Below are 121,896 nucleotides of genomic sequence, written 5' to 3'. Positions count from 1 at the left end.
AAATGGATCTCCAGGTTTCAGATGGATTGGTGTCCCTAACCTCAAGATGCCTGGCACAGATCCAGAAACTGCATGCAAAATGAAGGCTCTCCCCATACAGTAATCTGTCAAGATGGGATCTGGCAAATTCAGATCCTGAACCACATCATTCCCTAAGCTCCCTGTGCATGCTTTTATTTTTAGGATGTAATTGCACACATAGATTCAGTCTCAGAACCATTTTTGTGCTTTTAACCCTAAAATACACACAAAAAAACCAGAGCTGTGTGGCACGGCTAACAAAAGCCTTTGTGGAGTAGCACTCATTGTGTCTGGTGCAGAAAGAGATATCCCAATGAAGGAGAACACCTTGTTTGTCTTGCATGTGGTGATGTGGGCTCTAGCCAATTTTAAGTTCATTGTGCAATAAAAATTCTAAGAAATTTCACAAGGTTCTTCTTTGCATTTTGTTGCAATGCTCCAAGAGGGTGACTCCCCTGGAAGCATTCCTGTTTTAAAGTAACAATTGAGGAAAGGTAGGTCCGAGAGCAACAGCGGTCACCTAGCAAGTATTCACGTGCTGTTTCCATGGGGTTAGGAATGAAGCTGCATAGTGTCAGGGCACCCACAGAAGAAAGGAACCGCTTCTATGGATCTTCTAACTAGAAAAGCCTGGAAAGGGTTGCTGTAAGTCTGAATTCACTTGACAGCACACACATTATGTAATAAATATTCTGTGCTGGGAGTGGGCTAATCCTGGCAAAGTAGATAGTCTTGAAAGCAATATGGCCATTTTTTTTCCCTTCCGAAGCATAAGTTAGGACTATTTTACAGATCACATGATCAAACATTAAAATTGAGGACCATGGAATGTGAAAATCTCTCAGTACAGTATATAAATTGAGATCGGGAGGGTGACCATGACCAACCCTAAAGTAAACCTCAGTAACTAAAGCAAATAAACACAGGCCAAGAAAGCACAGGCCATGTAAACTGCAGAAAGCTCAAATACTGTACTTCAGTCCGGTAATGAGAAACGAAAATGCATTGATTCAGTGGGCCTTCATTAGTTGCGACGCGTAGTTCTGGATTTCAGGCATAGATTGTTACAGCTCATCATTCAAAGAAGGGCAAGAAGGAAAATCTCTTGGCAAAACAGCCTCATGATTGAAAGCTGCCCCTTTTGAAGGGTGTGGTGCCCAGCGTCCTGCCAGGAGAGGAATAGCAAAAAGAGCAGCATAGATAGACTCGCTCACCCAGTACAACCACAGCTCCCAAATTCACCAAGCCAAGCAGCTCCCAGCTTCGTTTCCTCTCTCTCTCTCCCTGATGGCCCTCTTGAGTGACACCTCACCCGACCACTGTCTCCCTGGCAACCGGTCCCTCAGAGACCCGCTTCGCCCCGCCTCGTCCCACCTGCCGCTCCCACCCGCAAGGCTCTCTCCACAGGGAGAGAAGCCCTATATGGGCTCCCGTAGGCCCGGCGGCTTCCTTTAGGAAACACGCTTTCACGCCTGGCGGCTCCTGAGTAAGGCCCCGCTCCAGCGCTTCCTTTTGCACTGAAGTCGGGCACGGGGGGGCATCCCTTCCCTGCTCCTAAAACGGGAGACATCCCCCGCTGGGAGGGGGGCGCGGGGGGGGAGAGGAGGGAGGGGAGAGCCAGCGAGCGAGCGCCCTCCCTCGGCCCACCTCCTTTCCCTCCAAAGCCCGCCCTCGGCGCCGCGCCAGAGCCGTCCTCCCGCCTGCCCTCGTTAGGGGGCGCTCGCCGTCCTCTCGGCTTGCCGGCAAAGGCCGCAAAAGGCGGAAGGCCGCGTCGACGGCGGTGGGGAAGCGTTGCTGTTGGGCTCCGTCCGCGCCGCCAGCGGCCTCCCTTCGCCGCCCTTTCTTCTCGCCGTGCCCAACGAAGGGAATTGCCTCATGGCCGAGGAAGAAGGCGGCGGCGGCGGCAGCGGCTCGGGCTCGTCTCCTGCGGCGGAGGCCAGTCCCGGTGCCGGCGGCGGAGCTGGAGCGGCCGGAGGAGAAGGCGGAGCCGGAGGAGCCGGCTATGACAGCAAGTGCATTTTCTGCCGGATCAGCCACGGGGAGGAGGCGGGCACCGAGCTGCTGCCTTGCGAGGTGAGGCGGATATTTTTCCTCAACCCGCCCCCGGGGAAAAGAAAAGGCATCGCAGGGGAGGAAGCGGCCGCTGAGGCGGCTCAGGTTGGATGCTCGACCGTCCTTCCTGCCAGGTGGTTTTTCATCCCTCCATCCCTCCGTCCCATCACCATCCCACCACTCGCCTCCTCATCGCCAGAAGGGCCTCTCCCTTATCCGTGGGGAGGGTGGATGCCCGAGCTAGAACATGGCACCCCCAACGAGAGGAGCCCTGGGTCCGTCCTCTCCTTCAGCCCTGGTTTCCCACAGTGGGAAAGTATGGAAGGCTGGGAGCGGGATATAGGCATATTTAAAAATAATTTTTAAAACAGATATGTTCTAATGCTAAGAGTGCTTCTCCAGCATTTGTCAGAAAAGCCAAACACAAAACGTGACTGCCCTGAACGCATTGATCTCTCCTGATTTTTGGGAGCTAAGAATGGTTAGGCCTGGTTAATACTTGGATGGGAGACCATTGTGGAATACCCGGGGATCTCCAGGTTGGGGGGCGAGGGGGTGGGAAGAAAGAGAGAGAGAATCCTGTCTGGGGAGCCACTGCTGCTAGTCAGAAAACACGGGGCTAAATGGACCAGGCGTCTCACTCAGCAGAGAGCAGCTACCTATGATCCTATGTACTTCGCTGTTTCCCTACAGCTTGCGTCTGACACCTTTTATCAGAGGCACGTGAGGAGTCCTTTGCTGTCTTATTACACAACAACAATATATTAATGAACTTTTCCTAGCTTCAAAATAACCTTCAATTTTAAAAAAATGTTTCTGTGACTACAAGCTAATTGTGTTGTAAATTTCAGTTTTATCTCCCGTGCATGACCTACTAACAGGTTTTCACCTGCATAATTTCTGCCCAAATGCAGTGCACCCCCCAACAACCTGAGGGAGATGGCCCTACCCACGGCAGCACTTCAGTGTGAGTCACGCTCCCTGTGTGTCGAATCACATTCTGCACATCACACATATATACTTGTGCTGCTGGTTTTGGTATTTTACCAGAGACAAAACAGCACCAAACCTTTCCCAGTAGTATTTCAGTTTGCTCTGTTAATGGTGCTTTCCAGTCAGTGACACCTTGACCATGCTGGTTTTATTAAAACAACATAAAATCCATGATGTTGGGTTTATGTAATTCTTTGATGGTTTGTGGAAAGAACCACCTTGATAAAACTATGCTGCTTAAGTCTGCAGCATAGCCTACTGGCAGATAGGTGTAATGACTTGTTTGCCATGTAAAACCTGCTAAGACCAATTGAAAAATAATGATGAGGAGAATTTATTTTGAACAAAACAAAAGGAAATTATTTTGAAACAACAAGTAGGTAGAGAGAAAGAAAAAAAAATTCCTGGCTTCATAAACGGGAGAGAGAAAAGTCCTCAACTTCATATTTCTTCACCATACATACATACATACATACATACATACATACATACATACATACATACATACATACATACATACATACATACATACATACATACATACATACATACATACATCACACTACTTGCTACTACACAAAAACCCAACTGCTTCAGAACCACACTTTCAAACCAACTGCCACTTCTCGCGCATCTCCTAATTCTCTCCAAACAATCAGCACTTGGGACCATATATCACCATATCAGTATCTGTCAGTAATTCCAGGACTCTTCCCATGCAAGCATTCCTAACAGGCATACTTTTATATCAGTGGAAACACACCAATATTACAGATTACATATACAGTATAAACAATACTTATACATATTGGAATCACCTCACCTCCCTCCCTTCCTTTTCAAATTAGTAGATCTTCTGCCACTGCTGACCTTATAAGCAATTTCATCTGAACCTTTATTCGAAGATCTGTTCTTTGTGCCTGTGTGTGACTGTGACCCCCTTTTGACTTTACTGAAGACTGTGAATATCACTCTTTTGAGAAGAGCCCCATAGTGCAATCCTAAAGATTTTTGCTCAGTGGTAAATTCATTGTATGCATTCTTTGCTCCTACATCAACGTAAATCAATTGCAGCCCTAGGTTCTGGTTTCGGCTTCAATCCAGATTTTTATTAGTGTATCATCTCTCACTAAGGCTATTTCTTCCATTGAGTCAGTGGAAACTACCCTATGGGGCTGGAGTAGAAGGGAGCTTAAAATGACTGTTGACATGATTCAGGGTCAAGTTAACTGAAAGTTAAAATGATTTAACTGAAAGTTAAATGTTAAAAGTTAAATGTTATGAAAAAGACATATCCATCAATTTGCTTAGAAACTGATTTGTAGAATAATATTCCATAGGTGTGATGCTGTAAATGAGAATAAGAGGCAAAGGACAAATTTGTTTTCCTTTTGAGTAGTTTTCCTATTAATTTCAGGTTATAAAACATTAAGAATTATCCCATGGCTTTTTCTTTTGCAGCATCTTCATGATACTGAGGAACCTTTCAGTGCAGTTAATTGTAAAAAAAAACATGGATGTCTAGTGTAGGAACAAAGGACACATGCACAACAGTCTCTACACTGTGAAAAGGGCACAGTATAGAGACTCTATCATCATGGTCTCTGTGGTTCACACAAAATGGGTTTTGTGCCTAGGTGAAACATTCCATGGAACCTCCCAGTTAATAGCTTTGAAGCCTTTTCCTTCAGTCTATAAAGTGCCTGCCCCACCCACTTAACCTCAGTGCCTTTTTGTCTGTTGTAACAGCATCTACAATTTGATCCAGAGCTCAAAAAGAGAACATTAAATAAGAAATCAGCAACCATTACACTAATAGGGAAGATGTGTTCATTATAAAAAACAGGTGGGGGAGGGATGAGAGAGTGCCTGTAGCTCAATGGCATGCAGAATACCCAAGGTGCAATCCGCAGTGTCTTCAGGTAGGAGTGCGAAAGATTGCTGCCTGAAACTCTGGAGAGCTGCTTCCAGTCAGAATTGTACTGAGCTAGATGATCAGTGGTCTAATTCTTTATGATGTAGTGTCCTACAGTATGTCCCTATGAAGGGGGTGCATAGGCCAGTCCACCAATGTGTTCTGAGGCCTCATCTCCCACTGTTCTCACCTGTAATGTGGCTCTGCATTTGTATCTCATATGAATATAACGCTCCTTTCTCTAAGTCAGATATCTTGCCGTTCAGGATCACCCCTCCATGGACCTCAGAATCTGTAGGCTCCTTCTCTGTGGGGTATATGCTGCAGGGTTGTTAAGAGCTTTTTCCTCCCTTTTTTCTTTTTGCAACTGTTTCATATATTCTTTGAAGGGCAGTTGTCTGAACTGTTTTCAGACTTTCGTCTTGTTGATCAGGTTGATCACTGGAAGGGGGCCAAATCTGCTTGTACAATTTCTGTAGTGAAGTTTTTGCAGCCAGATAGCACCTAGGAGGCATATGTACCATATTTCTTATGTTGTTGAACTTACACTGTAAGAAAGGTTCCTTTTTCCTCTGGACATATAGCAATACGTAGGAATCTATCAGATGTGCAACAGTAAAACCTTTTTGTATTTTGCTGTTTGTCAGGCCATTTCATTTAAAAAATTGTACTACTACTGTTTTTTTTAGCATGAAGACTTGGTGTGCTTTAGAGATATCAGACCTGGAGCTCCACATCATTATTTGGTGGTGCCAAAAAAACATATGGGAAACTGCAAGACTCTGAAGAGTGAGCATATACCATTAGGTGAGTTGCATACTCCCATCATCCTTAATTGTTTTTGAGCAACATTCCCTCTTTTAACTCCACTAGGCAGGGCTCTGCCCCTCACGTGTGCGATGATCTCCCCCTCCCGTGACCGGAAGCAAAGGGGTTGAAAACAGCAGTTGTGGGTGAGTGGAGGAGGAGGAGTCCAGAGCAGAGGGAACCTTGCTTCTGAAATTTGATGGACCACTCATTTTCAACCCTGTATTTTTTTGCAAGGGTGGGCAACCAGGGAGTGGGGTTCTTCTCTTCATTGCTTTCCTTTAACTAGATAGTATCAGGGTGTGTGAGAACTTTGACACTCAGCTTTGTTTCTCTCCCTGTGCAAGGAATAACAGCACAATTACTTGCAAGTCTAGAAACTTTGGTTATTTTTATAGCTAAAAAGTCTACACAGGGAGACCCATGCTATTTGTTCAGAATTTAATTAGTCTCTTCTTAGGACTAAATCCATTTTGAAACCAACCAGGCATTCATCTATTTAAATGAGCATAGGACTGAGTTGTTGAATCAATGTACTGGGAAATGAATTTGAGTTTTAAATCTAATTACATTCTTCCTTACCCTTATCTGACAGTGGAAAGAATGATGGCAGCTGGAAAGACTGTCCTTCAGCGGAATAAATTTACTGACTTGAACGATATAAGGTATATTGTCAGAAAGAAAAGTATCTGATATGTCCATTACAAAAGTTTTGCCCAATTAGTAAATACAGCACATGTAATGTGGCTGAGTGCACCTATACTAGAAAGCCACCACTCTATTACAGACTTATATCTGAGCATTTTCTTAGTAGCCATATACAACATGGAATTGCACCTCAAGTTCCCAAATGCAGAGTAGTTTCCTGATATTATTCCAGATGGGAAGAAATGACAGTGGATGTTAGTGTGAATAATTTCTGCAAATTAGTACAACCTGCAGGGCATAAATGGGGACTCTTTGGCTTTCTAGATGTTTTTGGCTTACAGATCCCATGGACTGATGGCAGTTGTAAGCCAAAAAACATAAATGACCAAAGATTCTCCACTAAATGGATCAGCTACTTTGTTAATCTAATGCAATAGTGCTTAATTGTGCATTAGAAGTATGAAGAAATGGAATTTGCTAGTAGAGTGGAGAAATGATTTGACTTTCATATCAACTCTATTTTTATAAAAAAAACACAATTCTTTGGAATAAGTTGTCCACTGTAAAGTTTGCTTTGTCCCAGTATCATCTTAATGAACTGTAAATACTACTGGATGATGGTTCTTGTCTGAAACCAATGAATAATTGATTCCAGTTTCTCTTCTCCGTTTTCTCAAGGATGGGTTTTCATTGGCCTCCATTCTGCTCAATTGCCCACTTGCATCTTCATGTCCTGGCTCCAGCTAGTCAGTTGGGATTCTTATCCCGAATGGTGTACAGATTCAATTCCTACTGGTTTATCACTGTAAGTTTCTCAATATTCAATTTTGTTGACTGCCTCCCTCACCCAAAATCTGCTTTGAAAGATAGAAGGGCTTTCTCGACGAGCATGAGACATGGTGTCTGAGGGCAACAAGGGAGGGGAAATTATCACAAATTGTACCTCAGCACTCATCCTCAGTTAAATTCTGTTCAGGGAATGCTTCTTATATGGAGCCAACTCTTCAGCCTGCCCCCCCCCCGAACTTAGAAAAATGAAAGGCATCCCTATGTGTATTGCAAAATTGCTGCTTGCCATCTGCCATACAGACTGAATTTGGGAGCCAGTTTTAATAAGCAATTTCTTTTACAAAAGAAACATCATCTTAGAGTTACATCCTTAACAGCAAAAAATCAATGTTATAAATCATTCAGCTCATACCCCCGAAACATGGACACATGGATGCATCCTTTTGTAATTTTTTTACTGGTACTGTGCTGCTGAGAGTTTCAGTATCAGATATGTGCTAACAGCTTGTTCACTCCAAGGGGTGGGAGTAGAAAACTGCAGTTTTCACTGCATAATTGCCTGTCTAAATTGTCCTCTTGGAAAAAGGCACAAGCTTTCATAAGGGGGCAAAATTGAGAGGCTGGTTTTTAGCAATAAATAACAGCCATAATAAAACAGGTTGCCAGTAAGAAAAAAGAAAGTGGCGTCTTCACTATGTCTCTTATCAACCACTGTCCTTGATTAGATTCCTGCAGAGACACACTGGGGATTGATATGAACTCCCATTCCCTAAAATGCTTTAGGAAACTATAACATTGCTCAGGAGGTTGGTGTCTTATTTGTGCAAATCAGTTAACTCCTGTTTCTCAGTCAGCTTGATGTTTTTAAGCAAATTTGGAAGTAGTCTTGTGAGCTTCAAGGGACAAGCAGTTTCAAAAGAAAAAAACAACACTAATATTGCACACATTTTCTCTTTAACAGGCTGAACAACTGATAGACCGGCTCAGGGCAGACAGTGCTACCAGCTGAAATGCACTTTCATGTGTCTTTGTTTCTGACCTCTGAACACCTATTGTAGGGTTGGATATAACTGACAACATGACAAAATTTTGAGAACTGGTTCTGAATCTGCTGTTACACAATGGTTAAACTTATGACAATTGTACACTATATCTCGGAGGCAAATATTGGGAGTGCAAGAGCACTTCTCAGAGTTTCCCCATCTGCTGATCTCAAAATCAAAAGTACTGAACTTTTTGTAAGAACAAGTAATAACTAATCCTGTGAAAGACTGTGTGATTAAATGTATGCATAATAATAAGGTTTTGTGCCTTTGACGCCTTAATTAGACATTGCAGAGCTAGTGTTAGCTCTGGTGTCTTGGTGCTAAATCACATCACTTAAATGTACCTGACTTTACATAAAACAAGAACAGTTAAGCCATTCTGATTTAAACTGGTACTACTAATGTGATATTGTGCTAGATGAAGATAAAGTTATCTGATTTGGGGCTGTATTTAAATGTAAATAATTAAAAGCATTATCTTAGGATAGGTAGGTGAATTAAAGTAAAGAGTATAAAATGTACAAAGTATTGGAGGCTTACACTTGAACTAAAGAGTCACCTATACATTGACTTGACCACTTGGGAACATGAAGCATTAGAGTGAACTTGGAATCTCAGTTTGGCAGTGTCTACACTCAGACATCAGGAATGTCAAAACTGGAGATGCTTTACTGCTTGGCATGAACGTCTATAACACATTTTGTTTGGATGGACTAACTGTCCATCTTTTTTTCATAAATATTATTCTATGCAGACATCTGAAGTTCAATCAGATCTCATAACACAGACGACTTGAATGTGCACTCATTAAATTGTATGTTCTCACCTGCTGCATTACCAGTGAGATCGTTTTACATAATATATATTGGTGTTGAGAATATGAAACAATAATCATTTATGTTTCTTCAGTTTTAGAATGTTCATGTTTATGCATTGGAGACTTGGCTTGTGTTTACATTGATACTTAGACCTAATTCTAACTGCTGCTGGTAAAAGTGATGAAGCAGGCCTGAGGATTATCTTTTTACCCACACACATATTAAAGTAAATATGTGTGAAAATTCTGTGTATGGTGTCTTATGTAAGGAAATGTGTTTGGTGTGTATGTAAGAAAACTATGAAATGTACCTTGGAAACAATAAATGCTAACTTAATACTGCTATGAGAAGAACCCTAATAAAAAAATTATCTACCTTGAATACTGTCATATTTGACTAAAAGTATTATGGAGAGTTTTTATCATTCATTAGTTCTGGAAAGATGGGTAAGAGCCTTTCATCTACTTCAACAGCTCTGTCAAAAGTACATGGATTTTAAATTCACACCTCCAAATTCTTACCAAGTTTATTCTCAAAGGCTTTCACGGCCGGGATCTAATGGTTGTTGTGGGTTTTTCGGGCTCTTTGGCCGTGTTCTGAAGGTTGTTCTTCCTGACGTTTTGCCAGTCTCTCTGGCCGGCATCTTCAGAGGACTTCCTACTCCAGTCCTCTGAAGATGCCGGCCACAGAGACTGGCAAAACGTCAGGAAGAACAACCTTCAGAACATGGCCAAAGAGCCTGAAAAACCCACAACAACCATCTAACCAAGTTATACTCAACAGCTTTTGGAGAATTGAGGCTTATAATTTTTAAAAATCTACCAGTGTGGTGTAATGCACAGAGTGATGGAGATGTGGGTTAAAGTCCTTGCTTGACTATGGAAACTCAATGGGCAGCGGAACAGGTAAAACCACTCCTTAAATATCTCATTTATCTTGAAAGCCTTATTAGGGTTGCTGTAAGTCAATTTCAACTTGATGGCACATAAGAGATAAACAATTTTTAATTGTTCTTTTAGTGATGGCTCATTTCAAAGTTAAAATATCCAGTAGGGCCCTATATTTGCTGGGGATTGGCTCTCTGATCTACCATGGATGCCCAAAACTGCAGATACCAGGGACTCTATATAACATACAAGGGGGAGCCCTTATATGTTGCATTTAGGGCTGTAGCAAACTGTGGATAAGTGAAACCACAGATACAGGGGTCCAACTGTATATTGTACTCCTCTTTCTGTGGCACAATAAGACTCAACATACAAAAGTACTAAAATATTGTGTTCATATTACTTCCATTTATTTTAGCCTTTATACTTCCAGCATAACATCTTATTTTCAAGTAAGGTGCTAACATGCATTGATTCACAGATCATTTTGTGGTCTTGTGATAGACTTCATATTTTGAAATATATAGCTTATAAGAAGTAGGCTCGAAGAAACACTGCAGAATTCATTGGCAAAGGCTATCATTTGTGTTTCTCACATATCGCCATCTGGTAGCATTTTCTTCACTGTCATCACCAACTGTCACGGTTAATATTTCAGGCTTTGAAAATGTTTCCAATCTATCATGCAACAACATTTGTTCAGCCATGGTTTTCAAATAAGGTAATAACAACTTCATCATCTTTTCCTTGCCAAAGCATTTCACCTTCAAAATCAACAAGGCCATGTTTTCTTGCCCTCAACAGGACACCTACAACTTTATTTGATATAGTCACGTATCTGTCAAACAGCTGTTTAAATGTTATTCTCATATATCCATCTTGTCCTCTTTTCCCAACACTACGTATAACCAAGCATAATTCCTCCACCTCCTTGCCTATATGTGTGTGAGCATCTTTTCCTCTCTGTTCTGTTTTGGAGCCTTCGGGGGGTTTCCCATAAGTGGGATCTCCCCTCTCAGTACGTCCAGTTATTGGCTTGCTGGTGCTGAATGGATTCCGTCTTTGATAATCAGCATGATCTTCTGACCAGCTCTGCCAGCCTCTTGCTAGTTCTCCCACTGTACTACAATGAGTTTTTACTGCCTTGGTGCTGTGCATTTTCTTCTCCACGTTCCAAGGAGATTTTATGGCATGTAAAGATAAGCAGTACCCTGACAGCACAGCTGTGAATAAAAGAATAGTTACTTAGTTTAAATGACCTGTTTCAAGGCAGCCACCAACTCTTTTGTAGTAGAACACAACGTATTCTAGAGAAGTAGCTCAATTCACCTATTGCTAAATAAAGTTTTATTCATTTATATTATTTATATGCCCCCTTTCTCCCCATAAGAGATGCAAGACAACTCACAACAACCAAAACTATAAAACAATGAACAGTTTAAAGTACTATATGAATATATTTTAAAAAACATATGTTTAGATTAAAAACCAAGGTTAAAAACAATTTTAAAATGTTTACAAATTTGTAAAAACAATTCCTGAGACAAGAATTAAAAAGCTTACCTGAAGAGGACTTTTTTTGCCTGTTGACAGAAAGAGGGAGCCAACCTGGCTTCTTGGGGCTGTGCGCTCCAAAGCCAGGGAGCAACCACTGAGAATGCCTCTCTCATGTCCTCACCAAATGAACCTGAGAAGGGGGTGGAACTGAGAGAAGGGCCTCCCCGGAAACTTTTAAAGCCAGGTAGGCTCATATGGGATACAATACTTCAAACAGCCTGGACCCAAGCTGTACAGGGCTTTATAGGTAATAACCAAGACTCTGAATTGGGCCTCGAAACAGACTGGTAACCAGTGACACTGTTGCAATAAACGAATGTTATACTTTGGAACGGCAGGTTACTCACCTGTAATTGCAGTTCTTCGAGTGGACCTCTGTGATTCACACTGTGGGTGATCTGCGACTGCGCGGAGCCTCTTCGGAATATTCTAGAGCTTCAGTGGTAGCAAAAAAAACACATTAGACCCTCCCCCTCAGTATAACTACCTTGGCGCCAGGACCCTCCCTTCAGTTGTGTCATCTGCTGCAAGGACAAAAATATTGCATGACGTGAGAGAGGGGAGGTCGGGTGCGATGTGGGAATCACAGAGGTCCACTCGAAGAATTGCAATTACAGTCGAGTAACCTGCCGTTCTTCTTCGTGGCCTTTGTGAATCACACTGTGGGTGACTAGCAAGCTGTCTTACTCAGAGGCAGGGTGTCACGCCAAGGTGGAAGCCAAAACAGCATGTCCGAATGCCGCATCAGACTTCTGTTGAATATCCAGTCTATAATAGATGAAGGTAGATGGTTGTGCCCCCGTAGCCAAGGCACAGATGTCAGGGAGAGGCACACCACATAGGAATGCTGTACAGGTCACCAATGCCCTGGTGGAATGAAAGTGAATAGCTGGAGGCACTGGCTGTTGAGCAAGCTGGTATGCAAGCCGAATAGTAGAGGCAACCCAGCGAGAAATCGTCTGAGAAGTGACTTGTAGGCCTTTGTTAGGAAGCTGATGACTGACAAAAAGACGTGGGGAACATCAAAAAGGTTATGTACGGCAGTGGTCCCCAACCTTGGGCCTCCAGATGTTCTTGGACTACAAATACCAGAGGCCTTCACCACCACCTCTGCTTGCCAGGATTTAATGGGAGCTGAAGTCCAAGAACATCTGGAGGCCCAAGGTTGGAGATCCCTGATGTACAGGGCAAATAAAAGGAGAGGGCCCTCTTGATGTCCAAAGTATGAAGAAGTCGTTTGAGGGTTGTGGACGGTGACGGAAAGAAAAATGGGAGGACTAGTGGTTGAGACAGATGAAATTAAGACACCACTTTAGGAAGGAACAAGACATTGAGAAATAGCTTTATCAGGATAGAATTGATAGAGTGGTCGTAACTGACCAGATAGGCAGGATATAAATAGAATAAATAAAAAAAATAAGGATAATCATGGTGTAGGGCCGCAAGGTCGCTTGCTCAGCGAGTTGAAGTAATTGCATGAGAAAGACCATTTTGAAGGTAAGTAAACGGAGATCCACTGTGGCTAGCAGTTAGAAGGGAGGCTTAGTGAGTTGTTGACCATTGTGGAAAAGTCAAGGATCTTTAGAGTCAAGGACCATTGTGGAAAAGACAGGTGAATGTCTGGGTAAGTGTGTGACAATCCCTTAAGAAAGCACTTGAGTGTGGGATGTCTGAAAAATCAAGCCGCTGGAGAGGTTGGTGGTTGGTAAGAGACAACTGCCGAGAGATAGACTCTAATAGACGAGAGAGAAAGGCCAGAATATTTGAGACGGAGCAAAAATCAGAGGACCGTGGAGAGAGATCGGTTGATAGCAGGAAGGGAAACAGCTGTAGTAAAAGATTGAAATTTTTGCCATTTATACAGGTAAGTCCATCAAGGAGGGAGAATCCTCCACGCTGCCAGATGCAGAGCAGGTAAGTCAGGATAAAGGATCCGGGAGTTGTTCTGCATGAGGAGGTGTGGTAGGCGGGGGATGTGATAGATGTCAGAGGACAGGTGGTGTAGCACTGGGAAACAAGGCTGTCTCAGCCACCAAGGAGCAATGAGGATGGCGTTGGGTTTGTCCTGCTGTTTTCGGACAATTACTCTTTGGAGGAGCGGAAATGGTGGGAAAAGGTATGTCTTGGGCCAGCAGCCAATGAATGTGTCTCCTCGGGAGTGTTTGCTGATCCCGGCATGGGAGCAATAGCATCTGTATTTCCAATTGTTGCGGGAGGCAAAAAGGTCCAGAATTGGTTTGCCCCATTTTTTGCACAGGCGGAGAAAATTTGTTTGATCTAATTCCCACTCGTGGGGTTGTGAGTTTGTCCGGCTGACAGAGTCTGCTCGATCATTGTCCTGCCCTGCAATGTGCAGAGCTGTGAGGCACCATTCCCATAGGTTGACCACCAAACAGAGGAGGCTTTCAAGGTCCAGATGACAATGAAATCTTCTGACCTATAGGGGAAGAAAAGATGGTTAGCTAGTAGTTTTTCTTTTTGTCATTTTTGTTGTTGGGTTTTGTTAATGACAGGCTAGATTGTTAATGTTTGTGAGTTTGTATGTTATAATAATAATAAAAGTAGTGGTTGACAAAAAAAAGAATGAGATGGAGTAGTGGAGGAATGATGTTTTGATGATTCCGCAATGAGTTTAGCCTGTGAGGTGGTTTTACACGTAGGTTGAGGTTTTGCTGGTTGCAAGGACTGTTCCCAGAGATGGAGTTTGAGTTGAGATAGGTGAGAGGGGAGGACTCCTCGTTTAAAATGTTTACAATGAGGGCAGGAGGAGGTTTGATGCACCTCACCTTGACAAAAAAAGGTACTTTGTGTGACTATATGATAGCGGGATCTTATTATCGCAAATCACGCAGTGCTTGAATGGGCCCAAAAGGGCCATGGACAATTAAGAAAAGAAGAAGAATGGAGGGAGGGAGGGAGGGTGCGACGGCTGGAGGCTGAGGCACGGAGGCAAAAACTAAAAATAGTTTGTAATATGTATCTTTGATTAATAATGAGAAACGGAGACAATTTTTTAAATTCAGCAGTAAAAAGAACGTTTCGCTTTCAGACTCACAGAAGATAGAAATACGAGGCTCTTCGATGCGGCGGTTGAAAGAAAACTGACGGGAGAGTCCTGGTGCCAAGGTACTTATATCAAGGGAGAGGGGTCTATTCTAATGTGTTTTTTGCTACCGCAGAAGCTCTGCGGCAGTGCAAAGAGGCTGTGCGCAGGCACGGATCACTGACAGTGTGATTCAGAGGCCACAAAGAAGAACAAGTATTCATGTCACACACAAAAGTTTCATCATCACTCCAGGAGTCTCCCTGAAGAATCTGAGGATTGTGTGAATACATTTGGGCATCCCCTGTGCAACAACAAAACCCTGTTGCCTGGCCTTCCACACCAGAAGCACCACTGGATTGCTTCCCTGAAGAACAAAGATCACCCCAGGTTATTTCATGTTTTCAGTATACACTTTCACAAACCTTGTAAGAAAATAGCCCTTGTAGGTGTGTAATACTCCTGGTGCCATCCATCTTGAATGCTTATGCAAACTGCCTATTTGTGCCTCCAAACAAGGATCCTTTCCTTGTTTGCCTTTTTTACTTGATTTTGGGGAGCAGATTCTCCCTCCTCTATTTCTATGTTCTTTTGGTTTTTTTCTGTTTTTTTTAATTTTTTATTTAATTTTATTATTTTTGTGCTGCTACTGCCAAACAGCTTGCCTGTGCCAGCATGCCCCCATGCGGTTATTTTTGGGGTGGTTTTCCCATGTTTTCTTTGGAATTTTTCCCTTCTTTGGTTCTTTACTTCCCTGGATAATTTTTGCTGCCTGCCTACGGGACTCAAAAAAGAGAAGAGAAGGCATCAAGTGGTGCTGTTGGTGGTGATAGAGAAATATTCCCATATTCTAGTAACTTTAATTAGGGGGGGCTGATTGTATTTATTTATTTATTTATTTGCTTGGTTGCTTTGCTTGATTTTTGGGAGGGGGGTAGTTTTGTTTTTGTTTCCTGTACATGTGTGGATGGGTGGCCTCCATGTTCTATTTAATAAAAATAGTTTGGTAATTTTTTTTTATGTGCTGCCAAGTCAGAACTGATTTATAACGACCCTAATAAGGTTTTCAACATAAGAGAAATATTTAAGAAGTGGTTTTACTAGTTCTACCTCCTCAGGGAGTTTCCATGGCAACACCAGGATTCAAATCCAGGTCTCCAGAGTCCTAGTCTATCATTCTATTCATTGTACCATAGTGGCAATCTTCGTTCATTTACTGTCTATTCATTCTGTTAAAGGTGGAGATTTTTGGGACTGTTTTGTTTGCTTTTGTGGAGTTGTGGAAATGGACTGTGTGACTGTGCCACTGGGATGCGTGAATGTGATGACATAAGCTAGTGCTTGGATAAGTCTGATTATTTTTCTCTCTCATGTACTGTTTCCTGATTTTGGACCACATAGTCAATCTGTTGCCTTGCCTCTCTGGTGTTTTTTTTTCTTGAGGGGGGGAGTAGTTTAAGGATTTTGTAGGGTTTGATTTGAACTAGTACCAGAAAACATGAATAAGGAAACCTGAAATGACTTGAAAGAAGCAGTTCTTTTTCTAGTAAATGCAGAAAGAATTATGAAAGAGGCACTAATGAAATCACTCAATTTAACTGGACTTACTTCAGTGCTTGAAATTTGGTTGGCTGAGGTGGTTACAGATTTAACATTTTCACACAGAACAAAAACACCTGAGCCAGACCTAATTATCCTGCTTCCTTTTTTTCTTCTGCTTCAGGCAGTTCCCCACAAATACAGTGGTGCCTCACATAACGTTTTTAATTGGTTCCAAAAAAAAAAAACCTTATGCGAAAAAAACTTTATGCGAAACACCATTTCCCATAGAGATGCATTGGAAACCGGTTAATCCGTTCCAATAGGCACGGATTGCCGTCCTTAAGCGAAAAAACCCATAGGAAACATCGATAAACGATACAATGTATCCTCCATTGGAATGTATTGTAGCTGACTCAATACGTTTCAATGGCTTTGCGAAGTCAATTTTTGCAAAATTAAGTGTGTCATAAAAGGGTCAAAAATGGTTTTAAATGGTTGGAATAGCTTCTGCACCCTCTAAAACGGATGCAAAAGTTAATTTGGCTTTGATCTGACTTTTCGTTAATTAATGGTGAATTTTTTTCCCCCAACTTTTGACAGCTGTCAAAATCTGACAGCTCCATTAATTCCTATGGGGGAAGAAAAAATTCACAAAAAATTAATGAAGACTCAGCAACTGTTCTAAATTCTTGGGTTCGTTAGAGGACCCCCTAAGTTGTGTGCAAACCTGATTTGGCTTTGATCTGAACTTTCGCTAATTTTTTGTAAATTGTTTTCTCCCCCATAGGAAAGCATGGAGCTGTCAGATTTTGACAGGTCCATTGGTTCCTATGGGCCAAAAAACAAAAATTCACAAAAAATTAACGAAACGTCAGATCAAAGCCAAATCAGGTTTGCACATGACTTAAGGGGTCCTCTAACGAATCCAAGCATTTAGAACCGTTTTGGACCCTTCTAAGACACTTTTTAAATTGAAAACAAAAAAAAACGTTAAGCGAAGCAGGGGACCTAAAACCAAAAACGTTAAGCGAAGCATGGTCCCAAAAACGCTATGCGAAAATCGCCCATAGGGAAAAACGTTATACGAAGCACAATCTGCCTCTGAAAAAATAAACGTTAAGCGAAAAAAACGTTAAACGAAGCAAACGTTAAGCGAGGCACCACTGTATGTATATAAGCTTCAGTTTAAGCAAACATTACATGCAGTGATTTTACCTTTAGGTGTGCTCAAGACTACACCACGTTTCTGAAATATTCTAAAATATTAGATGCAAGTCAATATAGAATATCTGCATGTGGTTCAGGGCATACCAGAAGTTGTTGATTATTTGGTTAATGGAAACCTATGTAGTTAGGGACGTGGTGGCGCTGCGGGCTAAACCGCAGAAGCCTTTGTGTGCTGCAGGGTCAGAAGACCAGCAGTCGTAAGATCGAATCCATACAACGGAGTGAGCTCCTGTCGCTTTGTCCCAGCTCCTCGCCAACCTAGCAGTTCAAAAGCATGTAAATGTGAGTAGATAAATAGGTACCACCTCGGTGGGAAGGTAAAAGTGTTCCATGTATAGCCGCGCTGGCCACGTGACAATGGAAACTGTCTTCGGACAAACACTGGTTCTACGGCTTGGAAACAGGGATGAGTACCACCCCCTAGAGTCGACCACGACTAAAACGTCAAGGGGAACCTTTACCTTTAACTTTTTTACCTATGTAGTTACCCACCTCTCTTGCAATTGTATAGTCTCTGAAGGAGAAATGTTAGTCCCTGTTTACTGAAGCCAAGCATTAGCTTGATTGAAGGCATAATGAACCAATCAATATAAAATACTGAACAAATCTTTACAAAAGTGTGTCCATTTCTTTCCACTGCTGCACACTTTTTAAGTTGAGAAGAAACAAGGAGATTCTGCTTGGTATTTCTGACGATCACCTACATTAAAAATGTGAATATAAACCAGCAGGGGAAAAGCAATCTGCACAATGATTTGTGGATGCAGTGTAAAATATACTGCTTCCACATGAAGAAAACAGAAACAAGCAGTGCCAGCTTAACTAATAGTACCTTGATGGCAGATATTATGGTGCTCTGTAAAAAAAAACTGCAGCCTTCCTGTGGTTCAAATGCAGCATACATGAATCACACCCTGGCTATAGTTACTGCTTCTCTTGAAACTCCAAATGCTTTTTTGAAAAAGTGTCCTTTAAACAAGTTAACTAATTTGTACTAAGAAAGCTGTGTAACACAACAGGGGCTTATTTTGGGAGAAAGTCCATGAGTTTCAGTAAGGCAGTACAGTACTGCGTATCACTGCCATTCAAATACTTGTATAAAATATCAAACTATAATGTAACATTAAGGCATAATACTTATGAAGGTATGAAACATTAAATATTAATACTATAATTAGTGAAAAATAGCAGAACTATTCCACTTTCAAATTAGAACTTTAGGACTGCTTGTGAAACCCACAAGCAACTTGTGTTAAAAAAAAAGGCTTGAAGTTGCACGCCCAAAGGTCCGCAGCGCCCCGCAAACGACCCATGCTGCAGAAGGCGATGCTCGCTGCAAGTTTCATCTTAGCAAGGACCACCGAGTGCAGGGAGTCCTATAGGTGGTATATGTTTCCTAAAGACAGTTCCTTGGCACCATTCATTCATTTACTTAAAAAAAAAAAATTATATATATATATATCCGTATCCCGCCCATGTAGTGACTACTCTGGGCGACTAACAATAGAAAGCAACTACTCACCCACCACCCGCAATAACATATATATTAAGATCCAAACAGCAATAATAAAATAACTAAGCTAAAGTTGTGTTAAATTGTCGGAAGAACAGGCTGCGCTACCAGCTCCCCCCCCCAATACCCACATCTAAACTATTCATTGCAGGGACCCTCACCATAAGCTTCGACACCCCCAGCCCCCCTGCTTGCCTACAGCGGTGGCTGGGCTTTCCGGTTCCCACTTTGAGAGCCCCGCTCTCCCGGGCAGCGGCGGCGGAGTGCGGGGAGAGGAAGGGGGGCGACAACCTCCCTTTTCCTGTTTCCCCTGCTCATCATTTCCTCTTCTCCTTCCCGTAGCCCCGCCTTTCCTCCGCCGGGCGCATGCGGGCTTCAGAACACCGCGCGCTGGAAGGCGATGGCGTTTCGAAGTGCGGGGCTGACGCGGTACTTGCTGGTCTTGGCGCAAGAGCACTTGGAATTCCGGCTGCCGGTGAGTTCTGGGCACGGGAGCCGCCGCTGCATCCTTTGGGGCGCGAGCGCGCGCGGTGCTGGTGGTGGAGCGCGCGCTCCGGCCCGCGCCATTGGTGTGAAGGGGCAGTTACTTAGTCGCGCAGCCCCCACCTCCAGTGAATTTTTTACCCCCTCCCGAGAAGCGTGGAAGTGTTTCTCTTCCCCCTCCCGCCCCCTTCGTTTCCCTGAATATGAATGAGGTTGGATGAGCGTAGAGACCGGGGCTCATATATCTTGTCTTGCCGGCTATAGTTTTGCTGCCTATATTGTTTATGGAGCAGGTGTGATCCTGGGGACTTCTCATGCAATATACGGGAGAGTGCACAGATCCGGTTCTATAGATTTTACTATAACAATGCAATATGTCACTATCTCCATGGCAATAATTCAACGTTTGCATGCTGCCCAGTGCGACTTATGGCAACCCACCTTCTTAGAGTGTCCTAGGCATGTGGTTTACCAGTCCCTCCATCAGGTGGCACGCTGGGATTGTGTTGCCCGAGGCTACATAGGTGGCAAGGCACATAACCGCCCTCAGCAACCCGTGTGCTGGATGGCCTCCGCTGGTCTATCTTCTGACAGGTGCAGTGCCCTGCTACTATGCTACATGATAACATAATTGTCATTGAACTTGTGACTACACGGTCAATTACCATGATGCAAAGGCCAAACCAAACTGGTTTGACCCTTTTTGGTTCCTGGCATGTTTTTCTTCCCCTGTCAATATAGGATTCTACCTTTTTAAGGGTGGAACATTCAAACAGACTTTTCCCCCTGTGATCAATTGATTTGTTCTTGTAAAGACAGGGTGTGTCTATGGGTGGTGTCTTGTTAACATATGTAGCTGAAGCGTGATGTTCAGGACCGTGGAAATACCTGCCCCCATGTTCTTTCCCTCCAAATTGCCCTTTGAACTTTTTTTATTTTTTACATATATGAGATTAGCACTAGATGACCATATCACTAGGGTTGCTATACTACAGTGGACCCTTGACTTACAGACTTTTTGAGTTACAGACTTCTCTGGCCGCAAAATTTAGGTTTGACTTGCAGCCTGAGAATTGACTTACAGACTAGAAAAAAACCAAAGTGGAACAAAAACGGCCTGTTACGGGATTAATCGGTTTTCAATGCACTGTAGGTCAATGGAGATTGACTTGCAGACTTTTTGACTTGAGAACCGCCTTCCAATACGGATTAAGTTCTCAAGTCAAGACCCCACTGTAGTTTAGTGCTAAGTCGGTTCTGGACAATAAATTTTTTTTAAAAAAATGTGAACAAAACAAAAATAAATGAAAGACATTTCTGATGTATGTGGTATTTCTGTACATGTTAAGAACAACAGAACTTTGGAATTCTGCCATCTTTTATGTAATGCTTCCAGAACATCCGTTTACGCTTCCAAGACAAGTGAGGCCCAAACCCACCAAACAAAGTTACTCCGTATTGTACGCAACTTATCTGGAGCTGCTCAGGGCGACAGGCCTCCTAATAGCATCTCGTGCAACCTGTTTGTAGTGTTTTTTGAAAAACAAAATAGAGCCCATCTACTGGGACCTTGACTGTCAGAATTCTGCAGTAGATCGAGCTGAGACGCCCACTGCACTGGCTTGTTCTAAATCAATTTCAGCCTGTATCTTCATCTGAGCTTCACAGGGTGCTTGGCCGCTGTAAGGGCGACCACAACCTCCCTGGATCCTTGCCTGGCCTGGCTTTTAAAAGCTGCCAGGGTGGTAACAATGGAATGGGCTACTTCAGTCATCGATGTGCTCCTTTCAGGAGGGTCAGGTCCCGTGAACGCTTAAGGAAACTTTTATTAGGCCTATTGGGAAGAAACTGAATGTGGCAGTGGATGATTGCAACAACTACTGTATAGGCCTGTTGCCAGTCTCCCTTTCCTGAGCAAGCTACTGGAGAGGGATGACTGATCAGCTTCAGGCACTCTTGGATGAAACCAGTGCCTTTGACCCATTCCAGTCTGTGTTTCTTGGGTGGAAATAGATCCTTGTTTTGTCCAAGAATTCAGCACTTCATTTGTTTTCTGGAAAACTGTCTACCCCCACATTGCTGTCTAATACAAATAGGACATTTTCTATTTGGATTCTGTGGTCTGTATTTGAAGCAAGTGTTTAAAACTGCCGTGGGCTGATTGCGGTTCTCTATGAATGTCCAAGTCATGTCCTACTTTCAGTGTCATACTACCATGTTTCCCCGAAAATAAGACAGGGTCTTATATTAATTTTTGCTCCAAAAACACATTAGGGCTTATTTTCAGGGGATATTTTTTCATGTACAATAATCTACATTTATTCAAATACAGTCATGCCATCCTCTTCTGGTTGCTGCACAATCGTGGAGGCCGGGGCTTCACTTAACTGGGGCTTATTTTTGGGAAAGGGCTTATTTTATGAGCATCCTGAAAAATCATACTAGTGCTTATTTTCAGGTTAGGCCTTATTTTTGGGGAAACAGGGTAACAGCTGATGACTAGCTGAACAAAACCTAATCTGTCCTGCAGCTGTCCATACCATATGAAAACCAGCACAAGGGGTGAGGTAGATATTAAGCATATGGGGTGGGGAGTTTCAGTGAAGAGACATTGCCTTTTCCTGGTTCCACTGACAAAAGCTCTTCCCTTACCAGAAAAACCCTATGGGATATGGGCCCAAGGTTGCAGTGCTATTGATATTCATTCAACATGTATTCTTGGGACTTACTTTTGGGCAGACATACATACATTGCACTGAAAAAGACTTACAGAGAGACTTACAGGTTCTCAGAATTTGACAGAGGGGCCTCAAATGTGACTTCTATTATTTATTTATTTATTTATTTATTTATTTATTTATTTATTTATTTTATTTCTATCCCGCCTATCTGGTCGTACTAGACCACTCTAGGCGGCTTACAACAAACAACAACAACATAATTTTAAAACATTACAATTTAAGAAAGATAGAAATTAAAAAGATATAGAGAGAAAATCATCAGGAGTTTTCTGTTGGAAAGGCCCGCTTATACAACAGCGTTTTTAGTTGTTTCTTGAACATGCCCAGCGAGGGAGCCGCGCGAATCTCAGGAGGTAAGCTGTTCCAGAGGCGAGGAGCCACCGCTGAGAAGGCCCTATTTCTGGTCTTTTCCTTCCGGGCCTCTCTCGGCGTTAGGCTCCTCAGCCTCACCTCCTGGCTTGCACGAGTGACACGGGTAGATCTTGGTGGGAGAAGGCGTTCCATCAAGTATCGAGGTCCTAAACCGTTTAGGGCTTTGTAAGTAAGCATCAAGACTTTGAAGTCGATGCGGAATCGGATGGGCAGCCAATGCAATGCGGCCAGAGTGGGGGAGATATGTTGGTATCTTCTCACTCCACTGAGTAATCTGGCCGCAGCATTCTGCACCACCTGTAGTTTCCGCAGCAGCCTCAAAGGTAGCCCCACGTAGAGCGCATTACAGTGGTCTAATCTTGAGATTACAAGCGCATGCACCAAAGTGGTGAGAGCCCCAACATCAAGGTAGGGTCGCAGCTGGGCTATCCGCCTAAGATGAAAGAAAGCGGTGCGGACCACGGACGCCACCTGGGATTCCATGGTGAGCGCCGGGTCCAGATGGATCCCCAAGCTGCGGATCCCATCCCTGGCGGGCAGAGTCACCCCCCCAAAAGTGAGGGAGTTTCCCATATCCCCAAGTGTGGGGGCGCCCACCCTCAGTACCTCCGTCTTGTCCGGGTTCAGCCTCAGCCCGTTCTCCTGCATCCATTCCAGTACGGACTCGAGGCAACGCTGAAGGGACAGAACGGCATCCCCTGCAGTTGGAAAAAAGGAGATGTAGAGCTGTGTGTCATCCGCATATTGGTGGCACAGTGCCCCACACCTCCTGATGACCCCACCCAGCGGCCTCATATAGATGTTGAACAGCATTGGGGAGATGATCGACCCCTGTGGGACCCCACAATTGAGGCTCCACGGGGCCGAGACTCTCTCCCCAAGCTGGACTCTCTGGGGGCGGTCCTCCAAGAAGGAACGGAGCCAGGCCAATGCGAGGCCACCAATTCCCAACTCAGAGAGCCTCCCCAGGAGGATACCGTGGTCAATGGTATCAAAGGCCGCTGAGATATCGAGGAGGACCAGCAGAGACACTTTGCCCCTGTCGGTCTCCCTCAATAGGTCATTCTCTGAGCAAATTGATCTCTGAAAGCAACAGACAGCAGCATGTGTTTTAGAGTAAAAGACTGCAGTAGTCTGGGGTGTTGGCTAAAAATTGTTCTTTCTCCAAAAATGTTTGAATATATATTTTTCTGTAATCTTTTCTCTTAGGAAATCCAATCTTTGATTTCCCTCTGTGGTGGACGATTCAGCAGTGAAGAGGAACTGAGATTAAAGGTCAGTATGGCAGTATTTGCAGACCAGGGGACTCTTGAGAGTCCCCTGGACTGCAAAGAGAACAAACCTGTCCATTTTGAAGGAAACCAACCCTGAGTGCTCACTGGGAGGACAGATCCTGAAGCTGAGGCTCCAGTACTTTGTCCATCTCATGAGAAAAGAAGACTCCCTGGAAAAGACCCTGATGTTGGGAAAGAGTGAAGGCAAGAGGAGAAGGGGATGACAGGATGAGATGGATGGACAGTGTCTTCGAAGCTACCAACATGAATATGACCAAACTCAGGGAGGCAGTGGAAGACAGGAAGGCCTGGCGTGCTCTGGTCCATGGGGTCATGAAGAGTTGGACACAACGACTAAAGAACAACAACAGTGGCACTCAGGATTTAGCATTTGTAACCTGTAAATTATTTACCCAATTATTTAGTGAAATGTATATTTTCAAGCTAAGCTAGAATCTTCCTTAATTCAGTAGTGAACTGTGAAGAACTGTATTCTTCGTCTGTAAGTGGTAAAAGCAGAGATTTCATTCAGCAGAATGCATTTTCTTTAGAATTATTGCTCTTTTTCGTTTCAGTCTCCATTTTGGGTTATTAGCCTGCCTTCAGAAGAGATGGCTAGAGGAATAATGAAGCGAACAGTATGTGCAAAGTAAGGATTTATGTTTGTGAAATTCATCTGCAGATGTATGTGGTATGTGTGTGCATAGTGGGGATGGGAGGGAAAAACACTGTCCTTGATGTCACTATATCAATCTTCCATCTTAGTTTTCTGATTCCCTCCCTTCCATACTGTTAAGGCTTTGCACTTGTGTACCGAAACAGTGGTTACTGTTCGCATCAGTGTCCAGGTTAGGTCAGGGGCAAGGAAGAGTGCTTGCCCCCTCCCAAATCCCAAACTTGGTATTTCTTTAAATTTACATGGGTAAAAACTACAGTCAGGTCAACAATCCATTGGTACCATTCATAGACTTACCCTTCCCACACTCCTGGATTGTTTCTGCAGATGCCCTTCTCTGTTAGTGTTGAAAAGGTTCTTTTCTGAACAAGGTATTGTGGAAAGAGGATTTGTGAGACAGCTGTGCTAGAGGGTTTTCACTCTGCACATGTGCCATTAAAATAGATAAAGCTGACACAGTTGCAGTGGTTGGCGGAATAATCTATTGTGTAGCTATTTGTAGTAATCTTTGTGACAGTTTTTTCAGTGGGAAAATAATGTGTTGCATTTGTAAGGCAACAAGGAAGGACATCTAGGAACAGTTTCTCCTCTTACTGAATGTAACTTAAATATTATGACACTTCCAGATCTATATTCGAACTGTGGGGCCTTGGGAAATCTGTAGAAGAATTGTACTCATCCTTGAAGAATTATCCAGTAGAGAAAATGGTTTGTATAGAAGTTGTTTGTTTTTGTTAAGCCGTTTTGGAACTTTTTATACAGTTGTACCTGGTAGCACATTGTGCCATGCGCTAACCCAAACTTTTGTATTGTTTTAGGCGCCATATTTGCAGTCCAACATTACATACAAAATAAAAGTTCAGGCTTTTAACAAAACGCTAACACAAATAGAGAAGATTCAAAGGATAGATGTAAGTAAACAATGACCTCTGGAAATAATTGCTGCTGTTTGTATTCTTTCATGATGGTACAGAGTAAATATAGTCATATAAGGTTGTGCATACATCCTGTCGCTGCAGCATTTACTCTGCACCATCTGAAGTTGGTAACTTCATGCCTATAGAGTAGCATCTCAGTGAAATGTATCAATGTTTTTCATTTTTCATACTTACTTAGGAATGTAAACAACAAAATACTTAATTAAAAACTTGGTTTAGATATGTATGTAGTTTATGTTAATTATTATATATATAATTGATGATTATGTGTCATCAAGTCAATAATCAGGGTTTTCTAGGTAGAGAATACTGAGAAGTGATTCACCATTCCCTTCTTTTGGGGGCACCCTGGGACTGTGCAGCTTATCCAAGGCTACACAATTTGACTTTTCTTTTGAGAGGAACAGTGGGAAATTAAACTCACTAGCCCAAGGCCCAATTCGCTGAGCTGTGGTGTTTTGCCATGAGATTTTTTTTCTCCTACTACAACTTCACAATTCATTTACAAATTCCCCTGGTCAAAATTTTCACAGCTGTAGTACAAAATCCAGTCCTTAGAAGTGGTTCATCACACATATCGGAGGCCCAGTGTGTTCCTCTCTGCAGCCATTGCAAAGTGAGAGAACCAAGCTCCATGAGAACTACAGGGGGTTGTGGGACTGGTAGTCTCTCTGCTCATTCCACTCTCTACAGAGTAGCTCTCAAAAAAAGCTACCAATCCCACAACCCCTTCTAGTTCCCACTGAGCCTAGCAAGTCCAACCCATTCTCTCCCTTTGCAGCAGCTATAGAGAAGAAGATGCTGAGCCTCAATCGTCCTCTGAGGACTTGGTTGGTTTTTCTGTTTTGTTTTGCCTATAGCTGCCAGAATTCTGAACAGAGGAATTTGTGATGATATGTAGTAGCTGTAGTGAAAAAATCTGAAAACCCTGTGCCTAATGGCTTTGCTCAAATATTATAAATACTGTATCTTTTAATTTATATAGCTTCAGTTACTCTGGTGCTGACATCTTTCTCCCTTGGCCCTCTTGGCGAGTTAGGATTTTGCTCTGAGTCACCTGTACACATTTTCTGTTTCAACAATTGTTATTATTCTTGATTGCGGTGTTTCCAAAATTATAACGAAAAAGGGATTAAAAAACTCATATACGTTAACAATAACTTACATAAAATAATTTTTTTTGTTCTGGCTTGTTTCCATTACCACCATAATACAGTCACTAGACTTTTTACCATTTGAAGGAAAAGTGAATTTAGAGAAACCAGATCATATATTTGGGTTTCTAGAAGATTATGGAACGGATCCAAACAATATCCCAGAAAAGCCAGTTGTCTTGTATTTTGGGAGATGGGTGAGTAGTTTGTTGAATTTATAATGAAACAACCAAATGATCTTTTTTAATGTTAGCATGAGGGAGGGAGTTGATAGTGGGAATAAAATTTCAGGGCCACATATTTTTGTATTTTACCTAATATCTTTTTAATAATTTAAGGAACTTTGAACATGTAGGTTAAGATAAGGAAGAAATACTGTGGTATGCTGTGCTACTTTCATCTTTCTAATATGAAGTAGAAAGTACAGTGGTGCCTCGCATGACAGGCACCCCGTTTAATGACAAATCTGCACAGCGACAATGTTTTTGCGATCGCTTTTCCTATGGGGAAAAATCGCTTTGCGATGATCGGTAAGCTGTTTCGCTTAACGATTTTCGCATAGCGATGTTTTTTCCCCAGCTGATTGGCAGTTCCAAAATGGCCGCTGAGTAAAACAGGGATGGATTCCTCGCTTACTTGGCAGCCAAAATGGCTGCCGTATGGAGGATTTTCGCTTAAAAGGTAAGTTTTAAGCCCATAGGAACGCATTGAAGGGGTTTCAATGCATTCCTTTGGGCTTTTTAATTTCGCATAGCGACGAATCCGTATAGCGACAATTTTTGCTGCATGGATTATCGTCGCTATGTGGGGCACCACTGTATATCTGTGTGCTGTTCATTTAAGAGTACATGTTTTGGGAAGAAAAAAAATCTGATATCCTGGGTATTTTTCAGCAACTAAAGTACATTTTTTCCCTTGTTCTTCCCCTATTTCACAGATTGCAAATGGCCAAAGGGACCTCATTGAGTCATACAGCGTAAAAAAGAGGCATTTTATTGGGAACACAAGTATGGATGCCTGCTTGGCATTTATCATGGCAAACCATGGGAGAGTAAAAGCAAATGATGTTGTATTTGATCCGTTTGTGGGAACAGGTATCACTTCCCATTTTCTTCTTCCTGGAAAAGTGAACAAATTATTTGTAAGCAGTCTTTGCATGTTTCAAACTTGTATTTTTGTTCAGTGACCTCCTAGCATTCTTTCGTAGCTGCTAATGTGTACAAAACATTTTTTTAAGTTTGAAGAAGTTATTTTTGTTAAGTTGTATACCAACAATATCACAATTGCTTGCTGTGTTCGATAGGATGATTTTAAAAAATCCTTCCAATTAGCTTTTTTTCTGATATAGCATTAGAGGGCATTTTTATCACATCTATGTGGTCATTGTGACATAAGCTCCTTGTGGAAAAAAAAATTAAAAATTAGTATAAACTATACTTAAATGGCAGAATACATCATGCGGAAGGCTGGACTGGAAGAAACCCAAGCCGGAATTAAGATTGCCGGAAGAAATATCAACAACCTCCGATATGCAGATGATACCACTCTGATGGCAGAAAGTGAGGAGGAATTAAAGAACCTTGTAATGAGAGTGAAAGAGGAGAGTGCAAAAAACGGTCTGAAACTCAACATCAAAAAAACTAAGATCATGGCCACTGGTCCCATCACCTCCTGGGAAATAGAAGGGGAAGATATGGAGGCAGTGTCAAATTTTATCTTCCTGGGCTCCATGATCACTGCAGATGGAGACAGCAGCCCTGAAATTAAAAGGCGCCTTCTTCTTGGGAGGAAAGCGATGACAAATCTGGACAGCATCTTGAAAAGCAGAGACATCACCTTGCCAACAAAAGTCCGAATAGTCAAAGCTATGGTTTTTCCTGTCGTGATGTATGGAAGTGAGAGCTGGACCATAAAGAAAGCAGACCGCCGAAGAATTGATGCCTTTGAATTGTGGTGCTGGAGGAGGCTCTTGAGAATCCCCTGGACTGCAAGGAGAACAAACCTATCAGTTCTAAAGGAAATCAACCCTGAGTGCTCACTGGAAGGACAGATCCTGAAGCTGAGGCTCCAGTACTTTGGCCATCTAATGAGAAGAAAAGACTCCCTGGAAAAGACCCTGATGTTGGGAAAGTGTGATGGCAAGAGGAGAAGGGGACGACCGAGGATGGGCAGTGTCTGCGAAGCAACCAACATGAACCTGACACAACTCCGGGAGGCAGTAGAAGACAGGAGGGCCTGGCGTGCTCTGGTCCATGGGGTCACGAAGAGTCGGACACGACTAAACGACTAAACACACATACTTAAATTGTAGTGGACTGAGTTTGGAATGAAGAATTTTTGAAATAATTTAATATGGGAAAGAAAGACTTTTTTGACAGAAAAGGTGAAAATCTGAAGGAAAATTTCAAGGACCTGTATTTTTCTAGGTTCCCTACAGTTCCATGTATGGGTACCCAGTGTGGATACAGTGGCAGACTAGGACTCTCGGGCTTGGATCCCCACTGAGCCATGGAAACTCACTGGTGGGGGGGGGGGGGCGGGAATGGAACTGCTAAAGCCACTCCTTAAATATCCCACTTACCTTGAAAGCTCTCTTCAGGTTGCTATAAGTCAATTCCGACCTGACGACACATAACAACAACAAAGTTTCACATTGAGCTGATGACAAGACTTGTATTATTGAATAACGTACAGATTCTTGCTTTCATCCTAATTGGCAGCAATGGGGTACACCCTTGGCTTAAAACAGTTGTTCAGGTTAGACAGTCATGTGAACTCTCTGATTGCACCTATTACCTTGTATCTGCTAAACATCTAAATATAACAGTAACAAAAATGAAAGAGTTGTGGTGCCTTAAAGATTATCAGGTGTATTTCAGTATGTATTTTCATGCATTACAATCCACTTCCTTTGGCACAAGCTCCATTTTTTTGTTTTTATTTTTGTGAGACATAATGAAACAGACTAAACATGGCTACCTCTTTGAAAACATCTAAGCATGCAGAATATTCAGCTATTATACTTTCCTGAAGGCGCTGTGGGAATTCTGTTTCTTTAAAGTCCTGATAATTCTTTTTTTGCCTCTTTCAGCAAAACTTACTGTGTGCATTCCACATACAGAGCTTGCAGTACTCAACTCTTCATACCAGGGAAAACAATGAGCCAGATGTTAGCAGTTATATTTTACCAAGTGAATATTCAAGTTGCATATACTTCTGCTTCTAATGACCTTTCTACTTAGTCATTTCAAATCTCAGCCAGGATACAATAGAATTGTTTTGCTCAGTGAAACTGGGGGCACATGATCCTCCCCCACCCCTACAGTCCCACATTCACCCTTGGAGCCTGCTCCAGCAGGCTAAGAAACAAAAATGAAACAGAAATGAAGAAAAAAAGTCTTAATATATTGTCAATTAATAACTGGTGGAACATGTAAGCCTTGTTCTGGTTGTCTCTCAGAGAATATTGAATTTAGCGTTACCTTTTTGAAGAAATTACCTTTAAATATGAAGACTAACATCCTGTGCAATGGTCTTTTTTCTTATCTTACAGGTGGACTTCTTATAGCTTCAGCACACTTTGGAGCATATGTATGTGGAACAGATATAGATTATAACACAGTACATGGACTAGGTATGTTCTTTCACTACATATCAGTGCAAATGTGTACAACAAAGTAGCAGCTTTGTATGTCCCAAAACAACTTCAAGATCTTGAAGAGGAATCAAAGTCATCTTGAAGGAATCATGATGCAGGTGAAACCACTTCATGTAATTCACCTGAGAGATCTACTCTTGGGATTTACTTTTAATTCATATTGAAATATAGATGGTCAGTTACACAGGACTTACAGTGAAGTTATGGGTAACTTAGAAATCCTACTAGACATATCCAGCATCTTGAGTCCATCAAAACACCCAGCTGCAATCTTAGAAGTGTTCCATTTGTTCCTAACAGGCTGTGATTGGGCTGGTTTGTTTAGTTATTTTAAATCAGGAGTCTCCAAACTTTTCAGTATGAGGGCCACATCATCTATTTTACACATTTTCGAGGGAAGGGGGAGTGGGGGATCACTTGGGTCCTCCTTCCCTCCACTTCTTATGCCTGGCCTGGATAAAAAGGCAAGGCGGACCAGATGTGGCCTGCAGACCATAGTTTGGAGAACCCTGTTTTAAAAGAACGTACTCTTAAACATGATGGGATTTTAGCATTCATAATACAAAGCTTTGTTTATGACACACTATGCTGAGAAAATTAGATATGTCTAATTGAGATTCATATTGCAATCAGGCAGTATGAAGCCCTAAAAAATGCCTGCAGTGACCCAATCTTCTTTTTACATGTAGTCTATGCCTTGTATTAAGAGGGGCTTTTACATCTCATCTATGGTAAGGTCTGTGACCTATTTACAATTCCATGTGAGGATGTACAATGAGAGACACAGGCCAAAATCCAATACAGTGGTGCCTCGCTAGACAGTTACCCCGCATGACAGTTTTTTTGCTAGACATTGACTTTTTGCAATCGCTATGGGGGAATTTCACTGGACAATGTTTGGTCCCTGCTTCGCAAACCAATTTTCGCTAGACGACTATTTTGACAGCTCCCTCCGCGCTTGCAAAACAGGTGTTTTCGGGACCTAAGCTTCGCAAGACAGCAATTTAAACAGCTGATCGGCAGTTTGCAAAGCGGCTTTCCTATGGCTGATCTTCACTAGACAGCGACGATTCTTCCCCATTGGAACGCATTAAACAGATTTCAATGCATTCCAACGGGGAAATGCTTTTTGCTAGACAATGATTTTGCTAAACAGCGATTTCAGTGGAACGGATTATCATCGTCTAACAAGGCACCACTGTATTATATTTCAGTATTGAATTCCATTGGAGTTGGTATTTTTGACTTCCTATTCATTTGGAGTTGGGACTTTCTTCATTTCCTATTGCAACTTTCTGTGATGCCAAAAAATCTATTCTGTATGATTTGACATCCCATTAGGTCAGTATTTTAGGGTGCATGGAAGATTACACTGGAAACAAGGTCAGTGATTCCAGAAGAAGGAATGGACAGCAAAAGTACCTGATTGGATTCCAGATGTTCATTGAGATTGTAAATTTAATGGATGAGTTCAATTTTTATATGTTACCCAGGGAGCGTGTTGAGAATAAAGGTGCATTGCAGATATCTCAGACTACTTTACACACAACTGTACCTGTGTGGGTTTGATTGAATCCAAGAGAAATAGAAAGTACTGCCATGAAGGTTGTTTTATTGTGCTAATTACAAAAAGAGATTAAATTTCTTGTATTTATTAGATTGTGCAGCTTTGCAAATATGCTTGTGATAGATTTAATGAAGTGTATTTGTCAGATTTTATTTATGCAACAAAAATATTATAGTTCTAAATGAATTATAGTATGGAACAGAGGAACACTGCTGATTATTTTCTTCCAATCTCATATGACATTAACTTGGTTTTCTTCACTCTCTATTACTCCAAGGCAAAGCTAGCAGAAGGAGCCAAAAGTGGAGAGGGCCTGATGAAAATATTAGAGCCAACCTTCGGCAGTATGGTTTGGAAAACCACTATCTTGATGTATTACTTTCTGATGCATCAAAGCCTATATGGAGGAAGCAAGTACAGTTTGATGTAATAATCACAGATCGTAAGTTGATTCATAGTCTAAAATATGTGTGATTGATAAATGTAGTATATAGTAATGACAGTAATGGCGATGGTGAAAACTTATGAACTTCTTTATTTGTTCCCAGTGCTTTAAATTGAACTTTAGAACAGAGATATCCAAGCTAGAAACAAGTGCATTAGCTATTTACAGGAAATAAGAAGGCCAATATCGGCTGAAATCCTGTTGCTTAGCATAGTAAATTACAGTAGAGTAGGCCCAGTGATTCAGTAAAGGTTTTGTGAGTCAATTCCTCTGTATGTTCCATTGATTCAAAATGTGCCTGCTCTAGTTGCAACATGCTAAACTAAGCAACAGGATTTCAGCCAATATTTGGCCCACTTACTTCCTGTAAATAACTAGCTTTTAGTGTAGTACACAAAGCAACAATATTTCAACCTTAGAGTCTCAGCTGAAGTTTTCAATACATTTTATGTTGCATAAAATAATGTCTAATGGGGCAGATCTCAGTAATTTGCAACTGTTTAGTGGTATAAGAACTTGCTTCCTGTGAATGACCATACTGCAGATTTTCATAATTATACCACCTTCCCCCTGACAGAAAGGTGTTCCTGTCTCAGATACTTTGCCTCTCAACAGATGTCAACATAACTGAAATCTCCCATCATTACTACATCACACCTTTTTGAAATTCTCTTTGAAATTCTTGCAGTTTGTTTTTCAAAGGTTCCATCCGCATCTTCTCCTTGATTAGGCGGTTGATAGTAGACTAACTATATTCCTTTTTTTTTCTTGTTCCAGTTATATTAATCTAGATGCTGTTGATAGGGCAATCAAGTTCATCCTACTGTAGTTCTGTGCAGGAATATGTATTTTTGACATATACTATGACTTCAGGTCCCTTTCTATTCTTTCTGCGCTTTTTGAACAATTTGTGTCCTTCATTTGCGGTATTCCAGTCATGGGAGTCATTCCGCCAACTTTCAATTATTCCTATAAAGTCATAGTTACACTCCTGAACTAACATTTCCAGTTCTTGTTTGTTTCCCATACTCCTGGCATTTGTATATCAATACCGGCAATTGTATTATTTGTATTAATTCTGCTATATGTTTAAAAAGATGATAGGCTTGAATAGGAAATAAGAGAGCTTTCCAGACTTCCAGGAAGGAAGACTAATGTGATATATTACTTGCCACTTCCAAAGTCTGGCTGCTTATGACAACTGTGACAAAAACTGCAGGACGGTGGGTTTTGGATGTTTTTGGAATCCCCCTAAATTGAAATTGCTATAAAATGGAAGCGATTTGAATAGCCCATCTTTGATTAACTGCACTGTAAATTCCTTAGACAGCTCTCTAAAGATTGTGATTTTATTAAATATATCTTATGGTTCTAGTTCATTTGAGTTGCCCAAATTTGCTTACAAGTGAAATAAAATCAAACACAGTAAACAAATTTGAGGTAACAAAAGGCATGAAATAAAAGAGAAACCAAGTGACAAAAGTGGACTGGGGGAAAAAGTAGTCTGATCACAGTCTACTGAAATACCATTTTCAAAATAGCCTTGGGCATTGATAGTGGTGTAGAAGCTAGACAATACCCCCTGAGGCAACACTCTGTTAGCTGGCTGGTACTTTGTGCAAGACGCATTCTTATGTCATTATTAGTGGCAATAACAAGAGTTTAAAGCTTAACAAATTTGCCATACCATAATCATTTGTGAAGTAGAATCCATTTCATCAGCCTGGGCATTGTATGGTGGTAGAAGGAGGCGGCTTCCAGTGATGGGGTTGAGTAGGCAGCTTCACATGAAAGGAGATTTGCCCCTTAAATGTCTAAGAACTTGACATGTAGGCCTTTAAAAGTGACAACTAACCCCTTGAGTTGGATTGGAATGGTCTTCAGGCAGTGTAATCAATATAACAACAGAACGATACACTCTGTGTAACTGGGAGCTTCTATGAGAAATCTGGCTCTTATGTTCTGTACCAGCAGTTTTCTACATATGTTGTACAAATGGATGTATCTCCACATATCTTTCCCTGCATAGCTCCATATGGCATACGAGAAGCCACCAGAAGAACTGGTTCACAGAAGGAAATGGCTAAAATAGCAGAAAAGGGGTAGGTAAACCTTGGTGTTGAGAATTTAGGTATCTGAATAGAAAGCCAGCTATGGCTTTAGGAGCATTTGCCAAACATTGTAGCCTTCTGTTAAACCAGTGACAAATCTGACAGTGCTGTTTTTAATGGTTTACTTACATGGAAAGACCATTCTATCAGCATGTCTCGTATTTTTCCTGTGAAGTCTGGGAGTAAGAATTTGGCAACTATGTATGGAACTTATAAGGATTTGAGCATCACAGTCTGTCACTTGGTGTGCATGTTGAGATAATGACATAGTATGGAGTGGGAAACTATTGGAAAAGCCTGTTCAGTAATGTTTATGGGAGATTCTCTTTCGGATTCATTACATAGTTTGTATTTAATTGCTTAGGAGCTTCATGGTATAGTGGTTAAACAGCAGTACTGCAGTCAAAACTCTGCTCACAATGCATGTTCAGTCCCAGGTCGCTGGCTTGAGGTTGACTCAGCCTTCCATCCTTCCAAGGTTGGTAAACTGAGTACTCAGGTCATGAGGAAGGGTAATGTGTAGCCTGCATAATTAAATGGTAAACCGCCTAGAGAGTGCTTTAAGTGCTACAGGGTGGTGTATAAACAACACTTAATTTTTTTTCTGAGATCCATTTTCTATTTTTATTTACTGTTGTCCATCCATTTCACTTCTGGATCTCTGGCCCAGTTTGTATCCCTCTTATGTCCAGCATTAAACTTTGTGAAATTCAGATATCTCTGAAGTACCTTATGTATATATTTTCTCTCAGTTTTATGAGGTTGTACAAACTAGGCATTATTTCTGTATTTTTAATTTTAAGGGTAGGAGACTTGCAAGACTTGTGAGGATGACTGCATATTTGTTTTCTGTAAATGCAAATAATGTAGCTGCTATCAAATTAATTGTATTTTAAAATGCTATCTAGCACTGAAAATCATATCGCAGTTTCTTCAAAGTATCGTCTGTGTGACATCCTGTTCGATCTGTTAAAATTTGCGGCTGAATACCTGGTGACTGGAGGAAGACTGGTCTACTGGCTTCCTGTGTACAAACCTGAGTAGGTGTGCCTTCAAAACATGAATATTTTGCACCTGAAATTTTTTCTTGTGTGGCATCTACTGTAGCTCTGCTTTTAGAAATATGGAGTAGGAGTGCAGTGTGAAAGCCACTTGGAATGCCAAGGTCACAGGTTTCATTAGCTGTTAGTCTTATTAGTGTCTAGGATGCAAATATACTAGATGTTTGGGAAGCAATAGAAATTGAGTTGTTCTGAATGGATTCTGCTGATTCAGTCAACTGGCATCAGAATGACAGAAGGTGTCACTATGTATTGTACATTATGTGCTGGCTGGCTGGATACTTCAGTGGTTTAGGTATCTGGCTGTGGAGCCAGAGGTTGGGAGTTGAATTATCCACTATGCCTCTGAGTACAGCCAACCTGTATGGCCTTGGGCAAGCTGCACAGCCCCAAGGTAGCTCCAGAAGGAAAGAATGGTAAACCATTTCTGTGTATTCACTACCTGGAAAACCCTGAAAAGAGTTGCCATAAGTCAGAATTGACTCCATGACACACGGTTATTATTTATTATTACAATATGGCCAGGAAGGAGATCTTGGTGAGTGACTATTAGGAAACAGGATGCAGCAAATATTTATTTTAAATGGAATATTTCTGATTCAGTTTATCAGTAGAGAATGTAGAGACTGGGAAGTACATACATAAGGATGAGATCTGTATCCTGCTCTTCCATCGCTGAGCTCAGGATGGCAGTAGCATATTTGTTGGATGTAACACTGAAAAAGCAGCCAAGCTTTGTAGAAAGAACAGATCTTATTCGAATTCTTGTTGGCAGACAACTTTTCATAATCCTTTTAAATGACTTGGGTGCTGAAGTGTGAAGGAAATCCACATGAAACATTCTTTTCCAATGTAAAGCCAAACGTCCACCTGTGTTTTTTCTTTTGTTCTTTCTTTGTGCTATGCATACGGCTATGGATTCTGAAAGCAATTAGCACACATTGTTTATGGGAAATTTAATAAGGCTGTGAACCATGTGGAAGTGTATAGTCTAATTCAGTTTGAGTGAACCCCTCTAGCTGTTCTGTTTCAGATTCACATATTACAGTTTGTAAGCACTTGCAGCTCTTTGATTGTTTATTTCTTCCAGATACACAGAAGAGATTATACCCCAGCACCCATGTCTGAAACTTATTAGCAACTGTGAACAGACACTTTCCAGTCACATGTCAAGACGCCTGATAACCATGGAAAAGGTGAAAGAATTTGAGGTAATTGTTGCGATGAGCTAAAGTACAAAATAGGTGTCGTAAGATAACAGTTTTTTTCAGGTGTTCAGACTTAGGCAATTTACTATACCTGAGTGGATTCTGAAAAGTGTGTTTATGAGATGTGTTTTAGAAGGTTTATATAATGATCATAAATTTCAAAGCAAAAGCAAAAGCACTTGGGCTTATGGACCTGGGTAGCAGTGAATTAAGGGAACTTTCTAGTTTCATCTCCCTTTGATGTATGTGTTGTTGGTGTTACGTGGTTTTTTAAAAATTTATTTATTTAAATAAAGTTCTTCAAATGATTCCCAATGTAGTATAGTACAGCGGTCCTCAATCTTTTTCGGTCTGCAGACCAGCTGGGGAAGGCAGGGCACGCCCATGCACATGTGCAAACAAGCACGAGATCTCTCTCGCATGGGTGCATGAGTGCTTATGCGCAGATGGCGGCGTGGCACTCGCACGGGCATGCTGGAGCGTGTGTGCAGGTTTAAATGGTCTGTGCGGGGGTGAGTGCATGCAGGGGGTGGTGGGGTGGGAGGTCTGTCTCGGCAGCCTACTCTAGCTCAGGTCACGGACCAGCACTGGGCCGCGGACCGGGGGTTGGGGACCTCTGGTATTTTTATTTATTTATTTATTTATTTATTTATTTATTTATTTATTTATTTAATATTAGATTTTTATCCTGCCCTTCTAGACAGGAATCTGTATAGTAGATACAACAATGGACTAGGACTCTGGAGAACAGGGTTCAAATCCCCACTTGGCCATGAAAACTTACTGGGGGAAGAGAACTGGTCAAACCTTAAACATTTCACTTACCTTGAAAGCCCTGTTAGGGACACTATACTGTATTTTGGTTCTGACTTGATGGGGCAGAAGACACACACACATACACACAAAGTTCTTAATGGAGAGGATTCTTCTAGTTTCAGTGTTATTATTTTGATTTTGAGCTGCTGTTACCTGCAGCTGAAGTAATAATAATTGTTAATATCACTGTACTATCTGCTACAGGCAATTCAATAGCAAGGATGCATTTGAGATATATTGGACTACAAGTTCCATGATCTCCATATAGTCTGAGGTGATGGGTTTTGTCATTTGATACCTCTGGAGGAGCCTGATTGTGGAAGGCTGTTTTGCCACTTTAACATCTTTGCATTTATGAATGCTCATGTGCACTTGCCCAGGTTTATGTATGTTGTTGCCATCAGTATGTGATTTGATGATGATTTCTGTACCTAAACTTTCAAGGTTATTTCAGAAGCATATTACTTGAGATCACTCAGACATTTTGCTGTGATAAATACGAATGCTACTTAGTTGATATTAGAGATTTGGGCTTTGGGCTTCACAGGAAGAGCTGCTGCCCAGGTGTTCCTAATTCCTCTCTTCCCTTCCCCCAGTCCACTTACCAAGCTCCGCAAGCAGCCGGGGTCCTACTGCATTAGCGGCGCACCAATCAACTCTAGAGCCCAACTGGCCTGTCCCTGCCTCCCCAGACAACTGACCACTCCAGTGGGGAGCCAGGAGGGAGAGTTTCCCCACACAGCCAAGGAATGGTCAGCTTGTTGGGGAGGAGCACTTGGGCAGTGATGCTTTGTACGAAGCAAAAAAGCCCCTATCTCTAGTTGATATGAGAACAACCATAGTTTCTTTTGAATTCTTTTTTTTTAAAAAAATCTGTTAGTACTGCATCTTGAAAGTAGGATTTTTAAAAAATCTTTCTTACCATTTAGTGTCAAAGAATTTGTGGGGTTTTCTAAATTTAAGGAGACTGGGACAAAGCAACAACATACCGGTAATCTTATTTTTTTGCCATGAAAGCAGGAATATACTGAAGAGAGTTTGTGCTGCTAATACAGTTCTGGTTTTAAGATATTCTTGGGCTTTTACCTGTGCAACATTCACTTTTTCTTCCTATACCCTTAACAGATTTTTGTTCTCAGGACAATATAAACAGTGTACAGTAAATAAAAGATATAATAAAAAAGGCATAGTATATGAAAGTTAAAATAGCAACAGCCCCTTTGGATAACAAAAACATTCAACCTGTTTGAAGGTTTAACATTAGTACATGTTTCATCTGAGTCACCTGAGCTGCATGTGATATATGAGTCTGCCAGGGATCTGTGGCCCAGTTGCTACTATGCTAACATTTCACAATGTACTTTTGGGTACTCAGTGTTATGTAGGCAAGAGTGGCAATATCAGGAGAAGGACATGATCCACGTTACATTCCTTTACATGCTCAGAGAGGGTTCCTATGTAGCAGTAAAGATATGATTCATACAGTACAGTATATGAGAAAAGGAAGGATGCTAATATTTGTTTTAAACTGTTTGAAATTGAAAGAAATGATTAAGCGAGTTTGTTTGAAATTGACAAAAACTGTTTAAGATCTTTCCATGCCTTAAGCAATCAGCTTTGTACATGGACATGTACATGAAAGTGGTACAGCATGACATGAAACATATTTTCAAAGGCTTTCCGATCCCAAAGCTGTATTTTATAAAACAGTAGCTATAAAAAACAACCAGGGGTTCTTGGAGTTTATTCTGTTGACCTTTGAGATGCTATGGTTAGAAGGAAATTCTTCCAAAAAAATCTGGCCAAAATTTGGTGTTTATAGATTTAAAGCAAAGGCTTAATACAGTATTAGTCTTGCCTAGAGTAAATCCTTTGAAATGAACTGAGTTTGTTAGTAAGTTAAGTTCCACCAGTTTCAGTGCGTCTGCCGTACGTAGGGCTAACATTGCATTAACCCAAAGTACCTATATAGTTAGTAGAATAACGCCTGTTTTCAAGCATAATTCAAGAGTTGTTGATGTATCCAGGTCTAGTATTCCTTGCCCTTCCTGTGGCCGGAGATTAGACACAGTGAGCAGAAGGACTGATATTAGTAGCTTATAGTTTATATTATAACTCTTAACATCATGCATACTTTTTCTGTAGTTATGCATGCACACCCATCCTAGCTGTATCTTCTTATACTGGCATAAATACCTGTCACCTTGTGCTTACACAGTGTTCAATGAACACTCATTTTACAAATTCCTGACTATTGATTTTTTTGTGGGTAGCTGAATTTGTGTTGGATTGCAAATACAATTTTGCAAAAGCCCCTCCCTTTTTTCTTCCTCATTTAAACCACTCTGGCTCTGTATTTCCCTTCAGAATTGTATCAGTGTTAATCAATTAAATTTTGAGATCTCAGCACAACTCAGTTTATGAGAGCCTGTTATAAGAGCAGCAAATACCTAATAATCTTCTCTTGAGAATGTTTGATTGGCAGGTAGAATTTCCTTTATATCCTGCATTCTCTTAAGGATTTGCCAGCATAATCCTCCTTCTGCTGACTCCAACCTCTCAACATAGAAGTTATTTCAAAAGTCAGATTCATAAGCATGTGGGATATAATGCTGAAAGATATGTATGTGTTGGCATGCTTTGCTGCTTTGGCGAGCTTTGTGTGTAGTTTGAGTTCAGAAATATTTAAAGAAAGAGCTACTTAAAATTTCAAAGATTACTACTAATTTGTTACAAGCATCAGTCATACATGTGTGCGGGCAGGTGTGCATATTACTGTGTTATTGATTTTTAATTATTTCATTGAGAACTATTCTGGGTAGTCATGTATATATTCAGTAAGTGTGATAAAATGTGAAATGTAAAACTCCGTTTTATCAAATGTGTGCAGACATTTGGTGAAACACTGGCATTTGGGTACACTTGCCTTGTTTTTATTGGTTTATTTTTGGCTTAATAAATTTTCTCTTACCCTTCAGTTCTTTTGTAAAAATAATTTGCATGGATCAAAGGAGTAATTTTTTTGCAACCACAGTGTTGTACCTCCTTAATGGTATTGGTGTATGTCTCGCCTGGAGCCTAAGTAAATGCTGCTGACAGATAAATGGCACAATATTTATTTATTATTATTATTTATTTTTTAAAAAATATTTTGCCCCACATTTAAAAAAAAAAAAACGACCAAGGCAGTCTACGTCGTTTAAAAAGACAATATTGAAAGCTAAACTCAAACTGAATGAAGTCAGCTGAATGCTACAAATCCTCAAAATAGACAACTTTTACTAGTGCTAGTAAAACAAGTCATAACTCCCCATCTGAAAATGATCAGTGAGTGGGACAGTTATACCTTCCCCAGTTGAGAATGCTGTAGCTTAAATGTTCTTGTTCCACATTCTACCTAAGAATAGCTTAGAAGAGAGAGGGAGGGAGGTGCCTGTTTAATTGGCCGGCACGTTGATAACAGGATGTAAATGTCATTTAAATAACCTCATCCCAAACGATGTAGCACTTTTTAAACCAACCAGAATCCTCAGTTAGGCCGAGATAAAAACAGAAAGTCAGTGAAGATCAAGCAGAACTCTTGTGATGCAGTCCAAAAAGTAAAGACAGAAAATGAACCTGACTGCTTCATTTTGCATCAGCTGCAGGTGTCTGAGCAACTCATACTGTTGTTATCTACCTGTCTTGTCCGCCAATCCCCAGTAGGATCCACTTTATCAAATAAAAAGGCCTGAATTTTTTATTCTCATTTATGAAAATCAGATTTGGATAGAAGATCCAGTTCTATCCCACGTAGACAAGACATTCCAAAGCAACAAGGCGATGGAAGAAAGTTTGAATCCCAGACTATGGATGCTGTTTGTATATCTGTAGTAGCTGAAAGACTGAACTACAGATCGTGTGTAGTTATGCAGAGTTGTCATTGCTCACTCTTTTTTGGGTGAGGTACTATACATCCTATATCCTCTGAATTAGTTAGCTGTCACCCATATTGACTGGGGTTCCTGGAAGCTGTAGTCCAAAACCTGTAATTTTTGCAATTTATTTATTTTATTTATATCCTGCCTATCTGGTCGGATCAGGACCACTCTAGGCGGCTAAATTGAGTTAAAAGCTGAATTTTATCTCTGCCATGAACTCACTTGGTTGTTTCGAAGTAAGTACTCTTATCAGCCTCCATGATCAGGATATTGTAATACTAGCACATTGACTGAAATCTGTCAATAAACTGCAACTAGAACAGTCCCATTGAATCAGTGGAACTTACCGACGAGTTGACTCACCAAATGCACTCTGATTCAGCGGGACTATTCTAGTTGTGACTTCAGTCCGGGTTTCAGCCATGTACTGTAAATGCTTTTCCCTCAAGAGTTGAAATCAGTCCCCACTTTCCACTACTTTGAGCCTGTTCTTTTCTTCAGACTGTCCTTTTGACAATTTTCATGTTTATCACTTACTGATTTTTAATGGTTTTATTGCTCAGTTTGTTTTAAGTATTATTTTTTCCTTTATGTCTGAAAGCATAGATGCTCTTGAACTGAAACTTGCCTTAACCCTATCCAGCTTAGTCAGTCTTGAAAGGTGATGGAAATTGCTGCCCAGTAATGTTTGGAGGGCTGCATATTCCGCATCTTAGCCTTTGAACAAAAGATCTGGTTTCTGCTGCAGCAATATTATGACAGGAGACATGTAATGTTTCTTATAGTATTAATTATCACAGGATGATCCGTTCCATTCAACATGCTTGTTCACCAGTGTAGGTTTTTAGGAATAAGCAACAACTATGATTTGGATTTGAGATTATTTTTTAATTATTGTTTCAAGGCTATCTTATTTCATTGCTTTATGTGGTGTGTATGTCTTTTTTTAACATTATGTAGGATGAAGATCGTGACTCTTACATATTGGATAACCAGTGTCTGCTATACAAAAGTCATAATTCCTTTCGAGATAAATATTTCAGCGGAGTAACAAAGAGGATGGCCAAAGAAGAAAAAGACAGCCAGAAATAATTATTTTTAAGACTGGAAGCAAATAACTCGCAAGATTTGCATTTGGCTATTAAAACATCTGGACCTCAATATTATGTGGATGCTTGAGAGAACAACTACTGTTTTTAATTTTTTTAAATTCAAAGCAAAAGCCACAACAGAAGAACAGTTCCTTTTCATTAAATTTGTTTATACCAGATTATTGCACAACCTTTTAAAAAAATTCTTATTTAATTTATTTTTGTATTTCAAGTTCTAATAATGATTGACTACAGCCATTATTGCTATTATACTTCTAGGCCAGTATCTTTGCAAAACCTAGTAGTATTGTTTGGCTTCTTAAACTCTGAACATCTGGAAACCTGAAACAGACATAAAATAATGATTTTTTTTTTAAAAAATTGCAGATTTGATTTCATTTGGTTTCATCTTTTGTGAGTGATAGCTAATAAAGTCAGCAAAGGGTTGTTGCTAAGTTTTAAAACTGCAGAATGCTACAGTAGCTTCTTATTTCTTATTAACATCTATGAAGTGGGAGGGGGGGAAATCCCTGTTTTTTCCATCAAGGATGCAGAAGCTAATAAGACCCCCAAGTCCAGGATATGTTTAAAATTCACTTGTGTTTTGCGTCTTGTACTGCTTTTTTAAAAGATTAGACTGTTACCATTTCTCATATTTTTATTGGTATTTTTAGATTATTTAAAAAGCACTATTTCAAAATAAGTTTATTGTTTATCTGTTTTGCTAATGACCTTACATTATATTGCTATAGAAAAGCAGGGAGTAGAAGGAAAAAGTATCTCCCTTCAACTTCTTTGATTCTCCCATGCAAATCCCAATTGCTTCCATGTCTCCAAATTACTCTTTAGTGGCAAATGCCCTTCCTTTGAGACAGAATCCCCCCATTAATGGAAGTGGTTCTGATCTGGTAGATGTTGCTCTTAGGGAGGAAGAGGTTGTGATTTTTGCCAGTTTCGTTTTTCCTATATTAAACCCTCTATACCCAGTTTGGAGGATCCTTCAACCCCTCAACAGCAGGTTTCCATGGGCCTTGAGGGGTTATGGAGAAAAAGAAGCATTGGCAGAATCACTGCATAGCTTCCTATGAGTGTGGCTCATGAATGACTGTTCATGAATATTGGAATCTGAGCCAGACAACAGTGGAGGACAAGTGAACAAAAAAGATTCAACAGCAGTTCTGTGCCAGAGTAGCGCTTGCACTCATGGGGCGGAATATAAATCAAGTGAAATAAAATAAATAAAAGCAAGCCAAAAAAAAAAAAGATCTAAAAGGGATTTTTTTTAAAAAAAAACGTTTCTATATTTGAGAAAGAGTGAGATCAGTGTGAGGCTAATAAAAGTATTCCAAAGATAGAGAGTTGTAACAGAAAGGACTCTGTATCCAACCACCATGTTTCAGAGGAGCCTGAAGAAGGGCCACCAACATAGTCTGAAAATCTGTGAGGGTTTCATATGGTAAAGCAAAGTGCAGGCTTTGCAGGCTACACCCAAGTGCATTGGGTATACATTTTATCAACCTCAGAAGGATGGAAGGTTGAGTCAGCCCCCTTGAGTCCATAGGGATCAAACTCAGGCCATGAGCAGAGTCTTCACTGCAGTTTAACCACTGTGCTGTGAAGCTCCTTATAACCCACACTGCTGAGGCAGTTTATAAAATGTATTTTCCTTAAGGTGTCTAGTTGCTGTTTCTGGTTAGCAACTGCGGGTATGATGATCTGGCATACAACTAGAATTTTAGGTGCCATTTGGGTTAAAACACTTAACTGGTTGACATGAATTACAATGCAAACACATTTCACTCGGTGTGCAAAATAGAGATACTGTTTCTAGGTACTCTTGGGTAGGTTTTCAGACACTCAATAATCATGTTTTGGGAACCTAGCCATAATTTATAGTACCATATGGACAAGCTCTGTTTCTTATAGCAGTAAAATTCTTTTATCATTTTTTTTCTGGCCAGCGATGTTAAATGTAAAACATAATACAACTATCAGGCGTAATGAAGAGAAGAAACGGCAGCGTTACAACAGAAATAGACCTCACCTTGAAAACCTAACTGAATTAAAACATTTAATGACAGTCAGTAAACTTAAGCACTGAGTTTGGCCTCCCTTGGGAAGCTTTTTCCAGAGCAGCACCATTACAGACAGAGCTCTCCCTTGGGCATGACAAGTGTTTTCCACCTCTGAAGAGGAAGGAAGGTACCTGAAGCGGGGCCTCCCTCATTCAATCCCTGCAAGTTCTCTGTGACCTCTTCCCACCCTTAGAGAAGGATAGCTTCGTTTTCCTGCCAGAAACTGGTCATTTGCTGCAGCAACAACCCAGGGTTTTTTTGGAGCCTTGTAGCCAAAATGACTCCAGCCTGTGCTAAATTCCAGTCTTTTGCCTCTGGCGGAGACGGTCTGTTCAAAAGCCTGCTCTGAAATCATTGCCTCTGACAGTTCTTTGGGGTGCTTTGAAGATTTTTCCAGTATTTTAAAATATTGTTTTTGGACCACTGTTTTTTCTTACCACTCTTTTATTGCTGCAGTATGCAGGAGAAGGAAAGAGGTTTGACCTTATTTCACAGAGCAGCAGATATTCATATGGAGCTTTTGCCTCCCCCTCAACCAGCACAAGAGAGCAAGATGTACACAAGTCCAGAATATAATTTTTTTTTCTTAGCTGATAAAAGATTCATCTGTCCTTGTTTGTGCGGCTTGGGAATAAGGCATGATGAGGAATGCAGTTACTTGAGGCACATTAATGACTGACTGTTCTTTTTTTAAATGAGGGCATAAGGAAATTTCAAAAGTAATGAAAAAGTAACTTTTTTCTACTTATTTTTAATACGTAGTTGTTTTTAATAACCATTATAGGGATCATTTGAGTGTTTGAAGTTTTACACTGTTTCATCAGTGGGTTGTTATCCACTGTAATGTGGTGAACAGAGTGGCAGAACAGGACTCAGGAGACCAGGGTTCAAATCCATGCTCTGCCATGAAAATGTATGGATGAAAGGAGACTAGTAAAATTCTTAAATATCTCACTTACCTTGAAAGCCCTATTAGATGTCACTGTACACCGGTTCCAACTTGACAGCACATAACACACAAAAGATTTTTAAATTAGCATTATTAACAAGCACTGATATAAGCTTATGTTACTAAGGTAAAGGTAAAGGTTCCCCTTGACAATCTTTGTCCAGTCATGTTCGACTCTAGGGGGCGGTGCTCATCCCCGTTTCCAGGCCATAGAGCCAGCGTTTGTCCGAAGACAATCTTCCGTGGTCACATGGCAAGTGCGACTTAGACACGGAACGCTGTTACCTTCCCACCGAAGTGGTCCCTATTTACTTGCATTTACATGCTTTCGAACTGCTAGGTTGGCAGGAGCTGGGACAAGCGACGGGAGCTCACTCCGTCACGTGGATTCGATCTTACGACTGCTTGGTCTTTTGACCCTGCAGCACAGGCTTCTGCGGTTTAGCCCACAGCGCCACCACGTCCCTTATGTTACTAAAAATATATCAATTATAACGTACTTTTCTGGGGCTTTGTAATGAGTTATGTAACAATTCATGTTTTTTAAAAAACCAGCTTGCCATGCTGTAGATGCCTCAGCGTGGAAGATTGGCCACTTCCATTCAAATGACCTCAAAAATGGCCATTAAAAATAACTTTTAAAAGTAAATGGAAAATGAGTTGTTTTACTTTTGAATTATCAATTCATTATGCTCTCAAGGTATTGTTTTAGACAGAAAGGCAGAATACCAACATGGCTGCTCCACAGGTGCCTTCCTTACATTCAAGGGACATTTACCTGTCAAGGGACACTCAGGCTGATCATGGGGTGCAGTTTCTGCAAGTAGAAGATTATACCTGTTCTGTGTGATACTGATTGGTAATGTATGTGTACGCGCAGTACACACCTTATATCATCAAGAAAGAAGGTGCACATCCTGGTGCAATTTTGCAGATTTTGGTGAGGATGATGAATGGATAAAGTCTTGTGCAGTGCTTCAGTTTTAGTAAAGATGAACACATTTTATCTGTCTTGATGCTGCGGACGTAGGGGCCAGATTGACAGCTGGGTAAGGCCTGCGATAAAGCAAAAAGGAAGCCAACATGTGCTGGGTCTCAGGAGTTACGTTTTCAACTCATGTCTATTTTTATGATGACTTGCTGAATAGAAAGTATTTCGTCTGATATAGCTTTAAACATTTTCCCCAATCCATTTGACTTCAGGAGATGTGCAAAGCAACAGAAACCTCTGTTTGCTATCTTGGACGTGATTGGAATGATACTATTCAGTGACTTACTCTACTGATCCATTGTGTAAAGATGGAAGGGCCTGGGTTGCACTAACCTTTCTATAATCCTAAAAGTTCTATTTCTGTATGAACTTTAAAAAAAAAACGACACATGAATGGAGTGTATCAGTGGAACAGGAGTTTTGATACTTCGGTAGGTAGCTTATTAGTAGCGTAATTGTGCTTGCGAATGGAAAGTAAAGTATTATTGGCTATCTAATTATATGCTAAATGAGTTGCAAATTTGTATTAGGTTGGATACAAGAGAATAATTTCATATATGCAGCTTGAGCATCTTGGGGAGAGGTTGGGGTGTTATTCATATAGGTACAGTATTTACTGAGCAAAATGAAAATCCTTCAAAGACAGATATTATCCCCTTGGATTGCAGTTCCCATCATCTCAAGCCAGGATGGTCACTAGTCTGCTAGCTATGGATGACAGAAGCTTTAACCCAATACTTTTGGAAGGTAATAGTTTGTGGAAAGGTACGTTAAGTCAAAGCCTTCATCCCATGTGGCTGAGGTAGAAGAGGCAGTATTGTATATGTGCTCTTGGAGAGTCACACAGGGCAAAAGGTCAGAAAGGTGAGTGAAATCCTTTAAGAGAAAAGGGCACTTTTAGGCAGCTGTGAATTGCATTCTTGAAAGAGCACAGTTTATGTCTGCATAGTAATAAACGAAAGAGAGTGTGGAGTGGAGGACCTGTAGCAACACCAGTGAACCTGCAGCAACTCCAAGAAGACAATCCTGACATTACTGGAACAGAATGGGAAGGAGATGTGTCGCAGTGGCTAACACCATTAGATTGGAGAATCCTCAAGGTTGGACTAGAGCACGGGATGAAGCGTATCCCTCTCCATCAGAAAGGTCTGGGAAGAATTTTATCTCACAATATATGAAGCTAACGTCTGCTTTGTTAAGTGTATTAAATATGTCAGAACGTTTCTTCAGTGTGAGGTATTAAGTCAGATAACACTGAGGTATATTGCAGTTGGGCAATACATGAAGAGTGTTCTACCATTTTAACCTTTGATATCGTCCATTTCATTCAAGAGTAGAGGTTGAATGTTCATTTAGTTACATTATTAGAATCCATTACTGTCTCTTGAGTACTGGTGCTTTCCTGCTTTTATTGTGACAAGCTCCAGCTTGGAGCTGTTAAAGGACACCAATTTTGTTTGAGGAATAAATTACCGGCCAAAAATACAACGGCAGACAAAGGATGGAGATTTGAATTTCTAAATTACTGTTATATAATAAAAAAAGAAAGGGAAAACATTCATACTTTCAGAAGGAAGTAAAAAAAAAACCAGTCTTACAGCTTTTTACTGGTGCATGAAAATTATGGAGTAGACAAGCATGTGGAAAGTTTTGTGATTAAATCTGCATGTTAAATTAACTTTGAAAAATAACTGTGTGATGGTGCCAAGAGCCTTATTTTTCACTTTATTTTTAACACTTGTTTTTCTTATATTTGGCCAAGGTAGTGAAAAAAACCTTCCAACTACTACCTCACCAAACTGCTTTTCTGAAGCTCTTCCTAATTTGGATTAAAACAGACCATTAAGAGACTCAAATTGTGCAGTTAGACGGCTGATTGGGGCCATTTACAAGGAACCCAGATTTCCATTTCTACAACAGATGTGCTGGATACCAGTCTGTTTCCAGGTACAATTCAAATGCTGGCGATGACCTATAAAGTCATAGGCAACTTTCATCCAGGGTAGATTTCAATTCCCAGAATTCTCCAATGGCAGCCCAGGAACTGAAATCAGCAGATTGTGGCCTCCATCCCACAGAGCAGGAATTTAGAGTGATTTATCTACACTCTTAGCCTCCTCCCATCTTCGTGTTTCCTGTGGTTGATTTCTTTACAATTGAAGTTGCCACCATGCTTTCTAGGAGGAGGTATAGTTCTTCGGGAAGAGCATTCTATAGAGTCTAATAATGGGCAGCAAAATTATACCTTCTAGGCTGAATGCTCAGATGTCAAGATTTCCCATCTGTTGAGGTCCATTCCTAAGGCCTAAGTAAGTAAGTAAATGTAATCCTAGAAGAAGGATCACTGATGGTCATACTGCCGTTTTTATTTGCAAAATATAAACAAGCATATATAAGATTTCTGTTGGTGGAGGAAAAATAGCTTGAGTCCACTCTACATGTTGGGTGATTCATATATAGAGAGAGCATATACAGTATATATATATATATCTCTCTCTCTTTTTGGGAATTTATAGGGTAAGTAATTTTTTCCCCATAAGCTTCCTGGGGCAGCAGGAGAAAGGAGAAACAGCTGCAAGTAAAATGAATTATTCAGGCAAACCAACCTCAGGTGAGTAGTCTATATATTTTCTTCGGCTGGGATAGGGGTAGAATATTAGAACAATTTTCCAGGACAAGTCTAAAAGGGTTTCTGACCTCGTTTCTTATCCACTTGAAGTAGATAATTTACTGTTCCAAATCATGAAATGGAACAGGTAGGTTGCATGTGAACAGAAACCAATTTAAACAGTTCTCTCCATCCATTGCTTCATCGGCAAAGCAACTATTTATGAGCTTAGTGCCAGAATTACATTAAGCTACATAAAATTACATAGCTCAGTTTGTGTAGCATCCCTAACACAAAATAAAAGAATAAAAATTAAAAGTTTTGTTTTGAATTTCCTTCCTTCCTTCCTATGCCATCCCATTAGTGTGAACATTCTCTGGGTGGTTCACAACATGTCAAATAACCATTAAAATCAACAATACAAAATTACAATCTACAATAAATACAGTAAAATATGTAAAATATGCATCACAGCTCATAAATAGTTACTTCTTTGTTCAAGCATCTTATTTGGGATGGAGAGCCATTTGAATTTGCAGTTGGTGTCTGTTCAATAAATGCAGTTAAATAACATAAAATCCAGTTGCTAGCTTTAAAAAACCTTGTATTTAAATAGAATTAAGCAAATCTAAGATAAATTTGGTTAAAAGCACTAATAAAAGCCAGTTTTATATAATTCTATTTTTATTAATTTCCAAAAAAAAAAAAAAAAAAAAAAAGAGGAATGGCACCTGATGAACCTCTGTAGGAACCGTCTTCCATAGGAATGGGACCAGGACAGAAAAAACATGGTTCCTGGTGTTGGCTCTTTTGGCTTCCTTTTAAGTGTCACAATTTTAAACATCAAAGACTGTGAGGAGCAGGTGAGACGTGTATCTGTTTTGTGGGAGAGGCATTCTGGTAAATATTGAGATTCTAAACCATTCAGGGTTGTATAGGACATGAGCAGCACCTTTAATTGGGCACAAAACTAATAGGGATGTGTGCCAATGAAAGTGTGCCAGTACTGGGATATGTGTTCATTTTTGCTGATGCCTGTACTAAGTCTGGCCACCTCATTTTAGACCTGCTAAAGTTTCTGTACCTTCAAAGGCAGCCCTACATATACTCTATTTTACCAACCCACTCACCATTGTTGTTGCACATTTCTTATCCAGGTAGAGGCACAGCTGGGCAAATCAACTGAAGTTGATGAAAGGCACTCTTGTCCACAACATATATTTCCACCTCCATAAAGAGATGGGTCGAAAAGTACACCCGAATTGTGAACCTGATCCTTTAGAGAGGTGTAATCCCATCAAGGTTAGGTAAATATCTCTTGAACAGGTCCAGCAATAACAGTAGGATCTCCATCTTATCTGGATTCAGTTTATTAGCCCCTGTCCTGTCCATTATCAATGCTAGGCAGTACTCAAGGACTTCTACAGTATCACCTGCAGATGAGGACAAGGAGAGTCAGAGCTGTGCATCATGTGCATTTTGATTAAATGAACTGTCTGACCTCTCCCAGTGGCTTCATATAGATAGTAAATAGCATTGGGGAAATGGCTAATCCAGAGACATCACCTCCCCAAGCTGGGACTGGCCCTCCAGGAAGAACTGGATCCAACAAAGAATGAAGCCCTGAAGTCCTAAACTCAATAGCTATCTCAGAAGGATACGGTTCTTGACGGTATTAAAGGTCACAGAAAGATCCATGAAGACCAGCAAGGTTGCACTCCCCCTTTCTGCCTACCTCAGGAGATTGTCTTGAAGGGTGACCAATGCTATTTCAGTTCCATGGTGCAAGTTGAAATCTGATAAAAAGATCTAAGCTATTTGTTTCCTCCAAGAACTCCTGCAGCTGATTCACCACCACCCTCTTTATCAACTTGCCGAAGAATGGAATATTAGCAACAGGCCTATAGTTATTAAAGCCATCTGTTGCTAAATTTGGTTTCTTTGGAATGGGACTTATACTGGTTTCTCTTAAATGGGAAGGTAAATGATCCTCCTGTAGAGATGCATTAAGGATGGATGTAGCCCATTCTATGGTCAACAACTTTGTTGATTTTAAGAGCCATGATGGGCAGCAATCTAGCCAGGAGGAGGTGGTTTTGCTGTGTGCAAGTGCCTTGTCCACATCCTCAGGCTCTATTAACTGAAACAAATCCAGTTTTATTTGTGAACTAGTGAGCCAAGGGAGTGGTCTTTGGCAGGTCTAGATCCTGCCTGCACAGGGGTTGAGTTCATTTACCCTTTCCCAAAAATTCGCTGGGAAAGATTTACCTTCAGCTTCTGCTTGCCTATAGCAAAGATGGCTGCTCTCTCAATCAGCATTTCCAAAAGGAGGTCGAGGAGTAAATCCGGGTCCTGAGAAAGCTGTGGCTCATGTTGTTATCCTTCCTACAAAACACTGCAGGTAGGAGAATTTGCTTCCTATCCCATTTTAGTTCCCTGCTCTTGCTGTAAATCAAGGCAGACTGAAATGAGAGATAGAGAAAGAAATGTATTTGCCTTTCTTTTTTCAGCTTTCTCAAGATGGTTGGTTATAAAACAACAAGTGACAGGAAGCTGAGAGCCAGACTGAGTTGGTGCCTGCCATGACCTTTGTAAGACAGACTTCTTCACTTGCTTTGGCAAGGCACTTCAGTCTATAAACATAATGGTATTCTAAGTGATTTTCACCTTGTTTGTATGCTTTGTTGATATGCTTTACTTGGTGAATGACCCGAGAATTCAGCTCCTTAGTACTCTTTCACTTTGCTTTTCAAATATATTTGGTTTAATCTGAAATCTAGAGCAGTGTTGACACTTGGCTTCTGTGAGAGAATGGGTTCTTCGGAGTCAGGCCTGTCATTCAGCACAACTGTGACAAGGTGTGGATAAAAACACCAGAATATTCCGAGGGTCTGCACTAGCTTTCTTCACAGAATGTACAGTATATCAGCACAAAAAGGGCAAGCAAGGAAAGGGGTCCCTTCAGCATAGGTGTACCAGATTATTTTCAAAGATTCTCTTTTTATTTGTTCTTCAAGGGGAAAAAATCCCTCTATATGATGAGTGATGTTCTGTTTGTTAAAGGTGAGAGGTAAGACAATACCGCATCTCTGGCCTATCCTATTGACTGTCATGACAGACTGCATTTTGTTTTCAGGATGGTGTAGAGTTTCTAGATGAGTACCCAGATACTCAGATGGGTACTTGGAATAAATGTCATTTGTGACAGGGAGGGGGAGAAGTCCTGCCTGCTGCTTCAACTGGTTTATACTGAATTGTTCTTTCATTTTTTAAAATATAATTTATTTATTAAAACCCTATTAGAAGTGGTTTCTTCTAGAGTTAGGGAACACAAGGACATTTCATATTTTGGCTTCCTAGTCTGTATATTTAGCAGTCTCTCTTCCTCCCACCCACCACCCACACATTGAACCAGATTATCTTTTTTACACTCTTTGTCTCTCTCACTGTTGAGTGTTTTGTGAGAGTAAGTAAGCATTTACAACAAGATACTTCTACAATGTACTGCTGGATATACACATTTAATAAATACAACAGTTGAGGCAAAATACTATTCTGGCTGCTGGAAGGCATTTGTTAAGGAGATTGTTTCCTAATAGGGACAGAACTGGAGAGTAATTAGTTACCAATGTTATTCCTAAATAACTCCCCTTTCCAGTAATAAAGGCAAATAAAAAGGCATTCATGGGGCACAACACTATTATTTCTGCAATCTTGCTATTATTTTTTAGGTTTTAAAAATTATTACAAGGGTGTTTATTCACTGAATAGCACAGGAAAAATATTTCTTGTCTGCATGTGCATTATGCGCTATAGCTTGTTTAATAGAGTAGCAACTAAACAATCCTCAAGTTTCATTATTTTTAAAAATAATATTATTTCTTATGTTTAATGTTTTTCCATATTTTTAATTTACATTTCTATGTTGCCTTTCTCCCAATTAGTGATCCAGGGTGGCTCACAAGTTGCTAAAAACAAACTGACTAAAGCCACAAGAAACTGTGACTTTAAAAAACAGTTAAATAAACACAGTATTAAAACAATTAGTTAAACCGTTTGAAAGATCTTTGAAACACTAAAAACACATGAAACAAAAATAATATCCAGCACATAAAATCAAAAATAGTTCTTAAAAGCCTGTCTTTAAAAGCCTGTCTAGATTATCACTAGAATGATTGTCTTTTTCTGAGCAAATTATTAATTTGAAGAATTTTGGTCTAATAACAATTTTCAAATGTATAAAACTGAGACTAGTAAAGAGTCACAGGACAGAAAACAATAACTTTTAATTGTTTGTTATCCTGTCTCCTCTCTGTCCCAGAAGAAAAAGTTGCTTTTCAGAACAAATTTTGAGCTGAAAAACACTAGAGGGGAGAGGGTTAAATAGGAAATGTTCACTGAACCCTCTCCTCTTCAGATATAGCATGCCCCATTTGACTTTGCATTTTAAGAAAGGCAGTGAAAACAGAAGACTAGAATGGAACTCCATGTAACATGAAATTTGAGCCCACGTCATATTGTTAATATGTGCTTGCAATAAAAGCAAACATTCTGACATTTTTCTTCTAATTCTACCGCCTATTGTAAAAATATCCCATATATTATAATGCTCAAAATACATCCTAATAGATTTTATTTTTTTCAGTTTTTCATGTTTTGAAATTATTACCCTGAAATGGACCAATTTAATGTGGGAAACTACATAGTATAGCTTTCAAATTTTATGCATTTTATTATTATCCATCTCTGCCAAGGACTAGCAAAGGGGAGGGAGGACAGGCTGATTGTTCCCATTGCTCAGACCACATGCTACCTATGATCAATGTAATACAGCACATACAATTTACAGCAGAGTCATTTTAGTCCTTTCTCAATTTTTATATACCAAGATGAAAAATCAAACTGGACATTAAGTGAAATATGTATTTCCTATAATCAACCTGTACTGATTCCAGCAACAGGATTTCCTCAGAGATACTGTACATGTGTCAGTGATCAATTGCAAATTAAGTCCATACAGATCAGTCATTCACAAAGCAATACAGCACATGTTTAGTACAAGCTGAGGAAAATCATATGCTATGATGAACAGACTTCTTTCACCACTTGGGGGAACACCTTTGGGGAAAAATGTGACAGCTAGTTTTAGGGTCTAATTTGAGCCAAGTAGAACACGAAAGACAATACCTGGGGCCAAAGTGGACAAGATATGGCACCCTTAATTGGAGTGTCAAGCATCTTAAAAGTGTAAAAGCAGGCATGTCCCCACTAAATTGGATTGGAACCATACCCCCGTGAAAGGCAGGGTTCTTATCCCTGTTTCTGTCCTTTGGGATGCATTGAAACAACTGTTTCTCAGGAGATTCACAAGCCTTGACATCGACTGCTTTGTTTCAGCCGTATGGAAAATTGATATTCAGCCCTGAATCCAGTTGGTAATCCCAATTAAAACAGACCCAGTGAGTCAGTTGACTCACTATTCCACAACTGATTGAATGGGCTTGCTCAACTGGATTTAGGCCTGAATCTATGAGGCTGGAGTTTGTGTTGTTGCATAAATAGAAGCACTGTGGTCGGCAACAAAAAGGAAGTCATTCCTACTCTGGCATAGAATGTTACTTGGAACAGATCATGATGAATCTCCTGTATGAAAGACCTGATGTCTTTTTGTACTCAGCTGTTTATGACACACAAGGTTAATGGTGACTGCTGACAACAGTAATGAAATAAATCTTTGCAACAACTTAAATCTTCCGCAGCTGACAGTTAATGGCTTATGCTGGAGCTCCTGGAGCGCTTTCAAGGACATCATAAGGGACATCATGTTCTCTATCACTACATCTTCTTTTTGTTGCTTTCAAACAATTTCCCCTCTTTTTCTTTCCAAATTCTCATAATATGCGGCTTTTCCATGTTCCCTCTTCCCCTATTGTATTGATTCTTCCTTTCTTGTTTCAGTCCATTATGCTTTCAAGCTTATCTTTGTAAACCTTTGAAAACATTTAACACCTTCTTGTGTGGAAAGCAGTGTTCTGAGGAGGGGAAGCTCCATTGCATGTTAAGAGCTCCCCTCCTCTCTATATTTGCTTAATCACAACTCTATGAAGTAGGTCAGTCTGAGAGTGTGTGAGTGGCCCAAGGTTAACCATTGGGCTTCATGGCCGAGTGGGGATTTGAACCAAGTCTACTGAACTGCTGCCCTTGCTGGAGAGGGGAGGTGGGCCAGGCTGGCTGAGCTCCTGCCTGGATTGGCACACTGCCAGAGCAGGAGGACCCGTCGTGGTGTACAACAACAGATCAGTGGAGCTGCTGGTCCAGAGGAAGGCTGGGTTGACACACAACAGCTGTGTTACCAGGCAGAGATATTCGGATCCAGGGGATCCAAATAACTCAGCGTCCTTCTCTAATCATCATATGTTTGCTAGCATGGTCGTCTTCTCACATGTTGATGTAAATAAGATAACAGAATACCTAAGTAGGGCTTATATGCATATTCTCTGTACATGTATAAATAAAGACACATACACAGCCTTCAACTTTCCAAGTGCTTCTTTTTCCAACACTACAAAAACACATTAGGTAAAAATGAATAAACTAGTTCTAGGATATCTCACTACCAACTATATTTTATTTATTTATTTAAAATATTTTTACCCCGCCTTTCTCCTTAAAAAGGACCCAAGGCAGCTTGCATTATTAAAAGGCAGTATTTAAAGCTAACAACAGTGAGTGTACAAATATTAAGAAGGATTTTTAAAAACTGCCATACAAAAAATAGTAAATAAAACTGATACCAAAAACACATTCAAAAGCAACAAGGTACAAACATGCATTTAAAAACCTCACTCAGGCAGCCAGTCAGTAAGAGAAAGCTTGCCTGAAGAGAAAGGCATAAAGAAGGAAAGAAGGAACAAATAGCTGGGGGTGGGGTGGGGTAGGATGGAGAGTGTTGGAAAATGTCAGCATCCCTTGCCAACAAAAATGCCTGGTGCTTTGACCTGGACAGCACAGGCTCCACCAAAGCATTACTTGAATCACATACATTGCCACCTACATTCATACACATAGATCTCTTTGGCAAGTACCATGTTCATGCTGGCATAATGTAAAATTACACCGGCATAAATGTGCTGAGTGTTACACCCAGCCATGGAACTGCCCAATCAGTCATGTATCCCTAGTAACTTGGATAACACAGTGCACCAACAGAAATGCTTCAGGGGATAACACTTCCACTCAAAGAACTACTACATGCAAGACCTCAAGTTACATGCACATAGTTGGATAGTAGGGTTTTGATCTGTGTTTTCAAAATTTTATATTAATAATGCTTATCTTTTAAAACATGTGACAATTGGTTACAATCTTATCTCTAAAAAGGACCTGTTCTAAATAGTGATTTGGTGATTTCCCCATATAAATCCTCGACAAGTTTATTTTTAATTCATCCTTAATTGTTATGCCCTTTATTTGCTTTAGGACTGCATTTGTTTTGGATTATGGAGCAGAACTCATGACTCAAATAATTTAAACTATGGAACGGTCATACCTTCCATGGGTAGAAGCTGTATTCAAGGATGATGTTTACAGAAATGGTTAACATGCAAAGAGAGAGGGTACCCCCACCTCATCTGTCATCATTCTTCTCACATGGACTGTAGATCTTCTCTTAACTATTTCTGTATGTATATCGCCTGAATAGGGTTAGTGTGGAGGGCAGTTACTATTTTAACCACTAGCAGTGCAGAAGAATGTGCCTGTATAATACTTGTAAATTCACAGCCTGTGTAAATTAATCCAACATGATTTGGGACAAGATTTCTTGAACAGGCTCTGCACCATTGTATATGTCTCCCTCTTTTTAAGCACATATGATAAAATCCAATACTGTTATGAGTAGCCCTTCCTTCATACAGTGTAACTTCCCTCATGACCTTTACCCCACAGCCCCCAGAGTCACCCAAAATGTGCAAACCAGATTTTGAGGACATGTGAGACAAGTCACTTAGGAAACAGGAAGTCTTCCTAATTTTACTGACCAAAGCCACTGTGGTGCCACAAGTAACTCATTAGATGCCATACACAGGAATACATGAAGTTAGGAGATCAGGTAGTGATTTACCATGATCATTTTTGTCACTAGTCGTGAAGTTATTTGTGGAGGCCAGATAGAAATACATGCTTAGCAATACATCTTTTAGCAAGGTGAAATATGTAACTCTGTGCTCCTGTTATCACAACAATAGGTTGCAATTTCTTTAAAAAGGGCATCGTTTGTGACTCTTGGGGAGTGCTACAGCAAACACTCTGGATTTTATGTCCCTAAATTTACTGGAGTTGCAAGTATGGGGATTGAATTTGGGGTGATGTCCATCAATCATGCTGTTCTTGTTAACTGCATTTGTTAACAACTATAATTCTGTATTATTATTTTCTCTCTTTCCAGGATTTAAGATATTCTTCCAAAGTCGAGGCCCAGCCAAAATCACAGCCAATAATCCGAGATAACCCAGCAGGGTGAGGATTTGTGGCGTGGAATTTTATGTCACTATGCACCAGCATGGAATTTAATAATAGAAAACAGCAGGCATTTATTTGTTCAAAGTACTTGACCATAATAATAATCTAATTGTATTTTTTTATATACTGGCTCTTTCTTTTAATAGCTGAAGAAATTATAGAAATGAGGCCATTTATGTGCAGTTTTATTCTTGCAATGCCTTGATTTTGCTAACATTCTAAGGCAGGAGTCTTCATCCCACGCATTTATTTGGAAATCAAAGATGGATACAATACAGTAATTCATTTCAGAGTACCTGGACTTATTGATGTATGTGGCTGTTTGACTCACTTGACTCCATAACAGGCCAAAATACCAAAGTGCCCACAACCTAATCCCAAGCATTTTTTAGACTTCTTGGCATTAAGACAATAACAAAAATTGTCATATCACAATGTATGTGCATATGTGTGTACTTAGCATATAGTTTTATATGCCTATAGCCGCTCAGTACCTAAAATTAGATACTTGTTCCAAATTCTCTTGCCTAGTTATGCTTGTTTAACACAAAGAGCATAATTTTTGGAGTTCAATTATCTTAATTTAATAAATTACCATAGGTATACAGTGGTGCCTCGCATAGCGACGTTAATTCGTTCCACAAAAATCACTGCAGAATGAAAACATCGCTATGCGATATTAAAAAGCCCATAGAAACGCATTGAAATCCCTTCAATGCGTTCCTATGGGCTTAAAACTCACCGTTCAGCGAAGATCCTCCATAACGCCAACATTTTTGCTGCCTGGTAAGCGAGGAATCCGTCCCTAAACACAGCGGGCGGCCATTTTGTTTACTCAGTGGCCATTTTGAAACCACCGATCAGCTGGCCAAAAATGGGGGCTTTTCGATGATCGCTTCCCTGCGATCATCGCAAAGCGAAATTCCCCCATAGGGAACATCGCAAAGCGATCACTTTTGTGATTGCAAAAAATGCATCACAAAGCGATTTCGTCGTAAAACGAAGCGATCGCTATGCAAGGTACCACTGTAATCTGTTGCATACTGAACTGATATATAATATACACATATATTCAAAACCCATCTCAATGGGCTCAATATAAGCCAAGATTTCTTAGGCCATTATCAAATGTAACATATTGTGTTATATCTGCTGTAATTCCCAGCTATATTTACTTACTAACCAGCTGGTGCCACCTCACAAGCTCCATCGGTGATTAGAGATACTCACTGCTATATTGTCCCTGCTTCTTATCTATAGCCTGAAATTTATTTAGCCATCAATCATTGTCATTGTTTATAGAACGATGCTTCCTGCAATGGGAGATGAATATCAACAGTTGTCTTAAATGTTGTTCCGGTGCAAAACGCCGCATTATCTGCAACTTGTGCCCAGGAAACAGTCTCTTTATTTGGGGCCCATGTATATATGTAAAAATATTTGTCATGTAGTCTCGCATGTCTGAGGAAGTGGGATTGTTCATAAAAGCTCACATTAAAATATTGCAGTTAGTCTTTAAGGTGCCACAATATTTTTGCCTTCTTTATATTTTATTTTTCTTCTGTTTTGTACAACTGATAGTGCCTATAATAATTTATCAATTTAGGTAATTTTCCTCCACAAGTTGAGTCATTTGCACAGCCATAGAAGAGAATTTTGGCCACCACAGACGTAACATTTGCACTTTCAAATCCACAACTTGATTTTGGCCCCAGAGACTTACCAGCAGGCAATTATGTCCTAAAAAGACATGCTAGAAGCAAAGGGAGCTAATTTATGGATTTGTCCATTTAGCTTCATATGTTGCACTGACAGCAGCACTTGGAATTTCAAACAGGGGCTTGCAACCCTAAATAGAAACACCAGGAATTGAACCTGAAAGTTTTTGCATGCAAAGCAACTGACAGCTTTTAGCTACCAGATGCAGTCAGCTGCAGGACCCCTCCCTATTATTATGCCTGGTTGAGAGCTAATTTTTCAATCTGTGAAACAAGCAAAATGTACATTGGAGTCAATGACCAAAAAATGAGAAAGTCTGGAACATACACAATGGAAAGACTGAATGTCTTTTGAGATAACCATCAAAATTTATCAGCTAGGCACTTCAGTTTTGCTATTTTTCCATGAAATAGCTGGTTTGGTTTTATTAGTTTTACAATCCAACCATACTAGAAATCTGCAGAAATAATAATATCTGTGCCAGTACTAGATTTTTTTTAAAAACCAAGTTGTTGAAAATTAGCCCTTTGCCCACAATTAGATGAAGTCTAAGTGTTTTTTTTAAAGCATTCATATTTCATGAAAAATTGTGGTTTCATTTTGAGGGTTTTTGAAAAGCTTTTCCTGAAAATGAAATACTGTTTTATTTCAGGTGAAAATGAGGAAAAAGAAACCCATCCAGATCCATTGTGGGTAAAACAGTCTTAGAATGCCAAAGAATGGTGAGTTTTGCACACACCACATACCTCATATTGCTTGATTCAGAGTAGTCCCTGTGTGCTAGAGAAACATTTGTTCTAATATCTCCTGTCAGTTTACGTCTAGGTGTAATAGTTCCTAGAGCTGTGGATGAACATTTGAAAGACATCTAAAACCCGAGGAATGCCATTAATTTCAAGAAGACTCAAGCAAATGTATTTATTTATGTTTATTTTGAAATTATTTTGGATATTGTATTTGCGTTTTATGAACCATGGTTTGAAAGAAATTAGACAAAGTAAGGAGAGCACTGGAGTGTCACCCTGAGCAGTAGCAACGGATTCATCAACTTTTTAAGACCCAACTAAAAACTTGGATGTTTAAGCAGGCCTTCCCTCCAGTTAATGCTTAATTTTTCCTTCTTCACTTATATTCTGTTATTCTTTCCATCTTGAAGAATCTGCTTATTGATTTATAATTTCTTCTTTATCTTGGTATATTTATTTTTTATCTGAAGCTGCCTAGAGTGGTCGTAATGACCAGATAGGCGGGACATAAACAAACAAACAAACAAACATGCTTCTAATGAGCAGACACTATCTACCCACCCTTGTGAATACCATAGCTGTTATAAACATTAGAAATTTGCTTTCTAAAATCATATATCAACATCTGCTGACAACTTCATTCTGCACTCAAAAGGATCTCTATAGATTTCCTGCACTCTGGTTGAAGCACAGCACATGCAAACCTTGTTTATTTGTATGACAGAGGCGTGTGTGATCTAAATACAGACATTATTTCAAGAGGATTGAAATGCCTGCCATAACTGTGTGGCAGTACTAGCTGGAGGTATAGCATTTACTAATACTAATACTAATTGTAACAGATACTTAGTTTTTTTTGTTAAAACTTGTATCTATTATATAATACCATTCAATGTTTTTATAATTTTGAGCTTGGTGTATTAGAAGAATAATAATAATCAGAAACCGAAGAAGTCAAGATATTGTGGGATTTCTGGATCATAACATATGAGACATAGTAGTAATAGAATGAAGAAATGCCCGGATCTTCGACATTGCAGTTCCAGGGGATGCCAGAGTTGAAAATGAAGAATTGGAAAAACTAACAAAGAACAGAGACATGGCAATCAAAACATCCCACCTCTGGAAGAAACACACTTTAGTGGTCCCCATAGTCATTGGGGCTTTGGGGACAATATCAAGAAATGTCACACAGTACTATAAGCACTTGTAGATCTCAGAAATCACACCATCAGAGCTACAAAAAATGACAATATTAGGAACAGCATGCATACTTCATTGATATTTAACAGTTACTTAGGTTTTTGGTTAAAACTTGTATCTATTATATAATACCAGTCAATGTTTTTATAATTTTGACTGTACCTGGAGTTTAACAACAACAACAACAATTGTTGTTGTTGTTGTTGTTGTTGTTGTGACGGACAGATCAGTAACCATTCCTGTCCATCACAATGGAACCCTGATTTAACAACCAATTTAACAGAAGAGGCGGAACTAAGAAAATATAAGAAGAATGGAAGACAGTTAAAGATCAGTTAGGGATGAATTAGAGGTTAGAAGTTAGAGTTAGGAACTTCATTTAGGGATATCAGTTAGAGAGAAACAGTTTAGACAGTTAGGACCAGCCTTGTGTTAAAGAAGAATAGAGAGATAGAGAACAAGATAAGAAATGAATAAATACCTTGATTAACATGATTCTACATAAGCAAATATAAATGTTATGAAAGCACAGATTATTGAATGAATAAAATAAGACCATCCATGATTTACTTTATATGATTTACTTATAAACACTTAAATAAACATTGTTTTATTGAATAACACTGATTTATATTTATAGTTATATTTGATAGTTATATTTGATAGAGTTAGGAATAAATCCTCTGGTAGCAGCGGAAAGGGTTGAAAAGTAAAAGTGAACCCGGGTTGTGTGGAAGATCAAACAGGGGAACTGGGTGTGTGTGACAATAATAATAATAATAATAATAATAATAATAATAATAATAATAATAATAATAATAATAATAATAATAATAATAATAATAATAATAATAATAATAATAATAATAATAATAATAATAATAATAATAATAATAATAATAGCCTGCTGTCAAATGAATTCTGACTTCCCAGGGTTTTCTAGGTAGAGAATACACAGAATTCCAGAGTGCCCTGGATCTGTGCAGCTTGCCCTTCTCACAAAAGACACAGTGGGGAATCGAATTCCCAGCCTCTACCTAAACCACGTCACTATCTGGACCTACGATAAAACAGATTTCATACCTTACCCTTAAAGGCTTGATTTGCAGACCACTTTCAGTAGTTAACGAACTGAATTGTTCGTACAGGACAGTTTCTCAAATTCTATTGAACAGCTACTGGATAATGCAAAAAACTTATCTTCACACATAATGGTGTGGGGGGGGGGAAGAGAGGAAGAGAACCACAGGAAAATGGTTTAAAAGGGTACTTAGTTATTTTTCATGAGTACTATATTAATTTATGATGAATATATCAAACAAAATTTTTTTGAAGGAATAAAGTGGAAAACACAAACAAAATCAGAAGAAAGGAAGCTTTTACTTGACTCACCATTTAGAGTGCCTGTGGTTTTGAGGAGCACAGCATAGGAGCCAAGTCTGCATTGTATCTTTGACTTGTGCATAAATGAAATTTTGATGGCTCTGTTTTCACAAATCCCAGGTCCTGTTGTTAAGTAAAAGTGGCTACTGTCACAGACAGAGCACCTTTCCTGTCACTTTTTTTAAGAGAGGTGACTCAGCCTAAATCATAGTATGAAGTAGTAAATTTTCAGACTGGAAATTTAACTAGATGCCATTGAGAAGCCTGGCCACCTGCTTTGAAAAGTGATCTGGATGTCAATTCTCTCTCTCTCTCTCTGTTTTTGAACTATGCACAGCAGGTTCCTTGTGCTCTGGTGTTCATATTTGTTGGGAGAGTTTCAGTGGTAATGTTTATGTCTAGGGATAGCTCAATGAGCTGAAGGCAAATGTAGATGATACCTCCATTTGACCACTAAAAAGGAAGTCAGAAGCAAACGCTAGTTTTCAGCCCATAGAGCATGGCTTATCTTGGATGCTGCAGAAAGAACACAGAAGTTGTAAATGGCATGACTAGATATCTATGACAGGCTTCAAGACAAGGGATGCACAATCAAGCCAGAAGTGTTGTTTTAATTGTCCTAAACTCATCAGACAGGAGGCTGCCAGCCACCCAGCATTGCCCCTCTCACTTAATTGACTTACAAAGAGTTAAAGAAAATCCCCCCAAACATTGTTTTGTTATTTTTCCAGCCCATTTAATTAGGAGTATAACTCACTCTGATCATTGGGACTTACTTCTGCTTAGACATGCATAGGATTACACTGCTGACTCCCCTACCTCCAGTATGACTTGTGACCTGAGCCTGGAAATCTGGAAGATGAGTCATGGCATTCTGAAGAAACTACAGTGGTGCCTCGCAAGACGATGTTAATTCATTCTGCGAAAATCACTGTCTTATGAAAACATTGTCTTGCGAAATGAAAAAGCCCATCGAAATGCATCGAAACTGCATTCCAATGCATTCCAATGGGCTGAAAATTCACCGTCCAGCGAAGATCCTCCATAGAGGCGGCCATTTTTGCTGCCTGTAAAGTGGGGAATCCGTCCTGAAAACACAGCGGGGAGCCATTTTAGAACCGCCGATCAGCTGTTTCTAAATCATCGTTTAGCGAAAAATCGGTTCCCGAAGCAGGGAACCGAACATCGTTAACCGAATTTTCTCCATAGGAACATCGTTTTGCGATTGCAAAAGCAATCACAAAAACTTCATCGTAAAGTGGTTTCATCGTTTGAGGCAATCGTTAAGCAAGGCACCACTGTACTTGGATGAATAGCAAAACATTTCAACATAATAAGAAAGAAGTCCAATTGCCATGACTCAACTTCCAGAAAACTTCACCTGGATGACTCAGAATCTTCACATATATAGAGCCTGGAAAATTTATTCTTTTGATTGCATCTTCCAAAATCTCCCAATGTGACTTCTGGTTTCTAATGTAGACTCCCAACATAACTTCTCTGAATTTTGCATACAAAGCCTTTAAATCAGCTTTTGAATAAAAGGAACTGAGCGGTTTTACAAATTTTATTTATATTACAACTTCACCAAAAATAAATAGATTTTAAAAACAGAGGGAGAGAGAGAAATGAAATACTTTGAACATTTTTAAAGAGTAACACATTTATTTCAGTGTAAGTTTTCATCCCTGAGTCATCTAGATTTAGGCAGCTTTGATTTGATATTATGCTTGATTTATTTGGTATTTAATGTTTGGCATGTTTATGTTTCTGGGAGTGCTATGGGACCCACCTCTTGCGGTGCTGGTGGCGGCAGTGTTTCCCAGCAATAATTCTATGAGTTTGGGAGAATGACCAAGAACAGTCTTTATTGCAACTGAGGACATTGTCCTTAACTCCCTGCAGGAGCTTCATGGAAGTTGAGTTCCTTGCACTAATTCCTAAGGGAATGTCCTTTCAAGTCAGTCCTTTGTTAAGACCACAAGGAACCCTGAGAGCCTTGGTTGCACAAAGCAAGAAGTCCTGCCCTGGTCAACAGCTCTTCAAAGGCAAAGCCAGGCAGGGGATATTGGTGCCCACTTCTGTGCTCCTCCTTGAGCCACCTTTATCTCTCGCACTGGTGCTTTCATGACCAGCTCTGAAGCTGGGTCAGAGTGGCTGCTCTTGCTCCCATTGGATGAGGCAGGTGCCAAGCTTCTTTTGGAGGTATAATAGGCTCCTGGAGTCCTGCCTCTGGGTTTCCTTGTCCACAGCCACTTCCTTTGCCTAACAGGTGAGGCTCAGGAACTACAGCCCAGGGCTCCTCTTCTCAGGCAGAATTGGGTATCCCAAGCCTCAGCTACCTCTCCCCACATCTCTTCCTCCTCTGAAGTCTCCCTCTCTCCCTCTCCTCTTTCTAGGTGGCCCTCATCACCCAGCTTGCTCGCAGATGCCTGTTATCCTTCCCCCTTGCCTACTAGGAGCCCAGGAGAGTCTGCCCATAGAACTGTTAGTGACCTGCTCACAGTTTCATTTTTTTTTTTTTTGGATATGGTTCCTGCTGCCATCATAGTTTGCATATGTGCAGTTTAATCATTTTTAGTGTATGGCTTGCATTTGAACCGAAAAGTGGTATATAACTATATAAATATTATAAATCAGTCAGTCCTCTTCCATTTTACAGTGGTCATCTGAAAGTAATAGCTAACAGGACACATATTTTGATTCTTCTATTAATGTAAAGTTACCAGCGGTTACATGTGGTTAGAAACTGCCCACAATAACAACTGGGTGCAAAGCCAAGATACTTTCCCCCCCTTAAATTAACCATGTCAGAAAAAGAAAAAATAGAGGTGTAGTACCCTATGGATTCTTTTCAACAACAAACACAAAACAAAAGCGAAACAAACAAACAAACCAGAAAGAAAGAAGAAGAAGACATTATAGCACCTACAAAATGTTACATTTCTCTCTGTATGAAATCACTTCCAAGAGGGGAAAGAACAATTACTTATTCTGTAGCCCACACAGAATGTCATCGTAGGAGCCAAGATCTTCTGGCTCCCAAAATCCATGCTCATTTTGCTAAACCACAGTGGATTAAACTATTGTAAATAAAGTAGGACATAGATTCAAGAAAAACCTTCCCTGCCTCTTATTAATAGAAAACTATTGAAAACAGACAGGAGCAGCTATCTCTTAATTTCTTTCTCATGCAAAAGCAATTAGAACACATCAGAGTCACTCACTAGAAAACATGTCTTTAATTTATCTTCTTTAATTATCACCTGTTTGTACCAGCATCTGGTTTAAATTTTTTTTATTAGAAAGTTTGCCTGTTTTGAATTAATTATCGCTGGTGATTCATTTGCTCTTCTTAAAGTTTTTCTACTGAGCTAGTTACCCACCATATGGGAAAGGTCTAGAGGCATTTTTTCTTTCTTTCTTCCTGTATAATGCATGAAACTAGTGTTCTGTTGGATCACCTTACCACAGAGGTGCACCTAGTTACAAATCCTACAGGTTGCTTTGTGGATACGGTTGGATTTAAGAAGTCAGGCTTTGTAAAGAATTTTTTGTTGAGGGGACAAAAACATTTATGGTAAGGTGAGGGTCTATACACAAATTTCCATGATGACCTCTAGTTTGAGTTCCTTTCTCAGCTTAGATTACGCTGTAAATGCAGAGAATTTAAAAATAAATTTCAGAAAGATGATGTATCTCAAGGTCTAGCACAGCCGCCTAAAATTTCTGCTCCTGTCAAATTGAGGTAATGTGTTGAAAAAACAGGCGTCACAACTGCTTTGTAGTTGGGTGAGCTAGTTAATGGATGAAAAAAGGAGTCAACTTCTGGGATTTCCCTTGCACGTTGTCAGTTTGTAAATGATAGTGAGCATGAGAAGGAACCTCACAGACCATCTTAACTGCTGACGTTGACATTGCCAACATTCAGGCTAGACTCAAAGGTTCCAGCAGCTACTCAGTGATGCCAGATATTATTGCTGGCCCTCCCACCCCAAAGTATACAGTAGTTGTCCCCTGTTGCATCCACCCAGGTCATGAATATGCATATGCTATCTGCATAGACCAATGGGAGTGCTGGAGGGGTGGAGTCACGAGACATAAGAGACTCAGAAGGAGGAGGGGGAGTTAGAGTTCGTTAGGAAGATGGAGAGATGGGGAGATTGAGAGTTGAGAGAGTTTTGGAATTTGGGCAGGAGAGTGGATGAAGGAGGATGTTTGTTTAAGAGTTAACAACATTGCTTGATCTATCATCATCTGTAACAATAAACAATTTCTATTTGGTTCTTTTAAAATGACATATGACCTGGAGAGCTATAATTAATAATAGATAATGTTGATGTAATCAACTGGTGGCAGCTGAAAGACACATAGTGTGAGCTCTTAGTTTGGTGAAACAAACAGGGGCCATATGGGGATCATGACACTCCCCTTCATGTTTCAGTGTCATGGGTGAACTCTATAAAATTAGCAACATGTTACTTCATGCCTATAGATTTTGAGGCAAGGTTTTTCACATTAAATTAACTGCCATCTTCCTAGGAAACACACCGTTTATGTTTCTGAAAACAGAATCTCCTTTGCTTCACAGATCTTTCCCATAGGAAGCGAATACCTTAGAACCAGTCCATAATAATTTTTAGTTCGTTAATGCAGCAGTACCAAAAATAGAGGTTGGTGGACTATCTACTCATCAAAATGAGCAATATTTATCCTAAATTACGTGCTTTGTATCTTCTTACAACAACTCTGAGACATCTCTTTCTTGACCACCCAAGAAAATTTAGATCCCATCAATGATATGTTAGATCACAATGTGTATCACACTTTTGTTAATTTATAATGAAATTCATCTGCCATTTTGTTGCCCGTTAACTTAATTTGGAGAATCTTTTTGCTCAGGAAGATTATAAACTTCCTCAGAAACGACTGTTGGTGTTGCTGGTCAGTCTCCCCTCTAAAAAACTTTTGATTTGTGTTAACTAGTTTATTTAAAAAATGCTGGCTTTTGTTAGATATATCTGATACTAAAGACAAAGCACAGAGTTAAATCTTTGCTTCAGATTAGAGCTGGCCATTGAAATCCAGTCTAACCTGGCTGTAATTCAAATGTTGTCTTTTTCCTGTGGTTTTGTCATGTTAAGGCTTCTTATAATTTGGAAAATTGTTTTCCCTTTTGACCCATCCAGCCCTAGGACAGCTTACACAGCACTTTATTTCCAAATGATGTCTTTTAATTTTCTGGAAGGACATTATTATCACAGCCTAGACTATTTCTTAAAGTTCTGAATTAGCCAGAAGAAGCAGGGGTAATTAAGTTTTTTATCTTTTCCACTGACCTTCACCTCAGATGACAAGGAAAGATCAAGCAACTCCACTCTTGTCAGGCAAAAAGCTTCTCCTGGACATTCAAAAATTTTAACTTACATATGAACTAATACAGTATATAGTTAATATTCCTATTATAATAATATTCTGTTTCTGTTTTTGTGTGGAGAAAAATAATACGCAGTTGCAGCACATTTTAAATGATTGATACAAGTGTTTGTAAATTGTGTTTGCATTGAATTTGGTATTATTCCACTTCCTGTTTTTCTTTTTGCCTCTGGCAAACAGCAATAAAACTGATGAAACAGAACTCGGCTGGAACTTCAGTTCTACTAAATTGGAACATTGGAACTTTATTACTCCTTAAACAGATTATTACTCCAGAAATGTAACTTTGTATTAAACCACATCAGCAGTAATTCCTGCATGTTAGTAATTGCAAAATACCTATTTGTTTGTTTGTTTGTTTGTTTGTTTGTTTGCTTGCTTGCTTGCTTGCTTGCTTGCTTGCTTGCTTGCTTGCTTGCTTGCTTGCTATATATGGGTCAGATGCCTGGCACAGCGTTGCAAACTAGGTTCAGTATGAACTGCAGACCAAAACACAGAAGTTAGGAGCACAGGAAACTGCCCTACACCAAGTTAGACCATTGGTCCAGCTAACAGAATATTGTTGACCTCAAATAGCAATATCTAGGTTTTCAGGAAGAATTTTTTCTAACCCTATCTGGAAATGCCAGGAGATGGGACTTCTTACATGCAAAAGATGTGCTTTACCACTGAGTTACAATCAGTCTTACTGTGGACTAAAAGTGCTTAGAATTGCATGGTAACAAGCAAGCAATATTGTCTTTTGAATAAGATATTTTTAGGTTGCCTTTCGGGATAAAAGCTTTCCTTCAATTTCCCCCCATAAAAACTAGCAATGAAATATATATGATTAAAATTACAGCATCCTAAATACATGTTACCAAACCACTTTGAAAGAATAAAATTCAATAAGTGTAAAAATAACAATAAAAATAACAATGTCAAACCAGCATAATACTGCCAAAGGCATTAATAGCAACTGAAGTATGTATGTATGTATGTGTGTGTGTGTGTGTGTGTGTGTGTGTGTGTGTGTGTCTGTCTGTCTGTCTGTCTGTCTGTCTGTCTGTCTGTCTGTCTGTCTACCTATCTATTTAATATACTTTCATCTTCAAGCTACGCCAAAAGTATCATTACATCTTTGTGAAATAGGTGGATTGTTTAAAGGCCTTTAATGGTGATCTACATCCACCCACTTTTCCTGAAGCCAAATTCCACAACAATAGGTGAACCACAGCTAAGGACATCCTATGTGTCTGCTTGCTAAGCCATCTTTTACCCAGATACAAAAGTTTCTGCACAGGTTCTGTGTTCTTTATGCCACAAGTAGATCTAAAATATTTTGCTCCAAGTGGAAATATGACATCCGAAGAAAAGAAAATGTACTAAAAGTAATGAACCTGCTTCAATAATTAAGGCATTAGCACAAAGCATGGGATGAAATTTTCTCAAGGAATGCTTTACACAGAACTTGCCCAAAACATTTGATGCCTGAGGGAGAGTGACAAATGACACACTTCATTCAATTCTGGATGGTGCCTTCCTAGATTAGATTACCAAACATTCAAACAGAAGAGATACAGGAGTGATTGTAGATTTTAACTATCCTGAAATTTGTTGGAAGTCCAACTGTACAAAAATGTAAGGTCCAACAAAGTGCTGCATTGCAATCATGTACATGCTGACAGAGAAGTAAATTTCCATAATGTTGCGTCGCTAATCTCAGTTTGGAAAAGTGGCCGGGTGTGATTCTGAGAGCTGTAATCCAAAACAAGTAACTTTTTGCAGTTCTCTATTTAGTAGATTAAGCCACCAGTTACAACCTAGACTGAATAATTTCCACAGTTGACTACCATCATCCTACGTTCTGCGACATTGTGCTTTACAGCATAAACACTGATTGGAAATATAGATCTCAGCACTTCGGACATAACACAGTGTTAAAATTTGTCAGTATCTGCTTGGCTTGATGATGCCTTAGACAGCTGGGAGACCATTAAAAAAAAGAGAGAGAGAGAGAGAGGATCAACTTTTGAAAGAGTCAGGGGTGAACTCTCTGTTTCAGTTACTGCTGTCATCACATCATGATCTTGTGGCCAGGGGCCTGCCTGTGGTAATAAATGTCAACGTATCTTGGAGGGGCTAATTGTTTTCTTTGTAGAAAGGATATGAGTAGTCAAAGACATAAAATTAATATATGATCCTATTCCACTTTTACAGGCTATAATTTTTGCAACAGTGATAAGAAGTACACATGTCTGAAGGCTCAGAAGTTGCAAAGTATAGCATTTATTTTTTAATAACCACAAGCATTCTAGCCAACACACACAGTTCTTATTCCACTCTGTACAGCTTGTCTGTTTGCAATATACCATCACTGAAGAGCCTGAGGGTATTCCTCTGATAAGCCCTCATGCAATGGGGCTTGATTCAGTTGCTCAGTACAGCATTACTGTACTTTAGCATTTACAGGGTAGTCCCGCAGGTCTTGATCCAAAGGTAGCAGGGAAAAAAATTGGTGTATGGAAATCATTGGTACAAAAAGTATGGCAGCCACCAGCAGGGCAGGCTACTATTAGGCGCACTGAGGCCACCTTCTCAGACAACAGGTTTGGTTGTCTTGAAAGGGCAGCAAATGGTCCTTTAATTAATTGTTGCTGTTGTTTAATTTTCTGTTATCAGAGGAATGGTCTTGTGAGACTGCCTAAGTACCTTCACTGGCCTCAGGTACTATTTGCCACTCTCACTGCTATCTGGGGGCTTCCTTTTCTGAATAAGAATAAGAAGCTAGGGCAGAGCTAGGCCTATGCTAAGCCCCAAAGCTGTAGACATTTAGATACCTGTATCTGTAGGTGTTGGTCTCTCAGGTGGAGCTCCCTGAGTAAAGAATTATGGGATATATAGTCCAGTCCAAAGAACCTGTTGCCTAATATTTACCTTTCCAATAGTGACCTGCAAATGCCGCTATCCATTTATTCATTGCCATGTTGCAAAAATGTTTCAAAGTCTATAAACATCTGCAAATATCAAATCTTTCTCAAAAATGAGATTTACCGTATATAAATATTAACTTCCAATCAAAATAAAATCTCATCCTGATATTTGTTATCTGGTTTTCTTTTTCCCATATATATATGAAATGAAATATAGATGAAATCTTAATCTGTTTTAGCCATTTCATTGTTAACATTAAATTTATATTTTTTCTGTAGTAGTGATTTTTGTCTTTTTAATGTTCAAGTATAATCTTCTGCTTTTTCTTCTTTAACCTTCCTCTGTAATAATGCCAAGGTGTTGCTATTTTCTGCCAGTAACATGGTGTTGTATATATATCTTAAAATAGGTTTCTTTCACCAGTTTTCTTTCTTTCTCCATCTGAATCTAACCCAGGATACATTTTGTAGGACACATTTTACAAATAGATTGAACAGGCAGGGAGATAAAATACCTTCCTGCCTAACAAGCACTTTTGCTAATTTGAAACAATGCTTTATTTCTATATTCTGTCCCAAAAGTAGCCTCTTGTGAGTATGGCTTACACATCAGGACAATAAAATTTTGTGTCATATCCATTTGATTTAATAAAATTCGTTGCTTTTTCTTATCCCCACAAAAAGCTTTATTGTTAAAGCACCAAATCCATTTTCTCCCTTGCTACTTTGGAAATTTCAGTGAAGCACAGATAAACCTGGAGAAGTTGAAGAGGTAACTCTTACTGTCATTGATTCTGCTAAAGAAAAAGTCCCAGTACTTAGATTCTGTGAGCCCTGAGTTCACTACATTGCTACTGAGTGGGCAACAATACATGTGACAAGGGTTAGCAAATAATCTTACTTTGTTCTCTCTCAGACTTGCCTCCATCTTCCCAAAGTCTTACTTGGCACTGATATTGTGATCCACCCCCAATTTTTTTTCGTAAAGGAGATAGGGCCTCTCTCTTGCCCAACAGATCTTGAGGCCCAATTATTAAGCTTGGCTGATCACTCTGCTGCATACACTGCTTTGTGCAAAGAAAGCATACAGGTGTCCCCTTGAAGATTCCTCTTGAATCTTTGTTAAAATGTAGGCTCTGGAGGTTACAGGGGTCTATTAAGGCTTCAATTCTATATGTACTTTCCTAGGATTATGAACATACTGGTGCTTATTTCTGAGTCATCAAGTATATGAAATTACATCAACTGTGGGTCCTATGGCAATTTTAATTGTATTTTAATCATTTTATTTTGTATTGTATTTTAGTTGAATTTTAATTGTTGTAAGCTGTCCAGAGACCTTTGGGTAAAGTGGGCGGCATATAAGTTAAATAAATAAAATATATATATATATATATATATATATATATATATATATATATATATATATATATATATATATATATATATATATATATATATATATATATATATATATATATATATATTGCAAAAATGCTGCATGACTGGTAAGAATGTGTTCTTTTCCAATGCCAAAGGAGAAGTGATTGCTGTTCACAAAAGCAATTCCTGCTTGTTCCCTGAAAACAAGTAAATCCTTTATTTTGTGCTTCTGCACGAATACAAGCCGTTCTTTGTAATATTACCTTACAAAGGCAGAGAATCAAAGTCATGTGGATAGCTGCAAATCAAACTTTCAAAGTACAAAAGGAATCAGTTTTAAAAGGCAATGTGCATTTTCTCAAGAACCAGGATTGTTATTTATTGCTTCCAGAATTTAGCTTCTGATTTCATAGGATTCAAAGTAAGTTCCTGTTACATTCGAAATTTACTCTCTTGTGTATGTTTGAAGAAGAGGAAGAGGACGTGGAGGAGAAAGAGTGGTAATAGAAGGGGGGAAGCTATTTTGAAAGGGCACCCCATTTGAGAAATTCCTGCTGCTCTTCCTTGTTGCAGAAAATTAGGGATCATAAAAAGGCTCCTTGAAAGCTGCAAAGCCAACACAATTGAAACATTCCATGCACAGAGCTTGGCTCTTTGATGAAATCATTCCTTTCTGCTTCTATAATTTATGAGTTTTGTTTAGCATGGGAAAGATTTATGTCTTTAAAGTCCTCAGCAGGGTTTTTAGTGAATAAAATTCTTTAGTAACTTTATACAAGCAAAATACATTTCATTTCAATGTAATCATGAGTTTTAAAGTTGATGAGGCTTTACTTTTTATTGTCTTTTGTTAAGCACAACAAATACCATCCTATTCTACATTAGGACTATAATTTCCTAGAAGATGATATATTCCATTTGCATAAAACACCAGTAATAATGATGAGCAATATTGAGTACAAATATTAGAAAAACAAATCATACAGGAAAATGATTACAATTGTTTTGATTATGATTGAACTCTTTTCTAAGGGTCATAATTATACCTGGAACAGGGTTGGTTTAATACATTTAAGTTAGTGGTACCAATTTAAAATATATTTACATATTAAATCTGGGGCAGAGATCGCTGCCAACTTCCCTCATCAACCGAAAGCAAGAGTGGGTAGTATCCTTCTTCATCATATGCATCCTTCAGTCTCGAGAGACTATGGTAACATGCTCTGAATTGAGGAGTGTCCTCTCCAGAGCATGAAGCCTGGGTAAAGTAATATGGAGGATAGGCTGTTACCCAAGCAGCAGATCCCCCCTCTCCATGTTGCTGAAATGGTCCAATGGAAAGGTAAGAGCCAATACAACTGGTTCCAGCAACGTCGCAGGAGTTGGCAGAACAACACGATCCTTCTTAGACTACTAAAAATTTACAAACATAAGCTAGCTTTCAACCCTTTATGGTCTTCATCAGGCTGTGCACCGCAGAGCTAGGGATGATGCATAAGAAAGATACAAGTTCCAAAAATCATGGCCACATATGTGCGGCAAGCTTCTTTGTTCAAAGGAAGTTTCAAAACGGGCTGCAGACTCAGGTCAGAGATGTAAGTATTACTTTTCACCTCTGATGATACAGACTAAAACATTTTCCCTATTGTGACAGGCAAAGGCTTGCTAGTACTTAATTCACAAAACTCTCCCCTCTTCAAAACACCTTGTAAACTCCCTGTATGACACTCAATATTACGCAAGTGGCTTTACACTTGTAAAATGGCACTTTCCCCATTTCTCTTCTCCACATGCCCCAAACCTTCTCTAAAGCCCCTCCCAACCCCTTAGAGTATCTTAGGGAGTATATGGAAAGTTACCAGGGAGGGGGATGCTGTTGGACTTCTATCCTTAATGGGAAAAGCCATGAACAAAGGCTGGCACTCTGACCTATGCTTACCCACTGACCTATGATTTCCTGATTGGAAGCACTCAGAAAGCTGCTATAGAAGAGAAAAAGACAAGTACTAATACCACTGTTGCTAATGATGCAACTAGATTAAAGCTGAGTGGACATCTAGTGACCAACCTGCGCAGAGGCGAATGAAAAATCTGATGCTGCTCAACACATATACAGTAATTGGAACATAGAATGTGAGAAGCATGCATGAATCAAGGTAAATCAAGAAGTGGAATGTTTAAACATTGCAATACTTGGTGCAAACACATTGAGTGGATTGGAATAGGACATTTTCCACCAGAAAATAACAAATTATTTTGGCAGTGATAATTTAAATAACATTTCTGATGTGTTTAAAGTCCATCAAAAGAACAGATCTGCATTACTAAACTCAATTTACTGTAAACCAATGGAATGATGAATTGAAACCAGAGATATTATTAGGGAACAATGCAAAAAGACAACTCTTTAATAATAAAAAAGAAAACTTAATGGATGGATATTATATTTGATAACAACAGAAAAAGATACAGAGTCATAATTCTATATGCAATCTTTCAGCTACTGTCATGTAGACATAAAGAGAACTACTACAATAATCAGTACAAAGAAACAGAAGCAAACAACAAAAGAGGAAAGACATGAGATCTTGTTAATAAAATCCAAGAAATCAAAGGCAGTTTAAATGGAGAATAGGGATGGTGGAAGATGAACAACTTGGCCAGGATCAAACAAAGAAAACGTAGAAGCAATATACTGAAGAACCAAGAAGAGATGCAATGTTGACAGATTCATTTGAAGAAGATTCTTGTGATGAAGAAATGGTATTTTAGAAAGCAAAGTCAATGCCTTTCTCAGAGGACTTGGAAGAAATTAGTCACTAGGAGCAGCAGGCATACCAGTGGAACTACAGAGCTACAGAGACTGACTCTGTCAAAATCCTAACAAGATTTTGTCAATGAGTATGGGAGAAAATGGTCCACAGACTTGAAACCTTCAATATACATTCCAATTCTTTGCCAATTGTTTCTTTGAAACAATTATAGGACTGTTGCCTTGGTCTCTGGTGCAAACAAAATGATGTTAAAGATTTTGCAACAGGCTCTTAGTGTCTACAGAGCAAGAAACTTTTCATGTCCAAACCTAATTTCAAAAAATGAATAGGCCTTTGAGATCTTGTTGCAAATATATGTTGGTTACCAGAGCATACCAAAGAATATCAGAAGAAAATCATGTTGTGCTTTATATATTACAGCAAAGCCTTTGACTGTGTGGATCATGAGATGCTTTGGATTGTTTTAAAAGAAATAGGTTTGCCTCAGGATTTGATGGTCCTAATACATACCCTATACTCTTAACAGAAGGGTGGCATAGAAACAGAATATAGGGAAAAAGAATTGTTTCCCATGAAGAGTGTCAGACGTAGGTGTATTTTTTTTTTCTTCCTATAAGTTCAAACTGTATGCAGAACTATTATACAGAAAACTGGACTAGATTCAAATGAAGGAGAATGAAAATTGGATTCAGAACCCTCACAGATGATACTATACTACTGGCACAAAGCAACAATCGTTTGAAATGACTCCTGAAAACAGAAAGCACAAAAGCAGGCACATATAGTCAAATATTAAGAAGGCAAAAATTATTTCTGCAGAACTATGTAACAGTTATCCAACTACTCAGAGTTTCAAGCCTCCAGAGGTTGGGAATTCAATTCCCAACTGTGCCTCCTTGACAAGAACTGGACTCAATGATCCATAGGGTCTCTTTCAACTCCACAGTTGTGAGATTATTATTATTGGTTGAGGAACTCAAATTCTGGCCAGATAAATAGCCATTTTAGTTATAGGAAACAGTTCAGTTCCAGTCTGATACTCTAACCTTCATATAACACATTTCAAATGCATATGGAGTCAAAATATATATGAGACATTGTGATATTTTGGTCACACTATGTGTTTCTTTAAGCCACAAGCGTGTTTCCTCCTTTCACAACATTATTTTTCCGGGCACTACAAACTTTCAGTGCTACTTTGCTTGAAACCTCAGACATCAAATCAAAGTTGTGCTGTCCCTCAGCTGACAAATTACAGTGGTGCCTCACTTAGTGATCACTCCGTTTTATGGTGAAATCGCTTAGCGATGGACTTTTTGCCATCGCCAGAGCGATCGCTTAGCGATGGCCCCTATGGGTAAAAATCGCTTTGCAATGATCGCGGGGACGCGATCATGGCAAAGCACCCATTTTTAACAGCTGATCGGCAGTTCCAAAATGGCCGATGGAAAAATAAAATGGTGACCACTGTTTTGCCTCGCTTTATAGGAACCCAAAATGGGTTTTCGCTTACAGGTAAGTTTTTAGCCCATAGGAATGCATTAAACACGTTTTAATGTGTTCCTATGGGCTTTTAAAAATCGCTTAGCGATTAAATCGTTTAGCGACTTTTTTTCTGCACGAATTAACGTCGCTAAATGAGGCACCACTGTACAAAACAAAAGCAAGCTAATTTGTTAAATGCGGATTGAAACCAACTCATGTTAATTTCACTTGCTGAAATTAACTGCAAGGGACTAAGAATAAAAGTTCCTGGCAGCCAACAACATGGCTACATGAGCATTTTATCAGTAGCCATCACTCGGTTTCGAGTATTGTACGTTGTTCATAATGCCTCCTGCCTCCATAGAAATCCTTTCTATTTCCTTTTCAGGTTACTACTGACATAAAACAAATTCTCTGCTTACTTGCAGAGTTTTATCAGATTTATCTTCAAAACCTGCATTAAGATGATTTTTTAACAATTGCATTAAAATGTACATTTGTAATTTTATTTCATAATTCATATTTTATTATTCTTATCAGTATTTTTCATAGATCTGAATGTGCTGTTGGTCCCCAAAGAGAAACCAAACAATATAATATTTTCATATTTATGACATAGAAGCTATAATATCTGCATTAGCAAAGGATGACCATATTGTGATAGCTTTCTTCAATCATAGTTACTAGAGCTAAGTTAGAACTACATGTTACATCTGAAAGGTAGCTGAAAGCAATGTAATTGCATTGTGTATATTTAGACCCATTCTGAACTGAAAGCAGTGATTTGGACTAACTGCAGCGTTAGATTAAAATAATTGCTAGTGGCCCCATAAATAGTTTTCTTTTTTACTGTGTTGCTTTTATAGTTTTTGCAAGTACAATGAATGAACTTGTTAACTCATGTGCATAAAAGCTTTGTTATTATTGCAATTATTATTCATCATTATTGCTTTCACTAATAGAGACCTTTGGGTAGTGTGGGCGGCATATAAGTTAAATAAATAAATAATAGATCACATTTTTCACTTATTGGAGAGCATTGCAGTGATTGTCTTCTTATTCCAAACAAAATACAGTGATCCAGATTACTGTGCTTGTATTCAATTGACAGTATACTGTACATATATATGAATTTTACATTTATTATAACAACAACAACAACAACAACAACTGCTGTCAAGTCAATTCTGACTTACGGCAACCTTTTTCAGGGTTTTCCAGATAATTAATACATTTCTTTCTTCTGGGGGCACCCTGGGGCTGCATAGTTTGCCCGAGGTCACATAGGCTAGCTCTACTTGCAGGAGTTACAGCGGGGAATGAAACTCTCAGCTATGGCTCTGCTAGATACCTAAATTACTGAGCTGTTCAGGCAGCCATGGACATTTAGATTTTCCCAAAGAAATGAAAGGCTAAGACCAGAATCGGACAGGGACATAAAAATTGCAGTGTATCACGCTACAAAGGATAGCTTTGGAAATGTGATCTCATAACTCAGTTCTAACTTCAAGTTCTAATGAGATTTAGTGGCAACTCAGATGTACTGACTCAATTGTTTACTTGAATTGAAACTATCAGTTCGATTTAGGCCATAAACTCTTTCAAACTTTGCATCTATATGTTTACATGAAAATGAAAAGTAGCCCGTTATTTTTACTCAATCCATTGTGCATGATTAGATCTTCCTAAGTTAAAGGCATGTTAAATTAAACAGTTCAAAAATTGAAGCAGTACAAATTAGTAGAGCCTTATTAGTGGTCAGAGGACATGCTTAAGGCTATGTAGTAAGTCATGTTATGTTTTATGAGTTTCTTATTCTTTTTTTAAAAAATATTTTCTGTTTAAAATATGTTGATTGACCAGTTTGGAATCATATTAAAGTCAACTGTCAAGCGTGATACTCATGCCATATGCTGAAAATATTGCAACAAATCTGTTGGCCATTAAAAAAAGAAAGAAAGAATCACCCAGCACACATGGGAACAATAACCTTGCCTTCAAAACCACATAGTAATTTTGATCTAAAGCCATCATGCTCTATTAATAATGCACCCGTTTTGTAAGTAGACACCATCATTTCTGACAGTGGGTAGAAGAAGCTGGAATAAAAGAATAATTTTAAGAACATGAAATATGCTAACTTTCAAATTTAACAACACTCCTTTTCTGAGATCTTGTGCCAGATTTCAGTTCAAAGGAAAATGACCATAGCAACAACATCTCAGCATTTTCAGATAAGATCTATAATAGAGCAGCATTGCCTGCTACCCTTACAAGACTGAATAACTACTTAATGTCACAATAACTAAGAGTAACAACTTTTTTAAAGTTCCTGTTTTCAGTTCAACTAATATTACTTCAACCTCGTTTCCAGAGCAAGAAAGAGGCAATGCAGGCTTACAGATGGTTGGACTCTGACTCCTACCACCCATGGCCATGGACTTAGTTGGCTGGGGCTGACAGAGGGTGGAGTCCAAGAAAAATCTGAGTGTCACCTGGTACAGTAACAGACACTAGTCATCATCTCTGGAAGAAGTCCAGCTATTCCAGATAAAGGGCTGAAGAACAATGTGTCAAGTAAATGTATACATTTCAATGTCTCCAACACGATATAAGCAAAAACAGAAAGTACAGGTGGTTCTGAAAAAAGGCAACAAAATTGAGGCATGGAGATTTTCACAAGCCATTGTTTGAAACTTCATGGTGACACTTTTTAAAAAGGGTTGATTTACATCAGACCTTGAAAACATTACTTTTTCAGAGGACGGTTCCCACAATACAACTCTCAGAAGTGAAACACATTCAATATAATTTACTAATAGGTAAGTGTGCATTGGTCCACAGTTCATGGCTTTTGTTTGGCATGAATAAACAAAAATAATATTTCATGCCTCAATCCCATTGTCAGTTCCATCCAAACAAGACCCATTGAATCAATTGCTGGATGGTAAGATAAAAGGTAGACAAATCACATTGATTCCGTGTATCCACTATAGTTGGCATTAGCAATATAGTTGGAATAGCAATAGGATTGAGTCCAAACTGGCTTTATGTTAAGAAATATTTACCACATGTTGAAGTGCTGTACCAGTATAACTACCACCCATCAGATCAACTGTATTTTGTTTTCAACAAGATTTCTTCCTATTGAAATAACATATAAGAAGTATTATTAAAAAGTCAACGTAACTAATATAATAATGAAGAAAATAATTTTACTGAAGCAAAATGAATTTCATAATTTCATAGAGAGTAATAAAGTTATAATGGACCTATATACAGGATTGTTGTATTTGTTGCACACTGTGTGCATAAAAGGAAACTCAATACATGCTGTATATCAGGGGGAGAATATAAAATGGGTTATGAAATTATTGAGCTGCATCTAAGCAGAACCATATTGTAAAATGGAGACGTGAAAGGAAACAAATTATTGAACTAGGATAGAATCTCTAAGGAATAACAGTATTGTACGTGGAATATACAGAAAACAAGAACACTCTCAAGTTATGGTTGTTGTGGGTTTTTCGGGCTCTTTGGCCAAAAAGCCCGAAAAACCCGCAACAACCATTTAGATCCCGGCTGTGAAAGCCTTCGCGAATACACTCTCAACTTAATTTCTGCTTATTTAGAGATGTTTAAATTGGACAAAATATCTCTGTATGTAATTCAATCATTTTTTAAAAAGTCTAGTAAGGGAAAACATCAGGATATTGTACATTGATCTGAAGACTGCTCAGAGATTCTGGCTTATATCTCTAAATTATAAATAAAAAAATAATTAAGCAATATAATTTGCTATCATGAAAAACACCAGCACAACAGCTTAGAAAATCATTCCGTGTTGTGGGGCTGGATCCAACTGCATCCAATGGCAAAACTGGGAGGTGATTCCCCCCCACACACTCTCCTTGCAGCTCCTCCTTTGTGTCTTCTAAATCGGCTCCTTGAGGCTAGGAGGGAAACCCTGTGGGACTGATCTTAGGTAGTTGGAGAAGGGTGCATCAGAAGGGGAAGGAACAGAGCATCCTCATTCTAAACTTCCCCTAGCAGCATCTTGCTGGATTTCATCATAGGCAACTCAGTAACATGCCGCATATCTAGCAAAAGAGAACTGATATAGGACATAACATGAGACTTAATGTCTACTTTTGGATACATTATTCTGAGCATCACACAGAGGAAATTATATACCATTGCATTTTCTGGAGCTGGGATGAAAACGTCTGCAAAAAATTTCTTCTGAAAAACATTCCTAGATTCCCCACTTTATCAGCTGCAAGAAAAAGGTGGTTTTGTACAATTTTCTTTGGACACTCTCTAGCATCCTGTTGTGGTAGATGCCATCTGCATTGCCCTGAACATTGTCAGGTTGTGACACTCTGGAGGATGCAAAATGGTAGCCAGGCTGCCACAGAATTACTGGTGTTGTCACAGCCACCATCACCACCAGCAGCAGTGGAAAACACCAGATTTAAGGGAAGAATCAATGTTTCACTGAATCTACCAAAAGTGAGGCCCACCTCTGAGAAACTATCAAACAATTTATCCTTCTCCTTGAATTGTGTGGTGAACTTGTCCATTCCTCCCTGTTTCTTTGCCCGCAGATAGGATGCAGAATCTTGACAGATTATTGGCACACAGCTCCAGGGTTTTGTGTGCATTTCTGAAAATGTTTTCCTTTGGAAAATAAAAAACATTACACTGGAAACACCTTGCAGAAGCTATGTAACACTTTGTAATCATTACGCAGCTCTCAGTAGAATTATCTCATAGTAAAATTAAACATTTTTGGTAGCAGCCTTTGCAGTGCCACACAGCTACTGTTATTTCCAGATGTTTTCAGGCTACATGGTATAAACAAAGATCAGATCACACATTGAGGGGAACCTATCTTTTTTTTAGTTTTAACAACTTTTTCCTCTAAGTCTGCAGATCTGTGTAATCAAAGCTTGTGCCTGTGAAATCAGGCATACAAAAAAAGTAATCCTTATCTGGCAATGACCAATTAACAAAACAAAGCCAGACTAATTTGTAGATTGAGGCAAGCTCCATGTTAGAATAAATTGACATACTTTTTTTTTACCTCTTAAGGAAGTTCTGCTTCTAATAACAAGTTAATGGTGCAATCTAGTTCAGAATTAGTTACTAGCACAACCAGTACCTTTATCTATGCATCAGACCTTTTTGTTTTCATGATAATGCATGCAGGTTACTAAACTCAACATGGAAAAATGTTAGAAACCAGGCAACACAGAGACAGCCAGCAGGAGTTTTGCAATTGTACAGCCATTCTCCCCCCCCCCCCGCCCCCAAAGACCTTCACAGAATTTGAACTTTCCTAGGAAACTGTAGGGAGCTTCTAGAGCTTTCTCCAGATTTTACCCAATGTGCAGCTTCATTTCACCATGTGCTCTCATATGATTGCAGACTTAAGGTTTTCTCATAAAGAGAAAATATTACAAGGGACTCTCTTCTGTCTCTGAATGTATCCCCCTGATTATTTGTGATGGACTTTCAGATGTCAAAGAAAATAAAAGACACAAATATGTTTCTGAGGGCAAAAATGTATTCTAGAGAGCCCATGATTAGAGCTGAAAGCACATCAGTGTCAGAGACAAGATTCTAGCAGACTTTCATGTTTGAGAAATCAGACTTCAAAGAAATCACCAGTTGTCTGCCCGTTTCCTCATTCACCACTCCCTTTGCTCCTCCCTCCACCTAAATCCTGTCTTAATTTTCTTCCAGCTTTGGGTCACTCTTCACACATGCGGATGTGTGATTCCTTTCTTAAACCTGTACTTAAAATCACAAATGCAAAGAAGCACATAAACACATTTTTTAAAAAAGTAATAATTAAAAAAAACCAGGGCAGCAGTGGGGCATAGCATTCTCTTCATGTGACATTGTGCCCAGCCCCAAGTACGCCCATGGTGACAATGTGCACACTGGATTAAAACAAAGCAAAAAGCACTACAATTTGAATTTGTGTTGCAAGTGGGGTTCGGCCTGTTTGCAATTAATTTGCAGCAAGTATACTTTCTCTGGTCTACTGGAGTGACCTGGAGATGAATCACAAAGCAAAGCATGCTGATTTGAAAATTAGAAGAGTGGTAAAAGCTCTTGCTGTGCGCTCACATACTTTCAGAAGTTAAGGAATTTCTTCTTTTAATTATAGATTATCTGAAATATTTCTACCTTCAGATGTCTTGGCATGCTGGTTCCAGTGCATGAAAAATGTAAAACAGATAATTGAAATGAAATCTTGTGATGCATTTCATTGGCCTAGCTCATTTTAACAGATATCTTTGAATCGGCAGAACTTTTCAGCCATACAGAGCCCTGTATGTGAAAGCAGTAGAATCCCAATAGCGTTTTTATCAGCCGTTATAAATGGGGCAATTACACAGATGGCAAACATGTAGATCTCTTTATGTCCAAGAAGTATCTAAATGATCGGATTTGTAAGATAATACCACTGGCCACCAGAGTTGTTCATGACTGTTGTGGTCATAAAAACCTTTTACCGCCATGCCGGATGGCATTAAAATCAAATCAAGAATTCTGGATTTTGTCTGCTTTCTGGAAAGAAATGTTACAATGTTAATCTATCATCTCATTTAAATGCGGAGGCAAGATGGGAATGTCATGCAACCATCTTCTCCTTTTCCCAAATCCCACCATCCTAGTTTATTGATCTGGATAAAACAGAACAAGATCCAAAGTGCTCTGAACTTGGGTTTTTGTTTTTGTTTTTGAGAGCCAAACCTGAACGATGAGGTTTGGCAGAACTCAAATCCAAACAGGTCCATTATCCATGTCTATTAAAGTGATGCAACCAAGCCCCAAGTCTTTTATCTCAAACCTACATCCTCTGTTGGAGATTTGTGGTTGGAAACTGGAGAGAAACCATCTCTGATAATGGGTTTTTCAAATCACAATCTGACTGTTGCATGCATCCAAACCAAAACCGTGGTATGTTTCCCCCTTCTGTCTCAGCATGTTTGTGATATTGAAAAGGAAGCACTTAACATGCTACAAAGTGCATCTTTCTTCAGAAGTGAGTTCCACTCTGTTCCATGGGACTTACTCTTAGGTCAGTGTGCAATAGGATTACAGGATCGAACAGGTGCTATCACAGCCTAATGATATTTATATTAACATGAGAGTGGACTTACCAAAGGTAAATTAGAAGGATGTCTCATTGAGGTCCTGTAAACTTTCAAAAAAACTAAAAATAACGAACTGCCTTTACATGAGTATTTTTGCGAATACATGAAATCTAACCAAGCTATTATTTTAGTGGGATTTTTAGCAGTCATTTAATTTTTTTTCTAAATATGTCTAACTTTTACATTGGTGTGGTCACATCCTAACAGCAAATGTACGATTTCTGTGTACAAATCCTTGAGTATTTTATGGAAGTCATTAGACAGCTGGGCAGAGAAAAAGAATGAAGGTTATTTGGTGTTACAATATACCCCCCTCCCCCCAAAAAAGGCTGGAATGGGAGTCATTAGATGTTCCAGCATATACATCGGCAATTGCCATTCATTCCCAGACACAAGAGCATTCCATTAGCTTCCTATGGAAAGTTTGTAATGTGTCTCCTTTATTAGTGTCTTTTTTTTTTTTTTTTTTGGTCTAGTCTAGTAGACTTGGAATAGGCCTATAATCTGTGGGCCTACAAAAATGTTTCTAAGCAGTTCCACACATTCCATATATAATTGTGAAGACCTGTTCTTTGCCTCAACCTTTGTGATGCCCCCGATGTTCCTGGCTTGTATAGTAAAGTTTGTCAGAAAAACGCAGCAACATTATTTGAAAGGAGGTTAATAGTTCATGTTGTTTTGGGTCTCAAATCTACATTTTGCTTTGTAAATTGCAAATGTCTTGGATTGAACTTTTCTTTTTTCTTCTTTTCAAATGTACACCTTCTAGTCCTACTGCAGTCCCTTTACCAGAAAGAGGATGCCATTCAAATTACTACTGGAAAGTTACTAAGTTACCAAATCAGCATTAGTGCTGCTTAAATTGTATAGTTGGATTGCATTATTATGCCATTTACTTCTCAGATGCATTCCTTCTGAGTAGAAATAGCTATACCGCTGCTCCCTAACTATCTGGTCTAAAGCAAACTGTTTGGGTGGACCCTGCTTAAACTATAAACTTAATATGTCCATAAATAAGTGGATTATCATCAAATATACCAATGGCTCTCTTAAGGTATTTATTGTAAGAGGCCAGGATTAAGTTATAATAATGGCTTTTCCTTGAAAACTAAAGTTTTAGGAGGCCAAAAAAAAAAAAAAAAAAGACAACATGAAAGCTGGATACCAGATGTTCAGCGTCTTTGAAAGATAAAAGGTGATTCCCATCATTCTCCAAGTTGAACCCAAGTGATATAAAAGCCTGTACTCAGTGAAAGATCACTAGTACCTTTAAGAAACCATTTTGCATTTAGCAGTAGTAAGCCATATTTCCCTTCTCCTTATACTTTATAACCAATTTACATTGATTTATGTGAGCTGAGCTTTTTGCCAGCTTTTAAAAAGAACCTTCAGTGTTAGTGAACTTGGATTTTCTTCTAAAATGTTCTTCAATGTATTAATGTAAGCATTTGAAACGACACAACCTGTTACAAATAAGCCTATAGCAAAGTTTACCTCAAGAACAGTATTTTTTTTAAAAAAATCACTTTTTAAAAAGTTGAGATGATAAAATGGGGAAAAGGTTCTAGTCTGTGAGGAGCAAAAATCGGTTCTGTGATGTAGATTAATCAGCCCCAACACAGCACATGTATCAGATACTTTTATAAGTCTAGGACATTTAAGGGAGAGAAAGGAGAAGGGGGATGAGGAGAATATTTAGGGCAGAAAGGATGGCTTTAGCCTATAAATTGGGATTAAGATTCTGGAAAATGTTTAATATGCTCAGGTTAATAAATATAGGCCCAAATTCTATGGCAAAGTACCCTTTGTGTAATAGTGTGGTTTTGTCATTTGCCATTGCCAGCTGCCATACCACGCCTGGCGGCTGCACAACCCACTGCACAATTAGAAGATGACAGGGTATGCAACAGACAGCTGGCTGGCAAATGGTCTGTTAGTGCTTGTGCAACTGCTGTTATGCAATTGGATAATGCAGTTGGACTCCGGCCATGATTAGGGTAAGGGAGAGGAAGTGAAGGGGTTATCATTCAGTTTAATTCATGCACTAGAATAGCAAAAGGTATTTTATAACAACCCCTTATGCTTTTCAAGTCATTTTAAAAAATCATCAGTGATATAGATTCTAACTGGATGGGCAATGTAATTTTGTGTGTGTATTTGCCTTAGGTATCTGTTATTTCTGTGTCAGGTTGTGTTGATGCTCTCTCTCTTCAGGTACCCAAAAGAGTTGGTTCCTGTCAGAGTAAAATGATCCTGTATTTTTACAATACTGTGCTCTTCCTTGTTTCTCTCTGCTCCCATTTCTTTCCTGTAAATATAGAACAAATATTATATGGATGCTGTTTTAAGTGTTCTCAGTATTAAAATAGGAGAACATTGCAAATATTAAGCCAAATATTGGAGAGCATGCTATTGGAATGCCATCTGGTGGCAAATAGAATGGTCTAATCAATGCTTAGTGTATTATCTCATCACACACACACCACAGTATGATGTCCATTTTGTTTACAGTCCCACTGTAACAATTCATGTGAATATCTATAGTCTCCAGCTGCAACTTCAACTTCGGCACTAGAACTCTGTGAGCTTCGGCAGCTTTCTACCTCTTTGATAGTTCCCTGACTGAAAATAAGTATTATGTGCGTTGCTGTTGTACAATGGTGTGCATTTACGTAAAAGGGCTTTTTAAAAAATTCACCAATGCACAAAGATTTGTTTCTAACTCTTTCTCTTCCTTCTATCCTTTAACTAGAATAAAAACCATATAAATACTTTCAGATGAATTAAACTTTTTGTGAAAAAATAACCTAGAATAGTAAACCAGCTTCTTGTGAAAGCATTTTAAAAAAAATCAACGTTATAGTTTAAAGCAAACAATTTAGTGGCAAGGACTTGTTGACAGAAGGAAAATCCACTTTCAGTAATATAACTTTCATCAGGAACCAAGAAAAAGTTAACACATGTTCCAGAAGCTAAAAATGAAATGCTGAAAATACTTTAACCAGCACCCAAATTGATATCAGGGTGATATTTCAATCTGGCATGAAGCTCAACATTAAAACATTTTGTCTTTGAGAATATTTGCAAAGAGAGAAAAGAAAAATGCAACTACTGTTGCATACATTGCTGTAAAAGTATGGTCACATTCTGCTTATGACCTTAATTATGTTTGTATATTTTTGAGGCTGAATTTTGCAGGTAATTCTTCAGTATTGTGGCTTATGCCCAAAGCTGATTTTAAAGAAGTCTGATATAGGCAGTGCCTTTTGTTAGAGGTCAAAAGAATTTGAACTAAAAGTATTTCATTTCCTCCCCTCCTTGAAATTACCTCATAAAACAGTTCTGTGCAACAACACCCATTTGAGATGCATGCCTTTTATTCTGTATAATTTCTACCATTTTGTTGCGGGAAGAACTGGGATATCTTGTGAACCTATTCAGCATGCATTAAGAAGACAGGTTTCCTGATCCTGATATTGGTGGTTGAGGAACTTGTTGGGCCCATTCAGAAGTCTTTCCCGCTAGTGGATGTGCAGTTCCTCTCATTAACTAACTTCAAGATACATGCGTTGGCAATCAGGTTTGCACATTAAGTCCATGTTTACTTTCCAATGACAAAGCACAAAGAGTGAGCTGAATCCAAGGTAATTATCTGAGGGAAATCATACAAACAAATCAGAGCTTGCAATGTTAAATCTGTAGATTGCTGTTAAATGCAAAAAAGGTTCATTTGCTGCTAGCAAATTTCAAATTTTTCAAATTTGAATAAGTTTAATTAATTGAATTAGCATTACTAGTTCATTAAATAAATTGTTAGTTTTAAAATATCCAATGGTATACAGAGAAAGGCCTGTAGGTTGTCACCTTTGACCCCTAACAATGAACTTATTATCTTTCTCAGTGGAGCTATTTTTTGCCTTTCCCTATCTAGTATTTTTTCCTAGAAAGGCTACTAATCCCATAGAACAGCATGAAACTGAAGATGGTGGTTCCAACATATATGAAAAATATCAGTTAAGGAAAGAACATGTATCCTCAAACATGCTAGTTAATCTCTCTGTCCATTCAAAAAAACACCAATATGCCTCTAGCCAGACTACTTAACTTTACAGAAGACTCCTGATGTATTTGATCATTTTGAAGTGCTGTTCTTTAATAGGACATTATACAGCCTTTGTCAGAAAATATGGTTGTAATAAAAACTGCTCAGCTCTTCCAAACCTTACTGTTGCACAAGCTACATAGGTCACAGTGACCAATAGCTACCACAACCAACACTGCCATGAGGTATTTAACAACAGAAAATTATTGGCTTCCAGTCTTTCATGAATAATTTAGCCCAATAAATGCTTCTGGAGTAAAAGTAGCAAGTGGAAGAGTAAGTAAATTGAGATTATTTTCATGGCTGTTCCTCTAAATATCTCTGTAACATATAGAGGTAGCTGTTGAGTTAGGAACTGTTGTAGGGGTTGGAGAGGATGCTGGTAGTAGAGAACCTGTGTTCTCAGGAGGAGGACATATGATTTTTCCTCTTTCAGTTCTCATCCTTGTGGGGCTATCATTTTGAATGCTTTCTCTGTGGACCAAGAACATGGACATTCTATAAAAGAAAACTGGGAGTCATGGGAACTGGGTGAAGAATCTTGTGGAAGCTGATCTGGTCTCTATAAGCCTAGTAAATACTCACAGTAGAAACTCCACTTGGCTAGATGACTCAAAACTTTAACTCCCCCATTAAAATATATTCACTCTATTGGTATTCTTGGCTGATCCCCTCTCTCCCCCACCTCCTCAGTTCATACTGCTTAACAATTTTCTGATCTTTTACTGATTCCATTTAGTAACACAGTAACATTCCAAAGTGGAGGGATGCCATGAAATCCATCTCATCTGTTTGTTTATCATGCAATTTTTTTTCCTTGCCTGGCTACAGTTACAACTAGTTCTGTTCATTAATTATTATAAAAGGGAAAGCATGGGATGCAAACCACGTGGCAAAACTAAATGGCAAAACTCCCATTGACTTAAAAACATAAGAAGCTCACTAATCATTTCTAATTTTCCATAAAATCCATTTAATGTTCCTCCTAAAATAACAGTATCAAAAACTTCACAGTTGGTTTAAAAAGAATTATTTGCAGCCTTTGCATAAAAACAAACTTAATAATGTTAGAGGGAAAATATGAGGGGAAAATATGACATTTTTGCCTTCATTCTAATAAACTGTTCCCTTTTCTATATGTCCATTATGTGGAAGGACATTCTGTAACCTTATTAGAAGTGTACTTATTCTTTCTGTAACACACGTACACCCTGTGTTTGGCGTGTGCTATGAATCCACTGCAGCTTGCAACATAAGATATCTGATGGAGGTATTTATGCTGCTTTGATGATTTTTTTGTGACTGACCACTTGTACAAACAGGACTATACCTCATACTCAACAGAGATCTATGATTATTTCAGTCCCCTCCTGGTTGTATTTATTTGTGGATGATAAAACAAAACAAAACAAACATCTTTCACATTTCAGTGTAGGATAGTGGTTGTATGCCCATGATTCAAAATGCCAGGAAATGAGCCAATATCTATGGCTGATAGAAAAGTAGATTGGTTGATGCAGTCAGAGATAATACAATCATATTCATTTGCAAAATTCATGCTCAGCATACTGTAACATACAATGTTCGTTAGAGAATGGTGAGCATAAATTTTGTAAACAAAAAAGGATTGTATTATCTTTGACTGCATCAACCAATCTACTTTTCTGTCAGTTATAACGAAAAATACCAAATGGGCAAATACACTAATACGTAGGCCTATCCATGGCACTTCCCTATCATTGGCAACCCAAAGCAGTCCCATAACAAATGCATAACAAAACAGAGTCAAGTGCAGCACATCAGAAGAGCCCAGGCCATAATGAAGCATTAAGGATTTGTTTATGTTTTCTATTTTGTTCAGGCCTCTGGCTCCTTACCAGTTGATATTTGTCCATCATCAAGATGGTTGAACTCAGAAGAACTATCTTAATTTATTTACTTTTCTTGATATTCATCAGTTTCGCTGTCTGCAGCTTTGAATTCCTGTTGGCTTGAAAAATATGTTTCTAGAAGGGTAGAGTGTTTAGTTTTGGAAGCATGTAGATTAACTACTAGGATAAAAAAAAAAGTGGGATTAAAGTTTTTTAGAATGTAATATTCCAAAGAGTTGTTTTTTGTTTTTGTTTTTAGTGGGGGATAGACCTTTCTAAAACTTGTTGAGCCCTCAGTATGGCTCCTGAAAAACTCTGGGCTGGAGGGACTAATAAAGGGATGCAGAAAAGCTACTTCTAAATCCCTAGCTGCTTAAAAATAAACCTGAACTTAGAAAGAGCAAGCTTTCTGGCATCTTGAGATGGCTGCTCTTTATCATTTTCATTATTTTTATTTATAACTTCATTTGTGGGAAATCATTTTTTTAACATCAGTTTATCCATGCTTTCTTCACATATAAGTACATCAAATCCACCCTCCTCCATGGTTTCTATGAGAATAAGACTCAACAAGTGAACGTATTTCTGTGTTTACTGTGAGGACTTTGCCAGCTCCTTCATTGGACTATGGAAAGTGTCTACTTTAGACCCTTTGTGGGAGGAAATTTCACTTTCTATAATTCCTTTCAGGATTTTCAGGTAAGTAACTTTCTACTTTCTCACGTTATTTTTTTCTGAGGCAGCAGGTCTCTCTTCTTGAGTCCATACAATCTATAACCCACTGTTCCGTGGCCTTTGCCTTTTATGTTGGCACTTAGGCTCTGGCAAACCTAAACTCTGATTACATTCCCAGGGCTGGGGTACATAGCTGTTGCCATGAACTTTGAATCAAATTTAGCTAATTAAACTATCTTTTTTCTTTTGGATCCTTCATTAATTATCAGACTTGGCTGACAAGGTCAGTATTCCTCCAGTGCAGATATTTTAACTTCTTGTGTCAGGATTGGGTAAACTGGCAGATACAACCACTCCCTTCCTCATGGAGGTTCTTGCTTTGAATTTTTTTGTGTTTGGGGTAAGACGAGAATAACTCAGGCCCACTCCACATGGCTCTCAGTTTTCAAAGCCTTGACTTCCCCCATCTTTATCTACCTCCTTTGTCTCTCATTCACTCTCTCTGTCCCTTTGTTTTCTTCCTCCAATTCCCTGCATTCATGCCCAGGGCAACTACAAGACATTTTGCTTTTTTGAGGTGAAGCTGAAAATGACATCTTGCTTACTCTACTCATGATACAGATAATACTGAAAGCTAGCTGAGTTATTTAGGAACATGTGCCAGAAAATCCCACCAGCCCCTTTCTCTATCCCTCGGCCTTTCAGTAGAAACATAATAATAGTAAACAGCTGTTATTTAGTATCTATCATTTATCAGACAGCTTACTATAATTTATCAGTTAGTAAAGAAAATAGATAATGGTGAATTAACTGGATATTATTAGCTGCCTCTTTATTCTACCTCAAATTTGCTGCCTGAGACAGCCACTTCATCCTATCCAATGGTTTTATTTTCTGTATTTCTGTTTTAGCTTCTCTCCCTCCACTCAGCTTGGTTTAGCTTTACTGAGGTCATTGTTCCGTTTCTAGTCTTCACCCCTTCTCTGTAAATGTGCAAACAAACAACAACCTGGGAGGACTTCAACATCCCATCCTAAGGAAGAGAGAATTTTAAAAAGCAAGTACTGTATGTAGCTTCTTGACAGCCCAATAAGCTCCGAATCAACGAATCCACCTGCATTGCTTCCATATCTTTCAGGCTTGTATTGGGCTTGTTAGCCACCTGCGTGTCTGCCAACATGCTACTTTCAACCTTGATTATTCATTTTTCTTTTTCATTAAATGGTGAATCTGATGGAGATGGTTATCTTAAAAAATAAAAGACAAACCATTATTATTAATCCAACATGATCAACATGGCAGTTAGAGAGGAGCAATTAGTCTTCTCCTCCACCTTGCCACTTTGTCTGTGTCAGCAGTATGTAGTCTGAAAAGGAGAGGTTCATGTTCACATCCTGGCTGTACATGTGAGCAAGAACCCAGGTTGCCCAGGATTCTTGCATGCATAGGGAACCTAGATGTCAGCAAGAACTTCAACTCTAGAGGAGAGGAACGGAGAGCATGACGAAAACAGGAGCTGCCCCACACTAATCAGGTTGAACTTTGATTAGGGAATGACTGAAAAGGTCTTGAGTCAGTGAGTTTTACAGCTCCTTACACAGAAGAAGGTGAGGGTTAGAATGGATATGCTGGACAGAATTGAATAATATGAGAAAGGGTAATATTGCTCACTGTAAAAGCACATATTTCAGATGTAGAAGGCTCCGGGTTCATCTCCTGGCATCTGCAGTTAAAAGACTTCAGGCAGCAATGAAATCCTCTCTGAAGCCTTGGAGAGCTCTTGCCAGTGGAGCAAAGAATAATAGGCTCAGAGAGACCAGTGGTTGGACTCAGGATAAAGCAGCTTTACCTTTAGATTGATTTCTCTTCTCTCTTCCCTCAACCTTTTTTAAAAGTACGCCCTAAGCAGAAAGGAAATGGTAACTGAAATAAGCAGAATAAGAAGGGTTGTTCAAAGTATGAATGAATTCCTTTTAAAGTGTCTCTCTCATGAGAATTTAAGGACAATGTTTTCATTGAGGGATTTCACTGAGAAGGCCTTTCCTTTAATCAAAATAGCTGGCAATTGTCTTCTTCCTTTTTAATAAGCAAACCTGCGGGAATGGAAACTTGGAAAGCCCATTTCAGTCACAGAAAAGATTAAACTTTTGTGGGTGGTAGGCAAGGGAAAATATGTTAAACTTCATAAATTATTTTTCAAAGAGAAAGAAAAAGAAACAATCATCCTGCCCTGGCTACAAAACATCCAAGCTCCATGTGGCATCAAAGGATTATGGGTGTTACAAGGCAATATTAAGGATTATTGAGTTTATATGTTAAGATTACTGGAAGACGCATGCTGTAGATTTGAAGAGGCCTTTGCGGATTAAGAGCTGTACAAGTGGCAGCATTTTGGCTTTTCTTCATGACGGGTTATTTTTATACAAGCATGAAAAACACACTGTCCTTCACAAATACGCTTACATCCATTTGTAGAGCTTCAGGTAACAACACTTTTGCTTGCCTTTTGTTAGTTCAGTTTTGGGTGAGTGAGTTTCTCAGTCTAAATAGTAGGTGATTTCTTCTATCCTGAAAAGGAAGGAGAACTACATTCTCAACACTTCGTGACTGACAGGTTAGTGGTGTTACATGACAGCAACTGTGAGGAAAGCAGCTTGTTTATCTGGGTCTCATGTTCAAGGAAGCAAGGTAGTATGTGGGGGATTAGCAATAATTACCCAATATTGTGTGAAACAAAACCTCACTCAACTTTTAAATTTTAAATTCTTTAAAGCTACCACAAATTTTGATAACTCCTTCCAATGTAAGCTGGCCATGAAACAAATTTCAGTGGAAATTGTTCTATCTGTTTTGCATCTCAAAGCAAGTGTCTTATATATATATATAAAATATCAATGTACTGAAGCGTATTGTTGTATTATATTTCCTGAGTTTGACTAAAATTTTTAATTGAAAGTTTAATCAACAAATGGTTCCATAGCTGAACCAGAGGGAGTGCTTTGTCCAGTTAAGAAAAAATATAAAAAGCTGGAGTGGGCTGTGAGTTAAGGGTCATTTGTATAACGTTAATGTTTGTGCTGCATGTTTGAGCAATATTTTTAAGTGTCCCTCATTCTTCAATTTTTTAATAGCTACAAATTACCAAACTTCAGCTCCCAATTACCTTTAAAAAAGGAAAGGAAAGGAAGTTTGGCAAATGTTAGTCATCCCCTTCCCGATACTGTATTAATATTAACAATAATACGAAGGAAAAATTTAATGGTGTCTCCTTTCCTCCCAAAGTGGACAACATAATTACTTCTAACATATTGACAGATATCCTGTTGGGTGGGTATGCCTTGCATAATAGGAATAATGTCAGGAGTAGCTGCCGTAGATTGCATCCCAAAATTGAAAAATAAATTATTTAATCACAGTAATTTGCCACTGGCAATACTGTATTTCCTATTATGGATGTGGAACTGTACAACAGGTTTTTGGTTGTAGTTTGAAATAGCCAAAAGTTCAGTTTACAGGGACATTTATTTCTTGATAGAGTTTTTACTACACACTGTAGTGTGTAGTTTTCCAGACACCATATTTGTTCTGTCTGAAGGCCATGGCTGTGTACTGATCTTACAAGAATTTTATCTGATATCCCAACAACATTTGTGTAGTTTTCTTCACACATACCCTGAGTTCTGTAACTCTTTCTCCCCTCCAAAACCCTTGATTCATTTTCCTCCTGGTACTTTGCACTGGAGAGTGGGGGGGAGTGACATTTACCACTGTGGTACTTTCCACACATTTTAGCACAAATACACCACAGAACTAGTCAAGAAAGCAGCTTGAAGTTTCTTGGGCCCTCCGTGTGCAATTCCAGCACTGGCTTTTTGCAAAGCCATGGGAAAGAGAAAAACTCTGAGGGGAACTTTTGAGCCTAGGATGAGATGAAAAAGAGGACAGGCTTCCTCTGCCTTGAATAGTTGTTTTGATGAGGAAATCTCAGCAAGAGAAGTTTCTGATAAAATAAACTATCCACTGAAAGCTCAAGAGCGTTGTCCTCTTGTTCATCTAGTCACCTTATTATTCCTCCATACCATAGCGCTAATGCCTCTGAAGTTTCTTAAGGCTTAGGCAGTTGACAGTTAGGACCTGAGTCTCAATAAATCCCATGGTCTTGTATCGTCAAGCAACAAAAAAGAAGACAAAACAAAATGGGATGAATGCTGCTCCTAGAAGACTCAAATGCTGCTATTAACTCTAATCAAATAAAACTCAAACAGATCTAAAGCTGGGCTTTCCTTTGTAGTTCTATCATGATCATCCACAAAAGTGTTAATGAATTTATGGAAATTGCAGAGATTTCAGAAATATAACTTCCTCCTGTTTTAGTATGTGTTTGCCATTTTATGATCCCAACATATGTGGAATGACTTTAATGCTACAGAAAATTCTTCTCCACAGCCTGTTGAGGGTAATGCTTTTCCATGGAGTTAGTTCACTGACCATTGCTCATTAGCAAGGCCTGTTTGATGCAGGCATGCAATGCATAATACTAGAGTGCTATTCAGGTGTTACAAATGCAGGAGATGATACCTTTATTAGATCCATTAAAAAATCCATCAAACAACAAACAGGTAGCTTTTGATGAAAATTCATCTTCTTCAGGCTGTGCACCAAGTTCTTGTGGGTAGTTCCAAAAATTTTATGCTTTTATTAAAGTCCCAAAGTTTCATGGCTGTTGTTGGGGCCAGGTTAACTTCTTGAGATGGGTACAGATGCGGTCTGCAAAAGGCTTGTGGAGGGAGGCTGTGGTTTCAAACTTCTCCTCAGTTTGGAATTTATGACCCAACTCTTTAAACAAAAGGCCAGGTGCAATAACTAGAAATGGTGTAGGAATTCAAAGTGTGGTGGGGTCAAAACACCTGATGTACTCTCCACCGAGAAGTCTCCCAGATTTTCGCATGTTCAGCATGAAGGTGTGAAGACAGCCTGTAGGTGTTTCACCTGAATGTCCTTACAGTACTCGTATTATCAGGAGTCTTGCCTCATCAAGGCTGCTGATCATGCAAGGGCTGTAAGTGCATTTGGATGAATATGTTTAAAGGGGCCTCTTCAGACCTCTGGACTGAGCATACAAATGTCTGGCTGACTTGTGAGTAGAGGGATGTTGGGGGCAGGACTTAACTTATATCCCTACATCTCTGCCCTGCTTAAAGGCCTACATGGTTTCAGGTCCTGCTGCCTGAATAGGGCTTCACTAATTCTAACATCAAGTGAAAATTAGCATTTTAAAACAGGCTGTTACACAAGGAGAGTTTATAATGCCTCACTTCAACTCAGATCCTTTGTAGTGGAACAGCTTCATACATTCAGCTGCTTCTAATGCACCATTTGGGTTTTCTCCCCTTGCTTCACCATTAATCATCACATGCAGGGGAGGGAAGATGAGCATGTTTGCCCCACCCTGATGTTGCTTTTCCGGACAGTTTAATGCATCCCATATGCTGTAAGTTTTCTGTTACTGCAAAGAGCGGTGTTGTAAAGTGCTTCCAGTAGAAGTGTCCCCACATAGAAGTTGCCTTTCCAGCACATGTGGAAGGTGAGGGATATGCCGAAGAAAGGCAGGGAATGGAACTAGTGCCCTCCCTTTCCCACACCAACTGAGAGGATTAAGTGTATAGCAATCAAGTGAAGAGGAATCATGTGTGAACTAAGCCTTGAGTGAAACATAACAGATACCAGACAAACACTACTACTTCATCTCATTTCATGCAGCAACTCCACATCTCTGAGGTGCTTTGCAATCCAATAAACCTTCATTTAAAAAAAAAGTGGTTAATGTTGGTAATATGGTTATAATTAAGATTTTAAAACCATGTCATAGGGTAAAACCCAAAGTGGCAAACTTAAAACCATAAAACAAAGATAAAAACAATATGAAGTATTAAGTTGAACAAGTAGGGATGATTTCGTACATGACTAGCTTAATTGAGTCCAGTGGTGAGGCAGAATTTGAACCTACAGCTCATTAGAGTACCTTCAGGTTCTAGGAACAAAGAGCAAGCCCCGGGTTTTTCAAGGAAAATAACAGTTTGCATTAGTCTGCATGTTCCTTTAAACAGCCCTTCTTAATTTTTTTCCAAGCTAATAAGAAAATTATTTCCATTTGCTGTTGTGTTATGCTTTTCCTACCCTGCTGCTTTAGCTTTTGGCTACCCGGGGGCAGAATGATCGTGATTCATATTGTCTTTAATGTCTGTTGCTCACAGTCAGAATACAAAATGATAGCTTCTGTTGGAAGTGAGTTGGAATTACAGTATGTCATTGGCTTCGATGGAGCGCTACACTTGGTTCAGAGGTGGAAAGATAAAAAATGCTTCATAGAGCTCTATTGTGTGGAGAATGGGTGTGCTAGTCTCTTGAAGACCTGACACTCATGTCCGTACCCACAAAATCAGCTGTGCTGCCCATTTGCAAGATTATGGTTATTCACTACAGAGAGCTGGTGATTAGCTCTGAAATCATGTTTGGCATTCAAGAGCCAGGAATGAGGCAGTCTTTTAACAGATGTTAAAATACTGGACATTCACTGTTCTCCTGATTTGGAGTATTTGGCAGTGAAATGCCGCCCCTTTTACCTGCCTCGTGAGTTTAATGTTATTATAATAACAGCAGTATATATACCTCCTGATGCTAACACAACCACAGCTTTGAGTTGTTTGTTAACTGCTATCAGCAAACAGCAGCAGGCCTACCCAGATGGAGTGCTGGTGGTAGCAGGTGATTTCAATCAAGCCAATTTAAAGACCGTCCTCCCTAACTTTTATCAGTATGTGGACTGTCCCACTAGAGGGGAAAATACCTTGGATCAGGTATATAGTAACATCATACATGGATATAAGACGAAGCCATTGCCTAGCTTGGGACAGTCAGATCATATATCTCTTTTTTTGATTCCATCATACAGACCTCTTGTTAAAAGAATCAGACCATCAATTAGAGAAATACAAGTGTGGCCAGTGGATGCATCTGAGCAACTTCAAGATTGCTTTAGGAGCACTGATTGGGCACTGTTTGAGGAGGACAATGTTGATACTTATGCCTCAACAGTACTGTTTTATATCAAAAGCTGCATCAATGTTGTTACTACTACCAGACAAGTACGAGTGTTTTCTAATAACAAGCCTTGGCTAAATAGAGAAGTGCGCCTTTTATTAAAAGCCAGAAATGCTGCTTTTCATTCTGGTGATGAACTACAGTACAGAGAGGCTAGAGCTAAACTGAAAAGGGGCATTAGGGATGCCAAAGCTATGTACAGCCAGAGAATTGAACAACACCTTGAAAGTTCTGACACTCGCCGAGTGTGGCACGGCCTAAGACAAATCACTGGTCAGAGTAACAAAAACAGTCTGTGTAGCAGCAGTGATTTTTTGGCTGAGCAGTTAAATCAATTTTTCAGTCGTTTTGAGGTGGAAACAGGAACAACCATTATTCCAGCACCTACTGTCTATAATACATCACTAGAATCTTCCATCAACAGACAACCACTAGTACTGCAGATTTCAGATGTGAGACGCGCTTTCCAGAATATTAATGTTCGAAAGGCAGCTGGACCAGATGGAATCATGGGACGAGTTATTAGGGGCTGTGCTGCAGAATTAGCTGGAGTTTTTACGGATATTTTCAATCTATCCTTGTTGCAGTGTTCAGTCCCCACTTGCCTGAAGACATCTATTATAGTGCCAGTCCCCAAGCAGTCAGCTGTGGTATCTCTCAATGATTACAGACCAGTAGCTTTAACATCTGTTGTTATGAAATGTTTTGAGAGATTGGTGCTGGATTACATTAAGGCTAGTCTTCCACCTTCTTTGGACCCATGGCAATTTGCATACAGGAAAAATAGATCTACTGATGATGCTGTGTCCATTGTACTCCATACTGTATTGAGCCACTTAGAACATCAGGGAACTTATGCGAGGCTGTTGTTTGTGGATTATAGCTCTGCTTTTAATACCATTCTACCAAATAGGTTGTTTTTTAAAATGATCAACCTGGGATTACCTCAGGAGATCTGCATGTGGATAAAGGATTTTCTGACAGATAGGCCACAGTCAGTAAGGATGGGATCTCACCATTCTTCTACCCTGGTACTAAGTACAGGAGCTCCCCAGGGCTGCGTGCTAAGTCCCTTCCTCTATTCCCTGTACACACATGATTGCACCCCACTGTATAACACCAATGCAATTATTAAATTTGCGGATGATACGACAGTGGTGGGGCTCATAAATAAGAACAATGAGTCTGCTTATAGAAAGGAAGTACAAAGGTTGATACTTTGGTGTAAAGAAAATCACCTCACACTTAACATCAAAAAAACTAAAGAACTCATAATTGATTTTAGGAGGAAGAGATATGTACATTTACCACTGTACATAAACGGTGAGGAAGTGGAGAGAGTTGGTAGTTTTAAATTTCTGGGTACTTACATCTCAGAGGACCTCTCATGGACTATAAATGCCAACATGCTAATGAAGAAGGCACAAAAGAGGCTGTATTTCCTGAGAATGCTCGGCAAGTTAAATTTATCTCAGCATTTGCTTCTGTCATACTATCGTAGCACCATTGAGAGTGTCCTAACCTATGGCATTCTGGCATGGTTTGGGAGTAGCTCTGTAGCGGACAAAAAAGCTCTACAGAGAACCATTAAAATTGCCCAGAATATCATCGGGCTCCAGCTACCAACCCTGGATGACATCTTCACATCCCGCTGTCTAAGGAAATCACATAGCATCCTGAGAGACTCTTCCCATCCTGCTTATAACTTTTTTGAACTGTTACCATCTGGCAGAAGATACAGAACAATTAAGACTCGGACCACACGTTTTCTCAATAGTTTTTATCCCAGAGCTATAATTGCAATTAATAATGAGCTTAAAGACCACCAGTAGTGAATAATTAGTTGGACTGTGTAACTTGGCCTGCGGTGTAGATGTTTGTATTTTTAGTGGGGGACTTTTAGTGGGTGGGGAGTGTTTGGGAATTTTATGTGTGTGCATGTGTCTGGTCTCTGGGTGTCTGTGAATTTCGTTGTATGTGTATATACTTACAATGACAATAAATTATTATTATTATTATTATTATTATTATTATTATTATTATTATTTTGAGTACAAGTAATCAGACTTACAGAGAGGAAAGCAGTCATGGTCTGAAGACAAAAATGAAATGAGCTAATTTGGAAATTACAGGAATAAGAAGAGCTCTTATTGTGACAATCACACATAATCAGCACTTACTGAGCCCATTCATTTATTGACAGGTTTTCTATAACATGTATTTCGAACTGTTAGAGGCCTCTGGCAAGCTGCATAGAATTGTTTCCATGTCCCACAGAAATTCACCATCTGTTACTTTCTAAAGATAAGCTTAGTTTATCTGAATCTGTCCTAAATTTAACATTCCCTGACAGAAAAAGTTAACCTTTTCCCCAGGTGTTCTAGACTTACAAATCTGGGCTCTAAGAGTAGAGTATACAAGTGTCTCTAGAAAAAAGAAACAGTGTCCCCCAAATGAAAACCAAACCTAAGAAAGCGAAGCTTGAGAAATTTAAGCCTTTCTTCTATATAATTTTGAACTGTGATTGATGTGTTAGCCTGCCTTACAATTCTAAGAGACCCCTCCCCCTTTCTTTGATTTAAAGCTGTGTTCCCACAGAAGAAGAAAAGACAACTTCTATGGTGCAATCCTTGCATCCACATGCCATACTCACCTCAAGTGACCCTGTTTGGCAAACCGTGCTGCTTATGTACTGCCCCATAGCACTTCAAGCACTTTCTGGGTGGTTTACAAGTTAATTATGCAGGCTACACATTGCCTGCCTCCATCGAGCTGGGTACTCATTTTACTGACCTCGGAAGGATAGAAGGCTGAGTCAACCTTGAGCCGGCTACCTGGGAATTGAACCCAGGTCATGATTTTCCCCCCTAAAAGGTATAGAATATCAGCATTGTCTAATTAGGCTTTTAAAAGTCCCAAACCTTTGTTCCTTTCCCTCCTGTTTTACCAAGGAGAAAATGTTTGTAATTTCCCACTATTGTTAAGTGGCTAACCTGTCTGATCAAGCTTCTTAATGATACTGGGAAAATGAAAGCAGATGGGACATTGAAATGAGCAAGTCTTTCACATTCGTTCAGTTCCAGCAATTGCATATGCTAGAACCAAACCAAAATGGAATAATCCTACCTGCACCTATAAAAAGGGCAGCTCCTGACAGGGAGTCAAAAAGGTGCTGATGGGAACAATCTGAGGATGGGCTGGTTTGCACTGGCACTTACAGTATGTCATGTGGTTGCTGGGAAAGGGAGTGAATCAACCTGTCCCCAGAGTGGCCCAAAGAGCAGGACAAATTCCCATAGAGTCACATGCTCAATTGATTTGTTCATGCTCTCACAGCTAAGCAAGTTACTGGAATGAGGTCTACTCAGTGGGTCACTATGTCTTTAAATAATGTAACTGCCCTTAGTTCGTCTACCATTGAATGATAAGACGTTAAACTGTACCTCACTCAGAATGTATTATACACCATAGTTTCTTCAAAGAGGAGAGAGAACAGAGCTTTCCAAGATATGAGCAGTCTCTCATCTCAGCAGCATACAGCACTGGATCTGCTTACTGAGCTGTAGAACTGCATGGTTTGTCAGAAAATGATCTGTGTAAAGAAATTTGTCCAAATGTTTTGTCAAAATCCTTCTTTTGTAATTTGAATCCACTGGTTGGTTCAGGTCCTTCCTTCTTGAATGACATTAAATATGGTGCTTAATTCTCTATGAGAGCATTCCGAACACTTGAAGACAGCTGCCATATTGCTTCTTAGTGATCTTTGTCTCCCCAGCATCCACATACCCATCTTTTCTTCCTTTCCTCCCAGAGCATGCTTGAACTCATCCTATAGGCTTGATGGAAATCTATATATTCTGCGAATTTCACTTTTATTGCATCTAAGAAAGAACTGGATCAAACTGAATTGAGATAACCTGAGCAATATTTATATGAAACAATGAGCCAAATTTGGACTGCGGTATGTCTGTAATGTTCTGGCAGGATGTTCACCTCCCAGCTATGGGAATAGTGCAGAGACTGCATGGAGGATGTCTGTCTAGCAAAACTGTACTATGTTGATTGAAAGTAGGTTTAAATGATCTGTGTTTTAGCTAAGGTAGTAGAGATTCATGGCCTGCAGCTGGAATCAATTATTTTGATTTTTTTTCTGGATATTTTTCAGGAGGCTAGCTGCGATATGAGCTTGTCAGCATTATAGGTGATCCGTGGACAGCATTATTAGCTTATCACTTTTAAAAGTGATTTTTATCACTCATGTTGGATTGATTAGTCGTGGGGAGACACTCTTTCTGATACAGACCATCTCAACCTTTTTTTTATACCATGGCCACATGTTGCTGCAGTAACAAGATTCTGGCACTCACTTCTATTGTCTAGAGAAACTCTATGGCCTTTCCTGTCTAGACATAAAAGAAGAGTGTTCTCCTGGATCTTTACACGGCTATCACAAGGTTCATGAAATCCAGACCAAGAACTTGTGTCTCACTGTAAAATCCATAGGAGAGGTAATTAATTTCCAAAAGCTAAGCCATGTCAATCAGTTGCAGAAAAGGCAACAAAAAGTCTTATGGCACTTTCAAGATAAAGGCAATCATCTTATAATAAATCTGTTTACCTTTAAGATGCTAAAGAAGGGATACAAAACTGACAATAACAGGGATATTGTTCATGTCCTATTAAGAGAGATGCTTCACATTCTAACTGCAAACCTTACTTGGAAGCCCAGTTGATCAACATACATACATTCATTTATACCAGTAGTTCTTGACCTTGGGCAACTTAAGTGTTCTTGGACAGCTGCAAGCCTGAACTATCTCTGAAGGCAAAAATGTTGAAACTGAGGCTGTCCTACTTTGGGCACATCACAAGAATACAGGATTCCGTGGAAAAGACATCAGTGCTAGGAAAGGCAGCAGGAAAGAGGAAGACCAAATATGAGATGGGCTGACTCCCTAAAAGAGATGATGGGCTTGAGTCTGATAGACTTGAAGAGGGTGGCTAAGGCCAGGACACTTTGGAGAGTGCTCAGTCATAGGATCACCTTGAGCCAGAAGTGGCTTGGTGGCAGATAACAACAACAAATCATACATGTTGATACACACATAGGACTGCTCCACATTCTGGTCAAATGTGTAGCTGGAGTCTTGTGGAAAGGAAAGACTGTTGGATATAAGAAAGAACACACTATGGAATCCCAGCTTTCTATTAGTACCTCTGTATTGTCCACTGAATACCTCCCAGCATTGTCTTCTGAAATACAAAAAAGGATCTGTGCAAATGCGGCTCACCCTTTCCTCTCTTACAAATACAAACAAACAATCCTACTGCCAAAACACACATTCAGAGAAACACATTTTCTCTGCTTTTACGACATTGTCTCCCCGGCAACACAATCTGCTTTGTTATAGCCCAACTGAGCTCAGCAGAGGCTTGAACTGAGGCCTTTGAAGTCCCACTATTCTAACCACTGTCCCAGACTGGCTTTCACAGCTTTCTAAAACCTTTCAGGAGAGTCAGTAGGGACATGGAAGTAGGAAAGCATATTCCTGTCAAATAATTCTTCTGATTTGCAAGGCATATATCATCATTGTGGCCACCCCTGTTCAAATGATAAGTTGGAAAAAATTATTCTGGCATTGGAAAGTCCAGTGATGCTAGGAAAAATTTACAAGGGAGAGGCTTAAGGCACTATGTAACTAGCTGGAAATGTGGTTGAAAAGTTTAGAGATTTTTTGAAACCGTTGTCATACTGTAATCCCTGTTAGTGGTGAGCAAATATTATTAGTACCTGATGCCTGTGCCCTGGCATATCATGTGAAAGGAATTTGGTGAGCTCAGTCCAGTGTTAAATAAATAAATATCCCCTATTATGATAATCCACCAGGAAAAGAGGCTGCACACATTCCAAATGACTTAGTAGAAAGTATTTTGGCAAACAGTGTCTGTGCATGGTGTGGGGGTAGGGAGCACTGTATCATAGGAAAATGTTAACCACTGATACTAACCAGGAGCTTGGTAATGCTCATGCTGAGAACTCTCAACGCACCTACTTCACTGTGCTCACTTTCATGTGACTTTGAGAAAATCAGAGACCATAGGCTGCAATTCTAGACATATGTAACTTGAATGCAAGCCCTGTTCCAAGCAGTGGCTGAAATCCTGTTGCTTAGCATAGTAAGTTATAACTAGAATGGGCCCAATTTGAATCAATGGAACTCATAGAGGAGTTGTCTCACCAAATTCCCCTGACTAAATGAGCCTTCTCTATGCTAAGCAACAAGATTTCACCCAGTGAGTTTTACTTCCAGACCTTGTAGAACTTACTACTTTAGACCACAAATCCCAGAATCCCCCAGCCAGCTTGGCCTCTTGCAATGATGGTTGTGATATTCTGAAAGCTGTAGTCTAGAAGTTAACCTTACTTTCACAAAAGAATGATCAACACTGCAAGTGGGATCTGAAGACTTTAGGAATGGACCTCAACAGATGACATCTGAATGTTCAGCCTGGAGGCAGGCATCACGGCCTCTCCCAATTTGAAGTGACTCTTGCCCAGCAGGCCGAGGCAAAGAGGCAGTCACGAAAGCAGCAAAACCCAGTCCGAACTTGGGACAGACTGTATTTGTCTTCAGTGTGGAAAGGATTGTCACTCTTGAATTGGCTTTCTGAGCCACACTAGACACTGTTCCAGGTCCTCCATACAGAGCGTGTTACCATAATCTCTCGAGACTGAAGGATGCCTAATCTAGGATTGATTGTATTAAGTGTGATAACTGACCTAAATGGTTACAAAAAAAAAAACACCACATAGTGTACTCCAGAGCTTGTGGGGAGAACAACTGCTCTCAAAGGCAGCATTTTGGAGCTGCAGTCCAAAAATGTAACTTTTTCAAGCTGTAGTATAATCTATTCTCATTTTTTTGGTGATGCTGATGTGTCAATGTGTATAAGTGATATTTAAAGTGGAAGATCAAACTAGACCTGTTTGGAAAGCAAGCAGATCTTCTCATTCAGATGGTAAGTAATAGGCACATTATGTTCTTTCTCTCAAATAAGCAATATCTACATATTAATAATACAATATAGGAAAACCAGTTTGCGTTAAGTCTGCTACAAGAAAGACCACTGTGAATGAGATGAATGTAGAATAATAACAAATGGGACATAGTATTGTTGTATTGTTTCATTTGTCAAGCCACATGGAGATGCCTTTATGATTGTTTTGAACTGTACTATTCTTAACTTTTTCCAAAAGTAGACCAAAAAAGATCAGAACATTAGTCTACACGGTTCTCAGTTGCCAGGCAGTAACTATATTTTAATACAGAAGTAATAGTCTAATGGAGAGAGCTCAGGTTCCAAAATAGTTTATACACAGTAATTTCTTTTCAAATGTTAGGTTTACCTTGGCACAGGCATTCTTATGGAAGAGTCAAGTCTGCAAAATCAATGAACCATTCTTCAGCATTTTCTATCCCTCCATCCATCTATGCCAGCCAGCCAGCCTGGAAGTTTAAAAAAAAAAAAAAAAAAAAGCTACACTGACATGCATTTACCAGCACATTTTTTCAATCCTGAATGTAAATAAAAAGAAAAGACTGTATTTAATATAATTGCCAGAAAGAAATAATAAAAAGGGACTTTTCTTCTAAGGGGAACCAACCACTGCTACCTTTGTTGTGTCAGGCCAGTCTTCCACAGCAAAGGTTCCCTAATGTTGGCCCTGGAAGTTTAGAGTTTTGGGGAGTAATAGTACAAGGACCCCTGGAGCTCCAACTCTGAGACCCACATACTCAGAATATGCTAGTGGCAAGGATAGTGCTTCACTAATGGGACCTGGTCTAGTAAGATTGGGTTTCACTGCTACTGGGACAAAGGAATACTATCCACCCATTGTCTCCTTGCTCAAGGAAAGCTTGATGTAGACTCACATTGGTGGCTCACGCCAATGCAAGTACTTGGTATTACATTTCCTCCTTTACCCTTTTAGACAAATTGAAGTCCTAGCTGGATAAATAACAATTTTAATTTTTTGAGCTGTGTTCTGAAAGAAACACTAGAAACAAGTGAAGATTTTTTTAAAAAAAACTTATAAATTCCTTTTCATTTGGGATAGAAAGAATATTAGATTTTCCTTTTAAAATCATTCATAGCTCTCTTAGCCAAAAATAAGGTGATCTCTTCATATGCCAAAAAAAAGTCCTATAAAAGTGCCAACTCAGTTCAGAATCTTTAAAAAAATAAAGGTGGAAACAAAGTTGTGAAAATCTAGTTCTTATATGTTTGAGTTTGAATCCCTTTACAGTGGACCCTCGACTTACAGATGGCTCCACCTACAGACTTTTCGAGTTACAGACTTCTTTGGCTGCAAAATTTAGGTTCGACTTGCAGCCAGAGAATCGACCTACAGACTGGAAAAAAAACCCAAATGGAACAAAAACGGCTGGTTACAGATTAATCCGTTTTCAATGCATTGTAGGTCAATGGAGCCTCGACCTACAGACTTTTCGACCTGCAGCCACAGTTCCAATACGGATTAATTCCGTAAGTCAAGGGTCCACTGTATATTTAACCACACTAGTGCTAAAGAAAGGTTGTTGTTGCTATTTTCCTGAGAAGTTCCTCCTCTTTGACACCTGCATTCAGGCATATTTTGGCATTGGTTATACTTGTTGAAATAGGGTGATATAAATATGGGACAGTTTTGCTTTCTTTTATTTTTTTAAATTCAATTTATTTTATTTGCTTATTTATTTATTTGTTATTTAAGAAGGAAAGAACTTGAGGTTTAAGAAAAACAGTGACCAAAGGTAGATATGGAGAAACTGGTAAATTGTCTCATCAGTAAGGAACTGTATATATGTATGTACACCAGCCAGAGCAGTGCATATCACTAGATGGGTGGGATAAAAGTCAAATAAATAAATAAATAAATAAACTGGTACATGGACTGTAATTGCATATTATAGATAATGTTCCCTGTGCTTGTATCCTAGACATTACACTTTAAAAATGATGTACAGACGTCTTACGCATAGAAGCTTACTATGCATCATCCATGGAGTGCCTACACCAGTGATGGCAAACCTTTTTCAGCCTGAGTGCCCAAACTGCAAAAAATAAATAAATAAAAATAAAATAAAATAAAAATTAAAAAAAACCCAACCAACCAAACAAAAAACAACCCAGCGGGTAGCGGGTGGCGGACGCAGAAGTGGCGGTGGCAGAAGCAGAAGCGGCAGGGGAAGCGGGAATACACAGGGGTGCCTCCAGACCCCCCTCCGAATCCACCTCCATCGTATGCCCAACACTGCCACTACCTGTAGCTCAGCCAGCCCACCACTGCCAGTGCCAGCTGCTCTGGATCTTGGCCCACTGTCTGTTGGGGCACTAGCACTGTGGCTGCAGTTGCCTCATCAGGTTTGGCTGTCGGAGGTACTTATTTCTCACATGCCCACAGAGAGGGCGCAGCATGCCAGCTGTGACATGTCTGCCCTGAGTTTGCCATCACTGGCCTCTTGTTATTTGTTGTTTAGTCATTAAGTCATGTCTGACTCTTCATGACCCCATGGACCAGAGCAGGCCAGGCCCTCCTGTCTTCCACTGCCTCCTGGAGTTTAGTCAAATTCATGTTCGTATCTTCGGTGACGCTGTCAAACCATCTCGTCCTCTGTCGTCCCCTTCTCCTCTTGCCTTCACACTTTCCCAACATCAGGGTCTTTTTCAGGGAGTCTTCTCTTCTCATGAGATGGCCAAAGTACTGGAGCTTCACCTTCAGGATCTGTCCTTCCAGTGAGACTCAGGGTTGATTTCCTTCAGAATTGATAGGTTTGTTCTCCTTGCAGTCCAGGGGACTCTCAAGAGTCTCCTCCAGCACCACAATTCAAAAGTGTCAATTATTTGGCGGACAGCCTTCTTTATGGTCCAGCTCTCACTTCCATACATCGCTACTGGAAAAACCATAGATTTGACTATGCGGACCTTTGTTGGCAGGGTGATGTCTCTGCTTTTTAAGATGCTGTCTAGGTTTGTCATTGCTTTCCTCCCAAGAAACAGACATCTTTTAATTTCGTGGCTGCTCTCACAATCTGCAGTGATCATGGAGCCCAAGAAAGTAAAATCTGTCACTGCCTCCATATCTTCCCCTTCTATTTGCCAGGAGGTGATGGGACCAGTGGCCATGATCTTAGTTTTTCTGATGTTGAGCTCCAGACCATTTTTGCACTCTCCTCTTTCACCCTCATTCAGAGGTTCTTTAATTCCTCCTCACTTTCTGGCTTCAGAGTCGTATCATCTGCATATCGGAGGTTGTTGATATTTATTACGGCAATCTTAATTCCGGCTTGGGATTCCTCCAGTCCAGCCTTTCGCATGATGTATTCTGCACAGAAGTTAAATAAGCAGGGAGACAATATACAGCCCTGTGGTACTCCTTTTGAACCAATCAGTTGTTCCATATCCAGTTCTAACTGTTGCTTCCTGTGTCACATATAGATTTCTCAGGAGATAAATAAGGTAGTGAGGCACTCCCATTACTTTAAGAACTTGTCACAGTTTGCTGTGGTCCACACAGTCAAAGGCTTTTGTGCAGTCAATGAAGCAGAAGTAGATGCTTTTCTGGAACTCTCTGGCTTTCTCCATAATCCAGCGCATGTTAGCAATTTGGTCTCTAGTTCCTCTGCCCCTTCGAAATCCAGCCTGTACTTCTGGGAGTTCCTGGTCCACATACTGCTGAAGCCTGCCTTGGGGGATTTTGAGCATAACCTTGCTAGTGTGTGAGATTAGTGCAATTGTACGGTAGTTGGAGCATTCTTTGGCACTGCCCTTCTTTGGGATTTGGATGTAGATTGATCTTTTCCCAATCCTCTGGCCACTGCTGAGTTTTCCAAGCTTGCTGTCATATTGAATGTAGCACCTTAACAATATCATCTTTTTAAGATTTTAAAAAATTCCACTGGAATGTCATCACCTCCACTGGCCTTGTTGTTTGGCATGTTTTCTAAGGTCCACTTGACTTCACTCTCCAGGATGTCTGGCTCATGGTCAGCAACCACTCTATCTGGGTTGTCCGGGACAGCCTGATCTTTATGGTATAATTCCTCTGTGTATTCTTGCCACCCCTTCTTGATGTCTTCTACTTCTGTGAGTTCCATACCATTTTTGTCCTTTATCATGTCCATCTTTGCACAAAATGTTTCTTTAATACCTCCAATTTTGTTGAACAAATATCTGGTTTTCCCCTTTCTGTTATTTTCCTCTATTTCTTTGCACTGTTCATTTAAGAAGGCCCTCTTGTCTCTCCTTGCTATTCTCTGGAAGTCTGCATTCAATTTTCTGTAACTTTCCCTATCTCCCTTGCATTTTGTTTCCCTTCTCCTCTCTGCTATTTTAAGGCCTTGTTGGACAGCCACTTTGCTTTCTTGCATTTCCTTTTCTTTGGGATGGTTTTTGTTGCCGTCTCCTGTACAATGTTACAAGCCTCCATCCATAGTTCTTCAGGCACTTTGGTTACCAAATCTATTTCCTTAAATCTGTTCTTCACTTCCACAGTGTATTCATAAGGGATTTGGTTTAGATCACTGGTTCTTAACCTTGGGTTACTCAGGAGTTTTGGACTGCAACTCCCAGAAGCCTTCACCACCAGCTGTCCTGACTGGGGTTTCTGGGAGTTGCAGTTCAAAAGCATCCGAGTAACAAAGGTTAAGAACCACTGGTTTAGATTATACCTGAATAGCTCAGTGGTTTTTCCTTCTTTCTTTAGTTTAAGCTTGAGTTTTGCTATGAGAAGCTGATGATCAGAGCCACAATCAGCTCCAGGTCCTGTTTTTGCTGACTGTATAGAGCTTCTCCATCTTTGGCTGCAGAGAACATAATCAATCTGGTTTTGGTGTTGCCCATCTGGTGATGTCCATGTGTAGAGTCACCTCTTGTGATGTTGGAAAAGAGTGTTTGTGATGACCAGCTTGTTCTCTTGACAAAACTCTATTAGCCTTTGCCTTGCTTTGTTTTGAACTCCAAGGCCAAACTTATCTGTTGTTCCTTTTATCTCTTGACTCCCTACTTTAGTATTCCAATCACCTATAATGAGAAGACTGTCTTTCTGTGGTGTCAGTTTCTTTGGTGTCTAGAAGTTGTTGTAAATCTTCATAGAATTGGTCTCTTTCAGCATCTTCAGCATCATTCTTTTTATGATGGAAAGTTTAGTTGTTATCATGGTAAGCAGATTTGAACTGTACATGCTACAGAGTATTTACTTGTCTTACAAAATTCCTGCAGCAACTTTGTATCTATAATCAGAAATCATTAGATATCTCTAAACTATTTTTTTTCACCAACCACATCTGTGAAACACATGTTTTGTTTTTTCTTTATCTGTTTAACATTCCTTTTATTAAGGAATTGGCTGAATTGGAAGTCTAGATTTTTAAAAAATATATTTTGTGCAATATGGTCCTCATTCTAATATGTAATAACACAATCTAGAAACAGAAAACTAATGTCACTTGACCACTTGAGGGAGGTAGTGTATTTTCTCTAGACTCTGCAAACTATGATAGTCCTTATGAAGAATTTGGTTTCAAGATGGAAAATAGGAGTTTCAAGTTTGAAGAGGATTAGAAAGCACTCCATGATTCCTGGCAGTTCTAAATTCTCCTTGCTCTAGCCATCGTCTAACCTTTGATAATAGAAATTAAGGAATGAATTTGTAATTTTTTTGTATGTTTGTTTGTGGCCATGCCTTGTTTTGGTTTACTTAAGGTCACCTCTGCTTTGGAAGCAACTACATGTCTGAGTTACATCCCTGCCATGTATCATGTATCATGGCAGCTGCATGAAGGCTGATGGCACATACAGATCTACATTATATGTGGATTAAAGTGTAGCATACTGTGCTTGGAACAGTGTTGCAAATAGTCAAAGGGACATGCTCAGTTCTATAAAACAAAATGCTCACATGATTTTTCTCCAAGAAACATGTAATAAAAACCAATATTTTCTTTAATCAAAAAGCTGCAGAACTCAGAGAAGTTTATTTCTTCTTTCAACCACTTATCAAAGTGATTTGCTATAAACCAAATATCTAATCAATCATACTGATGGTGTCTAATGATTACGCCTACAACAGAATCAAGACACTGAAGATGTTGTCAACAGTTACACTGATTAATAGGCATTCATGAAACCAACCAATTTTTGTACAATTACATACTGCTGTTTTTAAGGACACAGCACATTTTGCAAAAGTTAAAATAGTTCTATTTGGACACCTAAATTACATTAATTCTCTCCCCCTACAAAGGAACCAGAGTTGGACAAACTTAGATGAGATTTGTAAACTTATCTGCTTACCTTGGAGCTAGATGTTAGGTGTAGGGAGAGGTGAGCAACTGGGATATTTTGACTTGAATTGTTTAATTGAATTGTAGTTAGTTAAAGTCTTCTTGGATCCCTGCTTATGCCAAAGAATTGAGTGTGTCTGTGTTAATATTAATATTGTTAAATGCTGTGTTTGCATTTTTTATATATTTACTGGTTTTACTTGCAAGCACTGTGGTGCAGAGCACATTATAAATATAAAATATTACTGCTACTACTACTACTACAAAATAATAATAATAATAATAATAATAATAATAATAATAATAATAATAATAATCATCATCATCATCATCATCATATAATAGCAGAAGCAGCAGATGGGCACACTCTCTTGTTGAATAGTCTACAACTAGAAGAAACACCTCTTGAAAGAAGGGATAGAAGAGCATAATTCCCCCTCCTTCTTCCAACAGAACAGATCTGGCAAGGGCACAGGGAATTCCAGAAAACCTAAGTATATGTGTACACACAGACACACCATTCACCTTCCTGCCATCAGGAGTGTTCCATGGGAGGAGTTTCACTCATGGGACTTCAAGTTCTGATCTAAACCTCATGCAGTCGTTAGAAGACCATGTGAAGTCCCCCTAGAAGGGAGCATTCTAATCCCCTCCCCTCCACCATGCTGAACAAAGAAATACATGGCCAGTCAGCATGTTGATAGGAAGGTGGTTTTAGGAATAGTGATGAATAAATCAACAAATACCGTAACTTTGCCAGACTCTCCGTATAATGACTATCAACCTCAATGAATCTCAAGTTAAGGAATTAAAATATACTGATCAATCTGGTTATTTTTATGCGTAAAATTAAAGAGCTAAAATGGCAAGTAAAACTTAATATTAGTACTTTTCCTAAGAATGCGCTCAGGCTTCTATGATTCTTTTCTTGGAACATTAAATCAGTATGCTTCTTTAAATATTTCCTCACATATTTAGATAATTTATTTTCCTCAAATATTTAGATAATTTATTTAAAATACAGTGGACCCTCGACTTACAGACGGCTCGACTTACAGACTTTTCGAGTTACAGACTTCTCTGGCTGCAAAATTTAGATTCAACTTGCAGCCAGAGAATCGACTTACAGACCAGAAAAAAACCAAAATGGAATAAAAATAGAATAAAAACCACTGGTTATGGGATTAATCGGTTTTCAGTGCATTGTAGGTCAATGGAGATTCGACTTACAGACTTTTCGACTTGCAGCCACCATTCCAATACGGATTAATTCCTTAAGTAGAGGGTCCACTGTAATTCTATTTGTCTTTTGACTAAACTCAGGAAAACTGAAACTGTATTTATTGAATTGGATGGTTTTCATTAAACTGGATTATTGTGCTAATTATATTAATTTCTATTGGAGAATGTTTCTATACAAATTTCATTAATTCAGAAACATTAAAAACATGTATAATTGATTTTATTTAGACTGGGAGGGATGGACTAAAATTGCATTAGTCTTCTTTCAAGAGCCAAAAGAATAAAAAAGAAATGCTTATTTTAATATTTTCAAATAATGTTGAATGACAAAAAGTTTTCCCTCTGATGCTAAAAGGCCCTGTTCTTGTGTTGTGCCAAAGAGCTTGTAGTGTCTACTTCTGGATCATATTCTGTAAAATAAGAAAAGCTAACATTGCCAAAGGATTTGATCCAGCTTTCCCACACTGGGAACATCAACTGAATACAAGCCCTACTTTCACCTGAAGAGCATGATGGGGAGTCCAGCCTCTCCCATTAATCAGGCCGGTCATCTATCACTCCAGAGGACTGTGGGAAGGAAAAGGCACTCAGATAGTGTCTTCCTCTGCCATTCCAACAGTCGAAATTCTCTGGTGAATCAGAGGCCTTCTTTTGGCCAACCCCCAAATCCCTTTATTTCAGAGATGCAGGACAGATTTTTTAAAATATAGATAATGAGAAATAGTATATTTATATGCTGTTTTAAAAACATACTTTGAAAAGCAAAAATAATGTATATGTTTATATCAAACTAAATAATTAGAGCAGATTTTGTTTTATTTTCTTACTCCAAGAATGAATAAACCAGACCCATCCTTCAATAAACCAATTGTTCTGTTGATCATTTAATTCCCTTCAAAGATAGGTGTATTTAAACATTAGGGGCACTTCCCACGTCTTCCTTATCCAGTCATCCATTGTTGGGCTATATTTATTCTACCATAACTGAGTTGCTACAACATTGGCTGTTGTAAGATTGTATAGCAGCATTCTCTACCACATTTTGTTTTGATAAACACAGCAGTACAATCTATGAGTTTCTTGGCAGGTTATACCCTATCTTTTATTATCAGAAAGACTCTAATCCTCCTTTTCCTCACATTTTTATTTTCTTATACTCCCCAAAAATATGGAGGTAGTTCAGCTCTGGAATTCTTATATCTCTAAAATAACACATTCATAAGATATACTTTAGTCAGTTCTATGGATTTCAATACCTCTGGTAGATTGATCTATAAAGGTTTTCTTTATACAGTAATTTGTATTTATTAGTAGTCTTAGGGTCTTGAGAGTTTAAAAGGAATGTCTCAAATGGAGTACAGTATATGGTCTAGTTGCCAAATGCATTTGTTCTTTGCTCCACAATGTCCTGAACTTGGAGGTAGGGAAAAAGGTGCATTATTTTGATTTGGATTAATATCCCGCTGTTCATAGGATTTGTACATGCCCTTTAATAACCCAGCTTGTAAAAATAGCATTTCATCCCAGATAGTAACAATAATTGTTTCACTAAAATTTTGCTTCTACCAATCCTTTAATCTGTACTGGGATAATTGGTGAAAAGCTTGGAATCATTTTTGAGAGCAGAATATTGCAAATCTTTAAAACTTCTTTTGTGGATGACAATGTTAAGTCCATTTAAGAAACATTTTCTGGGTTTGCACTATAAATATACCTATGGTTGTCATTTTCTGTTCCACCAGTGTTGTACTGGCTAGATTATACCAATGCCATATTTAAGACAATATAAGTGCACAGAGTATTCAGTGATATTTGGATCCCTCTAATCCTTCTTTATTTATTTTCTGAGAAGGGTTCTTTTGAGCAGTTCTTTGTGGCTTATGAATCCAGATAAATTTATAAATTTATATATAATCAGCTTTCACCATCAGATATGCAGATGATACCACTCTGATGGCAGAAAGTGAGGAGGAATTAAAAAACCTCTTAATGAGGGTGAAAGAGGAGGGTGCAAAAATGGTCGGAAGCTCAAAATCAAAAAAACTAAGATCATGGCCACTGGCCCCATCACCTCCTGGGAAACAGAAGGGGAGGATATGGAGGCAGTGACAGATTTTACCTTCTTGGGCTCCATGATCACTGCAGATGGTGACAGCAGCCACGAAATTAAAAGACACCTGCTTCTTGGGAGGAAAGTGATGACAAACCTGGACAGCATCTTAAAAACCAGAGACATCACCTTGCTGACAAAGATTCACATAGTCAAAGCTGTAGTGTTTCCAGTAGTGATGTATAGAAGTGAGAGCTGGAACATAAAGAAGGCTGACTGCTGAAGAATGCTTTTGAATTGTGGTCCTGGAGGAGACTCTTGAGAGTCCCCTGAACTGCAAGGGGAATAAACCTACCCATTCTGAAGGAAATCAACCCTGAGTGCTCACTGGAAGGACAGATCCTGAAGCTGAGGCTCCAATACTTTGGCCATTTCATGAGAAGAGAAGACTCCCTGGAAAAGACCCTGATGTTGGGAAAGTGTGAAGGCAAGAGGAGAAGGGGACGACAGAGGATGAGATGGTTGGGCAGTGTCACAGAAGCTACCAACATGAATTTGACCCAACTCCAGGAGGCAGTGGAAGACAGGAGGGCCTGGCGTGCTCTGGTCCATGGGGTCACAAAGAGTTGCACATGACTTAACGACTAAACAACAACAAAGTTTTCACCAGGCTGGCAGTGTTAGAATGGGCATACCTCCAATCTTTTCCAACCCCAGGGATAACACCTGTGGGAAATGTGTCAGGGAAATCTAAAGAAACAAAACAAAATAAAACCACCTCCCAAAAAACAAACAAAACCAAAGACAAAAGCATGGTGGCACCTTAAAAACTAACTATTATATTTTAATGTAAGCTTTTGTGGACATGTCCCCTTCATCAGACAGAAAGAAACAGAATGAAATAGAATGGAATGTAGATGAAATATCAGTTTCATATTTGAAATGTTCATTGATTACATGCAGTAATTAGACCCATATTTGTTTTTGTGTCCTCTTGTAAATAAAGCATCTGCTCATGTTAGGTCTAGGAATGGGATATTATGGGTTGGGGTTGAACCTGTTTTACTTTTGGGTCCCTAAAGTACTGTATGGTGGAATGGAGTGAAGCCAGGTTTGGATGCCTTAAGCATATCAGTTTGGAGGTGGCATAGTTAGCCGCCCTCTATTTGGGTTCACACCAAAATCATGAAAAATAAACTTTCTTCATGAAAAAAGCTGAAGAAGAGGAAACAATAAAAAGGGCCATTACATTTTTTTAAGGAAGTGAGGTTTGATATATATGCCATGTTTGAGTTAGAATATGCCCTTTATTTCTATAGGGTTTTACATTTTTTTTTGAGGTGGGAGGTATTGCAGCGCAGCTTGATTTTTTTTGGATCAACAGGTACATTTGGATAGGTTTATGCAGGCTTATTTTTCACCTCACATCTGGGAGGCATTGTGCTGTGTATTTTTATGATCTTCTCACTAAAGGAAAAGGATCTTACACTGCCGGTAATAAATGTCATTTCACATTCACATCTTTTCAGGATTGATGGTGAGAAATTAGATGTAGCCAAAGATTTCCACTGCGTGCTATTTTTTTGGTGAGACATGTTACAGAGGGAACAAAAATGTATGGTATTCTAATGCCACCTCCACATACACACACACCCCATTTCTCCAGAACTTACGGGTGACATTTCCTTATATAGTTAGAAGTGAGAGTCTTTCTGAAAATGGAATTTAAAACTTTCCCTTTTTTAGGAGTGAGCATCACTTTGGCACAATAACCAACCTGAAGCACATGCGCTCTTTTGGTCAAAACATTAGCACAGTACTTTGTTAACAAAATGTTCAGGTCACAACAAGGTCAATGCATGAACTGTGAGTCCTTTTATGAGCTCAATGTTTCCAAATAGCTCTCCAAGCTGAAAGTGCTGAAAGTAAACTTTCTTCCCTGTAAACAAGCAGCTGCTGCGCCAAAGGACTTTTCGTGATTCAGCATCAATGACTTTGCAATGCCACACACTGGCTGGTTGTGCAAAATCAGAATATAGCAATAACCCTGAAGGAAACCTTATCCCTCTGCCCCAAGGCATGGACAGAACCATTTCCGTGCACCACAATGAAAAGAAATGTGAAACTCTTCTATTGGAGACCATTAAACACAGCTTTAAACAACCAATTGAAGCTGATGCTAAACTGGGTCTGGATCATGCTGCAATTTTTTCTCAGTATGAACAGTTGGTACAGAATACATTCCATGCAACGGCAGCTTGTGGCTCTGGTACCATGGCATTGACAGCTCATGACCAAGGCAAGGGCACCCCCTCAAAATTCTGAAGTGACTTGCTTCTCCATCTTGGTCCCTGAGCAGTCTATGTGCCATAGTCACTTTGGTCAGCAAGCAAGCCAAATCAGATGTTTTATTCAAGCTAGGAAATATTTAGGAATACTGTTTGGGAAGTAATGTTGCTCTGTTTTTGGGAAGAGTCAGAGCAGAGTGATGGGGCACAGTGCTCAGGGCACACAGTTTGCATACTTAAAATGCCAAGTGTAATCCTTGGCGCTTTGCAAGTAGGACTGAGAACAAAACACCCCTGTACGAAACCCTGCAGAGCCACCACCACTCAGAGTAAACAATATTGAGCTAGACGAGTTGTCGGTCTGTTTAGCATAAGATGGCTTTCTTTCCTATGCATCTGCTAGAATACAGAGTTCCTTTGCTACAAACCTGCAAATGTGTGACTATTATTGTTTTAAAAATGGCTACATGCCCACAAATATGTGGGAATCTCACCTGTGCCTCCCTTCTCCTTGTGGCCACTAGTACCACATCTCACACTGAGCATCTCCAAACCCTCCAGAACAAATATTTGAGAGGCATGGCAACATTTTCTTTTTGTTCCTCCAAATGAAGGGGCATCCCATGAACAGCATTTTGTTTCTCAGAATATAGCCATTTAAGAAAATAATTAACAATAATTGTGTGACGTGAAGTCAGTTCCAATTTATGGCAACTCTTTCCAGAGTTTTCTAGGTAGAGAGTACTCAGAAATGGTTTATGTTCTGGGGCACCCGGGGACTGTGAAGCCTGCCCAAGGTTACAGAGGCTGGCTTCTGAAAGTGCAGTGGGGAATTAAATTGCCAACTTCTGGCTCTGCAGCCTATGTGGCACAAATAATGTCATAACTCCACTTCAAGTGGAGGGCCATCTTGTCCCAGTTCTGATCTCATCCTTCCTGAAGCAAGCTCAGTTGGGTGTATATTCTTTGATTTGAAGTTGAGGGGATTTGTTTTTCTTTCTGTTCGTGGCATTTTCACCCTTGTAAAAGCCTTGTGAAGTAGCTTTAGATAAGAGTCTGTGAGTCTTTTATCTGTTCAAAAGTAGCCAAATTTTATATCTGACATTCTTTAGGAGGGACTTTTCAGGGGTAGGGGCTGCAGTAAGGACGAGAGACTGAGACAGGCCTTTTGCGTGAATGGACCATCATTTTGAACCCTACATTGCGAAAAAATTGGTCACATTTCCATTTCAGAATTTGTTTCTTTTCATAGAAACAAAAGAAGAAGGATACCAAGTCAGTCTCCTGGTTCATCTAGTTCAGTTTTGTCTACATAGACTGGCAGCAGGTTGCGGACAGAACAGGGTGTGGCAATCCCCTCTGATGCCCCTATTCCCTCAGGTCTTCACGAGGTTCACACTCTTCTTCTTTCTTCGCTGCCACCAGATATTGCTGCTCTAATACCATTTAATCAAGGAGACACGTGTGCTTTTAAAACTTAACTCATTTATTAGGTCAGGGAAGTTAACATCTGATTAATATTTGATAAGTAAATCACAGGTTGCTAATTACTTGTATTTATATCAGCTCTACTTTGACTTTAAATCTCTAATAACTCTGTGCCATTCAACGTTCTTACATAACTCTAACTCACTCTAAGTTCACTTTTAAGTTTCACACTGTCTCTCACTCACAGAATATCTCTCCAAACTCCATACACCAGCCTTTATATCCAGCCCCCTCCCCGTTTGGCTCCACCTTCCATCCTGTCATTGGCTCCTACTCCACTGTTCAGCTGTGACGGACAGGTGAGGGTAGGGCTGTTCGCTACACAGGGCTTATAAATGTTACTTTTGGCAGTATTAACCCTAGAATCCCAAGCCAGTATTTTCACAGGTCATGTGGGGTGGGTATTTTGAGAGCTGAAGTCCAAAAAAAAAAAAGGTAACTTTCCCAAGCAATGAGTCTGGACTGGAGTCTTTTGCAATCCCTGTCTGAAGATTTCAGGCATAAGTGAAGGGAGGAAGGACACAATTTACATTAATATTCAAAGGCTATGCCTATATTAGGTGGCTGTTTTGCAAATTAAATTACTTAGAAGTGTAATATAAGATCACATGTTGTTGTGATATAACAGTCATATGTATAGGAGACTCAGAAGCATATGATCTAAAAAAGGGGCTAGCTGGCTAAATAGGTCAGTGAGATGGCACACTATGGGTTTGGAATTCCATTTTCCACTATGCCTTGCAGAAGAAAAGTGAGCCTGTGATGTCTTGGCCTCATACATTGTCCCAGAGCATCTCTAGAAGAAGGGGATGGTAAACCACTTCCAGGTACTCTCCACCTAGAAAATCCTGGAAAGGGTCACCATAACTCAGAATCAGCCTGACAGCACAAAATTATTACTAATTATTTTTAAAAGTTGTCATATTCCCACAGGCAGTATGCTGTTCATGGGATTTCCCTCCATTAGGGGTGGCAACAAAAAAAAGTGATTGTTGCTAAATCTCAATTTCATATGTTTGTTGTTGTTGTTGTTGTTGTTGTTGTTGCTGCTGCTGCTGCTGCTGCTGCTCTCAGGCTTGTCAGACTTTTCTCACTAACAGACAGCTCAGAATTGTCAGCATCGCTGCGTAACATTTGAGCCTGCATCCTACAAGAGCTTCATTATGCCCTGCTTGCTATTTTATTTATTTATTTAATTATTTATTTTAAAGTTTTCTGTTCACACTCTCCTTCTCCCTTTCCTCTTTCATGGCAATAGTTCAGACTGGATCTATCACTGGGAAGATCACTTGAGCAAAAGATGCAAAAGGAGGACTTCAACACATTCACCCTTTTTATGATGATTTCCTCCTCTTATCCCCCAAGCCCCCTGCTTGACAAGCATATGGAGATCCATGACAGAGCTCTAACCTTCCATTCTTTCAAGGTTATATCTTGTAAAAGACATTAAGAACCAGGGGGCGGAGGACGGGGGAGGTATAATGAAAGAGAAATGTAGTGTCCTAAAAGACATATGTCTTCATATTCTATTCATATTCATAATATTATATTATATGTCTATAATAAAAGCTCTTTTATCAGTTAGCTTGATCTGCAGAATAAAAGCACAACTTAATAAGGAAAGAAAGACTTGGTGGGGCGTTTTAGGCATAGCTTGCATTCTATTCTCCAACCTTTGCTTCCAGTCCTTGCTCTTCTGCCATTTGCTGCTGCCTTTTCAGCATGAAACAAAATGGGCTAGGAAGTAAGCATTACAGTGTTTCATAATTATATCAAAGGCAAAGTAGATAGAGGTTAATATGGCAGTAGAGCAGTACAGAGAAGCAGGAAGGGACTAAGAAACTGTACAAAGTCATCTATATGGCCTTCATCTATATTCAGATAAATTTTTGACTTGTTCTTTTAGCTACCTTTCCATAACCAAATTAGGCTTAGCTCATCCAGTTCTTAATAAACTACCCATTTGAGTTGGCTTGATGATCTTTTCTAATTCCTTTATTTATGTGCTTCCAAGTATTAGTCTTCTGATTTTTTGACTGCAGTCTCCATTTAGATTGCTGACTGAGCCAAGGTAGACAAAATATTTCATTACAGTATTTCAATTTCTTCATTGTCAATATCAAAGTTCTGTAGTTCTTCCATAGTCATGATTTTGATCTTAATGTTCAACTGTAGTAGTGCTTTGGCACTTTCCTTCACTAAAAGTTTCATTTTCACCAAAAGTGATTTCAAGTAATTGCTGCTCTCTGCTGGTAAGATGGTGTCATCTATATAGTGGTGCCTCGCTTGACAAGGATAATTCGTTCCGTTGAAATCGCTGTTAAGCAAAATCCACGTCAAGCGAAATGAAAAAGCCCATTGAAATGCATTGAAACCGGTTCAATGCGTTCCAATGGGCTGAAAACTCACTGTCCAGCAAAGATCCTCCATAGGGGCGGCTATTTTCAGTGCCTGTAAAGCGGGGAATCCGTCCTGAAAACACAGCGGGCAGCCATTCTGTTTCAGAATCATCGTTTAGCAAAAAATCGGTTCCCGAAGCAGGGAACCGATCATCATTAAGCAAAAGCAATCGCAAAAACTTCATCGTCAAGCAGTTTCGTTGTTTAACGAGGCAATTGTTAAGCGAGGCACCACTGTATATCTTAAAATACTGATGTTTCTTCCACCAATTTTCACTCCTTTGTCTGAATCTAGTCTGGATTTCCATATGATCTGTTCTGCATACAGATTGAAAAGATAAGGGAATAAAATACGCCTCTGTCTGGCACCTTTGCCTATAGGAAATCATTCTCTCTCTCCATATTCTGTCTTAATGGTAGCTTCTTGTCCACAGTATAGGCTATGCATCAAGACAATCAGGTGCTAAGGCACGCCGATTTCTTTCAGAACTGTCACGTTCCTGCCTGCCACTTGGTTGTTTCACCAAGCAAGAGCACAGACTATGTGTCTTTCAGCTGCCACCAGTTGATTGCATCAACATTATTCACTGTTAATAATATAGGTCCAGGCCATGTGTCATTTTAAATAGAACCAAATAGAAGTTGTTTATTAATAAGGTGATGAAGATACAATCAGTGTCTTTAACTCTTAAACAAACATCCCATTTCATCCACCCTCAACCAACAACTCTCTCTCTATCCACGCCAAACTCCCAAACTCTCAAACTCCAATATCTCTAAAACCCTCTCTCCTAATCTAAACCCTTCCTCCTGCTGCTGCTGCTGCAGAGATCTTATATCTTGTGACTCCACCTCTCTGGCACTCTCATTGGTCCATGCAGATAGCATATAGATATTCATGACCTGGGCGGATGCCACAAGAACAATCTATTGTTTCTCATGATCCACACAGACAAAGGTTTTGCTGTCGTCTGTAAAGCACAGACTCATCTTCTTCTGAAATTCTTTGGTGCACTCCAGTAGCCAACAGATATTTACAATATGACACTTAGTGTCTCTTTCTTTTCAGAATCCAGCTTGAACATCAGGCATTTCTTGCTACTTACATGGTAAAGCCTTTCTTGCAACACCTTGATCATCACTTTGCTTGCATGGGAAACAAAGCTATGAACTTCACTCAGGTAAGAAGTCATTAAGGGAAAGCTTGCCTGAACAGAATGGTCTTCAATTGCTTGCAGAAGGATAGTTAAGATGGAACCAGCTGGCCTCTGGTGGGAGGGATTTCCAAAATCTAGGAGCAGAAACAGAGAAGGTTCTCTCCTGTGTCCCCATCATGTATGAAGGTGGTGAGATTGAGAGAATGGCTTCTCCTGATGATCTTAACACCTGGGCAGGCTCATAAAGGCTCATGGTCTTTGAGATAGCTTGGATCCAAGCCATTTAGGGCTTTATAGGTTAGAAGTAACACTTGAATTGCAACCATAAATAGATCACCCATCAGTGTAGCTGCCATAACAGTGGGGTTATGTGATCCTTGTGACCAGCCCCAGTTAGCAACCCGGCTGCTGCATTTTGGACTTCCTGAAGTTTCTGAACACCTTCAAGAAG

At 39.4% G+C, this 121,896-nt stretch overlaps 2 protein-coding genes and 3 long non-coding RNA genes across 7 annotated transcripts in view; 4 read left to right on the top strand and 1 right to left on the bottom strand.

Moving 5' to 3' along the window:
- Nucleotides 1-1,739: 1,739 nt before the first annotated feature.
- Nucleotides 1,740-9,470, top strand: HINT3 (histidine triad nucleotide binding protein 3). Its single transcript, XM_020790738.3, has 5 exons — nt 1,740-2,094; nt 5,671-5,788; nt 6,384-6,453; nt 7,115-7,241; nt 8,187-9,470. Exons 1-5 carry the CDS (start codon nt 1,897-1,899, stop codon nt 8,232-8,234), a joined length of 561 nt encoding a protein of 186 aa, XP_020646397.3. The 5' UTR covers nt 1,740-1,896; the 3' UTR covers nt 8,235-9,470.
- A 1,579-nt stretch (nt 9,471-11,049) lies between these two features.
- LOC110077557 (uncharacterized) lies at nt 11,050-12,017 on the bottom strand. Its single transcript, XR_013540631.1, has 2 exons — nt 11,881-12,017; nt 11,050-11,199 (listed from the first exon to the last, which is right to left on the bottom strand). It is a non-coding gene; the product is annotated as an uncharacterized LOC110077557 (long non-coding RNA).
- A 7,167-nt stretch (nt 12,018-19,184) lies between these two features.
- On the top strand, nt 19,185-43,636 carry TRMT11 (tRNA methyltransferase 11). Of its 3 annotated transcripts, XM_020790703.3 has the most exons (13): nt 19,185-19,333; nt 23,664-23,729; nt 24,304-24,377; nt 25,031-25,112; nt 25,223-25,315; nt 26,559-26,693; nt 27,434-27,590; nt 30,050-30,130; nt 31,999-32,163; nt 34,196-34,268; nt 35,186-35,317; nt 36,429-36,549; nt 42,243-43,636. In XM_020790703.3, the coding sequence occupies exons 1-13, from the start codon at nt 19,259-19,261 to the stop codon at nt 42,372-42,374; spliced, it is 1,386 nt and encodes a 461-aa protein (XP_020646362.3). In that variant the 5' UTR covers nt 19,185-19,258; the 3' UTR covers nt 42,375-43,636. The 3 variants fall into 3 exon arrangements, with proteins under 3 accessions (XP_020646362.3, XP_020646365.3, XP_020646363.3); XM_020790706.3 differs by lacking the exon at nt 26,559-26,693 and having other exon boundaries at nt 19,196-19,333; XM_020790704.3 differs by lacking the exon at nt 35,186-35,317 and having other exon boundaries at nt 19,196-19,333.
- Nucleotides 43,637-57,403: 13,767 nt separating this feature from the next.
- On the top strand, nt 57,404-65,066 carry LOC140706535 (uncharacterized). The gene is made up of 3 exons (XR_012086203.2): nt 57,404-57,513; nt 59,888-59,957; nt 64,967-65,066. It is a non-coding gene; the product is annotated as an uncharacterized LOC140706535 (long non-coding RNA).
- Nucleotides 65,067-121,356: 56,290 nt separating this feature from the next.
- The window catches only part of LOC140707327 (uncharacterized), a 6,694-nt gene continuing 6,154 nt past the window's right edge, over nt 121,357-121,896 (top strand). The window contains exon 1 of the long non-coding RNA XR_013540632.1: nt 121,357-121,469. This is a non-coding gene — a long non-coding RNA (uncharacterized LOC140707327). The remainder of the gene's footprint in view (nt 121,470-121,896) is intronic.

The sequence above is a fragment of the Pogona vitticeps genome, chromosome 1 (genome assembly GCF_051106095.1).
Source record: "Pogona vitticeps strain Pit_001003342236 chromosome 1, PviZW2.1, whole genome shotgun sequence".
NCBI classification, from domain to species: Eukaryota; Metazoa; Chordata; class Lepidosauria; order Squamata; family Agamidae; genus Pogona; species Pogona vitticeps.
Note: the sequence above shows the minus strand (reverse complement) of the source record. Positions and strands in the feature narration are given on the sequence as shown.

Coding starts and splice junctions, on each gene's coding strand:
- HINT3 (XM_020790738.3), top strand. CDS start 1,897: ATGGCCGAGGAAGAAGGCGGCGGCGGCGGCAGCGGCTCGGGCTCGTCT. Junction 6,454..7,114: donor ACTGACTTGAACGATATAAG/GTATATTGTCAG, acceptor CGTTTTCTCAAG/GATGGGTTTTCATTGGCCTC. Junction 7,242..8,186: donor ATTCCTACTGGTTTATCACT/GTAAGTTTCTCA, acceptor TCTCTTTAACAG/GCTGAACAACTGATAGACCG.
- TRMT11 (XM_020790703.3), top strand. CDS start 19,259: ATGGCGTTTCGAAGTGCGGGGCTGACGCGGTACTTGCTGGTCTTGGCG. Junction 23,730..24,303: donor AAGAGGAACTGAGATTAAAG/GTCAGTATGGCA, acceptor TTTTCGTTTCAG/TCTCCATTTTGGGTTATTAG. Junction 25,113..25,222: donor ATTATCCAGTAGAGAAAATG/GTTTGTATAGAA, acceptor GTATTGTTTTAG/GCGCCATATTTGCAGTCCAA.